This window comes from Enoplosus armatus, chromosome 11 (assembly GCF_043641665.1).
Source record: "Enoplosus armatus isolate fEnoArm2 chromosome 11, fEnoArm2.hap1, whole genome shotgun sequence".
NCBI classification, from domain to species: Eukaryota; Metazoa; Chordata; class Actinopteri; order Centrarchiformes; family Enoplosidae; genus Enoplosus; species Enoplosus armatus.
The window spans coordinates 19,524,150-19,634,106 of record NC_092190.1 but is presented as its reverse complement, the minus strand read 5'-3'; the positions used below and the strand labels follow the sequence as shown (position 1 = coordinate 19,634,106).

General features: G+C 39.3%; 3 protein-coding genes across 6 annotated transcripts; 1 reads left to right on the top strand and 2 right to left on the bottom strand.

Moving 5' to 3' along the window:
• Positions 1-2,063: 2,063 nt before the first annotated feature.
• On the bottom strand, positions 2,064-16,884 carry LOC139292108 (alpha-1,6-mannosylglycoprotein 6-beta-N-acetylglucosaminyltransferase A-like). 4 transcript variants are annotated; one of them, XM_070914271.1, is made up of 19 exons: positions 16,750-16,884; positions 15,252-15,405; positions 14,948-15,038; positions 14,306-14,371; positions 13,148-13,363; positions 12,103-12,179; positions 11,670-11,759; positions 11,495-11,560; positions 10,966-11,142; positions 9,626-9,795; positions 9,303-9,431; positions 7,487-7,620; positions 7,233-7,366; positions 6,809-6,952; positions 5,381-5,527; positions 5,034-5,147; positions 4,826-4,900; positions 4,589-4,767; positions 2,064-3,726 (listed from the first exon to the last, which is right to left on the bottom strand). In XM_070914271.1, exons 2-19 carry the CDS (start codon positions 15,342-15,344, stop codon positions 3,528-3,530), a joined length of 2,301 nt encoding a protein of 766 aa, XP_070770372.1. In that variant the 5' UTR covers positions 15,345-15,405; positions 16,750-16,884; the 3' UTR covers positions 2,064-3,527. The 4 variants fall into 4 exon arrangements, with proteins under 4 accessions (XP_070770372.1, XP_070770375.1, XP_070770374.1 ...); XM_070914274.1 differs by having other exon boundaries at positions 4,589-4,746; XM_070914273.1 differs by having other exon boundaries at positions 16,742-16,767.
• A 2,672-nt stretch (positions 16,885-19,556) lies between these two features.
• Positions 19,557-50,429, top strand: LOC139292682 (polycystin-1-like protein 2). The gene is given in 46 exon segments (XM_070915046.1): positions 19,557-19,574; positions 19,643-20,024; positions 20,654-20,812; positions 20,907-21,095; positions 22,880-22,990; positions 23,435-23,582; positions 25,329-25,558; positions 25,662-25,852; positions 26,452-26,668; positions 26,828-26,970; positions 27,143-27,293; positions 28,029-28,218; positions 28,500-28,632; positions 28,744-28,888; positions 29,204-29,413; positions 29,525-29,839; positions 29,979-30,121; positions 30,221-30,400; positions 30,582-30,719; positions 31,000-31,146; positions 31,434-31,558; positions 32,079-32,199; positions 32,454-32,585; positions 33,430-33,543; positions 33,792-33,903; positions 34,003-34,193; positions 34,276-34,506; positions 34,623-34,724; positions 35,659-35,837; positions 36,282-36,428; positions 37,082-37,281; positions 37,561-37,784; positions 38,028-38,214; positions 39,235-39,481; positions 40,394-40,634; positions 40,802-40,889; positions 40,992-41,129; positions 41,677-41,862; positions 43,327-43,657; positions 43,952-44,085; positions 44,339-44,466; positions 45,764-45,924; positions 46,398-46,608; positions 47,136-47,237; positions 47,382-47,513; positions 49,998-50,429. Coding segments are annotated over 46 exon segments (7,881 nt in total). The 3' UTR covers positions 50,175-50,429.
• An 8,718-nt stretch (positions 50,430-59,147) lies between these two features.
• pth2ra (parathyroid hormone 2 receptor a) lies at positions 59,148-96,814 on the bottom strand. Its single transcript, XM_070914706.1, has 13 exons — positions 96,719-96,814; positions 92,806-92,911; positions 89,802-89,912; positions 89,184-89,305; positions 87,576-87,673; positions 83,491-83,674; positions 79,898-80,051; positions 76,187-76,247; positions 73,658-73,724; positions 69,436-69,530; positions 65,670-65,808; positions 60,579-60,620; positions 59,148-59,534 (listed from the first exon to the last, which is right to left on the bottom strand). The coding sequence occupies exons 1-13, from the start codon at positions 96,812-96,814 to the stop codon at positions 59,148-59,150; spliced, it is 1,662 nt and encodes a 553-aa protein (XP_070770807.1).
• Between the last annotated feature and the right edge of the window lie 13,143 nt (positions 96,815-109,957).

Sequence of the window (109,957 nt, the reverse complement as noted above, 5' to 3'; positions counted from 1 at the left end):
TTTATTACACTGTTTGGGTGCATCAGTAACAAAAAGTCACTAATATAGTCATTGTGCTTTATGGCCGACATAATAGGCTTTTTGGAGTAGGCAGCATATAGTTAAAGTACGGGATGATCAATGTTGCATATAGTTAAAAATGTTTACTCTGTAATGCTTATACTGTAAATGTTGTTTTACATATTGCTGTAGATTATTGGTGAAATGAAATGACAAGTCTTACTGTAAGTTTTAGCACTGTAAGTGAAAATCTTAAGGTTGGATGTAGGTGTGATCTGACACCGCTGTCCAAGGCTCCTTTATCAGAAACTGTCAGAAGAAGAAATGATTGCCAAGCGAAATCCTTATTTCAAATGTTGAAACGGGACTTACAACCGACCACAGCCACAATCTACCTGCAGGCAGAAAATCAGTATTATTTTCACCCAGAGGATTTAAACGGTGATGAATCGTGTGGATTTAATGAAATTGAGAGGAATGCCTTCATTGTCGTCCTCTTGGAGGAACAGTAGCGCCTCAAAATGAGCAATATGAAACTGAGTTCAATTATTAGATGAATTAGATCAGAAATAAATTGATATGAATAATTCAGGGGCATTGAATGAGCTCACTACCCATTACCAAAAATATTCACTATCTTAAGTGTCATAACTTGTTTGTGGCCTGGTTTCTTCCTGTGATTGTGGATCCAGAGTGCTTGTGAGCCCCCTTGTGGTAGGTAGCCACATGACAAGAGTTTTAATTAGTATTCAGCACACCGGATCCAAGGGAGAGAGTCTAAATTTATCCCAGGCTGAAGACAGTTACGAAGCCTTGGACAGTGATTCTGAAGGGACCTGCAGTACATCCACTCTACACTGTAATTATCAACTCAGAGTCTACATACTAGACAAGGTGCAAAATGCTATTATCTTTAGTTCCATTGTGTGAAGAATAAGTATTAGCTATGAACTGAAGCCGTGAATCAGCTCACACCTCTTCAACTCACCAACAGCACACTGATTTGTAATGCCCCCCCTCCCCCTTTCTCTTATGCATAGAAGACAATCTTTACAAATCACATTTACTAGCAAAGCACAGTGTTTACATGCTAATAACCACCGCTCAAGGCACAGAACAAACTCATGATATCTCAGTCTTAGTAATGGTATGCTCTACTAGCGCTGCAGCTCGTATGGTTAACTACATTGTGTTTGGATAAACTGGAAACCTTTTTGATCTTGTCGACAAAATCCTTTCTACCTCTCTTCTTTGCACTTTGTTTTATTTTCATGCCACTTCTCTCGTACACGTTCATGCTACAGAAAACTTGGTAGGTGCTGTGATTGTGGCCCTGGCCCCCCTTACACTCCTTTAGTAATGAGTGATCTTTGAAGCTGTTGCACTCACTCTAAATTAATGGGTAAGGGCAACAGCTGAATACCAAATAAAAATATTATGTATATGTTAACTGTAATTCTATGATCACCAGAGCTGCAGTTGCATTTCATTCATCTAAAATGTGATTTTTTTTTTCCACGGCCCCATGAAATGTTTCAACCCTCACGCTCCATCTCACTAAAACACTGCTAGAGGTTTGTGAAGAAATGACCTCTGAAAATGTATTATCATTTGCACACACACATACTATTTGAATCCATTTCATTGTTTCATTGAAATAGCTCAGAAACATGTCCAAATCTGCAGCTTGATGAACTGTGCCAAATCATTGAAAACATGTCATCAAAACATGTCTGTCATTCAATTGTACTTGTACTGATGAACTGAATATTATTGCCCCAGAAGAGGCATCAATCCAATCATTTAACTTAATTTCACAAAATTACGATAGCAATACTAACCACTTCTCTGTTGCTATAGGCTTTGCATGGGCTTGTAAAAACCCTTACACACACACACACACACACACACACACAAAACATACATGGAAAGATGTAACTGAATTTCCAATAAATCTGACTATGTAACAGAATTATTCTTTGTCTGTTTGTACAGTATGACAGTGGTATTACAGATGATGTAAACACAATTTATTTATGTAAAAGAACTATGAGGTATTTCTTTGTCAAAGAGCAAACTTTTATTGATTAATAAAGTTTTATCCTGCTTATTCCTTGTTTCTTTTTATTTCAAGCACACAACTGTCAGCTGACCGCTTTAAGACCACTAAGGTATTATATAGAATGGGAACACAATTCATGAGTGTTACATGGCACAAATATCTGTCACATTGTGAGTACTATGTGAACAAGCACCAAATGCCTATTAACACTGTTCCCATCAGTACTAGCTCCAAGTAATGCAGTCAATTTATCCGAAAGAATGAATATCAGCTGCTCTCTCTACAAAGAAAAGTAAAGTTAAAAAAAATAGTTAAGAGGATGAAAAAATACACAAACAAATTAGTTGTGAATAAATATTGGTATAACTTATTTGCACACAACACAACATGTTTCAAGTCTTCAAGCAGTAAGCATCATTACTTTACAGGAATAGTTTGACAGAAATACGCTTATTTACTGTGAGCAAGATGAGAAGAATGATGTCTCTCTGATGTCAGCAGCCTGTTAGCTTAGCTTAGCACAAAGACTGGAAGCTGGTGGAAACAGCTAGCCTGGCTCTGTCCAAAGGTAACAAAAACCACCTGCGCTGCCCTTGTGTTTCCACTCACACCTGATCCCAGAAAACAGAGCTCAGCATGGATCGCCACCACTTCTCCTCACTCAGTGGCAGCCTCCATAATTGAGATTGAATTAATTCATTTTTTTCTAAGGGTTCCCCAAGGTGAATTTAATGTGACATAAATTCTGTTATTTAGTATAAATATTGATTATTGCTGATAGCTGACGGGTCATCCCTCTACTTCATTTTGTACCAATTTGTATTTAGGCTTATCCTACAGATTTTTGGTGCTGCCTTTATTTAGCAGTGTTAACGCCACACAGGAGACTGTGAAACACAATGGACAGTTCGCATCATTAAGAGACAGGTGGCGGTTGAATTCTCATGAATTCACAGTCTCATGTGCACCCCCATTAATGTTTAGGAGGAGTGAATAAGTGCCTAAAGGCTATGTGTATGGCAAGTACAATTAAACTTGTAATGTTTTCATTTAGTATTTTCAGCCTAATCACAAAGCCTTGTATTCGGCAGGAGAGGTTAATTGTTATCTGTGCACATATGACGACATGCTGCGTTTGAGAAATAGTGGGATAGAAATGTAGATTGATTGTCACTGTAAAATTGTACAGGTTGGATAATTTACTTCCCTTGCCAGAGGTGAGCTTGTAAAAGCAAAGCTTGTTTGCGACCAACTGTCAAATGCAAATAAATACTCAACCTAGAAACCTCACCCAAAGTCTATGAGGGATCAGTTGTGAGTCTGGACATGCAGATAAAACCAACATGAGCTCTCAAAGTCACATCACAAACCTGGCTGGCCATGTAGTCACGGGGTGTTGGTGCTTTGATTCCTGAATTGGCCTTCATGTGCAGGGTAGGTACATAGGTTTTTGTTTTCCATCCAGTTAGACGCATGCCTTGCATAAGGCTATCTGGTCCTTGATGTAGTCTCTACAGGGGCAGATGCGAATCAAGGACTGGTCTGATCTCACACAGCTGAAGAGCAGGGGGTCAGATTGGAACAGACAGTGTTTTTTACTGTTGTAGGCTGGAAGTACCAGGTGACTGTCAGAAAACTCTGACGTTTGACAATCGACACTGTAGCTGGAAAACAAAACAAAAAGAGGAGAAGAAATCATCAGCAGCGGTGTATCAAATTATAAAGTCAAAACATGTAAATGGTGATGGAAGACATCAGCTATAGGATCAGAGATGGAAGGAGACGTGAATGTATTCCATACTACAAGGACTCTCTCGCTCAAAAATAAACATGTAAAGCTGAACTAATGTACAGGCTGTGCACCATCTTCAGCAAACTACACCATTCAAATTATAATGTTTACATATTAGGTTAGGATTTGGGCCAATGGGGTTAAGTTCTGTCAACCCTAGAGACGGAGACCTGTACAAAGCTGTAGGAGAATCTGCCTGAAAGTCTCAACTCAAAGGCGAAGCACCAACTTGCCAAAAAGCGTTTTTGTTCAGTTGAAAATTGGCAAAATTGGCTCATTGCAATTGAGTGGTGGAGATATATTTCACGGTAACTTTGATCTTGAACATATCATATTTGTGTTTCCTATAAAAAAGACTATGTACTATAAATGTTATAAAACTGTAACATTCACCACATGTTTATACATATGTGGAGAATTTTCCATTTTGCTAACCTTTTTATAATGTTTTATCACTGTATAGTAGATGTACAGTAGTAAATACAGTACAGTAGGACTTGTACAGGTTTGTGATTATGTGCTGTTTCATTTTGAATAAGAATGGTCAAAAAGCTGTCCTTTGTTTAGAACAGATATCCTACTCTAAGATTATCTGTAAAAAAAACAGGCAGCTCTCTAAAGACACTATGCTAAGACACATGACTGTGCTGACATGGTGATTTACTAAGTGAATCTAAGTTAGGGACTTGTGGGACTGGATTCATGTGTCAGCAAAGTGACGTGTGTTTACTCACTTGGCAAGATTCTTGATGCTGTTAAGCTGTGGGAAGAATGCAGGTTCACAGATGAGCCCCGCCTTCTGGCATGCCCATTTACAAGAAGTGCCCGTCTCTGCCTTCACGACATGGAGCGCACTCAGTGGGGGCCAGCTCCCTTTACTGTTGCAGAAGTCCTGAGGCAAGAAGAGAAGAGTCTTTTTTTAATTACAAATCTGATCCTTTATACAACCCTTAATACAACTTTCCTCCCACCTGTTTTTCAATCAGGATGTTGACCCTTTGGAGCATCCCTTCACAGCTGAACTCATAGGGAAGGTAGGGCTCAATCTGAAATGTAGATGCAAAAACTACAATTAAAGATATATTATAGAGGAATTGCTGTTCTGTATTCATCAAGCGGAGCTTCCTTTGTATTTTCACAGTGCTCGTAGATTCGACACCATATTTAGAAGGTGCTTACACTCTGATTGAGGATAGAAGTGAGAGCTCTCTCCACATCTGTGGAGTTGTGCATATCTACCATCCACACGTAGGGCTCTCCTATGGCCTCGGCATAAGGATGCTGGGATGTCACCTGCAACACAGCAGTGAAATTGAACATGATACAGTATACCCGCTCTTTTAGTGATAGATTAGTAGATTGATTTCACTGTTGGATCAACTTGCTCACTGCTTCATTTCTTGCATTTCATGTGATTGAGGTAGAAAAAGATCTGTGTGCAGTGTGTGAGGTTCTACACGTGTAAAAGTGTTCAATTTGTTAATCTGATCATGGTAGGTGCCACTGTTTTGAATGAGACTCCTGACCTCTCTGGTGTTGGGCTTTCCCTTGAAGAACTGTGAGTTCAGGCTGCTCTGTGGAGGGTGTAACCTGGGGTTCAGGAAAGCACAGCCATTGGCTAAAGCCTCCAATGCGGCGGGGCCTTCATACGGGAAAGACAATCCCACAAACACCTGCAACAGACCACGGATAAAAAAAAAGAAACTGAGTAGAATTTCACTGATAAGCACACATGAAGGTGTATATGGTAACCACATGCACTTCTTTACTGTCACCATATGGTGCCAGCAAACACCAGGAGTTCAGCTACAGTCCAAACATTAAACATTGTTTTGGAGACTTCCGCTGTAAAATATGATTACATACAAAGTAATTTAGTCTATTTAGATTTATTGTTTGTTTATTTATTTGGATCCCATTGTTTGTCACCAGTGCAACAGCTACTCTTCCTGTTGTCCTCAAGGGGAAAAAAAATCCAACAGCAACTTCCTGTTATTATGTAAATCAAACAAATGTAAAAGTAACAGTATACACACATGCATGTACAAGTATACACATAAAACAGGTAATTAAATACAGTAAAACAAGATTCAGTACGAATTTGTCATATAATGAACTGTACAGTAGCATACACATTGAAATGCCCACTGACTACAAACACAGTTCTATTTCATTCTTGTCATAATCAACTATACAAACACTGTATCAGTCAGAAAAACCCTGGATCTGTCTATGGCTCATTAAAAATGTATTAAAAAGTAATCTTATTCAGGGATTATTCAAGAAGGATACATTATTTGAATGAAAGGCCCTGTACAAAATGTTTTCTTTAAATCGTTCGTTCTGTGTTATGAAAGAGCTACCTTATCCATTGTCACTGGTTTTGTAATAGTGCTGTTTCCAGGTAAAAATACAATTTGGAAGAAGAAGAAGGTTAAAAGACTGAACACAAGACTCCCCTCCACCTTCAGCCAGGACAGACCAGCATCCATTCCCTCAACCTCCTGTCTAAGTGAACTTTCTGCAGTTCAATAGTCCAGATTTGTCAAAACCAAACATTGTACAACCTGCTTTAATGTTCTTGAAGAAAGAAATGAATAATACCTTTTAATAGCGGATACCCATTTTAGTTATGATTTTGTCTACATGACTAGACCAAGACATTTTCTAATCAAGGGTTATACACAAGAGTTTAGTTCCTGATCTTTTAAAAAATGTCTTCATTTTGTCACCTTCATCAAATGTGCAAACCCGGTTTGTGGCATATAATAGGGTTTAATAAGGTCACGAGACAAGGAATACGATATTAGAAGGGGGAAAAATGGTTTGTTGTGCAGTTATTATTATCATTTTTGCAAATGCAGAAGAGGTAGTAAAGCCAAAGCCAACAAAGCACAAGCGTAAATATAAGGGACATACGACTGATTGATCCCTTTAATCCCTCGCTCACTCACCTTGCTCTCTCTCAGCAGGGTCTGTACCTCAGTGCCTTTGACAATGCCGTGGTTTTTCACATAGCTTGGAATCAGGCGACCGTTATCAACCGTCCCATGGATATCCAAGTACTTGTGGATAACGTCCAGATAAGCCTCTTTACCCTGCAGCGTAAGAGCAGTGGAAGCAAAGGAAAAATCAATGGACATGGCAACAAATTACACCTCTCCCTTGTTAAGTGTGTATTTTATGGGCATGTCTGAATGAAAAGTCAGGAACCAACAGACTACTAAACACCCGAAGGGTAAAATAAGGTGACAAAAGTATTTTCAAGGCAGATAATATATCATTTATATAATAATGATAACAAACAAAACTAGCATGCGTTCAATAATTGTAGCAGACAGGTTTTTTCAAGCTATTAAAATGTCTGTCAATTGTTACCTTCCAAAACTCTGCTCTCTTGCCGTACACAAGAGCCTGGTTTTGTCTTCTGGTTGATTTGAGCTGCTGAGCTTCTTCAGAGCTCAGCTGGTGCTGCACCACAAAGCCCAGGAAAGTATTGTCTGGTGTATGAGCTGCTCACAGTAGAGGAGAATGCACATTCATTAAGATGGTACACAAGAAAATCTACAATTTCATTGCCAAGAGTTTCATTAATCAGCTGTGGGAAAAAAGAAAAAGAAACAGAAACATACGGAACATAGTGTAGAACTGCATTGGGATCAGGTTGAGTCTGCCAAATGGGCCAGTGAGGTTGTGGATTTGGGCCCAAGCTGCATGGTTGAAGTCTGGCTCAGTTCCAAAAGAGTCCAACACACGAATCATGCACCTTGTTGACAGACGGATGACGGACACACAGTTACACTCACAAACACGTCATACACATATTTCTGGTGTCAAAATGCAGACACTCACACGCTATAAAAGCCAAACCGGCCAGTCAAGTTTTTACACAATAAACTCTGGAAACCATTTCTTTATGGATCTGCTTTGTGCATGTGTGTGAAAGCACACTATTGTCTAAAATTTAATATAACTATAGTATATCATTACTATACTACAGCTTTAGTGTTTCGCTTAATTGGAACAAAATGGCCTCGCAAACCATGAAACAGGCACAGAGAGTGTACAAAAGAGTATGCATACATTATAGGGCAACATATCTTTGGTCATATCGTGTAGCTTGATCTTGTTTCAGCATATGGAAAATATAGAAGCACCATGGCAACTATCTGTCGGCTATAATTGTGATAAAAAGTGCAGGCAAATTCACGGGGAAAAAAACTAATTTCCAAGTTCAAAATGATATTGGCATCAGTATGCTGGTACGTTCCTCAAGCAGAACCTTACAGTTCCTCTCGCTGCTCACGTTCTCAGGGGTTACAAAGTTTATGCACACTGACGAGCATAGATTCACACATCAAAGATAGGAGGGACTTAAAGTTAGTGTACGGGGATGCAACTGCATGCCGCTCCCCACCCACACGTCACTCAATTTACATGAATACACATGCATGCACTTTCAGATTTTAGTTTTCAATTTACCACCATTCATATCTTTAAAATGTTGTATTATTCTCCACCTATCCTCCGTCACACCTTTTGTCCTTTCTATTCCTTTTCCTTAAATGTGTGGAGAACCTGCTCCATGACCTTTTCCTTCTTTCAGTCTTTTCTTACACACCATCTTTCCATCTTTCTTTGCCAAATATGTCATCACCTCTTTTGACGTCTTTCCGACTTTCTCAAACCCACTATGTCTTTTAAGGTCTTGCCTCTCTCTTAAATAAAATCATACGATTTGTTATGCCAGCTGACATTTTCTTAGAAAAACGTAATTGCACCCAACAGGTTTGCAGATCCATCTAATTCCCTCATTTCCTGAAAATCTTTCTACATAATCGCCAGTTGACTCTGACTTGACTCTCTTCTCTGCTGCTTCTCTATTGAAGTCTTCTCAACTGAATTAGATCTTCATTTCACTCTGAACTATCTGTTTAACCTCATGGTCTCTATGATCTCCAGTACTACTATTCACTGGTCTGTGGCAGATGCATTTTATCTTGGCCTTAAATTATTTTCAGAAGTATACAAAATGGCCAAAATTGACATTTGACATTTGCAATAATATGCCAGTAATGGATTTAGGCAGAATTTAGGAAAAGTACACATTTCAGCACTCTCCTGGTATTTTCAAACTAATAATGAATGGCCAAACGAAGGCACCATGATTATGCAAATCACTATACCATGCTGATCTAAAAGCAGGGTGTCACACAGTGTTGTCAGCTTAATCAAATGGGTCCTGCTGCAATTGCTAAAACATCAGTGAATGACATTTAATACTTTTAAGTATACTCTTGGTAAGTCATCGCTTCATGAGTCATCACAATCGCTCTCGAATGCCACAGCATTTGTATGTTGAAATGACCTACCATAGACACATCACACACTCCCATACAACTCACAAAGACTTGAAAATAATGTCAGGACCAGGATCCTGATACTCACTTGTATTTGATCCAAGATGTGCTTAGCGTTGTCTGAATCTGTTTAAGGCCGATAATATCTGTATAGATCAAGTTTGCTTCCACTGTTGAACGAGGAGACGGGCAGCCACCTGACTTAAGCCCAAGAAAACTAGAGAGAGAGAGACAAACACAAGAATGGATACACAGATATAGAAAAGGGAACATTGTGGAATAAGTGGAAATGTATGTAGGCCGGTGTCGGAAACAAGATCTGTTCCCATTAATTTACCTCTCGGCGATGACACCAGTCACCCCGATGGGGAGCAGCCTGCCGCAGAAGGCTCTTTTTGTGTGCATACTTACTACTTGAGGTCAGGTATGGAGGCAGAAAGGTGGAGATGGTGACCCAGGATGTAAAGTGTGGAGATGAGGTCACTCCATTGGACTAGTTCCCCAAGGGGGCCCCCACTGAAGGCAGCCTCTGCTATTTTAAAACCTGATTCAGCTGTTATTGCACCAGGATGCACCAGGATCTGGAGGGAGGGCATTTATTTTAATGCTAATACAGTATTAATATCTACAGTACTTAATTGCTGGTAATGAAATATTCTCTGAATCCCTCAGTTTGTGTTCCACAAAGGAAAGGGCTGAGACCACATTATTTGTGAATACTTCAGGCCTCGGATCACTGCAAAAGATTTTTTGCCCACCTTCTACCAACCCACTGTTTAACTTGGACCCTAAAGCGAATGTCTGCAAGATTTCAAATTAATATGGCCATTGTATCAAAAGCTTTCTGGGCCTCTAATGACTACTTTCCTGCACTGATAACATTAAGTACCCTTCTAATGTAAAAAAGATCGGCTTACCTCTTATAAAAGCACTTTTGTTCTACGTGTAGTAGCCGAGTAAAACTCTAGGCTCTATTATCTACTCTGAGGCATACAGAGTAGGCAATACATGTATAGATTTCACTATTATGAAGTTGTTTTCCTGCTATTAGTATCAGTGGAATAAGAACCCTCTTTAAGGAGGGAGAGAGGCAGCCAGCTCTAGACCTCATTGTGAAACTGTTCATGTCACACAAATAGAAATGGCAGAATCAAAACAGTCGTACAGCCTTTAAGTATGAATGGTGTAATGGTGTTTTTGCACTGCCCTTGAGGAACATTGAGGTTTCTAGTTTGGAAACCAAATTAAAAAGCTGGCTAAAACCAACTCAACCCTGTAATCACAGAGACTGTATCTTTCTGGATATTTGAACTATATAGACAGACTGCTGTTGTTTAATTTAGGTAACATCCCTTCTAAAACACAGCTTATTCCAGCTTTGCTCTTGTGTTTTGAGTCTTTGAACTCTATAGCTTTTATTACTGCTCAATGCACACTGTTTTGGAATATGGAGAAACACAGAGACGTGCCGTGCCTAGTTGTGGTTGCTAAGCTATGATTGGACAGTCACAGTTTGGAGGCAGGGTTTAACTATATTGTCATGTGGGGTTACAAATACATAATGACTAAATAATGGTGCTCCTTTATTTGCATGTCTTCTAAATGATCATGACCAAATCAGTGGTCTTGAGTAGAAGTTATTATTGTATGTGCTGTGCGAGAACAGAAAGCTTCACAGGCGTAGCAACAGTAACTGGGGGGGGGGCGAGGGTCAATTGTTCTAATAAAAACAATGGGGGATGATACATTACGTGTTTAGCTTTCCGCTCTGTCATGTTGTATTTGGCTGAAAGAGAGCGTCCAGCCTTGACCCAAATCTCTTCCATGCTGCCGATTCTTTGGTGAATCCAACGGAACTGGACTCTACTTTGCAGAGATGGATACAGACCTGTTAGGCTTTCCCGTATCACTGCAGGGTCAGACCCTGCCTGGGAAAATTAAGAAAACAAGAAAAGGCTGATTCCATATTACTTACCATTTTGTAGATTTCTAGGACTTCCAAATCTGACTGTTTTAGCACTGGTCAATTAAATGTTTGATCTTTCCAACTGAGCTGCACAGGATCACCAATCATTGCCAACGTCACTACTCCCATTCGTGTCAGTTGTGCCACTCTCCACTCCCTATCCTGATCAGCATTCAGTTTGAAAATTCAAAACAGCCCATTAGAATTTAGCATTTTTGGACCTTGAATGCCATTTACAGTATGTACAGTAAGATGTGCAATTTCTAGGTGAGTAACACTTCTCTGGTAAAGCAGTCTTTGGCCTTTGCCTTTACCTCAGAGTTTTCCGCTGCAGCCGAGGGGATGACTCGGCCTGGAAGCACCGGACACCAGGATTCTATCTTAACACGACAAAGACAGAAAGAGGGGGATGTTATACCAGCAGTATGAGGTCTTCACTGGGCAGTGTTACTGAGTAAGTGATGTGAAACGGTGAAACCACTTGGGTACCTCACTGAGGTAGATGAAGATGGAGCACAGAGACCCATTCACCCCAAAACTTCTGTAGCAAGGGTCAGTCGCCCACAACTCCTTCATCCACTGGATAAGCAACAAACCACAACAAAAAACAAGCACATAATCAGAATCAACACAGTGCTTTGCATGGTCCAAGAGAAACACAAAACTATACATAAGCGATCAAAGAGCAAGAGCTAGTTAAGGTTACCTGAGGATCTAACACATCTCTCAGGATTGTTGCTGTACCTCCCATGTTTTTACCTCTTTGCATTACATCAACATACGGAGAGAAACTGATTTGTTTAAAAGTTTATTGACAATATGATTGAATAAACAATCGCTAAGTGATAACATCTTCTTAGGAATCTTTACCAATGAGATTTGCATGATAGGTTGCTATTACAGTAATAAAGAAACGTGTTACCTTCAATTTCCTCTTACATTCGGGGTATCCATCCATGGGCGGCAGTTGGCAATTTCCATCCTCTTTGATTTCATCAACTATCAAACACACACATGTACTAACAATAAATGGAAGAAGATAACTGTCCTGCAGATTGAATTGATGGAAGGCAGCGGAGTCACACTAAATTGTATTAGAAATAAAAGCATCTGTACAAATATTTTGATTCAGTAGATGATGAACTGGGACCTAATCTAACAAACTACAGGTTTATATTATCGAGGTTAACTGCTACAACAACCAGCCGTCAGTGTGGATGGCTGATGTAGAGGGCTCCACAGTTGTTTCACAACACCCTCGTCGACAAAAGCAGAGGTTGTATATCAAGACGTCAAACATTCTACTAGACATGGTACCTTTTGTTATTTTGGAAACGTATGTGGGTTCTAAAACTAACCTAAATGTTGTATTTACTCCTAAAGAATGTTTTCAGTGTTTGCCTTATCCTGCTAGCAGGTAGCGTCTTTACAGCTTATTCCCCTGCACAGAGCTCCTTTGTTGTCCAAAAACTATTAAATACACATCAGTGAGCCACACCAAAGCACTGCGGAGCGTGTTCCTTCATTAGTATGAACACACGGGCACTGTAGTTTATTTTGACTCACTCCTACATACACTGTCCTGCTGCTCCAAATGTGTCTTAATCCACAGCTGAAAACAGTCCTTAACATCACCACCATTTACTCATTTTTGGGTAACATTAGCTTGCAATGTTTTGAGAGAGGGACACAATGCATTGTTAATTTTGGACATGTCATCGGATATGCTGACGATGAGAAAAAGAATAGTCTGTTTTTATTTTTAATCTATAAAGGTACTTTTAGCCAATGTTTTTGTTCTGTACATTTTTCATATGAACACATAGCTTGTTAGCCCATCTGAATTCATCACTTGTGTGCTTCTATAACTGCTATTGCTGTATACTATATCTACTGTTTCTTTGTATTAAAACTGGGCACTGTGGAAATTAGCATTCAGCTCTTATTTTGATCAAGAGTAATTTTACCAGAATTGACTTGCTGGACTTTCTTCTCATCCTTCTGTGCCTGTAGCTTCAGGAGTTCATCCAAGTGAGCCACTTGTTGCTGCAGTTGGAGTTTATCACTTCGGAGCTCTTTAATCATTTCCTCCCTCATTTGTCCTTTCTCTTTCTCTGCCTCCATTTTAATCTGGAGTGCCTGTAATTCTTCTTTGTAGTCCTTCAAAGAAGGTGGGGGAGCGACTGAGAGAGAGAGGGAGAGACAGAGAGAGAGAGAGAGAGAGTTTTAAGTGTTCATTTGACTAATTATTCCTCTGCTTTGTATATATTTCCAAGAGGCTTGCATCTGAAAAGAGCTGTTGAAGCATTCAGCCATATTATACGTTTTACTCGAAGAATATTCACTTGCCAAATATTACCAGGAAAATATTACCCTATTTTAATTAGAGGCAGTGCTACGTCACTGAAAATGCACTTTTAGATACAATAATTATATGATGTTAACTGAGAGTCCTGAGAGAAAAATAGTTCAGGTGATAAATTGTTTTCTCTCCTGTGTTTACGACTTAAGCACATGTGAAAATTTGTTTTTTTTTCATCTGTGAAACAGGTGGTATAAAAAGTTTTGCCAGGTGATTTTTTCCAGGATCATTTTTGTTCCAAAAGTTTCTTTGTTGTGTTTTCTAAATAGGCAACAAAAGCATTGATGTTTTCTTCCAGTTGAGTTTTAACTTCTCCGTGCACTCTAAACACAAGGTGCTACAAACAAACTGTATATTGGCAGATGAGCGTTGATTAAAATACATTTCTAGACAGTAATGTTACATTACTTGCTAACACACAATATACAATATGTACCTTGTGTTTAAAATTAAAACTCGCCTCACCAAAACAAATGTATGCTTTTAGTCCTATTTACAGTAGAACATGCGGTAGTAGTGTACTTCCTCCTGTTTCACAGATTATTATTTTTAAAGAACTTAGAAAGATTATCCTGGCAAAGCACCTCAGCTGTTCTTTAGTCATGAACACAGGAGTGAAAACTGTTTAGATCAGACTTAGAAAGTGGACCACCAACATTTCTTTTTCTCTCTCTTTGTCTCTCAGGGCGTCCGTAGAGAGCTGTGACAGCAGTGTGTATTTACGACAGATTAAAAACAAATCTTGTCTGGAGAGTTGACTCACTATTGTCAGAGGATTTCACGATGTTCAGGAGATCATCCACAAACTTGACAATACTCTTCATTATGTCTAGAAGAGAAAAGGGGAGGAGAAAAAAGGAGTTAAAGGAGAGAGAAGGCAGACAGAGTTGAGCAGGAAAGTCAGGGAGGATTAAGGGAGAAAGATGTTATGAGCCAGATTCACAGCATTTTACCCACTATTACCTTACATCTATCCCTTGTCATGATTAGTTCACCACTCACTGTAACTGAATCAGATGTCCTCAATTCAACCTGTTTCCCTTCATTTCTATAATATGCACTTAAAAAGAAGATGTATTTGAATGAGCTCCACTGATGAATGGTGTCAACGTAAATAAACTAGGTACTAGAACTGCCCAGGATGAAGAACGTGTATACCACATTAACTTCTTCATGTTATGTTAACTTTTTAATGGCTATGTGAGGAAGAGAAAGAGTGTGGTGTGTGACCTGACCTTTGTCTCTCCTCTTTTATTTATTTATCTATTTTTACTTCCCTATTATTCACACACACACACACACACACCAACCCTAGCAGCGGTTACTGCCTGGCTTTATTTTAATACTGTTTGAAGAGAGCACAGAGATAGCGCCTCCTCTCGTTATCTCTGCGCTCTCTTCTCACCTTCAGTTCTTCTTGTTTCCATCAACGCTTTGCCATGCGGCTGCAGTCTATTGGGGCTGGCCACACTGATGCCCCCCGGGTCAGCGTTGCTCTAAAACCGATAAGACACAGCATTACACAACAAAACAAGCTGGCCGTTCTGAATGTAGTGAGTGCATTATAGCAGTGAGTTTCAGTGGCTGTGCATTACACAGTGCAAAGACAAGAGGGTTCTTGAGCCGTTGCACTAATCATGAGTAGTTAGGTTTAGTACACTGTATGTTGGCAATGGGAACATGTAAGGTGAATGAATGAAGATACAGACCAGGATCAAAAACGGTGAACACAGACACCAGATGAAACCAAAGCCCAGTAGCACACATATGGTCCTCCGCAGGATGTGCAACAGTTTTCTCATGATTCAAATGGGCTCAGCCTGATGCAACAGAGTTGAATGTTGGGTGGCAAGGATGTCACATCTTAAACAAAATTAATTTCATTTTACATTAAATGCAGTATTTCCGTAACACACACAATGCTACAGAGATAAGGGATAATTCAGCACCGTGGATGATGTTGTTGATACAGCTTTTTGTTTAAAATCAAAATATGACATAAAGATAGAAGAAACACAACAAGCTATGATGGTGACACCACAAAACACCAAGACACAGAACAAATACGGATTCAACTGTAATAAATTAGTTTGCTCTTTGGGTGCCTTTGCTTAGTGCCTTTCTCATTCATTGTAACACACGGACATTGTTAGTTCTAGTCTTCATGGTAACAACAAAGAGCTCAAACACTTACGTCTAGAGTGTTGGTCAATCCCTCCAAATGATTATTCTGTAATTTATGCATATAATCCGACTTTCTTCAGAATAAAACTCCTGCCTATAGGCTCTGACAGGATCTCTCCGGTTCAAAGATTCGACACAGGGCGGCTTGTGAATCATGCTTAAACCCTTTGCAACCAGTTTGCCAACCTGTTTGTCTGCATACCGGCAGTGTTTCTTGTAAAAATAAGCACTTCTCTTTGCAGCCTTCAATCAGATGTGTACATAGTTGCTCTTAAAAGAAAGGCACGAGGCTTTCTCCTTTTGTCTGACGTGTGCATGCATGAAAAAGGTGCTTGAATTGAGACAGAAGGAGCTGCTGTTAAATTATTATATAAATTAAGCTTAATGTTTAACATATGTTGGTGTAGTGGGAAAATACAACTCCTTTCCTGCCCTGAAGAGTTCATTTATGGTCACAGAGATTTACTGTAGTACCCTTTGACCCTAGTAAAAGGACAATAGCCTTCTTTACGTATTCTCAGCTGTGTATTATTGGATGTACTTAATTACCTTTTATTGGGGCTTTGTTTCCTACAAGGTAATTGTCAAAGAGAAGGACATATGTCTTACAAGTGTTCACATTCCTTGCTGTACATGCTGTATAAAAGCAGATCACTCTGAGATGCAGTACGGTCAGCCGGGCAGGAGCAATTGAGTTGCTGTCCGTCTGCAGGCGTGAATAAAACCACAAGAACTACTCCCTTGTTGTCAGTCTTCTGTTTTCCCAAATTTCCCACGACAGTTGGTATACTGAACATTAGCTTAATTTTGTAAAATAGCATGCCAAACCCTCAATTAAGAAATTCACAAAAAGCTCAAAATTTCAGGGTATCACTTAAATGCATTCTGAACTGTGAAATCAATCAAATGGTGTCACGAGAGGTGCGTGCAAAGCAGCAGGGGAAGGACACAAATGCAGAAGACGGAGGCAGAGATGATGCAGTTCATTGATTTATTAACAAAAGCTTAAACACACAGGCTTACTGGTATGAGCGAGGAAGTCCAAAAACAATTGGCTGAGTATCCACACCCGAGCGAGACAGGGAAAGGTGTAGGCAGACTGGCAGGCAGGTACAGGCACAGAGTCCAGAGTCCAGATAAAAATGGGATGGACCGGAAAATATCAGCAACTAAGTAACATGGCAACTAAAATGAATTTGCAATGAAACAAAGGATCTGGGCAGGTATATGTGGTGAGTGGCTGATAAGGGAAGTTAGAAAAGGTTAGCATTTGAATGAGGATGTCTGGTGGAAAATCTGAGGGCATCTGGTGGACGGCTCGAGGATGGCAGGTCAGGGGAGTTACAAGAAAGTTCATGGTCTGGGAGAAGTGAGCAGGGCCTTGAGACAGGGACAGATAGAGAGAATAATGCATATTGTATTTTACTTTAATTCTTCAGAATTCATTCATGTACATGCCACTGTGCAAATCTACTCAGAGATTGATTCATGAAACAGATTTTCATTTAACATTTACTTGCCAACTTTTGCTCTGTCACATTTGAAGATCTGTGTGTACCATTCCCTTTCAATAGTCGACAGGAAGTAAAAGGGGGACTGTAAAAATACATTCCATATGCTAGAACAAAAGGGCAAACAGGTCTTCATGCACTTTAGTCAGAGTCCACTAGAGGCCAGTATTTAGTGTTTGTGGCTGAAACTGATGGCAATGGTGCAGAAGCATGTGAAAAAGCTTCTTATTAAAACTTCTAGTGGCTTTTAACATCAACCTTACCTTTTTCAAAATGCGGTTTTCAATTGCTTGATGATGAAATATGAGGGTCTTTGCTGCTCTACAGCCAGTCATATGGAATATACCTGCTTTTATATACAGTTTCTTTGGCAGAGGGAAGGATGGTCTGTTATATCTTGAGCTGTCAGGATTAATAACTGCACCTGACCTCACTCCTGGCTAGTTGGAATAACCTTTATTACTTTAGCTTCTCACTGTATGTCCCTTCTGAATAAAGTGTTTCACTTGCATTTTCCGCTGGCTGAACTCCAGGTTCAGGAGAATCTACATACATTTTTAGATAGCCAAATTCTTTACCCGTATCAGAAGGCTTCAAAACAGTAGTTGTCAGGCATAGAGCTGCAACAGGCAGAGCAGGTTTGGTGTTTGCATGGCTGACATTTGACAATGTTGTCAATTCTTACGTTCACATGGACTACCCACGAAGTCCGATACAAAAGTTGTTTACTGCTTTTAGCATTTATCATACCCCCGTATCTTGAGCAATAAAGGTTATTCTTATTAACACCAGCATGCTGAATCAAATATCAGTCACTTCAGACTATTATGAAGGGACACAAAAACATATCAAGTATTGACATGATGTGCAAATACAGCATTTACAGAATCCAGCAAGATGAAACTTGGCAAAATCGGGATGAATGTGTTGAGTAATACCCAGAACTCCCTCCAGTTTGGAACTTGTTTGGACAGATACAGAAAAACCTGTTCTGTTGTTTGCAGAGAAAGTTATTCAGATAATTCAGTCAACCTGCTTCTTGGAACATGCCCTTCATTTATACAGTACACACAAAACATGAAGCAAAAAAAACATTAAACAAAAAGCACAAAAAATACAGAAGCCTGAATGTCCGGGTGTCTGAGGTGTGGCTGCTGCTGTTTAGTGCATTATTTTATCTCACAGCATACTGAATCCCAATAAGTAAGACTGTTGATACAGGGCTTCAGTCACGCAAGTATAATGAAAAGCCATTAAGGGCTGAAAGAAGGATATTATGAATGCACAGATAGAGACATGGTCAGTGACTTCCATTTTGCTACTGATACATAGACATACACACATAGAGAGATTGAGACAGAGAGATGAAAGAGACTGAGAGAGAAAGGAAGAGCCATGGATGGATTTAAAACAGCATGATAAGGAGGCAAAAACAAAGGAACAAATGTCAGAGCCCCCAGGCTAAAGAAATAAATGCAGAGTGATGTGTGTTTGTGTCCCGCACTTTTTACAAACTTCAGATGTACTTTTAGGGAACTGCTGGGTGTCAAAATGCGCAATTGTCGGATGTGAAGAGTTTAATTTAGCAGAGATCATGACCTTGAGCAGATGGAGAGGCTTGTATGAAACTGAGATGCTTACACGGAGCAGTAACTTCCTGGTGAATTATATTTAAGTGAGGCTCAAGTCAAACAACAACTAATTAATGCATCTTAGAAGAAGTAACCCCTGCACAGCTTAGTTTTACCAGTTATTAGAACGTTCATTTTAATGTTCTTTTCGTACTATTGAGGCCTGGTTGTATTGCACATAATACACTTTGTAACTAACTTTGTAAACTAATTTCTTGTTATTATCGTACGTCTGGGATCGACGAGCAACATCAGCTTTGTAACTGGCTGATGATTGCAGCCAGTAGCACAGCTTCAGACCCGCTGTACAATCAATGGCACAATCAAACTGGTGCGCCATTGCTTTAAGTGCACCAACTGATTCAAGCTAGTTTTACACAGGAGATGTTTTCAATGGCATATTCCTGTTTTCCTCGTCTTACACAGCACGCCAGAAAAACCCTAATTCATCATTCTATTAGATATCTGTTTTTGAAATATAAATCCTTTTCAATAATTTTGTACATTATTGTTAATCCCTCAAGCTATCTTGCCATCTGGTTGAAGCTGCTCTCCAGGTTTCCTTTGTTGCAGCTCTGTCTCTCTACAAAGATAATGCATTCATTGATTTTTGAGAGGGCCTGCCTGTTAGGTAAACAATGTGAACACGGTTCCACTGAACCCAGAACAAGGTGCGTGAGGGAGGATCATGTCAGACCCCTTTATGGTAAAAGCAGGATGTCAGCAGGGAGTATGTATGAGTAACAGTATTTCTTTTTTCCACTGCACCAATAGCACCGAGAACTTGAAAAGAGTGATGTGAGACTAACTCTTGTTTTTTGAATGAAAACAGAAAGAATGTGCTGGACAATTGTGTCCCTGCTGATCCTGATGTCACTCAACTGTCTGTCTTGCGCTGAAGATCAGTCGAAGGTTACTGTTTCCTGTCCAGAAGACCAGAAGGCCCTTGGAGGCTCCTGCTACAAGTTTGTGGGTGTCCGCCGTACTTTTTTCAGTGCCCAGGCTTGGTGTGAGCAGCGTCGCGGACACCTTGCATTTATCCCAGATGAAGAAACTCAGAATTTCCTTCAAAGACATTTGGACAGCAAGAAGGACGCGTGGCTTGGAGTAGCTCCTTCGGCTTCTCCAAACCTGCACTATTCCCCAACTGTTGAAGGTAAGAAGGCCACTCTGTGCTAAATGATGCTCTTGCAGATGCCCATAGGTATAAGTCTTTTAATACTTTCCTAATCATTTTCAGCAATTCAATCATGTACTCAATTGTAGATGAACATGTTATCAACAATAGCTCTCACCTCCTTCCAGTTCTGGGATAGACTTCAGAAAATGAATTCTATATCTGGAAAAATTGGTGATTAATAGCAATAGTCTTATAAATTACGGTAAATTTGGTGGAATTGGGCCCAATTTATTCTCAGATTGGTGAAGAAAACTACTACTCAGTATCTCCTACTGAGATAAATGAACATGGGTTAGGGTGGAGCGTGTCGGGGGTTTGATCCCCGGCTCCCCCCCATCATATATCTATGTTTTTATTAGTTTTTGAACAACAACAGAGTAATATGGCAGATGAATAAACTGCTATATGGGCTTTGGCTACACAGATATATATATATAGCGCCCCTTTCTGAGTACATGTTGAAGAGTGAAAGGTCGGTAGAGCAGCCCTTCAGGGTCAGAGGTGTATTTGTACTGTCTGGAAAACTGTAGTAAAAACTGTGAATTCTACCAAATAATCATGATAATCATGATCATAGTTTCAGCAGTGGTTTGTTCCATCCTCAGGTCCTCTCTCTTGGCTAGATGGTTCACAAATCACCTACTCAAACTGGGTGAGTGGCCCAGAACCAGGGGCAGCTTGTGGACACATACTGAGAGACTCTGGCTTCCAATGGAAAGCCACAAGAGACTGCTACAAAAAACTGCATTTTATCTGCCAGTTTGGTATGTATTCTGACTCAAGCTTTGAAAAAGAAACAGCGTACTGAATGACTCTGTGATGAATCACCGCTTTGTATTGCTTTTGTATTCTTCACAGAGTGTGGGAGATCCACTGTGTGTGCAGGTCTTGACACTACTCTGCAATGTGGTTCTGGTAAAGTCCTAATGATAGTCGGCGGCTTCTACGGTCGTAAGAACACTCATTACTGTCGATCCACGCTCTCCCCACCCACAACACCCACACGACATCAGTGCGACTGGGTGGATGTTGCAGAATCATTAACAGGTAAAACATGGTCATCTTTCTTGTTTGCAATAAAAACATGAATTATTTCAATATCACTTAGTTGTTAATCTTGTTATGATAATTGACATTTGAATGCTTATCCAGGCTAATTTGATCTGCACAATAACCACTCTCAGCTTCATAATACCTCCTCTCATTTAATCTGCTGAACTCAATAGGGACAAAAATCAGAAAAGGAAAACAAACACTTGTGCCTCATGAATGCATGGATGAAAGCTGCGATCAAATTCAATCCACTTTTTGAAGGTAGTGATTGCCAGATATCACAAAGCACATATTGTCTCACTACAGACTATTGTTTGCAAAACATGATTGCCCATTTATGGAAGAAAATCCACACAATAATAGCTTAAAAGCATTATAGCCTTAATGATACGTCAATGATATCCATCCATTTTAGAGTAAATATTGACCCATGCATTTGACTGATGGCAAAAGCGGTTCAATTTCCAAACTTGTTCATCCTGTTCAGGGTCTTGGGTCACTGCAGCCTTTCCCAGCATGCATTGGGTAACAGGGAGGGTTCACTTCACACTGAGTGTATCACAGAGATAACACACATAGAAAGAGAAAAAACAGACAAACATTTGAACAATTTATAATTTCGAAATTCAGCTGACCTTCATGTCCTTGAACAGGCAGGAAACACTCTGTCCAGACTGGTGAAACACATTTAATTACAGGGGTTACCTGTGCAAAACACATTTATGACAAAAGTCAGCAGCACTGTTCATATCAGCGTCAAAGTGTATAATTAGCTCCAGTGGTCTGGTCAGAGCCCTGGATTTTATGAAGGCGGCTGATGGTTTTGCACTAAAACTGCAGGAATGTGAAGTGGGCTTCTGCGCTTTTAATCCATGCAGATGGACACACAACTTTGTGTGATCTGTGTTAGCGTTATCACTGCTACGAGCTGCCGTTTCGCACTGGAACATGCAAGGATGTGTGTCGCATACAAATTCACCTCTAAACAGTAATGTCACTGGTTTGCAAGTTGCTTTATTTCTGCATACTGAAATTGTCTGTATGTGATCATGACATTGTGGCATCTTTTATTTCTTGTAAACAGTAAACACAGTTATAGTTCTGCTCTAAACTTCAGTACAAAAGTACGGAAAGCATGTACATGTGTACACTGCACCTAGACTTAATCACATTTTCTCCAAAAAATAACAACAACTAAATTGAACATATGCAACAGTTTCACATCTGTATGAGGAAAAGTATGTCCCACACAATTCTCTTAATATCAAATATATCAGAACGCCCTCTGGTGACCTTTTTCATACTAGCAGACACACATGCATGAAATGGTAAGGGCTTCTCATACGCATCTAGTGTTTTCTAAACTTCACATATATCTAACGGTGAAGATGACTTGGTGGCTGTGGCTCAGGGGGTCGAGCAGGTCGTCCACTAGTCACAGGGTTTGCAGTGTCCCCCGTCTCCTCCTGTCTGTGTATCAAAGCGTCCTTGAGCAGGACTGAACATGAGTGTGTGTGTGTGGGTGAATGTGAAGTGCTTTTTTCTGTGCTCATGTCAGAAGCATCACATAAGTGCAGTTTGATGAATGTTGATGACATTATGAGTTGTTATTTGTAGGATCATTAGTTGAGTCACATATCGTTGCTGGAGCACAAACCTTTCTCACTGGAACACTAGAACTGCTAAATATGAAGTAGTGATTAGTAAAACTTTCCATAATGTCATTAGAATTGCTGTGTGTTATCAGTAGCTCAGTATGTTCTCTATGTGTTTCCCAGCTCATTGCCACGGCCGTCAGGTCTGCCGGATAGCTGAAGTTGTGGACTCCTTTGGTGAACCCTGTCCTCAGCTGGGGAGCTACCTGTCTTTGGACTACTACTGCAAAGATGGTAGGTGACAGTAGTTATAATACCGGCTCTTATAAAGGACTGATTGTTTCCCATCCCACCTTTTACTATATCTTTGGACTTTGGCCTTCATGGTCAAAAGCTGAAACCAATGAATGAACCAACACAACTATAACTACGGAGAGTAGATGCTGGATGGTGATTAAAATGTATTTATTCAGTCTGTTTATTTAATAATAACTCGGGATTTGAAAATCAGCAGAGCAGTCACGTGTAAAGAGCAAATGAAAAAAGAACTCATGCAAACTCAAGGAGCAGCAAAGAAAAACAGATAGATCACATAGATGCTGTCTGATGATATTAAATATCCCTGTAGTATCTGTGCCTGTCTGCTGAGATGATGACGGCCTGTACTTGTCCGTTTTTATGGAAACAAGGTTGATTACAGGCACTTAAAGGCTACATTTCTGGTCCCCCCCCCCCCAGGGCTCACGCTGTCAGTGAGCACTGTGGCTGCAGTTTTTGATGACGTCACCATCGGTGCAAAGTGGCTCTTACATTTGCCCCAGGGAAACCTTACCTGCAAGCTCAGTACCGGAGATGGCCATGTTTTTTATCTGCACATTCCAGAGGGGTGAGTAATAACTTTAACAGCCTAAGACTGACTGTGACTGACTGATAGGTGGATTTCCATCTACCTGTTTTTATGCGCATTTTGAATGTGCACATAAAAAAAATAAAAAGAGTGGAAACGCTAACTCCTAATAATCGCATACCGGCAGTGGATGGAAACACAAAGAAAGCATTTTCTTTGGAATTAAAATAAAAACCAAAATCGATTAAATTAAAGTGGCACTCCACTGATTTTGAGGGTGTGTTTACTCTTCAAGAGGAGCACTACTCAGCCTGTGAGAACAGGTGTATAATGTCTTTGTCAAGTTTGAAAAAATAACCTCTGATGATGTGATGATTTGGCTTGAGACAGATAGAATATGCTCCAAAGTTTAGGGGTATAGGTTGAAAGACATTTAACAGTCAAGGAAGGCCCCACAAAATAACACGAACACTTGGAAAGTCACTAAATTACCATTGTAAATGCTGCCACAAAGCTATAGGATATATTACACTGCCAATTATAAATGTTTGCCAATCTGTACTACAGTACTGTATAGGCCCAGAGTTCTTATGAGAAGTTCACCAGGTTTTGTCCAGAATTAAAGGAAGCAGCAATAGATTGTATGTTACTACTGTATTGACTAACTTACATATAGTCACAGTGTGTAAAGACATATTACCATGAATCAGAAGCATTTTAAAATAGTGATGTAACAAATCACATACAATAATCCAAGTATGGTAAGGAAGAGGAACATGCTGCAGTCAATGCTAACTGTTTCTATAGGGGCTTTTTATGCCTCTGCGCCTGCGATATCTGTGGCCGGAGGCATTATGTTTACGGGTCGTCCATCCCTCCGTCCCATTCTTGTGAACGCGATATCTCAGGAACGCCTTGAGGGAACTTCTTCAAAATTTGGCACAAACGTCCACTTGGACACAAGGATGAACTGACACAGTGATACTTTTAACTCAAAGGTCACTGTGACCTCAAAATAGATTTTTAGCCATAATTTGACCGGGACGAAACAATGAGCAAACAATAACTAGGACAGTACGGGCTTTCTCCATTTGAATTTCGAGCATCATCTGAATCACGTGACTGTAAACAACGAGTTTCACCTACAGCTCATAGAGAGGCTTCGCATCTAAAAATGCAAGGAGAAAACAAAAGCACCACATTTTTTGTAGCTATACTCTATACTATAATAATCCATCTTTATATAGTAATCAAGTCAAGTACAATCAAGTACACACAATACATCTATAATAATGCTTCATTAATCAGTTCAACCATGTATAATCACTGGAATCATACATATGTATCATCAATATGGTGATAACTTCCATTTAGCCAATGAATAAATACTCTTTATACCTTTCATTCAATTCCTTCCAAGTATTCAGTACTTATATTATATGAGTCTGGACAGACATGGATGTAAACTGCAACTTGACGGGTTGGCGGGGCGGTAATTCTAGTTTATCATAATTAAAATATTTCTATACTCTCATGTAAATGTATTATATTCTCATTTATATTTATACTTTTCTATTTTTTTATAACACAGTCTTGTATTGTTGTCCTGCGTTTGGCATTACATGTATGTACCTTGTTTTGTATCCTGTTTTTCACCCTGCAACTTGTATCATTCATTCTTATTGTTTTGCACCGGGGACCAGAAGAAACAATTTTGTGTTATGTGCTGTGCTGCACTGTATACATACATCCATCTGTATACAGTGTCTCTTATGTTTTCCTTAGGTTGGAGAGCAGTGTGGTCCACAAATACACTCATCCAAGTGCATTTGTTGTGGCAGTCGAATGCACCAGCAGTGAAATACACATTACAGCTCAGAAAATAATAACCATTCAAGAGCCCATCACAGAGTTTGGCATCATCAGGTGTTACGCTGGGAAACTGTCTTTTCATGCAACTAACTGCAGAGCCTCTAATGGAGAGCAATTTCAAATTCAAATGGAAGTAAAAGCAGGTAGGTGCCAATATGACCATAATTCATCCTCTACAATTTGCTATCGCTGCTTGAAAGCAACAGGTTTTTGTGTTTGTATTCTATTTTACTTTTATTTCTGCAGGTGCAAATGTGACCTACAGAATCCAGAGTGATGAAATGTTGCTGTCCGGTTTATCTGTGGTCAGAGGAACTGTTCCCCAGAACATCACAGTGACTCCAGAAATGGTGAAGCAGCTTGGGCCTGGCTGCCACCAGCTGACCCTTTTTGCATCTAACATGATCACTTTCCCTGAACTGTCTGCAGACCTGCAGGTAAATCTACATTCATCAAGTAAACATGTCCTCTTCTATCAACACAGCAGGAACCAGTAACATGATGCATCATCCCTTCATGGTTTTGTTATGATTGTGATAGTAGGCACATGAAATATAAGATTTGAAGTTAACATTTTGATCATTTGATTAAGGAGCTGATTGAGGAGTTAAGGCCTCTCTAAATTAGAAATTAAATTTAACATTTAATTATAGCATCCCTAATTAGTGGCATATCAGTAAACACTAGAACACAGTGGATGCAAATCAAAAATACAATTTTGATCTCTAGGCTAATCTCAGGCTAATCAGTTTTATACTTTTAAACACTGGAACATGGTGTGAAAATGTGTAATCAATCAAAGTTGAATCAAAAGTTAAAAGACCTCAGGCAGCTGTAATGCTGAAGATAATAGAGTTGAAGCATAAATATATGCTTCGGGATGCATCTAAGAGTGTATAGCAGCAGTAAAACACAAGCTGTTACGCCTCCTCTGTAGACACACTGTAATACATAATTCTAAAATCAGTGTAGTATCTGTTGTGATATGTCTCATAGACAAGCGATAGGGAAATGGATGTGTTTCTCTGTTGTTCAGATGTGTGTGTTGGAGAAAGTAGCCGGGCTTCAGGCCTCCGTGTTGACTGGGAGGGATGACTGCCTAGACTCTCCAGACATTACCGTCGGCGTTTCCCTCGAACGGGGAGCGCCTGTACTGCTCCTCTTCTCTCTGACTGGAGACAACAGCTCATTCTCTGAGACCAGAGAAATGAATACAAGCAAGGACATTTTTCATATTGGACACCCGATTCAAGGTATGGGAGACATTAAAAACAAAGGCTGCATATGAGAAAAAATACCACTGTAAAATAATGATTCGTGAAAAAAAGACCAATATGGGAATCTATATTTCTCATGTTTCAGCTGTGTATATGTGCAGATTTCATTGATACTGAAAATGATTTTTGCTACAGGTTCTGTACAAGTGAAACTCAGAGCGTGGAATGTCTTCTCCTCTGTGGAAGTGGACATGGACATGTCTGCTTCCTGTGACAAGGATTCACTTGTTGAACCAAATGGTCATAATGACTATTTGTTTAGATTTAACAAGAGACTGGTAAAACATTTTATTTTTACATTCAACGGTAGTTGTATTTTATGTTTAAGGGGAAGAACCCCCTCCAGCTCTCAGAATTTTGTTCATCATTTTTAATGTATAGTTTTTCCCCCCTCATCTTGAAATGTGTATTGCATTATTTATAAATCCTTGTGTTCCTTTTCTTTTTCAGAGACAGAAACATATTAGAGTGATCAGATCTCCAATACATATCATTGCAACACCTTCAGATTCAGTGCCTTCCAAAGAACTAAACATCACACTTTCAATAAAGCACGCATTCAAACTAACTGACCCGGACAAACGATACCAGTGGACATGCAGTAAGAACCGTGCTACTTCTACTCTTTTCCAAACAAAAGATTATGTATTAAATATTTTCATATTTGTGTATTATACGTTTCATAAAGTAACACATTTTGATGTTTTGTATATATGTTGATCATCTGAGCTGCATGTTAGGCCAGAACATTACATGTAAAGGAGTTCGCTAAGCCCCACTACCCTTACTACATCTCCATGCACACCGCTTCAGCATGTGTGCAGCTTGACAGGCCCGCCATGCCCGGATACGGTTGCTAAGCTATGATTGGACAGTCATGATTCTTTTGCCTAAAGTGTCCAAGATCTGCTGTTTCAGATCATTTGTAAAAAAAAAAAATAGGATGTGCTTAGCCAACAGGTACTGTGTAATTATTCATCTTCCCAAAATATCCCAAAGAAAAGCTTTCATTATTCAAAGCCAGAAGAGACAAACTCATCCCAGGCCAAAGTATCCCAGGCCAGAAAGGAGATGTTGCCTTTTTACAATATGGTTAAAGAGATTGCTGTTGTTGACACAGTATCTGAGCACATTAACATGAGCGCCAAATAAGATGGGATGTGTATCTATCCCTCTCAGACGAACCAGTGCAGTGCATATTTAGATACACGGTATCCAAGTCCAATACAAGCCACGTTACACTCATGATATACAAACATAATTATCAGTTTTAAATGTTTTGCAGCATGTCAGTTGTTATTGCAGTAGTATAATGACTTTCCTTGTCGATTCACAGAATATCCCTGTCGTTGCCAAGGAAATTTCCCTGGACTGACTTACGTCATTACAACAAACTGCCTACCAGATCCATTTCAATTTAATAATTATCATTTTAATGTGATAGACAAAGATGATAATGATGTGGAGAAAACCAAATCCATATGTATCACCCTCACCCCTCGGACTAACATGCCAAATTGGCTAAGGTACTTTTTGAAACTGATCTGACATTCTCATCTGCGTTCTTGAGACCTAATCTGACCGAGTATTTTATGTGTTTAACTGTTTTCTTAAGAGTGAACTTGAAATGTTTCTTGCTTGCGTTGTGAACAACCTTATCATAAATGACCAAACAAATGAGTCATGGAGTAAAGCATTAATAGGTTGTTGTTTTACATTTTACCCTCATATGGTTTTACTAGACATCATTTTTGAGACGTTAACATTGTGTGTTAACCAAATGATATATGTATTTGTCGTACCACAGTCTCTATTGTACTGAAGGCTGTAACCCAGTAAAGGCAAACAAGCATGCAAAAATTGAAATGAAATGTGTAGGACATGCGTGTCCACAAGTTGTGTGGAACATTGAGGACCCAAGATACGACTATCAGTGGAAAGTAAGTCTGATAAGTTAATTCTGAATTGTTTGGGACTGAAAGATCAAATACTGTTAAATGTTGTAAAAACAATTTGCCATTGATTTCATTTTCATGTTCATTTATTTACAGGCTGAGACAATGTACTGCTACAAAAAGGCAAAGCAAACACCACTTATACATACACAGACTGGTGGGACTGAATACACTGTGAATCGTATGTATCTTAGAATGGCCAAGTATAAAAAACAGGACGTCACTGTGGTGATAACTTCTGGTGAGTACACATTAGTTAGTGAAATAATGTTAAAGCTGCTCTTTGAATTATCTTGCCAAAGTCTGTTAATCATTTCTGGGATACAGACCAATTATTAATTAGTGCCAATGTTGCATAAAATACAGAGGTAACGAAGGGTTAATAATGGGAGTAGTTTTCTCATGTATATCCTTGGTGTAAAGTTTAACATGTGCAACATATGTCTTTCATGTTTTTTTTTTATTATTTAATCAAGATTAACAAACCTGTTATTCCAAAATATCACCTTTATTTCTTGGAAATAAAACACATTGTCCTTTTCCTTTTATACGAAAGTGGATGTCGTACCTCTTTACAAAAAATACACCATAAAGACATCATCATCATCATCATCATCATCATCAGCAAAGGAACCAACTCCACCAACCACCAAAAAACCAGCTGCCACGACAGTTGCTGTTACGAAAGGAGAAGCTGGACACTCTGATGAAAGAACAACCACTACTGCTGGTCCTGCCACTACACCACCTGGCCCTGTTAGTGCCACCACTACCCCCTCTACCACCACTACCCCCTCTACCACCACTAACTCCTCTACCACCGCTACCCCCTCTACCACCACTACCACCGCTATCCCCTCTACCACCACTACCCCCTCTACCACCACTACCACCACTACCCCCTCTACCACCGCTATCCCCTCTACCACCACTACCCCCTCTACCACCGCTATCGCCACTACTGCCGCCATTACCAATATCCCCACTGACGCCGCTATCACTACTTCCCCTGCTAGCAGTACTATCAGTGCGACAACCAGTGATACATCTTCACCGGCAACCACCAACAATTTTGATAGCCTTAAGTGTAGCATATCACCAGCGAGTGGAACAATCCTTGATGCTTTCAAAATAACTTGCAATACTGAAACTCCTTGTTCTAACTGTCAGTATTGTTTCAAGACTCATGAAGGTAAGTAATCCAGGTTGGCAAACATTTCTGTGACGACTGATTTATCTAACTTATCAGTCAGTTATCACATAATAACTCAACATAATAACACAAGTACTCTCCCAGAAATGTATTAATCTATTTTCTTGAAAATTGTCAGGTAAGCATCTGCGTTGCAGTAAGAACAATGAAGTGAAGTCTCTCTTCCTTCCACTTGGAGAAAGCAGTTCCAATTACAACGTGATTATTAAAGCAACTGCAAGAAATAGCAGCTTTGTAGCAAGCACCACTATAACTACACAGGTTTGTCAAAAACATGACGATTAAGAAATTGGGTTACTGACAGAACAAGACCTGTGGAAATGCCCTACTTAGTGTAAGAACATGGCTTTCTCTCCTCAGGTGCTGGACTCCACAGCGGCCTCCTCAGTAGATGATCTTAAGGCTACAGTGGAGAATGCAGTGGCTCAGCTAAGGAAACATGGTCTACTGTCAGGATCAAATGTGGGACAAATCTTAAATTCTGTGTCCAATAAATTGAACGGACAGTCTAATGAATTGAAAAAAGCTGATAAGCAAAAGGTAAATACACTCGCAGATTGTAAATATAGAACAAATTGGAACTTGAACGGCAAAAGTGTCAGTGCAACTTGACTAGTCCAAGAAAATTAACATTCTTTGTTTGGTAAAAAAGATATTGTACTACTGAATACTAAACTAAATACCAATATCTTAAATACTTTAATGCTTTTGTCTGTTGAAGCTTCGTGAGCAGATGCTGGGCATAATGATTGACACAGTAAAAGAAACTCCTTCCAACACCCCAGGGGAAGTTCAGGTAATGGCCAGAGGACTTACTGCTGTCGTCCAGAAAGGCACCGAACTCAGTTTCTCTGCTCAGGTAAAATACAGTGAGCAGAAAATGACATTACAATAATAATAATAATAATAATAATAATAATAATAATAGGTCATTTTTGCATAAAATCATAAATGGCTGCTTTTACTGAGGCTCACTGATTTATGTTAATGAATAGGAGGACAAGGCTGCCTTAGCTCAACCTTCAAATTTCTGTGTATTTGTGGCAGAATATTAGAGGTAATAAATCAGGAGTGTGTTATAATGTCCTTGATGACAAAAAAATATGCCTGTGATGGTGATAGTTTATTCCCACCGCCAGGAAGAGGCTTCATTACTCCTTGCTAACCTCAGCTCATCGCTCCTCCACATGCACGTGAACAAAAGTGAAGAAAACAAGAGAGAAATACACTTTGCAGCCAACGCCATTGTGGAAGGAGCCAACAATATCTTGGACTATTCTTCCAATGTGAGTCATTTAACCTTAGAGCCCGTGCTGATGTGATTTACTTCACCAGGGAAAGGTTGGGTGATTTAAATATTACATGTGCTGATCAGTGGCTGTAACCCCTCAAGAACATTTACAGTTCAAAAACGCCTACTGTCTTTCAGCTTAGTCTAAAATGTTGTCTGGAACGATGGGTTTAGTGACTAGGAGCATGGCCAGTGATTCATCACCCGTCCTTCCTGGAATCTTGTCTTAAAATATTAAGCAACCTCTCCGTAGTTGTAAATGCCTTGTGTTATCCTTTGCAGAAAAGCATCTCTGATGCCCTTCTCACTGCTCTGACCAATGCACAGAGTGCATTGTTAGCATTTAAAGATGTTAACGAAGAGCCAACTATCATCCAACAAGCTCATATTCATGTGTTTGTTAAAAGGTAAGCTCCTTCTCAAATAAATACGCTTAATTTGTTTCTGGCGTAGAGTTGAGTGAGAAAGAGAAAGAGATGAGAAGATTGATGCCACTTTCATCCGTATGGTATAAGGCTACAGCCAGCAGCAGGTTAGCATAGCTTAGCATAAAGACTGGAAACAGGTGGAAACAGCTAGCCTGGCTCTGTCTAAATGTAACAAATTTTGCCTGCTAGCACCTCTAAAGCACCAATTATCACTACAAATGGGGGTTTATTTGCAGGACTGTTTCTTGGACTGGAGCACTAATGTCATGATTCTCTGCTGGTTGTTTTCACGCAGCCAAATAAATAGTCCAGCACACCACAACATCAAAAACAGCACCCCAAACAGCACTCAAAACAATTGCCCCCGGCAAGATCCTGAAAGTGTTGATTTGAACACACCAGTGGGCCTAGTGAAGAACACTAAAACTAAAATTCAAAACAAAAAGCATAACTGACTAATAATTTACTAACATGAGTACTTTTTTATCTTTTCCCTTAGAGTGACACCGGGAAGTTTGCACACAGAGTCTATAAATATTCCCAACTGTTCCTGCCCCTCATTTTCCCTCCCAATGCTACCCTCTGATACGCTTCCTTCAGATGAACCAGTGGATATACGAGTAAGTATATTAGTATATTCATTTGTATTTAAATTTTTACTGATGTCTTGTCTTCAGTATGATGTGGCTAGTGATTCGAGTGACAAAATGTGAGACAACTCTGGGTCTCGAATCACTGACCTCCAGGGGGCGGCCCTAGTGCGCGCAGGTCCCAGTGTTTTACAGAGGCTGGTGTGCATGTTAGATCACTGTTTTTTCTCAATTTTCCAAAGTCTCTGACTTGATAATGAGGGTTTAAACCTACTTTGCTACAGATGCTGAGTTTAGGTAAAAACCCATTTTCCTGGAATGAGAAGGGGGACATCAGTGGCCTAATAGGCGCTCTATCCCTCACAACGAAAGATGGCTCCAGTATCCCTGTGGAGAACTTGAGTGAGGACATTGAGGTCAGTGCAGCATCTAAGAATTGCTCTGTACTGTTCCCTGTGGGGGCTAATATATACCTTCTTTTTAAGCATCTTGTACATACTGTACATAATGTGAATATTTCATTCACTCATTCCTTTGTATTCAGTGCACCCCAGGTGTGCTGCATGTTCTGAGCATAAAAATGTGCTTTGTGTCCACCTCCACTCACGAAAATAGCTGTTGCTGTTATTTACTGTTTGGAGGCAATGAGTCACTGAATTCACATGAACTAGGCAGACAGAAAGTCTACAGTTTGTTCATGTTAGCAGTGTGAATATGTTGATGATTAGTACTTCACCTTTTATAATTATTAACACACATTCAACTTTTCCTGCTCTATAGGTTTGGTTAACATCATGAGAGGCACGGTATTGAATAAAATCACATTACACGTGTTTAATATAATATATAATAAACAACACTTTTTTTCCCGTCTTCAGCTTTGGACCATTTTAAGATAAAATAATTATAATAGAAAAAGATAAATTATTTGGGAACACACATCATTTGTGAGACACTAAGCCACAATTAAGACTGTTAATTACCAAACCCATAGAGCCATGTATACCTTATTCATTATTATAACTTGCAGGATTGATGAAGCCAACACTAAGCTGATGTGATTCAACTTGTGAGCCAACAATCATTTCAGGCAGAATAGTTGTACAATATTGTAAATGAGACACTAGAAATGATGATGATTATTATTATTGTTATGCTACCTGCTTATTGAAATGTTTTATTAGATTTTAAACTACTGAAGGAGGATTGTTTTACATTTGAGAGCAAAATATGATATTTGGATCTATTTTCTGGCATCAGATTCTGTTGCCAAGGCATGTTGAAGAGCAGGTGAACACGTCTGTTTTGGACCTGGGGAACTACAGCACGACGGTCATAGACATCCCTTCAGCTGACACTACGCTGGTGTTAAAGGTCCAGTAAGATGTTTCTATCTCCACTTCTGAGACGTGTAATAAAATACTAATTTCATATCAGCTTTGGTCTACTTTACTAACTGTATGAATAGCAAGATACTAGAAGTGTTACTTATTATATTTTTCCTAATTGTGCCATTTGGTCTTTAATCTTGATATCATGAGGCTGCCTTTGCTATTGCGGTTACACTAACTTTTGCATTGAGATTTTGCTGCAACTCAATAACCCTTTTAAACCTTTTAAAGATGGCGCCTTCAAAAGATTCTTTACCCTTCAAACTGTTCCTCGGCTATATGAACTACCCCACTGAAACAAATCATGTAGCGATGACAGAGATGCCTCACCAGGGAACACAAGGTAATAATCCTCTTTGCTTACTGGTGGACACGGTGTGTTTTCAGTGCCTATTTAATTAGATTGACATTACTTGAGTACTTGAGTGTGTGTCTTATACAGATGAAAGATACACTTGGCTACTAGACCCTAAGGATTTAAAGGGAAACACTGGAGTGCACTATCTTGTAGTGAGGCCCATTGTAGGTCCGGGCATAAAATCCATCAATGCCAGCTTATCGATTACCTCCATCACTACATCGTGTCAATTTTGGGATGAATCAAAATTGGATTGGAACAATTTTGGATGCAGGGTAAATGCAGTGATTCAATCTACCTGTCATTTGTAACATGATGCCAAAACTTTAATAACTAAAGTAAATGCTGTCTTCCAAGGTTGGTGTTCAGAGCACACATTTAGTCACCCAGTGCCTCTGCAACCACCTCACCTTCTTCGGGAGCTCTTTCTTTGTCACTCCCAACCTTGTCGACCCGTCACGCACCGCTGAGCTGTTTGGGACTTTTGCTGAGAATCCTGTGGTTGTCTGTTTCGTGGGGGCTCTCTTTGTGGCCTATCTGGTTGTGGTTGTGTGGGCACGACGGAAAGATATTCAAGACACGTCCAAGGTACGGTATATCTCCAGCACCACTGCAATTCAGTAACATTAGCCGCAATGTACTCAGGTTCCCAGTTAAAAAAAAGCATATTTCTTTTAAGATGCTGTGTGTTGGCTGGTTTGCAGGTGAAGGTGACTGTGCTGGAGGACAACGACCCCATGGACGAGTACCGCTACCTGTTGAGTGTCAGCACTGGGCATCGGAGAGGAGCCTCCACTTCCTCTCAGGTAAATGGATTTGGCAGAAAAGGCTCTGCTCTTTGAGGGAGTTAGAGTTAGAAGGATGTCAGGTTATAATGCAGTCAAAATCTTTAACTGGAAAATAGATGGCTACTCATCAGTTTGCTTCATTGCTCTCAATTGCACCTTAAACCAGCAGTTCTTCTGCTCTGTGTTGCTTTTGTTACACAGATGGCAGGTCACCCACTTGTGCTTTTTAGCTACCCTTTAATTTATGTACCAGCTGGTGAATATAGTGGAGCATTTAACAGCTAAAGACCCAGATATCTGACTTCTGTAAGATGGTCAAAGGAATGCTAATGTTGCTAACGCGTTAGCCATAAAGATTTAGCTGATAATATGTCAGTGTCGTGTTTTCAGCTCATGCTGGTTTTTGTGGCCAAAACATCAATTATTATTACAGCTTTAATTAATAATAAATACATTCATGTTTTGGTTTTAACACTGAAGGTTGTTTTTACAGGTTTGCTTATAATCAATATTGTTTTCAGTCCAAACCATAACTGAGTCATACCTCGCTGAGCGTTTGTATTTGGCTTCTTTTTTTTTGTCTGTCTGTCTGAGAGAATATCACGAATGAGATTCGCAGAACATCTTCTGTAACAATGTGTGCTGTTGCATCATTTTGACATTTTAGCAACTGTACTGGGATAAATATATTTATCTGTACTTCACACACTTGAACTTTGCTGATGACATTTCATGCGATTTCATGAAATAATTATTCTAATTATTCTGCCATTTTTATTGAATTGCACTAACTAGCCAAATGTGTGTGATGCAGAATTTGTTGAGGCTCCCTGCTGTCTAAGGGTCACAGCGGAGGTCTTGCTGATTGTTCACCCTTCCATCACCCTGCATACAAGTGAAGTGCTTCTATTTTCAGTTTTACAGTTTTAGACAGTGTATTGAACTGTTTCAGGTGACTATAACTCTGCTGGGTGCAGAGAGAAACGGTGAACCACATCACCTGACAGATCCAAAGAAATGTGTGTTTGGGAGAGGTGCGGTGGATATGTTCCTGATAACTACACCCTTCTCGCTGGGAGACCTGCAGGGCATCAGACTGTGGCACAACAACTCAGGAAGCCATCCTGCCTGGTGGGAAAATTTAAAATGTCCTCAAAATAGTATTATAAGTATTAATAAGTATTTTCTATCTCTAACTGTCATAACATAACATCAGTCATGACATCTAATGTAGTTGTTGTGACCTAGAACACAGTGAACATGGAAAATAATAATCAAGTATGTAAGTCATGTGAGTACAGTCTGTCTTGGCTCACGACTATCCTTACCTTACAGATGATTACTTGCTCTTCTTTTCAAGAGAACACAGTCATCGAATACAATTCAGTTATTTTAGTGCTTCCTCAGTGTAACAAAATATTTTGTCCTCTTCGAGACAAAAACAATTTTGGCATTTTAGTGTCATTTCAACTATGGTGTAACTATGAACTTTTAGATCTACTGTCACATGAATAAAGGTTATTTATCATTTAAAAGTTGTTATGTTTTTTACGTTTCCACCATTTATTTTTTCAGGTATGTAGGGAATGTCATGGTGCAGGATTTACAGACGGAGCAGAAATGGCATTTTCTATGCAACTCTTGGCTGGCCATAGACATGGGTGATTGTTCCCTCGATAAAGTTTTTCCTGTTGCGACAGAGATGGATTTGAAGAGGTTCAGGTAAGGTATAGGCATTGAGGAAGTGGGCAGCGCAATTATACACACAGGCACACTGTTGAAGTCTGAATGTGAACAGGGGCAAAACAGGGACTTTTCATTTGAATATGAATGATGAGAGCATAGATAAAATGCAAATGAAATGCAATAGCTGGTTTGGAGTTTTGCTTGTTTCCAGCGTGCACAGATTTTGAAATATGACAAAGTCACATATGAAGACCAGCAGGCAGGATGTAGCTTTCAATTGAGCTCCCACTTCCATGCTTGAAAACACTTGTGCATTTTGATTCACGAGAACAAAATCCATTGATGAATAGAAAGAAAATGTAAATGTGAGTGATATATATCCGGCTACAGACAGATGTATAATTCATTTGAATTCAACTCAGTTTAAGTGAAATAAAATAATGATAATAAAAACTGTCATCTACCCCTGATGCCCATCGAGCCCCTAAATGTTCAGCGTAGACAATGAGGTGAAGATTTATTGATGACTTATTTATATTTTTGTCCTTACGCACTCTTACAGAGCTACGCTGAGGTTTAGCAGCGATAAAATGACTGAAAAGAGATAAAAAATGTGACGCTAATCCGACAGTAATTGGTAGTTCACGGAGGTTTAAAATGTGTTACCCCTTGTTGCTTTTCTTTTCCAGTAATTTGTTCTTCATGAAGACGACTAAAGATTTCAGCGACGGACACCTCTGGTACTCTGTGATCAGCCGACCGCCGAGCAGCACCTTCACTTGTGTTCAGAGAGTTTCCTGCTGTTTTTCCCTGCTGCTCTGTACCATGCTGACCAGCATCATGTTTTATGGCATCCCAACAGATCCCTCTGATCAGACCATGGATTTTGGTATACACATTTTCAGTTCAATTTACTCTAAGAAAAAAGGCCAGGGATGTTATTGATCTTGGGTTGTCTCTTTTATATGTACGTTGCGTATAAGACCTTTATGTGCTTTCAATTTTCAGAAGTCTGTAGTCTACTTTATGACCTTGTACCAAACATTATGTGATTATATATATTATATATATTATATATAAGTCCAAGAACACCATTTTAAGACACAAATTTATTTATCAATTTGTGGACAACAAAAACATTCTCTTTCACCTCTCTCTCTGTTTCCAGGTCACTTTGAGTTTACCTGGCAACAGTTCATGATTGGAGTTCAAAGTTCCCTCATCATGTTTCCCGTGAATATCCTTATTGTTAGTGTCTTTAGAAATACTCGTCCCCGGGAGACGTCTTGTTGCCAGCGCAAAACAGAAAAACCAGACTCCCTTGAACAGACTTTCTCTCAGACTGCGATCACCAACATGAATGTCAGTGTCACATTAGACACAGTCATCAGGGTAGGTGCTTCAGGTTTTTCATGCGCTCGGTAGCTATTTATAGTTTTTGCTCTCAGTATTTAAGGGCTGCTATAATAATCAGTTTTTATGGCCTATGACACTCCATGTACATTCAAAAAGTGATGATACATAAATAATGAATCTCAAATTCATATAGCGTATATTGCAATTCCACATATTGTATATTGTGTGTAATTTTATATAAAAAAAAACACTTTTGTATTTGAACATTTTCTCTCTCAGGATATAACGAGAATTGCCCATTCACTGTCTAAGTCTGTGAAATGCAACATACCATGCACCGAGTCAAAGTTTGGGCCTGGACAACAATTTGATATCAATGCTGTCCTTTCTGTGGTGGAAGACTTCATCAAACAGAATAACAAAACCTTTGACACCTTCCACAGCCTCGCTCAGCCTCAACTACCAGGTATGTACCTGCTGCAGATAGTGGTGATATTGTGACAGTTTATACGATTCTGTCTTTATTGGGTACAGTGCTCTTATAGTATGGAGTTTTTACTGATTTCTTTTAATAGTCCTTTAAAGAAGCTTGATGCAGAGGGATGTTATAACTGCACTTGCTTGCAAATTAAATTCCATTGACTTCTCTTCACTTTATCTCTAGAACGTATTTTAGAGGAATTAATTTAATTATATTTCTATATTGTTAAAATTTCACAACATAAATGTAAAGATATGAGCTCGACTCATATCTTCTTCTTTTATGAAATGTCACGCACTGAGGCTAGAACTTATAAGACAACAGGGCCAGACTTTTTAGTTGTCTTATTTAAAATTTGAGAGCAACAAAACCAAATTGTGTTATTCTGTTAAATGCTTTGCATAGAATGTGCACAGAAAATCACTTTGTGTTTTGGCTTATCAAAAGGAAAGTGTCAAAATCCATTGTCCGTTGTAGTAAAACAGGGCTGGACTTCGCTCCCTAAGCATCACATTCATTGTGTGTTCAGACAGAGAATTTAAGAGGAGTCGCGACAGCATATGAAGTCGATGGAAAGATGCAGTTAGGTGTGAATTCGCCTGTGACGGTGCAAATTGACACAAATATGCGTCAGCATGAGTTGAAAATGTTTCAAATTGTATGAAAATGTTCCGTGTATCACGCAGCTTTATGAATCTGCTTCATAAACATACAGAGACAAAAGGAAAAAGGAGAGAGACTGAAGGGAAGTAACAGAAAGTTTTCAGTCAGAAGGCGAGCTGAACACAAAGGCACACTCTCACAGACACGGTCGGCTTGCATACAGCTAACACACAGTTGGTACGTTGGCTGTTTGGGACGAATAAACATTGACCGCACAGATGGACAAGTGGTCAAATTTGCGTGAATGACGAAAGGCGAAAACTTGCTTCACTGTCTGCCTGAACACGTCTCATGCAACATGTGCCAAAATGCTTAAGAACTGTAAATGATGTACGTTTTCAGAGGGCGATGCTAGTATGCTTCCTGGGTCAACAGTGGAGGGGATTCAAAAGAAGAGCAACAAAACCCACTATCTATACCGGCAGCTGTGTCACATAGACAAAGAGCTGAGTCTGCTGGGACCCTCCTGCTTTCCCACCCCACACAGCTACAGCCGGGCTCTGCAGCAAGTCCAGGGCATGAAGGGCTTTCTTGAAGATCAGCTCTTCAAATTCAGCTGTGTCAACTCAGATGAACTTACCCAGAAGAAGTACTTATAAAGACCACACTGGTGGATTTGCATGTGTTAGCACGTTATCTACAGACTGTATATTTAGTTTTACTTTCCAGAGTATGCCAGAGCCTTGAAAGTCACTTCATAGTCTTTAAAGTGAATCGTTAATCGCCTTTGTGTTCATTTCATCTTTATCTCTTTATTTGTGTTTGTCTTAACTGCCTTGTTTATTCCATCGTTATTTATCACAACTGGATAATGCAGTTGCCATTGATGACCACATTTGGTCGTGCTTTCAAGGACACTTCGACTTCCAAGAAAAGAAAGTAGCTGCTGTTCGGCATTGTGTTTTTCAGGTTTTGAATATGATGGTCCCTGCCCACAACTGTATCATTAATATAACTTTGTCAGGAGTCTTTAAATTGTTCACTGTGATAGATTACTTCTATCACACATTTTTTGATTTTCATATCTTGTTTGTTTAATCGGTACACAAACAGAAATGTAACAACGACGAGTTGTGGTTTTACAGGGTTTACATGCAGTAACTATGTTTTGGCCTGGCACACTGACTTCCTGGCAACCTCATGGTGGCAAGTCACTGCACCCAGCAGCTGTTCAGAAATTGCTGCAGCGTGAAACTGTCCATAAAACCACCACTTGTCCTTTTGATATTTGTTTTTGTAACGATTAATCGAACGGTAAAATGTGTGACCTTTGGACAGATCTGTGTCCCCCTGCTTCCAGTCTTTATGCTAAACTAAGCTAACCGCTGTAGCTTCATATTGGCAAGAAAGCGAAATCTCCAACTCTTCATTAAGGAATACACAATCTGTGGATAATGAGCTAAAACATGCAAAATGATAATACTCAAGTGAAATGCAGTAATTGCACTTCAAACGAAGAGTATTTGAGTAAATTGCATTCTTTCACTGCTTTCACTCGCAGGTTGAGCCCTGTTGACAGCACTGATGGTGATGGTAGTCAGAAGAAAAGGCCGTGTTGTCATGGAGGGCTACCCTGGTGGTTTCTTTTTGTCGGCTGGCTGCTAGTGATTGCAACCAGTGTTGTAGCGGGATATTACACAATGCTTTATGGTTTGAAATTTGGGAAGGAACGCTCCGTAAGCTGGTTGGTATCCATGATAGTCTCCTTTTTTCAGAGTATCCTCGTCATTCAGCCACTGAAGGTGAGTGAGAAGAAGGTGCCTTCCCCTCTTCATCCAACACAATTCATGTTGTGTTTTAGAAAGTTTAATTTCAGAGTTTTCTCATAGTTTAAACTTTCCTACAGAGATCATTCTTTATGGGCACATTCTGCATCTATTTTCACTTATGTTCATGTATTTTACCACAGGTTCTATGTCTTGCAATCTTCTTTGCACTTGTGATAAACAAATTTGATGAGGAAGATTTTCAAAATGTGGCATTTGTAGGAAATCAAGGTACATGATAAATTCTCCCAAAATACACTTTCTTGGTCTCTAATTTTGACTCATTAATGTTTAGATTTTACTACAAACAAACAAATACCTCTTCAGCCACAGGTGACTGTAAGGACCAACAAACAATCGGACGACGGGACAGCGGTCTCTATGAGCCTCCTACCCCTGCAGACATTGAAAGGATGAGAAGGAACAAGATTATGGAACAGAAAGCCTTTGCCCTTCTCAGGGAGATTTTGTGTAAGTAGAAACACTGATTTTATTTTGCTGTGGGTATTTCAGAAGGGACGATTAGTATGTTCACCAGATCAAACACAGTTCAAGTTAATTTGTTCCAAGTTGTCTCCTCCTGAGGCCTGAAACCTGAAACAACAGATTACCCAGATCTCATCCCCTGGTCCCACGCCAGTTTTCAGGCTCCAAAATTCAAACACAGTGGTTTAGCATCATGAAGATATTTTCACTCTTTCTATTGTGTGCTTAATATGTGCTGTTCTGTGGCTGTAAACATCACAGCTGTCTCTTTGAATTAAAATGGCTTAAACCGAACCAACTGTAAGGTAAACTGAAGCACAGCTTTTCTTAGCCTGCCTTCTTTCCGGCCTGCGTTCCAATGTAAGTTTTGCATTCACTCATTTATTCAGCACAGCCCCAAATTAATTATTATTTATCACTGAGGGGAAATGTTTCATCAAAAATTGCAGCATCTGCTTTACTTTACTAATTTTAACTGACTCTGACATTATCGCATGGTGAATTTGGATTATAACATGCCCATTTGTTGCAGCCTACATGGGGTTTCTGTGGATGTTGCTGCTGGTGGCGTACAGCCAGAGAGATCCCAATGCTTTTTTCCTGAACCAACACATCCGGGACAGCTTCAGTGGAGAGATCTCAGACAGCATGAGTCTCGGAGACGTGTTCATTTGGGCCAACACATCTCTACTAAATAACCTTTTTGGAGTTTATCCAGGTAAAAGTGTATCTCTGTGTTTCTGTGTTTTTCTGAATGCTTTACATTACACAAGCAGTTCTTTTCTGATCCATTCATTCATTCACCATAGCAAGGAAACGAACATGCTTGGGATTGGCACCATTACATAAAATTACATTACATATAAAATATCAGTAGTTCTGTCTCTCTTTGTGTCTCAGATAGGACAGGACTTCCTCAGGAAGAATTTTGTGTTTTTATCTCGATAGATAATAGTGCTCAGCCAGGATTGTAGTTTATTATTTACTTACACAGATGAAAACCAAAATGCCTTTGTTCTCCTTTCTTATAGAATATATAATAAATGTTCAATGAAGTGCTTTGCTCAGTGAAGCAAAACAGTTTGCTCTGCCTTGTGTCATATCAACTTTCATGTGTTTTATTATTATTTTTATTTTTTTTGCTTTTTTGTCAGACCAAAGTCTTCTTGTTTGAGTGAAAAGCTGTTGGATGCTGTTCAGAAAAGCAGACTTCTGGCTCCCACAGCTGCAGAGCAGGATGCTTTTAGTGTCTCATTTCATGTGTATCTTTTTGGTATCACACAGAGTTTTAGCTAACAGGGTTTGTCCTTTGGTAGGCTAATGCCAGAGGGAGCAATTAACAGGTGCTAGTGATCCCATCTTCTCACTGGATGTCTTTAAAGGGACTACAGCATGTCTGTATTTGCACCCAGACATAATTCATTCACACACAAAACAAATCACAATACTGGGCTAACTTTAACCAGAACCAACGACTAAAAACCAAACTAGACAATGAGATGCTTTGTCAGTGTTTTATATAACAATCTACTCTAGCTCTTTTTAAGCTTACACATCAGACACACCTGATTATCCTATCGATCTGGCTGTCAGACAATCGATTGGATTTCTGGCATGTCAGAAATTTTGGTCGGCTGCCTTGTATCTTCCAGACATCTGTGGCTCCATATTTTTCTTATTTTGCTTCTTACTTTCTGATCATATTACAAATGCACAAAGTAACGCTGCTTTTCTCTTTTTATGTCAAAATTGGATAGGATGCGTCGTCTTGTTTGAATAAACTTTATTGGAAATGCCAATGGACAAAACCGAATGGGTCTTCCATGCTTACGTTCAGTGTTAGCACCCACATCTTGGCGGGTCAGTTGATCCCACAGTGTGAATAACCATATTTTAGTTTGGCTAAATGAGTCAACAGTAATATAAAAAAACACTAACACGGGGTCAAAACATTGGTCAACCCATTGGTACTGGGTAAAGTTAACACAGTATTGCGCGAGTGACTTTTAGTGTGTTCTGATTACATAATTTTAGCACAGAATGGCAATCATAGTGATATGCTATTGAATATGTTGTACACAAATGCAAACAGACCCTAGTTCAGAAGAAATCTTTGAAAACCCTGAAATGAACTTCAGACCGAATTAAACTAACAAAAGAACTGTAAAATGCTGTGTTCCAGGATTCATCACAGATGGAAACTCCAAGCTAGTGGGTAGTGCCCGTCTTCGTCAGTTGAGGGTGCAGAAGAACTCCTGTCAGATTGCAGGCTCCGTGCTCCAGTTTGTACCAGACTGTCACGCTCCGTATTCGTGGGGGGTGGAGGACATGGGCTCCTATGACCCTGTCTGGAACCACTCTACGAGAGATAATGTGTCTGTGAGCACCTCCAGCCCGTGGAAGTACCAGACCCAGGCTCAGCTCAGGGCGTACCCTGTCTGGGGCAAAATGGTGCTCTACAGGGGAGGTGGCTTTGTATCAGAGCTCGGCCCAGATTTACCAAATGCCAGCAAGTACGTACATTAGCAAACTGAAATGCATCGATACGAGAACCAAATACAGTCTTTCCTTTTTTTTCTGGACTGGGAGTTTACATTATACTCAGTGTGTAGGTTCAGTGACCCTCAGATTTATCAAAGCTATCAATATATTTACATTTTATATAAATATATAGATGTAGAAATCTGTTATTTTGTAGTCGAACAAAACTGGTCTGAAATACTTTTTGAAGACAAGTGTAACACTTGAATAGAGAAAACAGACGGAGGCCAAGAGTAAAAAATTATTTTTGTTTACTTCATCGACAGCACCCTTCAGTATCTGTTCAAGAACAAATGGTTGGATGTGTACACAAGGGCGATCCTTGTAGAGTTCACAGTTTATAATGCCAATGTGAACCTCTTCTGCATGGTCACACTCCTGTTGGAGACCACAGCCGTAGGTAAGTGTTTCCTCTGAAGGTTGCAAAAATAATGCAATTACAGCTTTGTCAAAGACACAGACTTGAATGCAGCTTTGCCATGATGATTTTCAGGAGGATATATATATAACGTTATATAAAGCTGTGCATCTTAGACCGTTCTGTCAGTTTTCGTAGCTTCTTACAGTAATTTCAGTCGATATACAGTACATTATAAATGAGGTCATGCTAGCATGCATGTGTTTAAATAACATTCTCCCTGTTGATGTTACAGGAGCATTTCAGTTCCACAGTGAGCTGAGGAGTGTTCGTCTTTACCCATCAACTGGTGGTCTTCACATCTTCGTCATGGCTGCTGAGGTCATATACTTGCTTTTCATCCTCTACTACATGTTCCTACAGGTAATTACTAACATGACTACTACAGAATGTGGTTCCAGTAGTTGATTGGTCCTTTGTTATACATGCATCTCTTTGAATTCAAATATTGAATGAGACTCGCAGGGGGTTCTATATTTACTGAGGGCTTCACAAAAGCAGACTCTCCTCATAATAGGCAGGCTGGGCTCATTTGTCTTCTCGTTCACATAAACCCAGTCACCCCAGGCTTTGAAGGGATTTTCGGTTTCGGGACAATTTTTGAAGAACCATCCTGTTTGCCACTGTGACTGGCGAGAATCAATCTAACAAGAGGATTAATAACATTAGAGAGCTTGACTTGAGATGGAATTTCTGAAGCTACTGTGTTTAAAATTCACGTGTGGTTAAATCATCAACCTCAGTATGTGTTCTGTTTGTAAATCCAAAAAGCAATTTACAGCTGACTCAGAGCATCAAGTTACACTCCACAGTTCATGTTTCCTGTAATCTTTCACCCTAATAAGTTAAACAGGACATTGAATGTATGCCTATTACTTTATTAGCCTACGTAAGGAAAGAAATATCTAAGGACATTAGCAGTAATCTGTTGATGATGGGTTGATGTTGTAAGGATGTAATTGCATTAATCAGCTCTGTGATTCATGATTTTTCTACCTTGTAGCAGCTCTTAGTCGGGTCATAATCACTGCTCATTTTCTTCTTCACCATATTTTTTTTTAGTATAGTGCTGAGTCATATGTCAATTATGTAATTTCTGTGTAAGTAAGGAACCACTGTGTCCTTCTTTGCACTTGAGTTATTGTACGGTGATCCACAAATAGTCTTATGATTGTTTTGGTTTCAGTAACACATGCACAGAAATTACTGTTCTGTTCTTTTAATACTGCAAGAAATAATAATAAAAACGATTTGTTTAAATCATTGCACACACCTTTGAAGTTCACCTTGAAGTTTCGATATCAACAGCATTAAGATTAAAGTTTCATGAGGAGTCATTCAGAATCTTAACATTAATATTAAACCAGATTGCGTGAATGCACATTACAGTACATGTCTACAACCAACCATTTGACAAAGTGACTAATAAACAAGTAAAAAGCATTAAAAATATTCATTAATGTTTATTAAAATGTATTTATTTTTATTCTTTTCACTTTTTACATGACACTGTTAAGAATTTCACAAATAAGACACATAGTTCACAAATTTACTATTTAAAATGCCTGTGCTTACATACAAAAAGTGAGTTTTTAGTGGAAGCTGTCAAGCCTTCATCATTACGTTACAAATTAGCAACCCTTCCTTCTTTTCCTGGAAGGGAAAATTGTTGAAGCAGCAGCGGTGGGCTTACTTCCGGAGCAAGTGGAACCTTCTTGAGCTGACTATCATCTTACTGAGCTGGAGCGCCGTGGCTGTTTTCATCAAGAGGACCCTGCTTGGGAACCGCGATATGACCTACTACCAAAACCACAAAGACCAGTGAGACTAACATACACTGCACTAAACCTTATGTTTGCTCTCTTGTTTGTAGGGCAAAAACAAGTGTCCAACCAACAGTGTTTACATTGTGGTTGTTTGCGTTCTACTGCTAGCAGCATGGCTCTAGGAATGACAATGTCGGTCTGTCTTGAAATATCTCCTTAACACCTTTATATCATAACACCTTTTAGATGGATTGTTGGTCATTTCATAGTTCCCAGAGGATTAATCCTAATAAATCCTTGACCCCTTGGCCCCTTGACCTTTCCTCTGAGGTTGACATTTGTGTTTTTTTGTGAAATGTCTCAACAACTATTGGATAGAGAGATAGAATATATGACATTCTCATCAGCCTCAGCTGTGCTAATTCGTAAATGTTAGCATGCTAACATGCCAACTGAGAAACAACATGGTAAACTTGCATCAGCATTTTCATTGTGAGCATGACGCACACATCTTTACTGTGTATGTAGATTTGCCAGTTTTTATGAGACAGCCACCGCAGACTCAATGCTCCAGCATCTGATCGCCTTCCTGGTCCTGCTCGCCACCATCAAACTGTGGCACCTGCTCAGACTGAACCCCAAGATGAACTTGATCACTGCTGCACTGCAGCGGGCCTGGAGTGACATATCCAGTTTCCTTGTGATCATTGTGATCATGTTCATGGCGTATTCCATTGTGGTGAGTAACTTGCCCCTTTACCAAGACCTTCCTCTTTTACAAAGTCTTTCTGCTTGTTAATCATTACATGGGAAAGAATATTAAGTCACTGCTATTTCATTGGAGCTGCTGCATTAAGGCACATTTTAAAATGTAAATGAAGTTTAAAATAAAACTTTAAATTCAATTGCATTTAACAGGGAGAGTAGAGCATAGCACAGAGAGTACAAAAAGTTAAACTTTTCCCCCCACTCTTAAGAGAAGGTATCCTCGGGGATACTGACATTTACACACATTTGACTACAGAGCTGATGGTGGAGGTGCTGTGGGAGGTTGTCTTTAATATATTCATGAATTTGAATCCTCTAATTTACGGTTCATATTCTCTATGGTAAACTGGCAATATATGACTGAAGTGTATGAAATACTAATGACCTAACCCTCCAGGTCCACTATCTCCCAAATGATGTATTTAATTGAAACTGAAAGCTAAATAGACATAACTGGTTTTAGTGGCTCCCCTGCTGATATAATGGTCATCTTTCTAGTGCAATGTGATCTATGGCTGGAAGATATCCTCTTATAGAACCTTAGCGGATGCTCTCCTGACCATCATCAGTTTGCAGATAGGCATCTTTAACTATGACGAGGTACGTGAGATCTCCCCCTACTCACAGATTTGCTGTGTAAAATACCTGAATATGTTTTTCTGGAGTAATAATGAGGGCATACTGGGGAGGAAGGGAATCTCTAACCAATATCCAAACTGATTTTGATGTCTCACTGATGACCAGGTCTTGGACTGCACCCCTTTGCTTGGTGGACTACTCTTTGGTTCCTGTATTGTGTTCATGACGTTTTTGCTGCTCAATCTGTTGATCTCAGTAATCCTCGTGGCATTCAACCAGGAGCAAATGAATCACAAGGTAATATTTATCACCCAATATTCGTTATTCTAAGCGACCAACTGATCAAGATTTTTAGACCAAAAATAAAAAAGGTCTAATCTTTTCTCTTCATTGTTTTGATACAAAATATAAATAAATGCACAAATACACAATCAATATGTTTGGCACACAAGCTTTCAGATCACTGTAGCCCATTAAAGCTAAAGCAGCTTTAATGGGCTAATATGTCAGTGTTTACAACTTGTTCGCTGCTGTCAAGTGTCCAAACAAAATCAAGCACTATTAATAGTTAATAATCATCATACAGTGCAGCTCAAAAGACAAAGACAGGATTTAAAAATTCTAACAACTACCAGACCTTCTACAGAGGCAACTACCAATCACACACAGGCGAAAATCCACATGAAAGTGGAGGAAATAGACTCACAGTGGGTCCTGTCCGCTCTGTGTGGACAGCATGCAACACAGTTTCAGTTGGCTTTAATGTACAGTGCCACAGTGTCTCAATCTTCAATCGGTACAGTGAGAGACAGAGGTGTATTTGACTGAGGAATCACATTCTTAAAATGCATGTATCAGCTTCACAAAGGTGCCGCTCATTGAACTGCAGCTGCCTCATTATGTCCTCTAAATGCTTGCCTCTGGTGTCCAAAGCAAAAGTTATAGTTTCCTGAGAAACTCCAAGAAAACTCATGATTTTACCTGCTCATTATGCTTCTTCACGCTGTGTACAGCTGCTGCCAAGACCAGGCCTGACTTTTTATGTCTGTTAATATCCTGTGCTCGGTTGGCTTAATCACTGAAGAAGACACGGCCAACATAAAAGCATCTGAAGGTTGACACTTACATCCTGTCCTTTTTTCTCCTTTGAATATTCGTTTCTCATCTCTTTTTCTATTCTGTGGCAGCTGCAGTTTTTTTCTTTTTCTGTGCAGTAGGCCCGCCAGCAGTTTTCACTCACTGCTGAAGTTGTATGTGTGAGGCTTTCCATCGCCACACTCCACACAAGATCTCCACACTACATCACAGCTAGTTTGGTAGTCATGCCAAATCATGTTTTGTCAAGTGTAAGCAAAACCTCAGTATTTATTATTATTATTTAGTGTGGAAGATAAGACATGATATATATATATATATATATACAGCCTTATCATATGAAAAGAGTAAAACAAATTAAATGAATTAACTAATGAATTGTGAAGTTGTTTAATAGATTATTATAACTCAACTCATTATTATGAAATGAGAGACAGCATTAATCAGTTTTTCTGTGTTTAGTTTTGGAGGACTGTTCCCATAACGTAGAGTCCATTTACATTATGTATGCATTGTGCTACTATGGTCATAATTCACACGCTCACAACATAATGTAATCTTATGTTAAGACATTCATGCACAACAAGTGAATATCAATGAATTTAAGCCAAGAAAGATCTTTGGTCAATAGTGCAAAACATACAAGGCAACCAATTGCAGTCAACAAAACACTTTAGCTTATAATGTGTCCGGAGGAAGGGTAGGTTTTCCTAGAATGGGCAGTCTCCATAGAAACTCATTCGACCTCCTGCAGGGAGAAAAAGATGGCAGAAAGATGGCCAGGAAAGGCTTGCGAATGTTGAAAATAGCCATAACATTCGAGCTGCGTTTACAGCAAGTCCCTTTTCATAGGCATACAATGCTATCAGGCAAGACCAAGGCTGGATCCTGGTCATGAATGAGGCATTTACACCTCACTCCCTGAAGCAAATTGTGATTGGTGATATTGAGCTATATAGATAAAATAGACTTCACTTGATGATATACATGCAGCTCCTGCAATGAAACAAAACAGGGAGATAGGGAATTACAGAGCTGATCGTGTTGAACTTTTACTTAGTTATACTTTCTTTTTTATGGTGTTAAAATGTCAGAAAATGCAGTCATTTCATCCACTTACCAGCGAGCTTGCTCGGTAAACACTGAGAATGAATGGGGTTTAATGCTGGAAGCATTCTGTTTGGAGCTATTGGTTGCTCCACGACACATGTTGCTTGATAGCTCTTCATTCCCAGCATGAAAAGATGTTTTTACAAACACTTGACAAAATGTCACTGTAGTAGAGGAAACTCAAATGTTTCATTGTTATTCTCAGCAGGTTTGTTGTGTTCCCCATTAGCTGTTCAAGAACTGAATTGCGTTACCATTTTGAGTTGCCTGTATTTCACACCGCCTCAAAGAAAACATCCATCCATCTATCGCAGGGTCACAGGGGGCTGGAGCCAATCTCAGCTGACATTGGGGGCGAGAGGCAGGGTACACTCTGGACAGGTCGCCAGTTTCTTACAGGGCTAACACATAGAGACAGACAAACCATTCAAACGTGCACACAGTTAGATACAAATTGCCTTCACTGAGTGGTCCTTACATGATATGTCCTCATCAGTTAATAGTGTCAAGAACCATCTCCCCAATATTGTCTTGCCACTCTAAAAATGATTTTGCCATCTCTCCACTCTCACCCAGCCCTCAGACGAGGAGGAGATTGTCGACCTGGTGCTGAAGAAAATCTGCAGTCTTTTTGGTATCAGATATAACAATCCCAAAGACACCCTGGGGCCTGATGTGAATGAGAGCAGTGACTTGACCCTTAATAACAGCAGAAATATCCTTAACAATTCCAAAGCAATTTCAGGCATCTGACAAGTCACAGGAACCCCTGGGAACACGGCTTTATTCGGTTGTACTTTGTATGCACTAATATCCACATGCTTACTTACTAATTCATGTTTGTTATTCTTTGCTTGCTCCCTACTGGGAGGTCAGAGTATACTGTGCTGCTTTGTGAATATGGTGTGATGGATGATTATCACACTGCACAGAATTACACCGCAGATTGCTGGTGTGAATAAGATAATAATAATAATAATAATAATAATAATAATACAACATTGTATCACTTGATCCTGAATTACACCTTAAAATTATGTAATAAAATACAAGGAAATATACAAACATAGGTTTGTTTTAATGCATGGTATAATATATGATATATATGATTTTTTTTGTATGTATTTGTTTATTTTATGATATGTATCGAATGTTTGTGAGCACTATTCTTTAATGTGTTTGGTCAATTAAAGAGCACTATGGCGATATGACTCACGCTCCATTACTATTTCTGTTAAGTGTCATCAGTAAGTGATGTTTTTTTCATTTGTAATTCTTAGGATGTGAGATCAATTTGGCAACACCCCAGGTTACCAGGGTAATAGCAAGTGTGGTTTAATACCACAGCAAACACTCTTTGAGCAGCTCCTTTACAAGAAATAAGTGCAGTCAGTAATGCTAATGCCACCTGATTTCATGCTGCACACAGTGTGAGTAGTTTTCCACACAACAGCAGGGCACGGTAAAGTTGGTTACCTTGCGCAGGATTTGGAGGTTGGAGGTCTTCTTTTCCGTGTGCTTGTGTGGCCTCTCTTTTTCTCTCCGTTTCTGTCTTTCTCTTATGTTCTAGGAGAGGAATCACTGAGGCTGTCAAAGGCAGCTTGATAGCTTATTGTGTCTGCAGTCTCCATAATTAAAAATGTTTTCCTCTTGAAATCAGTGAGCATAAGAATGAACAGAACTAAAAGGTCACATTTGTCACACACCCAGACTGGAGGTGGTAGTAGCTTTTGTGGCTCTTTCATATTTGTTATAGTGGCACGGACAAGGTAGGAACACAGTGAAAGCACTCTGATGGCAGAAAAATGACACGGGCTGCGTGAGACCGTCGTCATACTTAATGGATGCTTCTGTCCAATAATAATCCTGTTTACTTCAAGTTCTGAGGATGCTATCCTCTTCCTCCTCCAACACCTCATCATCCATCCTCATACTCCAATCTATGTCCATGAACACTTTCATCCAATGCACTGAGTGGAAAACACATGATGACCCCTCCTGTTCTAAAGAAAACCCACCATGTGTAGTGAAAATGGCAGACTAGTAAACAAGTGGATTATTTTTGACGCAGCACAGATGAGGCGCATGGTTGGGTGAAAAAAGCACAGGACACCAGGGACATGTTCTGTGTCCCGCATGTTGTTAGCTTTGGCTACTGAAAGCCTTGATTAAGGTTAGGTTTAGTTTTTGTGCTTCAAGTCAGTAGTTACCCAAGACCACAAGCTTTTCTAGTACTTTGGACAGTTTAGTACAGAAGAGTTGTTTGAGCATCTTGTGTCTTTTCCTGATCTTGCTACTGAAATGTAGTGTTGCAGTTGGCATGGGAACAATGCGTGTAATGGGTGTTAATTTTGGTTTTGAAAGACTAATCTAAGAAAAACATGCTTTGAGCCACACTGTAAGGAATGTTGAAGATTAACATAGAAGAAAACAATGAAAGCTGTTCACAGTGAGGACGTTGTTAACCTGCTCAATGAAGCTCAGCGTAAGGTCAGTCATTATGCCTCATTCATTCACATCCCTCTCTCTCTTCCTGTAATCAGCTGCTGATTATGACCATTTACTCTTTCATTTATTCAACCAGATTTTGCCCCGATCTCCATCAGCCAATCATATTGCTGCTGACAAAACTTCAATCTATTCTCCTCTCGCTTCCTGTTAGGTGTCATTTCAGCACAAAATCACCACGACCCTCCTACACACCACTCACCTCCAGTTCATCATATTACTACTCACAGCTTCACTACAGCACCCCCACCACCACCACCATCTTTGTAAGCATGTGTCAATAAAATATTTGTTCACTCATATCTCTCCTGATTGAAATGATTTCAAGCACCTCATCTCGTTATCTTTGTAGTATCTTACTCTCTTCATGTTCCACCATCTGTATTTCAGAATTCTTTGTGCTTCCACCGTCATGATTTTCACAGATATTAGAGGTGACATGTCATTTGATGCAAGCTGGGCAAAGCCCCAGTAATTTAGGAATTACTCACACTTTTTTCTCACAGTTTGTTAAATCCTTTTCTACCCCAGAGCTTGACTGTGTAGTAAACCTTTGGCCAATAGGGAACGAGGAGAGGTTGAAGACTGAGTCGCCCACGCTGCACTCAGAGCCTCACAATGGGAAGACGGCCCTGTCTCTGCTATCATACATCCACAAAAAATACCTGGACGAGGCTTTTGCTGAGACTGTTGAGCTGCTAAAAAATCATCATAACACCTCCAATGATAACATCTTCAAAGGAGCTTCTCCACATGGTGATCCACATAGTGATGTACTTATTTGCCTTTATTCATGGGGATGCTCTCCCTCGTCCTGCCGTCCACTTCTGCCCTCCTCCCTCTTGCAATCAGTTCATTGCCACTCCTCTTATCCTCCTTCTTTTCTTATCCTTTAGCGTGCAAGAAGTGTTTGTATGACTATCACATTGCTGATATTAACTAGTCCTGCAGTGTCCTGTTGTGATGCTGAAGAGAACTAAAACTATTAATTCATATTTTTGGAGGGATATGAAGCACTTTGTAATTTTCTGTTCTTGCATCTGTAGTAGTAAGTAGATGTTGCCTCACCATTTATTTCTGCCTAAAAGCGCCACTGGATGTTATTGTGCACAAATTGAATTGATTGCTCTGCCTCCATCAGACACAAAACACACATCACATACACTTGCATTCCCTTTTCTTTCTTCCATTCAGTATATAGACAGAACAGTAGTTAAATTAGCCACAGAGGTTTGAAATGGCCGTGTGAAAAAAGGACAATCAAATCTTCACTTCCTGCTTGCTGCCATGCTACATTCATGCAGTCTGTTACGGTCTTGGTTTATTTCCAGGTTATTGAATGCACGGACACTGGTAAAGATGAAGTGGCTCTATTATTGCACAAACTTGAGTATTGTCCATCCAACAGTTGTTGAGATATTTTGGACCAAAGTGGTGGACCGACTGACAGACCGTCGTTGCCATCCCAACGACCCGAAAGACCCTGCAAATTTCCTGTTATCATTATTCAAAAGACAATTAAGGAAGAGATTAAAAGGGCAAAAACAATATTCCTTTAGTGTTACACATGCAGAATACAGTATATCTAGTACATCAGGGAGAGGAGGAGAGAAGAGAGGTTTAATTGACCCTGAAGTGTGAGAGCGAGCTGTCCAGGCTGCCTTGTTAATATGATGGTGCATATAGTCTGCACAGCAACCATATGCCTCCCGCATATGTTAGGAAGCAGAAGTGACAGTACAGCACAGTATGAGCCACCTGTTGCTTCTGTTTTCAGTCTGATGACATCTAATGTACTGAAATATTGTAGGAAATTATTGTTTATTTTGTTAGGCCACATGTGTAGACAGTTCACATTAAAGACATGACCTTCTTGTATGAGGAAAGAAAACGTGCTTGCCAGGGGTCTCCCCTGTTGCAACTACTCCTGGAGAAAGTTATCAACTTTATCCTGTTGTATTTCTTTACTGTATGTAAATGAATTTGAACACATCAAGCTCATTCAATTTCTGAAGTGCCGGGTAGAAAGTGCACCAACCAAGAACAAACCAGGCTGTTTGCAGTGTATGATATTCACCACCCAGCAACATGTGTCATAAAGAAAAAGAAGCACAAGGCTCTTGTTTGACCTTATAGCAAAAGCCTAGTGAGATTTCATTGGAAAAAGTTTTTCAGCTGCGTAGTTAATCGATAGGGAGTGAAATGGCACAGGGCTGACAGCGGGATGAAAAGAAAAGGGTGGGATGAAATTGAGTGCATTAAAAGAAAACTGAACTACAGAATGACGACAGTCACTGACTCATACCTCTATTGACTCTGGCACACACAGGGACATTTGGCCGTGCTTCGCTGTGGGTTTGTGTGCCACTGTGAATGCACCTGCCCTGCACGCATCAAAGCTCCTACCGACCGCTTTCTGCCGAGAAATTGATTCATGCTTTCATTACAAGCAGGTTGGACTATTGTAATGCCCCCTTCACTGGCCTACCAATAAAGTTGATGGGAAAACTTAAGCTCTTGTTAAAATGCACTGATGTACCTGCTTAGGTACCAATATGTCAGACACAGGTAGCTGAGTAAACCAACCTGTGTGCTACGCAGTACCACACATGGGTTTGCCTATAGAGATTGAAACCAGAACAAGGTTCTGTTCCAGAAATAAGAAAACCTCAGAATCCAATGCTAATAACAAAAGTTGGGTTTTAGACAGCAGAGATTACAAGTAGAAAGTTAAAATAACAATAGCTTCAGAAGAGAACTTTTGTGAGTTTTACGGACTTGGACAAAACCTCGTCATGATGACGTGGTTTTGTAGTTCTTTCATGGGAGCTGTATTTTATTTCTGTTCTCACAAAGTAATAATTTGACTTTGTTTAAATCATGAAGGTTTCAATTTCTAATATGTGCTGGATGCTGATTTGTTTTTTTGACAATGGAAAGTAAATTCCAGGAACACGCTTAACTTTTTCAGAAAGCCAGATGAAAGAAATGCTGACTGAGAACTTGCATTGAGTTACAGAAACTAGTGGAAGAGAGGCCAGCCCAGACGTGACGTCATGACTTTGGCTCTCTATATGTTGGGCTGCCCATGTTGGATTTGCATATGTATAACCCAGCTGCACCTAAATTGTTCATTTTAAGTCAATTGCACCCACAAAAGCCATTTTGAGGGCCCACATTGTTGGCTGGTTCACAGCTGAATTCTCACCATTATCCGGTTCCCCTGATTTTCTCAGCTTGTTTGTTGATTTATTTAAGCTATAATTATCTTATATCTCTCAAATATCCATGTTCCTGACTATTTCAAACAGTACCTATGTTTTCTATCCCTCTGTCTCTTTTGCCCTCTCATTTCTTGCCTGTCTGCCCTCCCTCTATCCTAGTGAGCACAATGTTTTTCTTTTTCCACATACTAAACTGTAATGTATAGTAACTCTTTGTCTACACCGGTCACATAGCCAAAGCAGCATATCAGCAGCACATCAGCAGCCACAGTTCTGCCGTGCGCTCAGGAGTGTTTTGACAATGCCCAAAGTGACAAGCACTAACGATGTAGTTACATGTACAAGTCAGAAGGAAATAGACTGGAGGAGTGAAATACACTTTCGTAGGTTGCAGGCTCATGCATAAGGTGCAAGTGAAGCGCTGACTCTTGTTAATTTAAGTGTGAAGTTAGTTCTGAACCAACATAATGATACAACACCTCTGACAACCAGTTGGGCTGGTTTATCATCTCTACACCAGTGTGAAGGCAGTCATGACGACACACTGTGTTAAATTTTTCATATCCAGACCCCTTGAAGCCTGAGGCTGGATTAATCATTTCAGAACATATGTTGTGTAAGCACAATAGGTTAAAATGTGAATTAGGGTGTTAAATTACTGCATAATTTGATTCAATTTTAATTGTACTCTATTGACAACAACAGTGAGTGACAGACCATGCAGCTAAAGCAACAACCAGCTATATTCAAATTGCTGAAATGTTCTTCAGATGCTGAATGAAAAGAAAATTTCATTAGGGATCAATTAAGCCCCTCATTATATTAAACAATCAATGTCTTCACAAGGTCAAGGACCACTGTTCACTTACATAAGAAGCACATATTGAGGATGTCAGTGGGACTGGGTTATGTAAATCCCCCCCAAAAATATATATTTAGGTTAATGGTGAAGCTGAGCACAACACCACTTACTTCATTCTCACTTATGTATCACTAATTGTTGGATCCTTCATTTATTTACACCTCAATCATTCATTGATTTTTATCAAAGCTGCAGTAGGCAATGTTTTAGAAATGAAAGTACCCCCTCCCTCCAAATAAGTGTTGGTGGAGCCAAATTCCAATGAATTTGGAATGGCCTCCCTCCACCCTCAGGTCTCTGCTATACACTTATTTTCACAGCACACATTTTGGCATGTCACAGCGTAAAAGCACAGTGTGAATGATAACAAAACAAATGACATATAATTTAGGTCCAGCTAGCTAGTACCAGGGTCCTGGTATAGTGCATGCTCCCATCATTATCTTTACAGTGCAGAATAGTAGTGGCAATTAGCTGCAGTAGATTACGAAGCAAAGCTGATTGGAAAACAGCAGCCTACTCTAACAATCACTTTCAAGAAGATTTCTTGTTCAAATAATCATCTGCATTACTGATAGTAATGATCATTCATTAATCAGTGTTTTAGGCCTCTAAAGCCATCACATTCTGTACTTTTTTTTTTCAATCACCAAATAACATACACAAGTCTCAATGACAAAGAAAAGGAAACCTGTCTGCCTGCTTCAGATACTGTAGACTCGGAGTTACAGCAAAGTAAAACATGAACAGAAAATCCAGGATTTCCTCCAACTTTGGGTAAACAAATTTGAGTTTTTTGCTAAACCTGCTTTCTTGAATACCCCTCATATAGTATGATCAGATTAGAAACAACCAAAAAATGTAGTCAAAATTCTTCAAAACTTCTTTAAATGTGAATATATTGTGCCACTGATGTGGCTAAAAAAATGAAATGAAAAGTTTTACTTTTGTACTGCAACCTACCCACATGTCCACTAAAATTAGCAGCAGAAAAACACAAACTGTCTTGGCCACAGGTATCTACTGCTTTGTTTTGAAATGGACCACATCAGAACAGCTGGCAAGCTTCACAAATCATAACTTCTACTGGCTAATGAGCCACCACTGCGCTGAGCTACAATGTGTTTGTGCCTAACATTGATCTTATGTTTATGACTGTGTGTTTATTTGTGAGTCCTGGTGCCCTGCTATCCCACACATCGGTATGGATAACTCTAGCCCCGTTGACTGCACACAATACTCCGGAGGTATACACGATCCTGCTACAATGCCATATGTGTGTGGTAATCGTTTTTTCAGGTAAATCGTAAGAAAAACAATTTTTCCAGCACATCATATTAATTGACAGCTGGAATATCAAAAAACAGCTCAACAGGTAATAGTTGAGAACATTTAACATTTATCAGCAGTTAGCGGGGAGGAGGGGAGGGAGGGTAAATGGAGGAAGAAGGGAAAGAAAGAAGGGGAGAGAGACACGAACAGAGACACAGAGGAAAACCGCCCAATGCATTTATCACATAAACAAACAAGATTAAAAATAATCCTTTCAAGTCCATTTTCTAAGGGGCACGTGTACAATAAAGATTGTATTTTTGTGACAAGCACTGTATCTAATGCACTGACAGACATGCAGACACAAAAACTTAAGCAGCCACCAAATGTAGCCCTTCACCGTCACACAGCACAACAGCTGATTGTCAAACATTTTAAATGATTTTAATGCTGTCTTAATGTCACATCTGGTGTGCCACAAAAACTGTATGTGCTACTGACTGTGACAAGTGTGGCCTTGCTTACAAGCAGTAAACATAGCAAGTGAATCCACAGATGTCAGTTCAAGGTAAAAATAAGTCAAAATTGTTTTTGCACGCGTGTATATCAGTAGATCTCCTGAAAAATGAGCAATATTTTCATTCCATTTCAGCTTGATTTTAAAGCCACCAATTAAAAAGAAAAAGCAGCATTCATTCTTTCATCCTTTAGTTCCATCGGCAGCTGTAACTAACATGTTTCTCTTCACAAAGTGGGCTGACTGTACAAGCAAGCACATTAGTTCACCATGACACTGAATTCATACCACAAGGACGTATCGTCCTCTTGCATGACAGATACTGTCATCTGCTGGAATTGTAATTAAGCCAACAGGAGACTTGGAAACTCTTGTAAATGGCTGTAAATTACAATTTCTATGTAGCCTTGCGGTATGTGTAGAAAACGAGGCTGCAGTAATCTCAAATTCATTGAACATTTGTTGGCGAGAACAAAGGTTCATCAAGTCTCCACATTCCAGGAGATGAGTTTTACTCAATGGCTATCATGCTGCTGCTTTTATTAAAGCACCATTTCTTTCTACAATTGTATGCTTTTTTCCCCTATTCTGGCTTATCATTATCCTCACCTGTGGTATTGTTATATACAAGGTGACAGCAGGAAAAGGGCACGCTGAAATACTTTCCATAAAGTCAGACCAGTCTATGCAACAACATATTTTGCATTAATGGCAATAGAGGGCACTATGGCATTGTTTTTTTTTGTTTAATCAATAGTTTTCGTCTTAATACTTTTTGAAACCTACAGACATCTGCAGAAGTTTTCTGTTTCATTTCTGAGCTTTTCAAGGTGATAAACTGTTGTCTTCACTAAGAGGGTCGGTGCAGCAGCAATGCCAACGCTGAAACATCATTTTAGATGTGTTTTTTTTGTTGTTGAATGAGCTGCATTTCACCCCTGTCTCCTACTAATATGCAAACAATCTCCATCAGCAATGAACAACGATCAGCACCAAGGCTAAAAATGTTCACATGTTCACATAGCAAGTGGAAAGAGTAGCTGTGGAGGTTGAGAAGGTCAAAAGACATATTAAACACTTGGCAGCTCAGGTTCATGGCCTGTGTCAAACTCAGTTGGCATTGATGTTTTGTTTTTATTTTTTAACCATGATCATATTTTCTTAAAGCCCCTGTGTGCACGATTTTGAAAATGTCAGCTCTTGACGACAGTGTTGATATCAAACGAGACGCTGTGGCATGGCAGGAGTGCAGCTGACTGGCAATCAACATGAGACTGGATTGAGTTGGCACAGCTCCACCAACAAACTTTTCTCTACCGCATGTTTTGACATTTGGACAACTGCTACAGTGTTTCCTCCTCATCCTCAGCTGTTGCACTGGTATTAAGAACAGGCAGATTCTCCTTCAGAGAGATATCGTCCACACGCTTGGGGCCGCTGTCCTCAGGTTCTTCAGGTATGGATGGGTCTGAGTTACTGATCACATATCCTGGGAGCGTGGAGTGCATGCTGACCACGGGGGGACCTGTGCTCCGATAAACACGGCTTGAAACAAGCGTGGTGGAGCGCGTGGAAGGGCCAGCCCCGGCCAGGTGGGACTGGCTGCTGGTGCTGTTGTTGTTGAGGCCGACAACGACGGAGCCGTAATGGTAGCGGCCGCAGACCACCGGGCCCTCCCACTCAAAGGCCAGGTTCCAGCGTGTCCATGTTTTCTTTATCTCTGTCTGGACCTGTGGAGGTGGGAAGAACCGAGCCTATAAATATCAAGAATCATAGTGCAAAATCATTTTCTTATTTCCAGATAATTTATTACTATCTATCTAATATCAGGGTAATTCTGTTTTTTGTTTTTCTCATTTTAGGTTTTGCAAATGCTGTTTCAACCAGGTTTATTTGTCTTAATTTTTTTCGTGTCAGTATAGACTGTTTATATATAATATACAATATTTCTGTGGGACTGACTGTATTTCAGCCAATTCAAAGTTTCAAAACTCCCGCATTATGACACAATGGTCATATATATAAGCAAACACAGAGCAACAAAAGCATCCCACTGGAGTCATGTGACTAATGTAAGTCCAATGCTCGCTCTCTTTCTAGCTCTGGTTTGGTCTCCACCAACCCCTGAGAAACAAAATCAAGGCTTTGAACTGGCTAGATGTTTGTCTTCACCAGCATTATGTGTATTGTCCGTCTCTACCACTTAATTATATGGCAGGTAACAAACAGTGAGCTTGTCTGAGTTTGTTTGCTGGATGCAGCTGCCTACTGTTTATTTATACCCTCCATGTGTGGGCCAAATGACTAAATCAATGCATTAACAGCAGCTCAGAGCTGCACGAGTCATTTGGCTCAGTGTTATTAACAAAATTAGGATTAAATTAAATTAGAAAATAAAAATCCTGTTTAATTTTGAGTTGTTTTAATTGCAGTGTCTCAGAAAGGCCTCAGGGATGAAAGGAGTGCTCCGCTGGATACAAGAGAGAAAAGGCAAAAAGAACAGAGAGGTTTTTGTGAAAATAAAACTGGCAGAAATGTCAATTCTAATGAGAGTCCAAATGCAGTGTATGAGACAGTGGAGGGAGATTGATATCATGACAGCACTTTAATTTAACAGATGAACTGAAAAAAATGACAAGTAGTTATTCTAGCCAGACCCTTTTATAATTACACCCTTTATCAGTGGCTACAATTAACTTTTATTTTAAGCACTAACTTTATTATTTGCTTTAGTTTTGCTGCTTCTGCTTTGGAAAAAAAAACGATCCACTCACCTCTCCGTTGCAGTAGCAGTAGATAATGGACACAAAGAAACCCTGAAAGGAAGAGATTGAGATTGAGAAGTTGAGAGCTCAGATCACAGTGGAACAAACATCATATACAATCAAATGTCGGTCTTATCTGAGCACAGTACATACGCTATCTATTATTAAATGACGGCGATAAGGATGTTCCAGGTCACCAGCTATCTCTTTTCCTCAAAGAACTAGAGCTTATCTACTGGAAAAAAGAAGAAAGACAGATACGGCCATTTCTCCAGCTGTTTCTGTTGTGCTTCCCGCCAAGATAAGAAGTGAAAGAAGAGACACTGTGTCTTTGTGAAAGTGATGGATTTTTGGGAAGATGGGAAGGTGTGTGCACATGTATGTGTGTTTTTGCGCTTGTGTGTGTGTGTGTGTGTGTGTGTGTGTGTGTGCGCAAGTTTCTTGCTGCACATCTAATCTGGTGAGAGACAACCAGCAGTGACTCTCTGAGAAATCAACACGGTGTACCCTGGAAAGAAGAGCAGCGTAACAATCATTAGATAAGAATTTGTTGCTATTCAGTCGTCATTTAAGTCCTTAACTGGTCTTTTTTTTTAAGTCAGATTTGCTCTAGAAAGTTCTAGTGAAGTTTGAAATATACAAAACAACCAAATGCTCATATGAAAGAAGTGATTGAAAACAAGTAGTCAAGATAAAGTTTCTTGATTAAAGTAAAGTCATTAGGTATATTATTGACTACATAACGAAAGAAAAAGAAAAATACATACAAGATTACAATCACGTATTGTGTCAACTGGTTTGTGCTAATTTAGCAAACTACAGCCTGTACGCCATGTGTGGCCCGACACCTTACTGTCTATGGCCCGTGAGTTACTTAAAAATTAAAATAATATTTGGCTCGCAAACTTTATTCAAATTCTGTTCCTATTGTGAAAGCTAGGTGTCACTATCTCAATGTGGGAATACCAGCCACAGGAACCCACAGGAGCTGGGTGATGAGTACTGTGGTGAAAACTATTAATCTTATCCAATCAAGAGCACTTAATCACCAAGAGCTCCAGACTTTCCTGTAGGAAATCAATGCACAATACGGAGACGACCACTCAGATGTGTGCTGGCTTAGCTGTGGGACGGTTCTGGAGGGGTTCTATGGAGAGGATCTGAAACTGACCCTTTTTTGTTTTTTTTTAAAGAAAAAGCTCACAGCCTTGTTGAACTGAGCAACCCTGAGCGGTGAAAACTGGGAAATATGTGACTGTACTAACATCACTGATAACTGAATTCAACCAGCGCTTTCAAGATTTTGCTGCCATGAGAAGAGCATGAACCTGCCTTTCTTTCTTAATGTGGAAGGAGTACAGGAGGACATGCAGTTGGAGTCTCCACCAGCTGTCAGTGTTTGGAAAGTCCAGATTTCCCCAGTTGAGGCGTCATGCCAAAATGATGCTCAGTTCATTTGGCGAACATACGGTGAACACACGTTTTCTCGTCTCTGTGACACTAAACAACTCAGATCCAAGATGACTGACCACAAGACTTACACCTGACAGCAATTCTTCAGGAGTGGTATTTACTAGTGAAATGCAATATTCATTCACTCATTAAGACAGTCTCTTAAATTAAAAGGCTCACGGACTCCACCAACTCCTCCAAGTGGCCCCTGGCACAAAGAGTTTGGACGCCCCTGGGCTAATTTAATAGAATGTGTTTGGAAATATGCACAACTGAAGCACATTGGCAACTGACTTGAATGAACCTACTATACTCTGTATTTTGTAATCTCTCTTTTCATTGGTTTGTAATTCAACTTTTTAGAAAAGTTGATTTAAGTTTGTTTATGCATATTTTTTGTACAAGAAAGAAACACTCTTTGTTTAAATATTAATTAGAAATTGGCTTCAATGGATCACTAATGTTTGTAAAGTCTCAGTCTGAGCAGCTGTGAGTGGGTGTTTCATCATCATCTTGGGCACATACGGTTCTTCTCTCTAGGTGTTCTGCATGTGTTGTATACCAACCAAATACTGCTGACAGCAGAGTAGGGCTCTAGATTGGATTCATTATAGCCCCTAAATTTAGCTGTGAATGTGTTAAAGGAACATATGAAGATGTGAAACAATACAGTGACTTTTCCTCACTATTAACACCTTTGTAATTGTTATCTCTTTTCATTACCTGGGTCTTACTTGTGTTGTTTTTTTATCCATCATTTCAATACTTGTACACTAATATATTATATATTAATACTAATATATTATGTATACATATATATATATTATGTAGCTCTCCACATAAGCATGCAGCTTTGTCTTACTGGGCTCTGTTGTGGGTCCTCTTCCATGTGTTTTAGGGCTCCAGACTGTTTGTGTACTCAGGTTCAAATAAAAGTGGGAGATCATCAAAGGTACAAAGTACATAGAAAGTACTTGTAATTACTTGCCTAATAGATTCATTACATTTTGATTCTCTGTGAAGGTGGTAGGTACTGAAATCAAAGTGGATCTGCGAAGCCACAGAGACCTGTAATAACTATTTTTGGTGAAATTTGAGTTGTTTTGCAAACCTGGGGCCTGTGTCAGAAAGCAAGTTAAATATGGTTCATAGACATAAAGTATATAAAATATAACAATGTTAAAAGAAGACATTGAAATAGTAGACAACAACACATTAAATACTAACAACAGTGGATTATAAACACGTGTGGAGTTATTACATAGACCTTAATGCATACAGTTAAGATCTATGTTATTTCCACACAGGTGCAAGGCCATTTCACCTGGCACATGCCATGTTTTTGCCATTGGGCCTGTTTGGTAATAATGTGGCCTCAAACAAATCGGCTCATGTTGAGGTGGCTGGAGTGATGCAGCTGAGGGTTTTTTTGGCACATCAGGTGGCGCGGTGCAATTTTAGTATTTGTTTTGGCATTGAAATTGTGCTTTTGTTGTGCCTCTGGCCACCATCACAAATGCAAGAACACACAGTCATTTTTTTTGGCTTTAGTTGAAAGATGCGCAAACACAGACCTCTCCAGAATCACAAAAATCCTTTCATGTGTGTTACATTTGCCTCTTTTCACTTCGATATAGCTTATTTAAATTTGCAGTGAAATGCACATCAAAAATAAAATGGATGTGATTTAATTGCTTGGGGAACGAATACGTTCCATCCCATCTGGTTGATTAAATACCTGCAGCCGTCAGATTTCAGCAAGAATTATGTGCGCTCCATCTGCAGTGTCTAATTTAAGGACTTTACTGCACATTATGTATGGGTCACACATTTGGTTATATTCATTAATACGATAAATCTTCCCACGGGCATCTAACAAGAGAGGTGCATGACCTTTTGTGATTTCGCTGGTAGACTCACTCATTTTGTTTGCGCTGATGGACGCAGTCAGCATTGTAAGACGATTGAACCACTGTCAAAAGACATTGCAATATGAAAACGTCTTTATATTTTCATGGGCACTGATGCTCAAATCAGTGTGTGATGCCACTTGAGTTTTGATTGTAGGGAAATGACATTGAAATGAATGACTGAACAGTTTGTATACATTCACTATGAGTTCCCTGTAAGTGTACTGGAGGTAAGAAGCTGCTGCATTTTAGTAATATAATCACATACTTTATTTTTATCTTAACTTGCCAGTGCACCCACAAGTGCTTTCAATATTAATTAATCCCATCTGGCCACAAAGACACCTTTCTATTTTGTTTCCTTATTTTCAAATGTTTTATTCAAGTACAGTATGTGTATGTAGACTTGTTATTATGCTTCTTTAACAGCAAGTTTCCAGTCGTTGACGGAAATCTTGATTCACTTTTGACCGTATTCACAAAGGTTGTAAGACCAGTTGCACTGAGTCGACCTCGTACAGCAGATAAATCAGTTAAAGTGCTGTTTAAATTGAACGAGCTGCTGTTATGTAATTTGTTTAATGTGTGCTCTGTATTTTATGTATTTTTAATATCAGACACAGATTACAGACAGACAAATTTAAAACTAAGATAATCTGATCATGTCCTTGGCCGCCGTGGACAGCCGACATTAAGGAGCTTTTGTCAGTACGCTTGATATTATAGGTTGCATCCGGAAACGCACTTATGAGCAATTTTGTGTGTTTGTTCAAACCTCTAAGACTGGTCATTACTGGGAAATGGAGCCATGATAAATTACATATTATCTTAACTAATGGCTGAATGGACAATGTGCAACTGCCAAGAATTGGAAAACAGGACCTGACTAAAAAAAGATAAGAAGTGCTCGACATTTGGTGCTTTTTCCTACTTGTAGATTTGGAGCTTTTTCGCTGTTATACTGCAAAAGAGTACCATGGACTTTAACTTTCCCTGTGGACTAAGATAAAAAAATATCTACATGTGTTTACATGAAATTATCTTGTGTGAGTGTTTCTGGCTCCGTGTAATTTGATTTGCTCAATCCATTTTTGTTTTTCCATTGAAGTTCTCATTTCCTGATTTATTCTTTGCACTGAAACAATTTATCAAACTGAGAATACGTTCATTACAATAGCTCTTAACTCAATAACTTTAGGGCAGATATATGTGCTATGTTTTGTATGCTAAGGTTAAAAATAAACACTGAACAGGTATGAACTGTAATTTAGTTAATTTACAAGGTCACGCCCAACACTTACACATATTTTGAAATTGCTCATTTACATTTAGTCAGAGCAGAATTAGAATCAATCTCATTATCGAGCTCCTTCCCTGAATAATGAAGTGCAGCCTTGATTATGACACTGACAGTCGCTCCGGGGTCATTTATAGAAGATAATTGTCCCGCTGAGACAGCCCGCAGTGGGAGAGACCACAGTCTGTGATCTAACATGTTAGTTACTATGGTGACTTTGAGATTTTAACTTGCTGACACCAAAGTGCTTTGAATGATGCATGACTCAGCCACTATGGTAAAAAGACAGAAATTCACAGAACTTGATCTGAGAATGTATGAGAAACAGCCTTGAGTTGCCTATGTGAGTGCCTGCTGTACAAGTTTCAGGGATGCCTTTTCAAGACATTATGTAAAAGGTTCACTGTGTATAATATCATTGAAAGGAAACTCAGAAAGTACCTGAAAGGAGTTGAAGAACAGCTCACAGTACATGCGGACCTCCCAGCTCGGCCCCTCAAATGTATGAGGCATCCCTACAAAGATGATGTAGTGGATGCCAAACACCAGCACTAACACAAGGGTAGACTTGGCCAATTTCCTATGGAGACACATACACACACACACACACACACACACACACACGTAAATATGTATACAGAGCAGAGATCAGCTGCTTTGGATATTTGTCATGATACCAATATCAGTATTTGAGAATAATAATCATCAAATGATGGTATATCAGCCAATTGTTTTCACATTATTACATTTACGTTATTAGAAGATTATTGTAACAGCAAATTACCAGTAAATATCACTGGGTTAGGGTTAGGGTTTATTATACAACAACTAATAAAACTAAATATATAGCAACTATGGTCAAATATACATAATTAACAGCCAATTTAAAACATGTATCTGCACTACACTCTGCATATCTGCCAACATACGTATCATTGTATTGGCAGATAATGCTGCCTCTAACATAGGTTTGATATATATGTGGTTGGAAAGTTTGCAGTCTGATAAGGAATTGTATTTATATGTCAGAGGACAACCTGCAAACATGACATGTTATGGCATAAATTAACAAAAGGATGGAGGCACAGAATGAAGCCGTTTTTTACTGTAGGGAGATAAATTAGCCGATTAAATGACCTTGGTTTGGTTACCGGGTTCATTCCAACACTCTAGTAACAAGATCAGCGAGTCATTTTTCAGTCTTTTTTTTTTTTTTGCCATGCTCACATTCCTTGCACAGATTGAGAGAGTCTTCTGGCTTGGATACAGATGTACAGGACAGGATTTCAAACTTTTCGCTGAGGGAATATCAATTTAAGAGAATGCGTTTCCTCAGCTCTGTAGCTACGAGACTGCAACAGTGAAGTGCAGGAGCTTTTTTTCAGACTATTGTTTAAACTTGGTGCTAGGGGAACCTGCATTATATATCCTGCAAACTAACTCCAGGTCTCTATTTCCCAAAGCAATACAACAGCTTTTTCCTATTTTGCAGTTGGAATCTGTCAGCTAATCTACACATCTAAACCAAAAAGAGTTCTGTACAACAACTTATCTACTGTATATATACTTTTTTTTTTTGTCACAGCGTCTTCTTTGACTCGCAGTTTTGGAAATTCTTCAGAGCATTCGAATATATTAGGAATACTCCTATAGAGCATTGTGTGCTGCTTTGTGAGCTTTACTCCGCAGTTGTGTGTGTGTTTTCCGGATGTGAAATATCTTACAACCCTTACAAATAAGAAAGAACATTTTCATTATTTTTCTAACAATCCAATAACTGCTGACTACAGTTAATTGCAATCCAACATCCAGAAACCAATCGTCACACACTGGAGGAGGTAACAGGTGGGTTACGTAGAGCATAGTGATTATATGATATCATAGCGAGCGCAGCTAAAGGTCAAACAGGCCTCCTGAGAAAATCAAGCAGAGGGCTTGATTTCCTATTTTTAATGTATGAAGACCATCTGGACTGTATCTTACGGCGTGGTGAGAGCTCAACACACTGCAATTTAAGAAGACACACGCAAACAGACAAAAACAAGCAAATTAAGAAAACCAATTTGTGATGAACATGCTTGTTGTCCCACCCAAAAAAAAACAAAAAACATCAACTTTTCGGCCACCGTAGCATCTAGCAGCAGCTCGGGGTATAAAAACAACCTGACAGAGGTGAAGATTCCTGACTGGAAAAGCAGTTGATGTGTTTTTTGCAGTTAATCCGCAGACAGAACTGAAATATCGAAACTTCCTTAGAGTTCTAGTAGAGTTTCAGTCTGGTGCAACCCAGATCTGTATGATGAACATTAAACTACCTGAAATGAGTATATATCCTTTATTTAACATATTTGCTTCTATTCTAGTCACTGAACAGAACAGCATCAATTGTCAGCTGTGAAATCCTCCAGGAGAGGGAACTAATCTGTCTTCTCTCCGCAAATTGCTGTCTATGTAACATAACTGCATGACTTCAGTTTAATATGAAATGTTATTTCTCCTCTCTTGCTTTAAACAGCTTGAAGCCTTGTGATTAAACTTCATCAGAACTTATTTGGTTTGGCTTTTTATAATCATCCAATGAAGTGATATGTTTATACTGTGTATCTAAATGTAATTTTTACAATATCTTTTCAATACTGTAAACAATGATACAATTGCACAACACAATTTCTTTAATCATGGTCATTAATGTATTCATTACAACATTCAATTATAATAATATTAATTCCAAGATCTCAATAATTACTTTTGTGGGTCATTGCTATTATAACTGGTGCCCAGAGCCATGAAAATAAAACACAAATTGTAATAAACCCGTTTTTGCTTTAATTTCCAGCAAGCTGCTGGAGCTATCAAATAGTTAGTGGCAAGGTTTAATCCTTTTTTGGCTTCCCTGACTTCACGTTTTCCATCTGTATGATCGCTGTCATCTGTTCTGTCTCGTAGTCTGCAATCTGCATAAAGCAACCTCTCACGCAGCGTTCAATACTGTGCTCTTCTTGGAAAATACACCGTAATTAGACTTTCAGAATCTATTTATAATCTGACACATTGATGCCAGCACCAGCAGGAGGGAATAATAGTGATAACTGCACATGTGAAAATGCTAGAACACATTATATATTAAAATTTTGTTTACGCAGTCATATTGTGAGGACAACATGTAAATTCTAACAACATAAATCATTTCATTTTAGGGTTAAATCTTGGTTTAAGGTTAGGTTAGAAGAGAGATGGATAAGGGTTGGAGTTCGGCATGTAGCAGTTATAGATAAGGCTCTGTACTTAGGGAGCTAAATGCTAACCCATCTTAGTTTAGCGTGTTAGCATGTTAACATTAGCTAAGTAGCCCTAAACACAAACTACAGCTGTAGGTAGTTAGCTGTAGGTTTGCAGGTATTTGGTCATAAATCCTGAGGGGTACATGGATGTATGTATGAGATTTCATGGCAATCCATCCAATAATTGCTGAGAAAAGTCACCCAAAACCACAAATGTGAACGTCATGAGCTAAAAACACTTTTGGGTGACATATTCCTCCATTACTGTAGTTTATTTTGACTGTAGTTTATTTGGTTTTGTTTATTTTGACTGAATCACACATACACAATCCTGCTGCTGTCCACAACTGAAATTAGTCCCCAATGCACAATAACATTTGCTAAAAACCACAATGATCAGCTTTTGTTTTAGGAAAGTATGAAGCCTTTATAAAAATGAAACAATATATTTGTGTCTTCAGTACATCCCTACTACACAAAACAGTTGGCTGATTATGTTAAGTTCTTGGTCTACACTAAACATCTCTTCCTTTCTCCTTTCAGTCGGCAAACAATAACATTATGCATACAGCAATCATCTGCCGAGGATCCTGGGTACTCCACTTTACATTGTGTTGACAGAACACAGCATTTTGTTATAATTGACATGTGTTTTTCTGTTCTGACGTTAAGCCAAACATTAGTATAAAATAGTGATTTAACTGTATAAATGCTGCCTGTAAATCAAGATGAACTACAGTATTTCATGCATGCAGAGACGTCTAACAACATAAACATAATGACGACAGCAGTATCGTGTGATTGGCTACGTTGACATTCAGCATGGCATTCTACAAATGAGCGATCACAGAGAAAGGTTGGACAATTTTTGCAGCACACAATTTACGTCAAGCTGGTTTTACAGATACAGTCCGTTGAGTACAAACCTGTACTGTTTCCTGGTGTCGTATCTCCCTGCGTTTGTCTCTCGAATCTTAGTGGCCAACACTCGCACGATGTTCACAAACAAGATGAAGTTGAGCTGAAACAGAAGAACAGGGATGGAAAACTCTTCACTATAATTGACATACTGTATATGGAAAATAAGAAATCATTCTTAATTGTTAATGCCTGGCTTTTATACCATGGATTAATTAAAGCACATCTATGTTTTCAATTATATTGGATGTTTACTTGCCATTCATGAGTTGTTACTGCAATCCTATCAAATGAATTTAATGAATCTAACGAAATTAATTAATCCTATCAATGAGATTTCCTCATGTTGTCGGCTTGCGATTAAGAAGGGTATCATCTAGTTTGGAGCTTTTCCAATCATCACCTCATTGTTCAGTATCAAGCCACACTATCTCGCAGAGGGAAACGTCATTAACCTGGTAACACAAAAACTTGAAAAAACTAGAAGAATATGGACTATGTTTCCAGTCACAGGCCAGTTTTAGTGTTTTATTATTCCCCACCATACAGATGGAAAACCACACAGACATATTCAAGGAAACATCAGCATTAAATTGCAATATAAATAACTGACCTGCGTTCTGTGGAGTTGATTCATTTTTCATAACAGCCAAGTTTCTTCTCAGAGACTTTAATGAGACTGAGGCAAAGTCTTTTGAAAGAAGCAAATTGAGGCTTACAGCTAGACTTTGACACCTGAATCGACATCATCTTTTTAATCTTATGTGCCACTTGGATGTGCCACAGCTCCAGAATACACATACAACATGCCAAGCCTGGTAGTTCTGTATACATATTTGTGATCCGTAAACAAACACGACGAAGAGCTTTGATTTTATGCTTTTTATCTAAATCCAGAGCTCCTTTGCAGTCGCACACCTTTGACATGAATGAAATGAATTCCTGTTCATTCTTCTCCTTATTATCCTTCATGCTTATGAGATATGTCTTCCAATATCGAGAGTTCATTTGCAAAAAACTGATAAACACCATTCTTAAAATGAATAAAGCAACACCAGTTTGATATTCCCTTGAGTGCACAATAAAAAAATAAAATAATGGATATCTTATCAAAACAACCCAAAATGACTCATTTATATTCCCTGGAGTGCACAAAAAAATAAATTAAAACGGAATTAAATCTGTTTTTGCAAATTAACCTTTCAAACATAACTATGTGGCAGGTGTTTGGCATGTCATTTACAGCAATATTAATTCATCTAAATTTTAATTGCCTGCGTCAAGTTTTTCCATCATCAACATCTTATCTTGAAGAGCTTTCATACGAACTGCTCAGCAAAATATCAACAATTTATTTCTCTTTTGTGCCCACACACACACACACACACACACACACACACACCTACCCGTCAATATTCATCCACATATATTTGAAGACTACCCACAGAATAGTAACCAAGAAAATATTGTGGGGGTACCGAGTATTGATGTACAACCAAACTTTATATCAAAAAAGGGCTTATCACTATTTACATATAATGCATCTATATGAAATAAAATATTCAATATATAACTATTAACTCTCCGCAAACGATAAACACAATAGTAATGGCAACAGTTTGAGTCCACATGGTGCTGATTTTTTCAAGAAAGGTTGCAAAGCTTGTATAAACAGTAGGAAAATACTGAAGTCAGGTTTTAGGTTGGGCTTTACAATAATGCTAAAATCAGCCAGTTGTATCCTAAAAAAATCCAGATTTTGAAAAAGAATAAATAATTATATAACATAACATATTATGATATGTCCATATTAGGCTATATCTAGTTTCATGTGTGAATATCAATATTATACGGCTGTATTGCACTGTTCCAGTTTAAGATCTATGCACAGCAGAGTTACTGCCCTAATTGAATTTGCTAACGCCATCATCACATATCATGCTGTAGGTCTGTTCAAGTCAACCTGAGGGAGACATGACTGTCTGAACCAAATGTCATAGCAATCAGCCCAAAAGTTCACTCCACAAATGTCAACCTCTTGGTTGTGCTTGATGGAAAATCAGGGGATCACCAAAGTCAGTATTTCATGGCAGGCAATCTCATAGTTTTTGAGTTATTTCAGTCTGGACCAAAGTGGTGGACAAACGGATCGACCAACTGATATTACGGTCCATAGAGTCACACTGTTAACGCGGTTAAAAACCAATCAGACATTATTCTGTTAGGTCCACTTAAGGACACAGAAATAATAACTTTCCTGAGATGAAGAGGTCTCAAAATCTCTTGACACATCTGAAGTATTTGGAAGTAATTTACAGCACTAGTGCATGAGGAATTGTTGAATTGAATCTACAACAAGGCATGTGGCCTTATTTCTGCGGGTTGACGATCTTTGTTACTGCCAGCAGTGCATTAGTCCTGACAAAGCAATGCTGTCCCTGATTAGAATCTGCGGGAGATTTTTCTAATCTGCTTGGTAGCAATTTAACTGATGCAGCAGACAGGAGCAGACAACTCAAGTCAGAACATGTCTTTCAACAAGCGTGTAAGTAGTTTTGTCATCAATTCAGAGCTTCCACAAAGGTGGTGCACAGCACGACACTGCATGAACGAGCACTCTTTGTCTTCTCTTTCCTTAATATGTGTTGTCATGGCAGGCTCCAATGCTGAAAGAATCCTCAGCCTGTAGAGGAGCTGTGCACAGTAGAGGGTAAAAGACACACAGAGGCTGTTGTCGATTCTTATTGATTGTCATGATTTGCATTAGCAAACAAATACTGATTCGTTCATGTCTTGGATGAATTGATCCCAGTGACAGACAAGGAAAGTTAGACTCAGCTTTTTTTTTCTTTTTTTGATGATGTCCTTCCTGCTCCTCTCAGTCTCTTTTTAACCCTTTCATGCATGAATTATGACAGCCTCAGTCAGGATTTTGACGAAGTGTTTTTATTTCTCTTTAGGCATGAAAAAAAAATTTTAACTTAATTTTTTTCAAATGTTCATTTCACACAAAGTTCTTCACATGCATGGACAGCATGCATTTGAGTTTTCAACTGAAGAAATATGTATTTAACACACCAATGAATAAAATGGAAATTTTAACAATTGTATTACTCCTTTGTTGTTACTTGATGTTACCAAATTTTATTTACCTGCAAGGGTCTCCTACTATATAAGGATTGGCAAGGTATGAGCTGCTCAGCGTTTCTGGCCTTCCGTTGGCCATCTTGGTTTTGAGACATTTGTGTTGCGCTTACAATGGCTGGCCAGTGGGTGGCAGTGTATGGGATGACGCACTAGCGTCCACTGTGGTGGTTGATGTGCAACTACACCATTAAAACCCATGCATATACAAGAAAACAGCTTTTGAATAGCTGTCCACTGTAGTGACCACTATGCGTGAAAGGGTTAAATGTATCCCAGCACTTCTTGTCTGTGCTGCTCCTTCCTTTTTTGGAATAACTGCGGAGATCATTAAAAACATGCGCGTGCAGCTCTGAGGGTAAATGGCTTTTGCTTTAGTAAGCTATGCCCTGGTCCGGTGCTGGTGTTGATTTAGCAGTAATTGGTTCATACAAACACGTACAACACATCCACATACAGACTCCTTTTTTAGTTTGCCACGACTATGTTGGCGGAGGTGCTGTTTGTAATTGACCAGCTAGATGGATGCATCCACAGTGCCGTCTTTGCAGCTATTTTCAGATCGTTTTCTGTAACTTAAGAATCAGTGGGTTTGGTCAATTGACTGTTCTGCCTGTTCTATGTTGTGCATCAGTTGTAGACATCACATAATAGTTATCTGTGTATGGCAGCTGTAGTTGAAGAGATATGACAGATATGAGAAATGTCGTCAGTGTTTAATTTGTGCCAACGGATTTAAAAAGAAGTTGCCATATTGATGTCACTTTGAAGCCTGTCTTCATCTGACTGGTTTTTCATTCCTCTGTCAGACACAACTGATATTCTTCCATTTAAACAATTGCAGGTGTCCAGACTGGGAGGGTTGAAGGGATGTTTTTACCAAGTGATGCTGTCACAAGCTTAGAAAACTATTATATCTGGATTTTTATCTTGCTCAGACACACATACACAAAATCCCCCTAATTTGGGATGCCTGTCACTGTTCAAAGGGAGTTAATTCATATTTCAACCATTAGTAAGAGTTGCAAATGTCTCAGCAACATTCACACTTCACACAATAGCAAACTCTGTATTTCACACACTTACACCGATAGCAGTCAGGATGGGAACCTGGTAGATCCACTTAATGTTACCAGCACTTAACTCCCAACACCTGCAGTTGACACAAATACAGAGGAGAGGATGAAGGTAGAGAAGCAGGAGAAATGCAGAGCCGAGAAGTAGGTTGGTGGTGTCATTCAGACGGCATACCGGAGGTGCAGGGAAAGACAGACTGAGCAGTAAATTCAGTGTGAAAAAGAAAAAGGGAGTTACATGTTGGTTAGAAATTATACAAATTGTCACAAACTTTTATCATGAAAAGACATCAAGAATAGCAGAGAGGGTGAAAATGAAAACAGTTGCAAAATAGACAGAAAAACTGAGTTACCTCATTTACATACTGCTTAAAAAGCAGTAAATGGCAAATGCAAAAGGGAAGAAATAAAACGACAATAAAGAGAGTCTACTATACTATATGCTTTGCTGATAAATATCCATTTTCAATTTTCTTTTTCAATTTTCTTCTTATTAATCAAAGCTACCTTTTTTATTTTCATCATTTCTTATTTTTTTCATTACAGATGTTTCATCTTCTTTCACTTTCAGTCTGTCTATCTTTTTAATGTCCAGCTTTGCCTGGTAGAGGGAAACTGTCTACACCTTTCCTTTATTTTGTGTTTTCTCTTTTACTTTTCTGCGGCTTAAATGATCCTCTACAACACATTACATCAGATACATTTTATACCATGTATACTAATCTAAATTAAACACTTGTGGGAAGTTTGTTTCTGGTATTTTCTCCATATGTGAACAATCACATTTGCAACTTCTTATTTTTTCTTTTTGTGAACTGAAAACTTCAAAGGAAACCTTGCATCATTCCACAAACATATAGCTTTCCACATTGCGGATGTTGCAGGGGATTATGCAAATATGATTATGCAGTTGTATCGCAAACGTTGCCAGAGTGCGTATTTTGTATGTTATGCATGCATGATCTTCAAACACACACCCCCAATGTAATGGGGGGGGGGCATTACACACCGAGACTTCCTAAACTTTCATGGATGCTGGCATTTTCTAAATGTTCAGGTGAGGAGTTGGAGGAGTTGGAATTAATGCAGAATTGGAAGAGTGAAAGTATGTCAGCTTTAAAAACGTCACCTATTCACCTATTGAAATGTCAAATGTGATAATCTGATAATAATAACTGATCAATAACAATTGATTTAATGTCGTAGCACCGAGTTGTTAACTAAAGAAACTATTATCTATTCCAATACTCATTCACTACAGTGCAAAGCTGGCTGTAACTCATAGCTGTGCCTCTACCAACCAGAAATATAGAAATCCCGTACAATATTATGCAATCCGTTACACAACCATGGCCTCAACAGTTAGCTAGAGTTAACTCAACTCCTCCGTGACAGTGTCAGCAACAACACTACAACTGAACACAACATTTCATGAAGATACTTCTTATTAGTATTCTATTTTTTCAGGTCACTGAGTGTAAATTGACCTCTGCTGCCAGGAGAACCACACCACACTATTTCTCTTCTGTAGGGCTCTCCGTTGTTTACAGAGCAGATACCATAATTCCCCTTAGCCCTGTGGTGGTTTGTTTGCACACAAACAAAGCTGCAGACACGAGGACATGCTGAGCACCGAGTGAATAATATGGATTGAAAAATGTTGACATATGGGCTGTGACTGCTCACTTGGCATTGAGTATGTTCAGATTTACTCTGCAATGCATTAACAGGCAGGAGTGAACCAAATAATAAATGTTATCCGCGGTCACTGAGAGGCAGGGGGAGATCATATTTGGCAAGAAATACCATTACATCAGAATTTATGAAAATCAGCAATCAACTGTCAACGGTCAAAACCTGTGATGATTTTCCTGCAAACGGATAATGGAGGTGGACCTTTACAACAGTATCATTTAACTATAGTAGGTGTCCTGTGCCGAGAATTTTACCTTTTGTGTTTCTGAAATACACAAATATGTATCCCTACGTAATTTTGTGTTCATTTGGTCTGGGGCTGTTTTTTATGGTTTGGTCAAGGCCCCGTCGGGAAATCTTAATGCTACAGCATACTATAATATATATAATGATGTTTTAGACAGTATGTTAAACAGTTTGCGGAATGTCCTTTTCTGTTTCAGCATGACAATACCACTGTGCACAAAGTGAGGTCCATAAAGATATGGTTGGAGTTTGGTGTGGAAAAACATGATCTCAACCACATCCAACAGCTTTAAGAAAGCAGAGTGCGAGCCAGGCCAACCTCATTATGGGCAGGCAGGTTCCAAAATCATGTGGGGAGCCTTCCCAGAGGAGTCGGGGCTGTTATAGCAGCAGATGAATGTCCATGTTTTTGAAATGAGATGTTTAAGAATCACATATGGGTGTAATGTTTGGAGTCATATGTAATTGAATTTCACCGATGACTCAAATGTCACTACAATTAAGCATCTTTTCACGTTTATATTCAAGCTTATGCTTGAGGCTGGATGACCTTTTTGGGGGTAAAAGCATTTAGACACAGAGTGATTTGCTCTCTCACCTTGCATCTGCTAGTGTTGCCCTGACAATCGCCCACACTGCCACGAAAACAGCTGGAACACCTGCAATTACACAAAACAAAGAATGAGCTGTGCTGCCCCGATGGTGCTATACACTCCAGGTCACATTTCACGTTCCCATTTCATTTCCTATACATGTTATTAACCCTTCCATGCATGAATTATGACAGCCTCAGTCAGGATTTTGACGAAGTGTTTTTATTTCTCTTTAGGCATGAAAAAAAATTTTTAACTTAATTTTTTTCAAATGTTCATTTCACACAAAGTTCTTCACATGCATGGACAGCATGCGTTTGAGTTTTCAACTGAAGAAATATGTATTTAACACACCAATGAATAAAATGGAAATTTTAACAATTGTATTACTCCTTTGTTGTTACTTGATGTTACCAAATTTTATTTACCTGCAAGGGTCTCCTACTATAGAAGGATTGGCAAGGTATTCCTGAGCTGCTCAGCATTTCTGGCCTCCGTTGGCCATCTTGGTTTTGAGACATTTGTGTTGCGCTTACAATGGCTGGCCAGTGGGTGGCAGTGTATGGGATGACGCACTAGCGTCCACTGTGGTGGTTGATGTGCAACTACACCATTAAAACCCATGCATATACAAGAAAACAGCTTTTGAATAGCTGTCCACTGTAGTGACCACTATGTGTGAAAGGGTTAAGGAAGTAGAGATATGATGTAATTAAGCATCCAGGTGGATGAATGAGCGTTAACTTCCTGAGGGACTGTATAAGGATCATTGAGGGGTGGGGAGAGAGGCTAAAACTTGTGTTTCACTTTTTAAAACGACAAGGCCCTCCCAAGAACTGTTACTGTTGTCCTTGGATGATGATCCAAGTTACCCAAAGCTGACATATTGGTCCTAGTAGCTACGAGTTGATTGTGGTGGAAAAAATAACATGATGGTCGCATGCAGCATTCAAACATCCAACACCCATTTTAATTTGAACTTTTATAATGAGTACATACAAAAACACAAACTACAGACAACAACGCACAGGCCCCCACCCCGATCGCACCCACTGTTTTCTATCTGGCTGCATATTGACAGGCGTCATCAGTCTTTCACGCATCATGACACACCTCCTTCCTATTCATCAGTGTTGGCATTTGGTGTGTTCATCTGTGTGACGCACTTTACTGCAAACGATGCCTGCTCTGCTAGCCTTTGGGCAAACCATTGTTCACACTTACTGTTGCATCACAAAACCCTCAAGAAACACAACTTCCTAAAGAAAGTTAATTGCACCATCAGCTTCTTGAAGCTGTGTGGGTCTCTGATTCCACTTGCACTCCACTTTAGTTCCATCAATTTGTTCATTTACAAAAACACCAGTAACAAATTATCAGTGTGACCACGATAACTACTAATTAAAAATGACAGAATGATTTTTTTCCTCTAAAAGACTAACCAACCCTCTGTATTAACAGGGTTTTTGCTGTGCTCTGAAGCCTGTAATTGTACATTTGATATTATGTAGTTGTAAGAAGTCAGGTCATCTACTCGGGGATGTGAATTGAAATTTGTTAAAGATTATGCATCTGCAATGACTTATGTGGCCTCCTGAATACATCTACAGGCAGAAGTGAAAAGATCCTTCCCTCTATCATCCGCCTAAGCACCTCATCTAAATTTGGCAGCTTCATTACAGACAACATGATTAACCAATGGGACTTAAACTGGATGATAAGTGTTCCCCCATCTTTCAATATATATTCGGCCAGATTGGCACATTTTAAATGCATGCTGTGTCTTATCTGTAGCTAAAAAGGAAGACGAGATAGAGAAACAGAGGCTGAGAGAGCATCATGGGAGTGTGAGAGAGGAGCAAGGTGCAGAGATGTAACCATAATCTGGTGGTGATCACTGAGCACAGCACTGGTTAATATGTATTCAATGGGCACTTGATGGTAGCTACTGATGGAAATAATAGAGGAGTATTAGTATTAATGAACCAGTTTTAGCATTGCTTGTTCTGACCTCTGGGCTTCTGTCATCCATGTTAACATAAACAAACATTATGTAAAAGTAAAAAGATGATTGCAAAGGACAGCTATTCAACGCGTCCGTGTCAGAATGGCCACATTCACACTGTCAGTGTTTAGGGCGTGTTTATTAATGAATGTGAACTACAGTTTCTGTTGTCCACATTACAATGACTATCTCTATCAGAGATATCTTCATCTGCATTTCACCAATGATTGAGAAATGATTGATGAATGATGAAAGTTCACACTGTCAAGCCAAAGTAGCACAAAATGTGAGCTGCAAAAGTAATTTGGTTCTCCAGGGTGAAAATGAAGGGGTGGGTGTATCACTTCACAGAGTTTAAGAGGGTCTCTCATGCATGTGAGAAGGAGCTGATGACACAAAGCAAGTTAAAGGTTCCCAGTGGAATTTTATACCACTATTAGTGCCATGGAGCAATGCTTTTTGTTTGTTGGCACTCGCAGGAGCATGCACGGGTGACATGACACACAGTCCTGCCAATGTTTTCACAAGAAACATTTTGCATTAGTGTTTTAGGAGGAAAGAAATGCATTTTGGCTTTCTAACAGGTTTGTTAGACCTCAAGGATACACATAGTGTACTTTGCTGAGTATCACTGGATGACAAACATTTTTCAAAACTTCACCAGAATCTCCAGAACCAGACATAGTTCACGCTTTATATTCTACATTTATGACCATTCAAACAACAAACAATGAGCAAGCTAAAACGCTGTGATCCGCTAGTTTGTGCTCTAAAGTGTATTATTTTGATATTTTGATATTGGTAATTTAAATCAGGACAGAAGGACGCTGTTGCAGAAAGGTGTGTGTTTGCATGTGTAAGATAATGAATACATTGAATAGAGCACCGACCGACTAACTCACAGGATCTGTTCTGCATCTGTGTTCCCCCTGACGACAAATTCAACCCCACTGGGCTTTAGCATATAGTCAAAAAAAAAAAATCAGTAGGCAGGTCAAGAATAGTTGAATAGTTGTTATATTCGTTATATTAAACCATAGCAACGCAGTCGTCACCCTACGCTGCAACTCACTAAGCAGCCATTTAAATTCTCGCAATGTGTGCAGAAGACCAACACAAACAAACACATGAGACAGAATTCTTGTACTTTCTTTTCACCCTTTGTGGCTTCAAAGAAAATAACTTTTCTGTGGAGGGATGAAAGCCTTTCATCGACTTGTCATAACATTCTCTCATAATGAATATCAAAATGTGATTCAGAAGCTCTCCCATCTTTCATTGTGTAAATATTTTTTGATAATAATTAATAGTTGTTGAAGTTGCCAATATAATTGCCAGTAAAAACAGTTAATATGTAAGATAATGATATTAGTTCTTTTTGAGTTATAAAACACTGATCCCCAGGAAATGTATTTTCTTTCAAACTGCAAGTGTGGCACTATGCACCAGACATGTCCGCACAATATTAATGACCAAGAACGTGCCTTGTATAGAATATATGAATGCATTGTTTTGTCTGTATATTTAATCATAAGCTGACACTGTGATTGTGGCTGTATTGCCAGTCTGAGCGCTGCATTGTCTAAAGCTTTCAGCATCGGCTACAGTTTTGCTGATGTAATTGGAGGATTGAAGAGCTGCTTTAGTCATGCTGCACCATGTCATACGTCTGTTGTGTGTCGAGAGTGAAAAGTGCATTTCTTCTGCCTACCCCATCCGATGAGCGTGAAGCCCCACAGGTATTTGGAGTCCGATCGGAAGGCCATGAAGATGAGGCTGTGGAGGTAGAGGCCTTCTACCAGGATCCAGTAATAGTTGGTGGCCAGAAAATAGATGAAGAGCAGCACTGTCACCTTGCAGCCAATCTGACAAGAAAACATTAACACTTTTATCATCGCAGTACACACAAAATATTTGCCTTTAAGAAAGTAGATGATATGATTACATGTTGTAGCACCTTGCTGCTTAGGAAGGAAGAAAAATACACACCAGTGAAACTGTTAATAAGTAAATTTTAATAAAAGCCATCAAATCTACACATATTTAAGTGTGGAACGCCCACATTTTACTATCAAGACCTCATTTTATTAATACAAGTTGTACTCAAGCATGCAGCAAAGCCCCTAAGGCAGCCCTAAGGCTTGCACAAATATGCTTCACTGATGTCTTGTGTATGTGTGCAGTTGATGGTGAGGGGAGGAGAGCAGGGAACCACCACAACAATAAAATAAAAGCAGATGTCATGTGCAGATACAGTTTCTAGCAGGTAAACTGGTGCAACTGGCTTACAGTGCCGCAGTGGTACGTGTTTAGTCTGGTTGGAACAGAATCCTTGTGCATTGGTTGTATGTGTTGATCCTGATATGGGTGTATTGTGAACATTATGCCTACCACTGTTCAGCTTTCACGGGGTGCATCACCACCTGTGGCAGACCACTGGCATACAAATGTCTCTCTATTCATCTGCAGACACTCAATAGGACACACAGGACACAGATAATCTATAATATACCGACATTATAAGAAAAAAATATCCTAAACTCACTGTTGAGTTGCTACAATAGAACATACTGTATGATCTTATATTGAATTAAAAATAAGATAAGTGAATTCTTATTATTCAGAAGTAGATAGTAGATAATGCTTTAAGTCTCAGCAGTGGTGCTGGTGAATGAGAGAAAAAGAAAATCGAACAGCACTATGGAACAAATAATGTGAAATTATACATTTGACCACAAAATCGTGATAATAAATGAATGCATGCATTGTCTATGCATGAAGCACCTGTGTCATCTATAACTGATTAACATGAGCAATTCACACAAGAAATGTATGAACACACTGCCAAAGACACATTATTAATGTGCATGTAGTGCGCTGTGTGATGTGGAAATTCAAAACCCTCAGCACACATACACACTTTTCAGTGAAGTAGGAGACATCTTGTATGAAGTAGCAGTGAGAGGAAAAGTATGTGCATGGTAATTCTGTCCCTAACGGCCTCTCATATTCCTGAGTCTGACGTTTGATGCCGACAAGAGATTCCAAGATTTCTAAACAAATGATAATCATTCAAAAGCAACACTGATCATCTCAATTCATAAATAAAAAGAATTATTGCCCCACTGTTGTACGCCTCCGCCAACCAGTCAAGTTGCAGTTTACATCCACGTCTGTCCACAAGTAGTGAATACTTGGAAGGAATTGAATGAAAGGTAGGTGTATTTTTTGGCTAAATGGAAGTTATCACTGTATTGATGATACATATGTATGATTCTAGTGAGTAAGTACTTGTGGGTTAAATTATGGCCAGACCAACTGTGAACTATGGTCCCAATCTCCCCTTCTGTCCCTGAGTTATGGTGTTGAATTATGACAAAAAAGGGGTTTTCCAGGACATTATGATGTCACAGTGAAGTTGACCTTTGACCTTCTGGGTAAAAAATGTCATCACTTCTTGTATCCCATTAAACATCCGTGTGAAATGTCATAATTACTGCATCAGTTCTTGATATATGACCATTTTGAGGTCAGAGTGACCTTGACCTTTGACCTTTGACCACCAAATTCTATTCAGTTCATCCTCCAATCCAAGTGGACGTTTAAAGAAATTGCTTCCCGAGATATCACGTTCATGTCAAATGCAACGTGGTATTATTGTGAGAATGACGTCAATTTAACGGAGTGAAACTAAACGTGAACTTGGCTGACTGGGAATGCTCTCATGACTGGAGGTGAGTCATTGATTGAATTAGATGTTTAATAAAATAAAACAAAAAGACAATCAGAAAAGTCCCCAAGGGAAAATTGTTGCAGAGGTGAACTGTCAGAAAGAAGCTGTTGCCTGTAGAGGTTTAATGATGAAAGCGTTTTTGCTGCGCAGTTTTAATGATGATTTAATAATGTTTTCTTTTTTACAACCCTGCAGATGCCAATCAGTAGACACTTCTTTATATCGTTATGTGTCAGTGCATGACGGCAGATGCGTATTCCTTAAATCACTTGAGTGAAATTTGACATACACAAGAAAAACAAAACACAAACATTTCTATTATCTTGAAGCCCTTTGGCAATAAATTTGGCAACTCTGTCTCACGTGTGCAACGTTTAAAGGCAACTAGTTGTTGATTCAATTCATTGAAGACAGAAAAAGAAAATAGAGAACATTAATTTAATTTGTCAGTGCTGACAACAGCATGAAAAATGAGGAGGATGCCTGCAGCAAAACAAAAATGGATTAGACGGTTTTTAATCACTTGGTTCAGAACCAGAACAAATAATGTTTCCTGTTAACGTTCCTTCTTGCAAGTTTTGTCTTTTCCAACAACTGTCATCTACTTTTATGTCTACTTACATTTTCTAAAACTGGCACACTGCTGGATGTGAGTATGAAAATGGCTTGTGGGTGGGACAGACTCAACAGGTTGAAGGGCAGACCCCTGGGTCCAGCTTTAGGGTATCTGTTTGTCATGCAAACCTCCCAGTTTCTCTGGCTGAAGATGCTTCAGCACCAGCACACTGAACTCATGTTTGACCTTGAAAGTTGTTTCACGAGAAAGTAATTGAATTTGAAATGTTATTTTCAATTGAGATAGTCATCTAATTAGTTGGACTCTCTTTCTGAAATGCTTAGCATACCAATTTGTGTCATTTTATCAACACAATTATCAAAGCTGCGTAGTGACACACAAAACGACCCTGGACAGACCAAAAACCACCTGAATAGACACCACCACCCACACAATATCCACAGTCCTCGTTCTGTATAGAAATACATTCAAATTCAGCTGAAGCAGACATTCTCTCTGCATCCCAGAGGTGGAATTTGAATGACACAACTGGTGCATATTATGAGATATTGAACACTCAATGGCTTATGATCCATTGAGCACCTGTCAGTTGTTTAGTGGAACATTCATCAATCCTCATCGACTTGTATCACTGGACCATGTTGTTTTTACCAGTTCTTCAGGTGGTCATCAGCCACTGATAAATACAGCACATGATTCAAAGCAGACCAATGAAGTATTGAGAAGACCAGCGAGCCAACAGAAGTATATAGCAAGTATATAGCCAGAACTACTCTATATTTGGTTTGAATCACAGTCTGACAAGTCTGACGACTAATTTTGAAGGCTTACCGCCTACAGTCAATGACTGTAACATGTTCTAAAGCAAGTTTCTACGCCCAGAGCACTCAGATCACTCACTGCTTTACTTATAATTCAGCTCTAATAGCCAAAGGTATAGTAGTTGGCACTGGCAGTAAGAAAAAATATTAAACCAAGTAGAACTGGTACTTACATACTGAGACTTGTCCAGTGGTGCCATGCTAACTGTTTTTAAGTTGTCCAACAGGGCAGAATCAAAGTCCTGCAATCCAGCGCTGGAATGGACGACTTTGTCCTTCAGGAAGATGCTGACTGCTCGTAACATGAAGGAAACAAACAGGTGCATGTGGATGTAGTTTCTGGTGCAGTGAAGACGCCTGCCATGAAAAAAAAAAATAGTATTCACTGTTGAAATTAATTACTAAAAGCACAACAAAATACATTCGAAACCACTGAGAAGTTCGTGTAGAATATAGATCACATTTATTTAAGCGGTGAAAAGGTGATCCGCATGTTGTTAGGGAATAAAGTCTTATGTAGTCTTCAGGCAGAGCTGAGTGAAGATGGAAGAAAAAACATCTTGATGAGATGAGCACTGATTGTAAAACTGCCAGTTTGACTGCAGCCGACACAACAACAACATACTGTACGCTGTCCACCTTTGCTCCGACAGGAGGTAGGTGAATGTCCATACCATGGAAACGCTTTTTTACTGATCTCATGATGTTGCATTAGGTATCCTGGACATCCCGTAGACGCTCAGCACTGCGATAAGCTAATCGTTGACTGTGGTTTTCTAAGGTTAATGTACTGTGTAGAGAAGCGGCAGTGAGAGTATTAAGGGCTGAGGCAGAGACTTGTGAGCAGCTTTATGAAGACAAATATACACAGCAGATATATAAGACCTGTGTTTGTCAAAAGGCATCTTGAAGGCTCTTTGAAAATCTAACCGCAACTGATTCAGAAAATGTGCTCTGTTTGAAGTTTTCCTATTTAAAGATGCACCTCTGATCAGCTTGGGGGCCTCTGTCTGGAAGGTTAGATGTTGTTGACACAACATTCAACTTCCATCTCTCCTAATCACATCCTGTTAGCTACTCTTGTTGTGAAAGTGGAGGTATTCCAAAACAGGAGACCGTTTCTTTCTGCACTGAGCACCCATCAAGGGAGTATTCATTAACGGGTAATATGGTGTTCACTGTGATGGATTACCTTTTAGTGGAAGGTGGGAGAGATGCTTTTAAAAGAAATGGGCAACACAGGTATGGCCCTGTAAAGATTGAAACTGCCTCAAAACAAGATTTCTTGTGATCTCAAGTCCCAGCCATTCGTCTCTTGGGTTGTTGCACACTGACCAGCAGTTATCTCTGACAAGGAAGCTTGTCCTGCTTATATTATAGTACTTGTTAGATAGGTATAATTGTGGTATATATTATATATTCATAATAAATTTACATCAGGTGTGGTTATGCAGAAAAAACCTGTTTCATTTTTGGTTTCTGTGCTTCTCTCAGTCTTTGCCTCCCAGGCTCTAATCATTAAGGCAGGGCCTCTTCAGCTAAGTGGGATACATTTTCAAGTGAACAGAGATTTGTAAGTGATGATAGGGTGACTACACTTGTTATAAATTTTCATAATAAACCGTGAGTCTTGCCAGAGAAATTACACGATTAAAGGCAATTTAAAATGTTAAAAAAATGATCATTGATCTGTTTACCCAGGAGGCTGGTTGAAATGCTCTTCTGTTTAAGTACACAAAATATATCAAAATAATATATATTATTTAAGAATATCTACATTCATCATGCTCAATTCTTTCTTTCACAATAAAGACTATCTGCAGCACAAGCGCAAGAGCTCTGAACACAAGTTAGCATACCATACATCCTTCACAGAAGAATGTTGTTATTCTGACTCCAGTTTCCACCCATGACCCTGATCTTATTGCTTGGACATTATCTGGCTTTTCAGTAATGATTGTATGGGTCTGTGGTTTCCTAATAATTCCTTTATAATTTCCTATAGTTTCCTGGAAAGAACTATGTATTATATAGCACATCCACATATATTGTAGTGGAAACTTTTATGCTTTCCTGATTTTACATTATTGGCCTGCTGTCCACTGACTGAAAGACGGATTACACAAGCAATTCATTGGAAGTAATTAATTGGAAGTGCACCAATTGAACCCTGCCTCCATTTTCTCTCTGATTAGCACTAAATTACATAGTTTTTTTCCCAGGAAATTTAGGCTTAGGAAATTATTAAGAATTATGTACCCGTGAAACAAAGTGTTAGCATAAAGTATTTCCCCCCAAACATGCCAAATGTATTAACAATCTATAGCTACAGCTTTTACTGTCACATATTAGAAATTGTGAGTATGAATGTCCCACTCGTGTAAACCATGGCTCCATAGTATGCTGAGATTTAAAACAGTAGAACTGATATATTTTGAGTATTATTTGTGTTGGTGACTTGCCAATAATAATGTCACCAACAACTTCCCAGCACCTTCCAGCTTTTTTATTTCCTGCTTCCTGTGGGCTTGACTCAAAATATGATGAAACTTGTCAATCACAAGTTCGTTAATGAGCTGGTTAGACTTGACAGAACTGCGCCTTGCCAGTAGAGCTGTAGTATTGAGCATGAAATTAAAGAAAATGCCACTTCATGCCAGACATGTAGCAACTAAGTTCCAAGTCTTAGCAAACAAGATCATTTTAGTGCAGGATGCACTTCCATGATTTATTTATTGAGTCATCATTCATTCATTTGCTGGTCCCACTTCTAATGTGCACTCAACCACACTTCAGTAAAGTTTACAGCAAAGTTAACATTTGGTTGAGATGTTCAACTAATATGCTAATATTACGCCATCTTGTTATGTCAGAGAACTGGACTTAAGAAAAGTCAGCCTACGTGGTGGTGATTTGTACTTTGAAAGCGATACTGTAAAATACTTTTAACATGATCATTATTTTAGTTAGTTTCTGAAAGCTTTAAAACCAAGCAACATTTTTTGCTTTTACAAGTTTTGTTTCTATCATATCTCAATCAGACAACTAATTACTCTGACTCTGGCGTACTGAGTATTAGCTCTGTTTGAACCTGCTGATTTAATCACATTGTTTGGTACATTCCCTACATGAGGTTCAATCAGATATTACCTCAAGATTATGACCAGATAAGAATGTCGGCATTGGACAATTTGCGAAACCCTGAACTATGTTCAGTGACAATATTTTAAAAACAATTTTCTTTTTGTACTATCTGCACATGGCAAGTATGGCATGGTGAAGGTTAGGGAACAGTTGAGTTATGGAAAATAAAGTATGGTTATGGTTTGTTCTGGGTTAGGCAACTAAAATAATTAGTTAGGGTTAGGGAAGGATCGTGATTACAGTTAACTGCCACACATACCCGTCTACCACCTCTGCATCCCCTCACTTTCTCATTTCCTGCATTGGCACTGAATGTTGGAAGGTGGAGGTAATTCCCAGGGGTATTAGGCCACATAATTGTTGCTCAGTATTTAACTGAACTCTTCTATTAGACTACAATTTCTTTGGCAAGTGTGTGTTTTACTACCATTTCTGCATGATTTCACTGGGAAAGAGAGACAGAAAAAAGAAAGAATCAAGAGAAAAAATTAACAAACTATAAAAAGTATCAGATAAACATATATGAGCTTACAATAACATGTCATCAATAGCAATCCTACTCAGTCTCCTACAAGTGCTTTAAATGTACTGTACTATTTGGACTAACCAATTCCACAGTTTGGTTTTATATTTTATTCATGAGCAAATCCTTCATTTCCATAATGCATGTGGCAGTGTGGGACAATAGTGCCAACCAACACCACACTCAAAAATCGAATCGTTTGCATGCTGGTATACTTAATTTTGCAATTTTGCCATTGTGAACGCATACTCAGAACATGGTTAGAAATGAAGCACGTGATCGGAACACAGCAGGACACTCAGGACATGAATAATCAGGCTGAAAAGGGAGTGACGCAGGCATTACAACGGCAATTACAATCCCTGGGGGTTTAGAGATGTTTCAAAACCCATTGGATAACCTGAAAAGTGTGCAGCTGTCCGGCATTAAACCTTGCTGCTGTTTTGCAGTTCCTGCAACTGACACTTTTCAGGATACAAGATAGGATGTGAAGATGCAGACACAGTAGAGGACCACTGACTTACTCCACTGACTGCACTTTCTTACACAGAGAGCATTCATCATTTAAGTATTAGAAAAATCCTCTCGTACCTGAAGTATGCAATGATGAAGATGGCCACTAGCAGAGAGCTGAAGGATACAGCGTAGCCGGTGGTATACATGACATACAGCCGCTCAAAGAAGTCTTGCTGTGAATATAGAGAGAAGTATTTGCTTTTCAGTGAAGGTGAAACAGAGTCGCAGAAGAAACACATACATGACTCACAGCTCACGCAATAAGAGCAAGAAAGAGCCCTCACCACTGCTGGGTTTGCTGCTGTTGCACTTGATTTTCATTTTGACAGGAGAGGATGAAGGAATAACAGGTGCACTGAATATTAAAGTTGAAACTAACGCTGATGCTGCTATGTAGCCTGCACATATGGCAAATTAAAGATTTGATCAGTGTCCCATTCCCAGAGCTCTTACTATGTCAGTGTGTGTTTTTAATCAAAACAGAAAAAAGATGGATTTGTCAAGTTGCAGTCTTAAATTCTTAATCTCTGACAGATGAAGGGCTTTGCAAACTGGAGACTACATCAGGAGTTTTAACAAAGCACCTGTTTGCCTGAAAGCTAAGATAATGTCATCTTTTCAGGCACCGGTCAGACTCAGGGGAGCCACGAGATTCAGTTGATACCATGAACAAAAGGTCGCTATAGCTCCCTCCCTGGCAATATATTTTCATTTTCACAGAGCAGATGACAAACAGAATGGGTTGAATATCAGTTGAATCAACTTTAATGTGGTGGGAATTTATCCTAATACAGGTTTAAAAGTAGTCAAGGTGTCATATTGATATTGTGAGGGGAAAAATGCAGCGACCTGATGGGCAAAGTTAAATTTGCAGTAATATATATTTTTACATACACAAGAGAGCTGTTTTTGGTATCTAAATGTGAAAAACCCCACCAAACATACACCAAACATACACTTTTATGATGGAAACAAATAGTGAATCAAAGCATCTGCATGTGTGCAAGTAATTCAATGAGAACATTGCAAGTAAAGGTTTATATGTATGTTTGTGTGTATGGGTAAGTTTATGTCATATGTTTCAAGATGCACAGAGTCTCATTGTGAGTTTCAGTCAAAACATCTCTGAAAGTTTTCTTTTTCAGATGTGAAGAAAGTTACATGATGGAGACTTAGCTCTCTTTTTATACAAGTGTCTCAGACACGAGAGTGACATCGTCCTCTCAGATCACAATGAAAAGATCACAAGCCGGAATAAGAATCCACTTCAGCCACTCCTCCATACTTTTTGAAGTCTCAAGTGAAGCAGAGCCGTCACACAGTGAAGTCTAGACAAGTCTTCATTTTTATGACTCAAGTCTGGCTGGTGTCCAAGTCTCAAGTCTAGTTTTGATAAACAATGGTGTCATAGTTTGCTTCATATGTGGGTTTTGTTCAGTCATTCAGGTTTTCATGTTTCCTGTTTTATTTTGTTAATTTACTCTCCTCTCGTTTCGGTCTACTTCACTTCCTGTCTTTGTGCTAACAACTCATAGACATGCAGCCTCTGATGAGGAGTCAAAAGTTGATTGCTACATGCTACATAAACTAACAATCTGTGTGTTCACACGTCTATCCATGTGAATTAGATTGGATCAGTTAACCAAATCGGCTGCCGCTCAAATATTTTACAGCCGTACTTACTCTCCCCTCCTCGTCGCTGGGCTGAAGGAAGCGCAGACACTCTGAGTAGTTGGTCCAGGTTTTATTCCAGCGGTCCACAAACACCCAGGAACCGTTGACATCACACTTCCTGTAAGCATGTCCTGTAAACACATAATTTGACATGATTTTAAGACATTTACATCACTTTAAAAATAGTTGATTTGGTTAAGATTAAAGCATTTGATGCAGGTGGATCTTATGGATTTTGGGCACTTGTCCACCAGCCTAGTTAAGTGAGATTTTCACCAGTCGTGATATATTAAAGGCTCTACACTCCCATGGTAAACCTACACAGGTGAATTTCATTTTTTTTTTCTGGCCAATTCTTCCAGACTGTGTGGGTGAGGACAGACAGTGCTTGATCGGTATCTTCCTGACCAATTTAGCTTGCCCTGTTAGGGACATTTTGACATGTCAGAGTAGGAAAAGCACAGGAGTAAATAATAAAATATTAAATAGTATATATAAGATAGTTTAGTTTAAAGTAAGTCATGCTGAAAATACTACAATATATATGTAATCAAACAGCCTTGCAATCTTCTAGCTCTCAGTGTTGGTGATAGTATTTGTAAAAAATAAAACAAAAATAAAAATAACCTTTGTGATTGAAGTCATAGATGTAAGGCGGGCAGGGGACCTTGGTTACCAGGCCAGGGGAGCCGTGGGGCCAACAAATGAGACCGTCCCAGTCTGGAGGGCACATCTCATCTACAGCGAGGAGAGGAAGAGTGAGAGGAAGTGAACATACACACACTATCATCTGCTATCTGGTAATGGTTGGTTGCTGATAAACTTAATTTTCTAAATGTCAGGGAGGTTCTTTAACAATGACATATATAATTATTGTGTTAATGTGAAATATAGTCTTATCATGAGGTGTGACCTGAACAAGAAGTCTTCCCATCTCTGTTGTGATTTGTTTAAACAACCCCTGAAATTCCCTTCTAATAACAAATCAATGTGTCTACGCATTGAGCAACCAAACAGAACTACCTGTACTTTGACAGGAGTAAAGCAAAGCCCTGCAAAAAATAGCGCCTAACATAAAATGTTCTGTTTTTGATGAGACTTTAAGGGCTGGAGTATGCCAGAAAAGACCAGTTCTGACATGCGGTCTGAAGCCAAAAGTGTTTATAGTTGTTCCGATGTTCCGAACACTCACCGGTGGGATGGAGAGAGAGGGGAGGGGGGATGCAGAGGGCGGACGCAAATGTTGTGTAATTATGATAACGGCGTGTCTCTCCTGTAAGGCTCTCCTCATAGTGTTGCAATATCATAAAGGTGCTTTTAGATGCTGTTCAACCATCCAACGAGCACTTCTGCTGGAGTATACCGGCCCCTTAACTGCTCTGTGTTGACACAGTTCTTAGGTGTGATTTGAGTGTTTTGTTTGTTGTTGTGTCGGTGTTTCACTCTAACTGTTGTACTAGATTGTGTTAGAGGGGATCTATTTTTCTATTCACTCACTGCAGGTGGATCTTTAAATGTTGTGAAGACAGCTGTTGTTGAATGTTGTTAAAGTCGAATTGTTTGTAACCCAAATGTTAGCCACAATGCATCCGTTCTGCAGCAGTACAACAACATCACAGTACTTTGAGGACCATTACTCTCATGACTGCAATATGTTTGAATAAATGTAATAGTCGACGGTTTGAACAAAGTGCTACGTATTCCAACAACATAAGAATGTCATATTTAGTTAAATATCCTAACCTTCTGAATGTACATGATTGTGTATTCAGTGCTGTGAGGAAAGTGTTACTGTGATGTCCCATAATTGTTAGTTACACATGCAACAAGAAGAGCAGTGATGGAACAGCTTCTACTGTATCTGATTTGCTCATGCTGTAAGATGCAGTTTTCTGAGTCGCATTAATCATCACACTATATTGTAAAATCCCATTCCCCCCATGGTTGATGTCAAACTTTGTAGACCCCTTAATAATGAAGTTTTCAGAGATCCTATCAGTTTTATATGTTATTGTTTCACTCACTTTCCCTCTTAAAACATCCTTCAAACTGTTAGAAGATATTCCAGAAGGGACAAGGCAATTTTTTCTGATTACAAAAACAGAAAACTCGATCGATCAGATTATCTTGCTAAAACAAAACAGATTAACCTGTTAACTGTCGACATGAGATCAAGACTGTAAAACACAATTTTTGTTGTTGGTTAACGGAAATGAGGAGGAAGAAGAGAAGATTCAGCAAAGTTCTTATTGTTTTCTGATTGAAATGACCTGCAAGAGAATAGAAATATTAGCTTCTCTGTTAAATTCCTTGTTGACTTGATGTAGTTTTATGTTACATTTTCATCTTCGTCAGGCTTACAGTACAAACCACAGGGTCTGAAAGCGGAGGCGAAGGGTTTTCATAGTTTAAAATCACCAAATCAAATGAATTCATGTACTACACATCATCTTGTTCACTGTGTTCTATGCAAACGAGTATTCTTCCATATACCAACACAATCACAGATAAATATCTTAATTACATATTGTATGTAGTGAATCTTGGCTCTACTGATTTTCTGTTCCTTTGCCTTTTGCCAACAAAAGCTATGAACATAACCCAATGGATGTCTAAATCATTAACATTAGTCTAGTGAGAAACATGAGAGCCACTTATGGACACAACTGGAAGCAAAATGGATGCTCCAAAGACTAAATCTGCACCTCTGCTGACTCATCTCCTGTCTGTCTAACCACAGAATGACTGTACTTGTAAGCATGGAAAACACGGCAAAGTGCAACTTTCAAAAGCAATACTCTTTCTATTCAAAAAAGTCACATAATTCATCTTACATCACCACTGAACATTCTTTCAAAATAAATATCAGTCACTCAAAAAGGCTACGTCTGAAAGTCAGCTTCTGGCTACCACTGTAATGATGTTATGCTGCGTTGTAAAGGTTTAAGTATCAACAGTTTCAAGCTCACAGTGCTTTTGTGATAGGAAGTAATTGCAGATTTGATGCCAAAGTTCCACAATAGAAATAGTTTATGCAAGTCTTTCTACAGCACACAGGATAGGGGAGAACAGCAGGGCCATGTTTGTAGTGCTGTTGCTGAGAAGATGAGCGCAGTCGGCGGAAATACTGGATTTGAACGTTGGTTTCGCTCCATGGATGTTCACATATGGGGTTCATTTTATCCGTTAATAAAAATGCAAATATAACAAAGAGCTACAATGTCAAATGCAAACAAATGTGATGTGCATCAAAATGACAGCTTCAAGTAAGTAAATTACCAAGACTTTTGAGTGATAAATCTGCCAAGGTTACTGTTGTAAACTTCATGTGTGCCATGCTTGATTCGACAGCTTGCAGGCGTAGAAACAGTTAGGGGGGCGGGGCCTAGCAAACATACATACATCTTCTGTCCATATACTTACTGTATATATATCTAATAAACCCGAATAACAGATAGAAAACATCGAGCTCCAAAGATCTTTCTCCCCCGTTTTTCCACTCGTTTTATGAACTGCTCTGCTATTTTACAACTTGAAAGCACAGTGTTTACCACATTAGCACAAAGAAAATTCAGATTACCCAAAATGTGCAGAATTGTGTAGCATTTTACAAAAATGTAATGTTTTGTACCTGTGGGCCCTGGGTCAATGCTGGAGAGGTTCTGGTAGCACTGCAGTTTGATTTCATAAAGGATGTACATCTGCTCCTGTGCAGACAGAGGACCGTCAAACCCCATCTGTGGAGCACAACAAACAAGATCTGTGACCCTGTGTCTGAATGGGTGTGAATCACCTTTGGCTTTTCAATAGCATTTTTTATGTTTTACCATTAGAGAGATAGATAGATATTTCATGCATTCATTTAATCTTTGCTCCTCTAATCTTAACTGGCTCCGTATCTATTTTACATTAACATTCTCCTCCTATGTGCAACAATATAGTTTTCTGCTGTGTAATGAGCATTACAGTCTCACAGGGCTGCTAGTGCGGCTAAAGACCAAACAGGAAACGCCAAAACAAATTCATTAGGGAGGTAACTTGTAGAGCGGCTGAAGCCCCATACCCGTTGTCTGTTAACACAAGCCCTTATTTTTATAATTATTATTATTCACAAACTGTTCAGTTGTGTGATTGATGAAGTTGAAGTCAGTTAGGTGATACTGTTTTGCCTATTGGTCTATTGGTTTGAAGATGCAAACATGGATATCTACAGTAGAAGTCAAAGGTAACTGGATGTGCCATTTTTGCCACTCATCAAAGAGGGCTCATCATTTGGTGGGGTGTCTTAGACACTTAAACTTTGATTGTTCACAACCTGACGTCATATGAAAGTCATTTCTGTCACCGTGCAGTCAGTTAGCATCACATGATTTACAGAGTCTGACACAGTTTGAAAGAAAAGTGAAGAAGAGGGGGCATCTGTTTTACCTTATTTCAAACCAAACCAAGAGCTAAGTGCTGCTGTGTAGGTATATGTCGTTAAAAGTCCCAGACACAGTAAGGGCCATGCCTGCCTTGCTCTCCTAACATTCACATTCACACAAGACTACTTGGTGAAAGCTGCGATTAAGCCCATCAACTGTTGAATGCCCTGAGACTTTATTTTTAGAATGGAAAGTTTGCTTAATTACATGAAGAAGCAATTAAAGACATACAGGATTTTATTTTGGAGTAATGGTACATCCATTTTGGAAGTTGTATTCTTTGGTTTTCCAATCACTTTCATGCCAAACATTTTTCCTATTGTTAATGGTCAATTTGTGTTCTAATTTTCTGCTCAATTAATTTCAATTATTCACTTTTAATACTAGAAGTAGTAGTAATAGTGTAACAGCAGACCAACAAACCCACACTGCTTTGTCTTTTCAAAATCTGGAAAGCAATTAACATAGTTTTTTTTTGTACTTAACTGCTGAAATCCAGAACATTTTGTTAATGCCTGAATTTCAAGCTGTACTACCAAACTCATTAGTCTCCCTTGCAATCACAAATGAGAGTGGGGCGCATACCACCCCCAGATCTGTGATTTCAGGTCAATGAACAGATGTAGAAATTAGATATTTTCCTATCTAGCACCACATTCAGACATTGCAATGGTCTTGTAGGCATTGACTCTCACCATCTCTTCCTGTCTGTAGAGATTATTCCCCTCCCATACACTTAACATTTGCATAAAGACATCATTATGGATTCATGCTATCTAATAACCTGTCAGTCTGTTAAGGAGGATTACATTTTATATAAGTAAAGTTTAAAGAACCATGTAAAATTAAATATTTCTGACACACCATTAAGCAGACCAGTCAGGCATACTGTCCTCCCACCATTGTTATGATGGACATGCTCAAGAGTGGATGTGCTGCAAAAGCCAAATCAATGGTTTTCTGAAGTGTCTGCCATTTCCCTGGAGAGCAGACAAACACTGGATTTATGCCTGAATATATATGAAAGATGTTAAATAAAGCCACTAGTCAAATATTGTAAAAATGTCACTTGAAGCACGAGACAGGACGTGTTTACTCTTCAATATTTTGAACAAAAGCTGCAATCATCCTCTAACCACCATCTTTCCCAACCAGCCTAAACCTAACCACACATAAGACACATGTCTCTAGAATCAAAGTCTGTGCTTTGTACGCCCACCATCCGCCCCAACCATCCCCCTGTGGCTCCTGTGCAGCACAAAAATGCAACACTTAATCAACTGGAAAAAAAAAATGTACATAATGGCACATAATCCAGGCAGCAACAGCATTTCCTCCAATACGTATGAAGTAAAACCACATAAACTTAACTGGGTTGCACAATGAGATGAGGCCAGAGGAGGAGGAGAAGAGAAAAGAGAGTCAGGAGGGATGTTTTAATTACAGAGATGAAAGGCAAGCTATTGTTTCTTTACAGTCATCTATGATGTGTGTAGTCACTGGCAGCAGGGAGGCACATCTCTTTTCAGCAGCAATTCAGTAGCCTTGCTTTCCCATCATGGAAATACATTCGTTGACCTGGCAGTCTAAATGACCCTACAAGTCAGTGTTGTTGACAAGCTGTCTCCGTTTATAAAAGATGATGAGGTGGCCACGCCAGCATTATTTATAACTGATTGCATGATGCCTAAAGTATGTGTGTATCTAGTGAACTCCAACACATATTTCAGACAACGTTTGATGTGACGCCACATTCTGGAAAATGTTTACCTGCAATTTACTAACTGTCAGGAAGAATCATCTGGAAACGCACATGTCAAGGCCAAGCATGTTTTACGGACAGTAAGCTAAGGGTCAAATTCGTTCACGCCACACGTTACAGGAAAAAAGCTTTATTTATTTTATTTATTTATTTATCTATTGCAGGTAAATCACAGAGATCTTTTCATTTGACCATGTGTGTTTCATGAGCCGAGAGCACGTCTAGTTTTAGAGGCAGACATTCCTGAGGCAACTCTTTTTCATATCCTCAGAAAAACGAAATCACACCTGCATGCGTGGTGTCTGCACCATCAGGACGGAGCCTTTTATCAGGAACACATCTGAAAGGGTTAACATCGGACAGTCAGAATCAGAAAATGATTCCCATCTATATCAGATAGCCCTCTGAATTCCTCCCCACATTACAATTTGTTCAAAGATTCAAGTAGGTCTGGCGTTGGAGAAACAGGTGCTGCAGACGCTGTCCAAGGTGCTGATAATGCTGGAAGACTCTCCTGCCCTCAATTACAATAATAGTGACACAACAACAACCATTTTTGCATGTTACACTCTATTTTGAACAACCCTGGATCATTCACAGGTCAATGACTAATAACCCTGCAAGGTCTGGAGGTTCACTCTCCAGAATTGTACACTTGTATGTAAAGAATGTAAGAATAAAGTACTTAGGTTGAACTCTCTTTAGGGGCTGGCACCAGATATCATCTCACATTTAATTAGAAACCATATCAGCTACCATCAGATGCTGGGCAGACCTGATAAAGTGAACTGGTCTGTGGGGGCGTGTGACAGTGTGAGACAAATTTGCAGTTAATGGTGATTGATACAGCTCCTGAAAAGTCATGCTCATGATGAACGCAGACAGACTTTCTGCCGTGCCGGTGTTGCACCGCTTCTGAGACGAGCCACACGAAGGTCAGCAGTTAAAAAAGAGACAAATGTTGTCCAGACATCCACAGGTTAGATGTTACAGAGCAGTGGACAAACTATACACTGTGCAGGCAGCTGGTTTTTGCTATCAGAAAACTACAAAATAAATGCCTCATACTGTTATGTTGCTGGGAGATGACCACTTCTTTCTACTTGTTCCTTTTGTAGAGAGCAAACACCTCAGCTGCACCGTAACAGTGAGAGTAAAGATACATAAAAGATGGAGAAGGACACGTCTGTATACTTAGAGGTTAAAAATATTGTGTTCACATGTGAATCCCAGATTCTTCCAAAATTATATTAGACTAATGTGTTTATGTGTTTTAACAGTCTAAAGGAGGGAATTGTTATAATGCAAAAAAATACAACTTAAGCAGCAAAAACAACAAGTGCATAATGTGTCCTCACCTGTGCGTCAACCAAAGTCCAGCTCAAGAAAAAGTTTAAGACTAATATCCACACGAACGAGTTCATAGTCCGTCGGTGTGTCTTCAGCTGCAGCATTGTCACAATAACACTACTCGTTCATTTGAATTGAAGCAACCTTCAGCTCGAGATAAACATCCACCGTGCTGCCGGCGCATCGTTGACTGAGAGCTTCACATTATCAGGAAGTTTCGTCGCAAGTTGTGGTCCAGAGCTGAGCTGCCCGGCGCAGCGGGAGGGATGCGGCAGCGGTGGACTTCATCGGATCACACACTCCAGGTGGTTTTCCCATTCAGACCCCCACCCCTCTGGCACGCTCAGAAAGGTTCCCAGAGATGAGCGCCGCGCCATCGAGTCCGGGACTCACGCGGAAACAGGGCTCGAAACAGGGCGGAAAAGTGAGCTTCACGTTGAAGTGTCGTAATGAAAACTCTGTATGATACGAGAGATGGGAAAATACCCCCCCCCCCGCGCATTCATTCATGGCGAGCGCGGTTGGCAAAGGGGACGGGACACCCACAGATTGCGTCACTTTTTGGCAGGGGTGTTTCTGACGCACAGACAGGGTTTCTAAGAGGTCCAACCATTCATATCACTGTAAAACCTCCAAGGTGCAGCTAAATCCACTCACCTGCGGCAGTACTATCCAGCATAGGCCATGTTTATCATTAACTCATATGACTTGGGCGACATGCATTGTGACAATAAGACTAATATTAAAGATGAATAATTAAATGTGAAAGTGGCTTATCATTGCATTTTATCCATCCCCTCTCAAGTTTCAGCCACTTATTACTAGCAGCAGCCGAGCTGGGCAGCCTGTGTGTTTCACAGCACAGCCTAAGGTGTAATACAGCCTGAAAGGTGACAAAGGTATTTATTAAACTACGCAGAACAACTCAAAATAGCGAAATATGGTAATGTAAGGCATCAGTGGTGTAAAGCGTGTGGGTGGTAAAAGTACAGGAATATAACACGAAAACAAACGAGTGTAAAGTGAAAGCTGGATGCTCAGCAACAGGAAAAGGACACTCCAAGGATAGCAGCCTTTTTATCCTTAGGCCACTTCCTCTCCAGGTGCAGCCCAACTCTTCACAGTGGCACTCCTGGAAGAGTGAGAGACCTGGAGAACTAGAGAGAGAGAGAGAGAGAGAGAGAGAAACGCCACGCTTTCAGTGGAGTCTGTTATGATTGGCTGTTTTTCTTCTTCTCTGTTTTGCATTCTTTTTGGCCATCTAGTGGCCATTTTTCCACTGACACAACTTTTCTTCAGATGTATTTCTGTGCGAAAGACACATTAAAAGATATAAGCAGCAGCACTGGTTCATAAATATTTTGGGATTTTTAAAACTTGAAAATTATTGTTATCTTAAAAATGATTCTTTTCAAACCCCTTTGGGTCAAAACAAAATCTAGAAATATTGATGGCTTTCTAATAAAAATCAAATAGAAAAACCCATGGGCTGATGTTTGTTTACACCATACAAGTTAATTTGATATTTGCAATTTAATTAGAAAACTTGGTCCCTCTCACCTGACGAATCACTCTTCTTTAAGCTGCGTTTTTGGTCTCCAACTCCTGATATTATATTTTGAATATAAAATATTGATTTTAGCTTCTTTAAAAACAAATAAATACACATAAAGACTAAATAACGCTAGAATGCGATTAATAACATGGACTTAACTGATTATGCTCATCCACCACGACTGGACATTGGTTGAATAACAAAGTAGAGCCATTCAAACAAAAGAGAAATATGTGGAAATGATTTATATTTGGTATTACTTGCTAACTATAACTACATCCACATACATTGAAAAATACTTAATAAGGGCATGAGAGTGGGTGACACCTCACTTAATGGCACACAATGATGTCATGCTCTGCCAACAGTAATTCTGGGTGGAAAACCAGCCCGATGTCTTCAGAATCAGAATCAGAATCAGAAATACTTGATTGAAATTATACAATTTCTTTCAAAGGCCTGTAACTGCTTATAAAGCACCTTGAGCACCTTTCTGATTCTGATTCTGATTTCTGATTGAGCATAAATCTCTAATTCTGTTGCCTGGCCTGTAGCACAATGCAAGCGTGGGCTGAGCCTGTCTGCCTGGTGACTCATTAATGAGCTAATACATAGCGCATACATCATGGATATCACACTGTGTACAGCATCCTGTTCAGATGGTAGCTGTTGATGGCATGCAGCTGTCAAATTGACATTTGTGGGCCAGCATTAACCCAGCGTGTAATGGGTGTAAAATAAACCACTTTACAATGTTATGTCAGCTGTGCAACAATAGAGAGGCGAGACAGAAAGAGAAAGCAAACGGTGCATTTAAAAACTTTCTGAATGCATTTTTGCAGAAATGGAAAGGGAGCCTGGTGGCATGCACACTCTGTCATGAAAAACTGTTTGAATAGGCTGTGATTATTGCATGATTTCTCCTCCCAAGTGCTTATTTTCCATCTGCTCCTCTAGTTGAAAAGATCATCCACTCATATTTTCTCTTCAGCATCCCACAAAAGCCTCCTCACAGTGCTTAAGTGATTTTTTAAACAAGGATACACATTACTCAATAGGTGAGTGAGTTATAAACAGGGAAAAACGTAAACATATTGATTATCAGTGTTCAATGCACATAAAGCTCATATAGTCATCCCCTCCTCGTTGCTGCTGCATTGAAGTTACCGGTTCCACTGTGAGCTTTTCTTGACTTGTTGCTGACATGTTTTGTTGTGCTCTCCCACTGATTCTTTCTCTCGCTGTGTTTCCTTTTCCAGCTCCTGTAGAGGCCATTGTAATTTTACTGTTTGCTCAGCAGAGCAGAACAGGAAAGGTGCATGACAGGCATTTTAGCTTATCTAAATTTCAGATCAGAAGAATTCATTTGCTTATTTGATAGCCAAAAAAACCCACTTATCCTTACCATTTATATGTTTTATTTGTTTTTTTTTTATTAAAATATACAACGAGTATAGATTTTCTTCTTTGGTTAGTCACAAAAATTGTATCCATTCATATTTAAAGAGCTCAGTTTGATAGCTAATTAGCAGTAGCTCATCTATAGTTAAAAATTAACAAAATCAACATTTTGTGGTTAAAACTCCGACGTCGGGGCTCCCCATTGGTTTACACTGAGATCATATATCATAATGTCTTTAAAGTGTCACTGAAATTTTATTGGCAGTAATATAATTGCATGTGACCGTATTGTCTGTGTTTCACAAGCTGCTTTAGCTAAACTTACTTCTCAACTGGGGACAGCTGAGCCAAGAGGCAACTTCTTTTTGGAAAGTCATATTTGAAACTATTTAAACAGCATCTGTCTAGTGATGAAATATACTGTAAGTACATACCTAGCTCAGAGGCATTACTTAAAATAAAGATGAAAATCAAAAAGGGTGCATGTAGACATGTTTTTTCGTGCAGTAAATTAAATGTCAAAGCTGAACATTATTCACTCACTGCCTTATATTTAAACATAAAAACTGAGGAGAAGGAGCAGAGGGTGTTGGCAAAGCTCTCCAGCAAACTCATGTTTCGCCTCTCATAAATTGGTACTCCAAGCTGACAGGCATCCAGAGCAAGTGTGGCTGCTCTGCTGCTTCACGTCTGAGTGCCTGAGATGAGAGAGGAGCTGATTGAGACACAAAAACTGATTGAGTGCAATAAGTCCTGGCAGCTTGCTTCCCCGCATGGCGTCTGTATTGTGAAGGTGTAAATTAGTCACTTGTCAACCTGCCAGGTTGAAGAACACTCGTTCTCACAGTTTTATCAGTTTAACATTTTCAATTTAGAATCAGAATCAGAATCAGAAATACTTTATTGATCCCTGGGGGGAAAATTAGACAATAGCATATATAATATATATTATATATACTACAATGGAAATTTACCATTACTGCCTAACTCTTTGACAACCATGCTGTGACAAGCCGGTAATCGCATCGTATTTAAGAATGTAGGAGAAAAAGCGGAGAAAAACACATTAACATGCCATGACCAGCTCATCTAATACCTTTAGAGGAAAAAACTCTTTACAACAGATGTACTCACCACTATACAAAAGGTACATGTACAGAACACACTGCTTTCAGATTCCTTTGTGGATTTCCTCTCATCCCTAGGTACTGTGTCGACTGAAAAAATGCGACACTCTAATGTGATCTGACGCATTTCTCTAAAACAAGGTTCAGGCAGCCGTCGTAGCTGTTTCGTCTTGCAGAATGTACTAGTGTGCAGCACAATCTAAACCTATCTACGTTATTTTGCCAAAATCTTCACTCTGAAAACAAGTTCAGTAACTTGATCTCAAAGTGCAACAGTCTGCAAAGTCACAAACACAGTGTCACGTGTTTGCACACATATTACAAAAATACACATATAGTATACTTAGTAAACCAGTTATTCTTACGAATTAAACCATGATTTTATAGCATCACATCTGTGTTTGTAACAGTAAACATATTGAGCCTGAGCTAGTCTTTTCAAGGCCATGAAAACAGGCAGCTGCATTATAAAGTCAATTCTGAAAGGGATAATCTGGGAAGCAAAGCAAGCTGAAGTGGTTTATTGAGCAACTGGGCAAGGAGAAAGAGACAAAAACGAAAAATGAAAGGTTAAGTGGCTTTTCCAAGACTTCACAAGGAAACAACAACTGTATGACTGTAGTTTTTGATAAAGTAATACTTAAGCATAATCTTTTGTTTTGTATGACTGAAAACTGCACCAATGGAGCTTAAATACCACTATAGATTGTGCTATTATATACTTGCATCCAGGTCCAGTTATACTTGCAGCCAGGTTGGCTCGACCAGTCCAGCCTCCTACAAAGTACGCTAACTCTGACACATTAGAGTCTGCATTAGAAATTCACATTCAGTGCCAACGCAGGCAGTATTGGTGAAGTCATAGGGCAGAGTGATGACTCTGATACTGACTGAGACTCTGAAAGGTATAATCACTCAGGAGATAATGACACTGAAGTTGTTTCATAACTGACAATGAGAATATGAAAATGTGTGCCATGTTTATAGGAATAATTTTCTGATGCCGTCTCCTTTTTTCAGAAATTGCATATCATCTTATCAGTTCAAACTTTTTCCATTTGCAGACCGCGACTGAGTCTGGGACTAGTTGCACTTTACCTGCCAATCATCCCCCTTGTATTTCAACAAATCATACCTAAGTTGCAATGGTGGGAAGGGAGGTCGTCACTTACTGATTATTACAAAGGAAGAATGTTGGTATGCATGAGAGAGGGGAGTCATAATAAAAATATTTATATTCAAAATGCAAATGACGAAATGAAAGACCACATACTGGACCTTTCACAAAATCATGCACTTGCAATGTAATTTGCAAACTTTGTTGGGTGCTATATGCTTTTCACCAAGGCGCAGTGATTATCGTCTTGTATAGAATGAAATGGAACACACATTGCATTGGAAATGTTTTATTTTTCTTTGTAATATCTGGTCTGTCAGTCTTACTCTTACTGCCGAAGCCATTTTATTACAACAGAATACTTCGAATTCATTACATTTCAGAGGAGGTGATAGTACTTTTAACCACATTTATTTGACTGCAATAATTTCAAGGTACCTTACGATTCAGATTTTACATGCAAAACATATGGCCAGTTTATAAAATATGATGCATCAGTATAGAATGAACTAACCAACTGCTACCACTACTTTACATCCAACGAATGTAAAGAAGCAAAAATTTGCCTCCTCTGGCAATTTGTCTCCTCTCTACTCCACGTAATATGAAAAACACTTGACTGTTTTTAATGGAGTCATATTCGTACGAGTCGGGCTCTTTGAACATCTCAATAAATACAATGACACTGTCAAAATTATGGAAATGAATGCAGGAAAGTGCACCTCAATGTTTCCATGACTACAAAAGGCGTCCAGTCTGATGTATGCTGAACACTACCATGTTAATGTGTTAAACAGCATTCAGCTCCAGTATATATTTTACTTCCCAGCACTCAACATGAGTCAGTTTTATTGATATCTGTCTATATCAGCTCTATTTCAACCCATGCATTGTAGTAGTGCATAGTAACAGTAACAAGAAGACATAGCATAACATAGCCAAAAGTCTTGTTCATGCACTGTGGAAACTTTCTTCTGTAGAAATCAGTATTTAATCAGCATTGTACAAAAGCAAAAGGAGGGTCGTCCCTGCGTGCCTGTTGCCTCCGAGCTCTATGACACCTCTCCGTATGGAGGTGAAGAGATAAGAGAGCAGCTCTAAGTGTATATACCCTGCAGTTATAGTATACGGGACACACTCGTGGGCAGAAGAGATGTTGAAAGCAGGCATTTATGTTTCACTCTGAATGTAGCTGTCACCCAATTAGCCCTAAGCATGTTTACAGTACATCTAGAGTTTGGAGAAAACAAGCACAATAAGGCAGATGTTGTGAGTGTGTTGTGACACTGTTGTCCCAAAATGACGGCAACAGCTGAACAACAAGTGAAAAAATAGCAGATAGCGGTGAGACAGCCCTGGTGGCTGCTCAGAAGACAAAAATGAAACCAATAAATCCTTGCAAGGATTAGCAAAACACAGCTCCACTCACACCACACATCTGATAATCTGACACTGTCTGCAAAAAGCGCTAGAATAGCTTTTAAAATGTGTGTTTAAAATTATTACAAACTAACTGGCTGGCTTCTGGAGCTTTAGGCAAAATATAATCCAGCTGCTTTGCCTTCAGGTGTCTGCTTTGTGTTTGATGGGCGGGGGGGGGGTCAATAGGGGCCAACAGGTAATTTATGTCCCAGAGCCCATGGCAAATTAATGTGTGTGTGTCTGCCTGACTGCCTGTGTGCTATTCAATAATTGATAACCTGGCTTGTCAGGTTGTCAGGCATATATTTAGCTCCGGCAATACGCATAGATGATAAACATCTCATCTTCTAAATGTGTTCCTGCACCAGAATATCTTTAGATAAATGAACACATTAGTGGCAACAATTCAAGTTTGGTGAGTGAGTGTGAGACTTGAGTGTTTTATCACAGATCTCACTGACACAACTGAAATGAAAGGTGGCAGATGGAGAGGGGATGATATGCAGCAAAGGGTCTCTTTAAAGGCTGACATGATATGGGAGGGATCTTTTTATTCCAATTCTTCCGTCTCCTATCTCTTTTACCTAAGTGACGCTGTTCTTTAGCACTGACGCTTTGGAAGCTGCATTTATCAATTACTACTTTCTGTACCTTGCCTTCAGATATTAAGCTGTGCAGTTAGGAGGAGGCTATGTTTTTGAGTTTTCTAATTAATGCAGCTCTCATACTCATATTGCATGTGCAATATGTATTGGTATGTACATCTGGTTTTCATCAGAAGGGTCAGAAATTAACTGGGTTGCCTTGGAAACATTTGTGGGTTTGCATGTTTACAATAACACCTGGCACTTACACAGATGCTTCAGTCTGTCCAGTCTGCAGCAGTGTCAATTTAGGACATCCTCGGAGCTCGCCATCAGTTCTCAGACATCAGATGAAAGGTATCATTCCTCAGACCACCAATAGACTTCAGACCACAGGAAAAACATTGTCAAGACGTCTTAAATTAGACATCAGACCTCAGCTACCTCATTACATGTTCTAAATGGACACTGTAATACTGTTTGTTTTATTCTAGGTTAAAGTTTCCAGTAATGCAAAATACATTATTCTAACCAATCTCCCAATACTGGAAAGACCTGCAATTTTTTTCCAAATCTGCAATTTTCTGCAAAACCAGGAAAAATGTAACTAATTTCAGCATAAAAAATAATCCAATTCAGAACAACTTCTCCGAGCCAAAGGGACTGATTGGGGCAACTTACACAGTATTTTTGAAATGACAAAATAAATTGCTGTGAAAGGCGACAAAGACGAAGCAAAAACGTGTAAAGCTTCATCAATTCAAGTGGTTCCATTTCATTAGCCTTCAGGCTTGTTACTTTTCTGCCATGAATCCTTCTTTTTACTTCCTCTTTGTCAAATTAAAAATCTAATTAGAATGAATCACCCTGAAACGATCCAGCTTTGCTCTAATTTCTAGAGAATCCAAACAAGCCACACTAAGCAGGAATGCTTGCAAAAAAAGAAGGAATTCATCACTCTGTCTGCCTACAGGTATGAGGGGAAAGAGAAAACTCTAAGAACACAGTAATACCAACCATCAATTTATAAAGAAAATTATGTAAACTTTAAAAAAACGAATCCAGCATGGTTGCTGTACGTTTCTATGTACTGTGGATTCAGAAACTAAACGTTTCAACATAAACCAATATGTCACGGCAAAGACAGCATTGAAAATGTGCTGCCTCAAGTGCTTCCTCCAACGGCCACATTCACAATTAAACCCATTGATCCCAGTATCCCCACATATTGATCTATTGCGTACACTATCTATGCACAACACCATTGATAAAGTGACAGAGAACGAGGAGTTTCTATTGAGATGCCAACATTCTTTTCGCTGCAGCAGATCCGGCAGTGTCCCTTTGTTCTCCGAGACATGCTTAAATACAGATATTCTATGTTGTGTTGCGTTGAGCGTTGATCTACTTTCCCCCAAACTTCTTGCACCTTTTCTATCTCTTCTCTCTTCCCCATAACATTTGCATTTCACTCTTTCTTAGTGTTTCTTTGATCAAGGATCCCAAGCTTGATTCCAGATGAATTGCTCAGTGAGAAATGGACTAGGAAGAGGTCCAGACTTCCACCTTTCTGCCCTCTCTCTTGCATTGACACTTTTTCTTTCCTCCCCACTCTGTGTTCATAGCTATCTGTGCTGTCCTGCTTCCCTTTAATCTCAAGGGAAAATGAGAAGAAAACCAATTTTAGACAGTTGTACGTTCACACCTCTATCTGGCTGATGGATCTGCCTGTCTCTCTCTCTCTCATTCTAACCTTTTTCTTTCTGCCTACATCGCCATTAGCACTATTTTCTTCACATGGCTTCACTCCACCTTTTTGTGTTTCTCCCCTTTTGATTCATTCTGTCTTTCCCGCCTATAATTTCTCTCTTTCTCATTCCGTGTGACATTGCCAAAGCAGCTGCGATCATGTTTTGCATTTTGACACACATCAGAGCTTCATCACACACACAAAAGATTTGAATAAATAGTCTGCTGTTGAATCCGAATTAAAACTTCTAAGGCATCCTGTTTCAATCTGCCTCCGTACTGCACATTAAATCAAGTCTGTCCAAGTTCTCTCAGGTAGAAGTTTATACTTTATAATACTTTCCTTTATTGTTTTATTTCAAATGGCAATCCAAATGGGGAGCCAACTTCAAAACAACTTCTCTCTCCCTCAGTAACTTTTTGGCATTAATACACCCTTCATCCATGCAATCACACATGTGCACACACTTTAGCATGGAGGCTAATGAATCCACTGTTGAGTGCATGACCCTGAAATTCTACAAAACTGAAACACAGCTCCTTTGCAATTAAAAAGAAAGTCAGATTGTCTGGAGCAATAAATGAGTATACAGTTGAACTGAGAGGAGATTCTGCTGCCCAAATGAATCCAGGCACCTCGTGAGAGATTGTGCAAGAGTGCAATAAACCTGGAAGGTATAAGGTATTAAAGATCAGAACCTGGCAGCTACATTAGCAAAGGGATGCTAAAGGTCTACAGTAATATGATTAATAATAAACCTGATCTGAGTTGCTATGTTACAACAAATGAGAACAGAAGGTGTCTGCATGATGGAAGGAGAAATTGAATAGAAAGCATGAAGGGAGCACAATGTGTGAGATAAATGAAATCTATATGAATACAATGACAACCATGTCATTGAAATGCAGAGATGCTTTTCCAGCTAAGATCCTCGGATTTCACATGACAACAGTGATGTGATGTGTGGTGGTAGCAAGGTAGCCATGCCTGGTCAGTCTATTGGCTTTTTTCCTCCTTCAACAGCCGCCTGTGTGTCCTGTTAAAATGTCAATTTCATTTAAATGAGCTGTTTGTATTAAAAACAAGCTACTGCAGGAGACTTACTGAACATTTTGTTTCCTTTAACATACAAAACGATTGTTTTAAGCAGGTTTTTGAAGTCATCTTTGGTACACCTCTTATGGGTTTAATCTAAAGAGCAAACATTTGTGCAAGTGATGAGAGAGGATACGTTATCAGTAAAGTGCTGACCCACAGTGGTAAGACCTTCGAATAGCACCCAGAGATAGTGCAGAAACGTCCAAATACAGGCAAAATGAGGTACATTTATGTCTATATCCTGGTACATCTTTTGGTGGACAATCTGTTTTTTCCAAAAGGAGTCCGGTTTAACTGGAACACCTGCTTTTCAGGATTGGGTAAAGGAAATGTGTCACTGCGTGTGAAAGAACATCATGTAGGAATTGTACCATATATTGGCATTAGTGGGGAAGGTATGTTGCTTTTATAAATAAGAGTAAGGTAAGGTGGAAGCAGATGAATCCCAAGAACTTTTAGGTGGATTTTATGTTCTTAAAGTTGAAGACACATTATTGAATGTTTACCCCTCTTGGGGCGGAGAGGAAGCAATGGGGAAGGACATAAGATGTACTTGTACATTGTTGTTAGATTGTTGTACTCTGGTTGTTTGTATATTGAAAAATGAAAAGCTTGTCATAAATAAAGGAGTCTTGTTTCTCTGCACTGGCCCTCAGCTGCTTCAGTGATGCTGATCACATTAACGTGTCTGCAACTTCCCTGATCACGTGAAGGTTCAGTCCGTAAAGAACATGAATGTAAATCAATAGCTAAGATGCAGTACCTGTTCTGTGTGCTGGCCTGCCTCACTTCCCTGAGGGCTTGGAATCAATGAGGTAAAATGGAGCTTTCAGCCTTCTCGGTGTTGAACTCAATGGACCTTGACGGCTCTGAAGATTAATGAGGGGAGCTTCTGCTGAGCGAGCAAGTCGACGCTCGAAAACACGTGTAGCCATGTTCACCGTGGCTCTGATCACAGGCCGTTCAGCAGTGAGCTAGTATGGGGGCTCAGCATTTTAATATCACGGATACCCACCTACCTATCCACCGAAGAAATAAAGCAGTCAAACATAAAGTCACAATACTTGTATTTCTTTATTGAAATATAATCGACCCCTGAGGCTAGATAAAAAGGCCACAGTTTGTTTGTGCCTCGTCTAGCTCCTCAGTCTGACACAGCCAGTTAGAACACAACAGACCTGTCCAAAAACACACATCACACAACTGCTGTGACAACTCCAAAAAAGGTTTTCTTTTCTTTTGTAATCCAAACTTAAAAGGTTTACACGGCCCTTTACTGACAACGTTTCAGGACACACACAACTCAAATCAATTGCATAACTTCAACAATACATGCTGTCTATTTGAAAAAGAATGCTACCTCTCCAATTCATGAAAACAAAAGCCTTCAATTTCGCTCACATATAAACCAGGGTCACTTTGTATTTGGTCTGCCTGAAATGTGAAGACAATAGCAAAAAAAAATAATAATCAGCAGGTTTCTTTGTACCAGCCATAATGATTCATTCAAGAAAGGTAACTCTCTGATTTCAAACTGCATTTTGGACCTCAAACCAAGTGAATTAGTCAACAAGCAGACACCTGGCTGGTACATGAGCTCAGTCTACTTAAAGGAATTGGGCGACATTTTTGGAAATAGGCTTTTTCGCCTTCTTGCCGAGAGTTAGATGAGAAGCTCTATACCACTATCATCTCATCTAACTCTCAACAAGACAGTGAATAAGCCGATTTCCCAAAATGTCAAAGTATTCCATTAGGAAATTTCACATTGAACAAAGAAACATATTGAAGATTACAAGTAGGACGACAAACATTCCTTGTTTTGACCCTTGTGCGATTACATTTTTCACTTGTGAGGCCATCCACATGAGCTCCAGTAAAGCAGAGGTCCTTATGCTTCTTCATCTTGGTCCACAACACATTTACAAGTCTCCTCCTGTGGGGGCTCAAAGGCAAAAGGCCTATGACCCATTGAGAGTCCCAAAGAAAAAGAAAAAAAGGGGGGGGGTTAAGCTTTTTGTCCAGGTCTGGGACACACTGAGGTAACATAGACAGTAATAAATTATTCAGTTGTTTAAAAAACACTTTGCAAGAATCATATCAATAATTCATATCAATAATACAAAATGGTATCAAACATACATGATGCAACATTTTCATCAAACACATTCAGTTGTTTTTTGTTTGTTTTTTTTCGTCCTCCTCCGCCCAGAGTCTGTTGCTTCATTGCTCAAAGATCAGTACTTCACTGTTTTCTGTCCTTCTCTGGAAACTCTTTGTGAAGTCCCTTTAACAGTAGATGGAGATTAACGCTGTATTCCTTCTTTTGCCGAGGTTGATTTTCCACTTTCATGCTGAGGTGAATTTGTATGCCATTCAATAAATGAGTTTTTTTTCATACTCAACCTTTTTTTAATTCAAAACTGACTAATATGGAACTTTTTATTTCAATACCTTTCGAATGATTAAATCCCAATTTATGGAATCTCTGTTACAATCATCGCCAAGGCAACAGGCATACACAGGCACACAGGGCTACAACACGAATCGCCTCTTTGCTTGTTTTGTTATTCGATTTAACATTCAAATCGTTTTGACCGTGCCTTTCATTTCACTGACAGATTTGAACAGAAAACAACATGCCAATAGGAAAGTCAGAAATTGTATTAAAAGTGCAAAAATGTGTTCCTTCAAGAGACGGTATTCATCCAGACAAAAAAAGTTGTCCACTGAAACTTTAGTGCGTTAACAGTACGAGCCATTTTATAGGTTATTAAATTGTACATTCCTATCCACCTCACAGCTACAAACATGAAAACACTGAATGTCTTGTTGCTTCGAGTGTGTGGTTTTCCTACAACTAAAGGTTAACATGGCTTTAAGCCCCAGGAGCATCACACTGCCTGCTTCAGACAGGCTTTCTGACTCTGACGTGTTGCCAGGGCTACAGTACGCATCCCCAAACTAAAGGAGTGTTGTCCTTTACTGAGCATGACTTCTGCTTTATAACAGTGTCCTGAATTTAGCGGTGCGGTCTGAAAAGCCCCAAGATTGAAATAAAGTGACATCACATTATTTTGGTTAGTGGCCAGTGCAAATCAGCTTCTCCAGCCAGGTTTCAGATCTGAAACATGAAGCTCTCGCTATCCCTTATCTATTCTATTTCATGAAGAATTTCCTACAGATCTTTTGT

Coding starts and splice junctions, on each gene's coding strand:
- LOC139292108 (XM_070914271.1), bottom strand. CDS start 15,344: ATGAGAAAACTGTTGCACATCCTGCGGAGGACCATATGTGTGCTACTG. Junction 7,621..9,302: donor ACATCTTGGATCAAATACAA/GTGAGTATCAGG, acceptor TCTGTCAACAAG/GTGCATGATTCGTGTGTTGG. Junction 5,148..5,380: donor GAAAGCCCAACACCAGAGAG/GTCAGGAGTCTC, acceptor GCTGTGTTGCAG/GTGACATCCCAGCATCCTTA.
- pth2ra (XM_070914706.1), bottom strand. CDS start 96,814: ATGCTGCAGCTGAAGACACACCGACGGACTATGAACTCGTTCGTGTGG. Junction 92,912..96,718: donor GGACTTTGGTTGACGCACAG/GTGAGGACACAT, acceptor TGTGCTCCACAG/ATGGGGTTTGACGGTCCTCT. Junction 73,725..76,186: donor GCAACACTAGCAGATGCAAG/GTGAGAGAGCAA, acceptor TGTCAACTGCAG/GTGTTGGGAGTTAAGTGCTG.